This window comes from Ranitomeya imitator, chromosome 1 (assembly GCF_032444005.1).
Source record: "Ranitomeya imitator isolate aRanImi1 chromosome 1, aRanImi1.pri, whole genome shotgun sequence".
Taxonomy (NCBI): Eukaryota; Metazoa; Chordata; class Amphibia; order Anura; family Dendrobatidae; genus Ranitomeya; species Ranitomeya imitator.
This window is the reverse complement of record NC_091282.1, coordinates 535,859,962-536,004,140: the sequence shown is the minus strand read 5'-3', so window position 1 is coordinate 536,004,140 and position 144,179 is coordinate 535,859,962. Positions and strand designations below refer to the sequence as shown.

General features: G+C 44.6%; 1 protein-coding gene and 1 long non-coding RNA gene across 2 annotated transcripts; one reads left to right on the top strand and one right to left on the bottom strand.

Moving 5' to 3' along the window:
* Positions 1–27,116: 27,116 nt before the first annotated feature.
* LOC138677455 (uncharacterized) lies at positions 27,117–122,444 on the bottom strand. Its single transcript, XR_011320887.1, has 2 exons — positions 122,394–122,444; positions 27,117–27,428 (listed from the first exon to the last, which is right to left on the bottom strand). It is a non-coding gene; the product is annotated as an uncharacterized lncRNA (long non-coding RNA).
* NANS (N-acetylneuraminate synthase) lies at positions 120,444–135,526 on the top strand. The gene is made up of 6 exons (XM_069767602.1): positions 120,444–120,670; positions 126,664–126,879; positions 127,339–127,438; positions 130,411–130,565; positions 133,277–133,543; positions 134,513–135,526. The coding sequence occupies exons 1-6, from the start codon at positions 120,539–120,541 to the stop codon at positions 134,720–134,722; spliced, it is 1,080 nt and encodes a 359-aa protein (XP_069623703.1). The 5' UTR covers positions 120,444–120,538; the 3' UTR covers positions 134,723–135,526.
* The last annotated feature ends 8,653 nt before the right edge of the window (positions 135,527–144,179 follow it).

The following is a 144,179-nucleotide window of genomic DNA, read 5'->3' as shown; positions in this document are numbered from 1 at the left end:
TGTTTTCGGATTGGTGTATCTTCTACAGAGCTTCCCTTGATACAGGAACATTTTGCCTCTCTCTTTCCAGAGTTGATGCATCTCTTCTGGGGCATCCTCATAGGGATATGCACTTTGCTCAGTCAACAGTTCCTTCACCAACTTCACAGCCGGATTGCTGTCTTGGGTGTCAGCCCATCTATGGTGTGCTAACGGATTAAAATTCACCTCTTGTTGTTTCTGATAGGTACTTGACTGATGATGTTTTGCCTTGGGACGATGGAAGGCTGGTAGTTCAATTTCTTCAAGCTCCCCCGTTTCCTCTTCTACATCTCTCAAGTGTGGCATCCGGGATAGGGCATCGGCATTTCCATTCTTGCGACCTGCTCGATACTTGATTATGAAGTTGTAATTAGATAACCGGGCTATCCATCGCTGTTCTAACGCACCTAATTTGGCTGTGTCCAGGTGGGTCAACGGATTGTTGTCAGTATAGACAATAAATTCTGCAGCGGCCAGATAGTGTTTGAAACGCTCCGTCACAGCCCAAACTACTGCCAGTAGTTCCAATTTGAAGGAGCTGTAATTTTCTGAATTTCTTTCAGTAGGCCGGAGCTTTCTACTTGCAAAGGCGATGACTTTCTCCCGACCTTCTTGCTTTTGTGACAGCACCGCTCCTAGTCCCACATTACTGGCATCGGTGTAGAGGATGAAAGGTTTATGGTAATCTGGGTATGCCAGAACCTCTTCTCCGGTTAGTGCCTTCTTTAGTTGTTCAAAGGAGTCTTCCCTTTCGTCGTTCCACTGAAAAGGAGGGTTTCGGTTTGAAGGTTTCTTCGTCTGCCCTACCAAGGTGTCTTGCAAGGGTGCTGCCAACTTGGTAAATCCTTTTATAAATCTGCGATAGTAACCCACCAATCCCAGGAATTGTCTCACTTCTTTTGCGCTGGTAGGTCTTGGCCAATCCCTTATGGCGCTTATTTTCTCGGGATCTGGTGCTACTCCCTCCGAACTCACGATGTGTCCCAGGTACTGTACCTTTGGCTTGAGAAGGTGACATTTGGATGGCTTGACTTTCATGCCATACCTGGATAAGGCTTCGAACACTTCTGCCAGGTCTATTAAGTGTTGTTCGTAAGTCTTTGAGTAGACGATCACATCATCTAGGTACAGGAGGACGGTCTCGAAGTTCTTGTGTCCGAGGCAGCATTCCATCAGCCGCTGGAAGGTACCGGATGCGTTGCAGAGTCCGAACGGCATGCGATTAAATTCACATAGACCCATTGGTGTGGTGAATGCCGTCTTTTCCTTATCTCTCTCAGCCACAGGGACTTGCCAATACCCGCTTGTTAAGTCTAAGGTGGAAAAATAATTAGCAGATTTCAAAGCAGTTAAGGACTCTTCTATCCTAGGCAAGGGGTAGGCGTCTTTATGGGTGATGTTATTAATCTTCCGGTAGTCTACGCACATTCTCATGGTTCCGTCCTTTTTTTTGACAATCACTAGAGGGGCCGCCCAGGGGCTACAGCTGTCTCTTATTACCCCGGCCTGTTTCATTTCCCTCAGCATATCTTTTGCACATTGATAGTGAGCGGGCGGTATGGGTCTATATCTTTCTTTTATTGGGGGATGGTCACCTGTGGGGATTGTGTGTTCTACCCCTTCTATCCGTCCGAAGTCCAATGGGTGTTTACTGAAGACTTGTTCATATTCCGTCACTAGCCTATACACCCCTTGTTTTTGATGGGTAGGTGTTGAATTTATGCCCACGTGTAGCTGTTGGCACCAATCCTCCATTTCTCCATCTGAGCCATTGCCTTCCACCTGACAGGTTGGTTCTAAGGGCTCAATGGTTGTGATGGCATTGTTGTCAACAGTATATAGCTTTGCCATTGTAGCATACCTTGGCAAAGTGACCTCTTCCTCTCCACAGTTCAAAAGTCGTACCGGCACTCGTCCCCGGTGTACCTCGACTATCCCTCGTGCTGTGAGTATAGTGGGCCTGCTGTCGGTGTACACTGGTTCTATTAAGGCTTGATAATCTCGTCCCTTAGTACCAATGGCTGCTCTACACCATACCAGCATTTCTGTTTTTGGTGGGATTACAATAGACGTTGGATCACTTACCCTCACACTGCCGATTTCTCCACCTGCAACTTCTACCTGTTGCCTTAACATCAATACTTTTATTTCCCTCCGGAGAACTCTCTGCTGGCAGGATTGGGCAGTTTCAGCAATTTGCTGTAAGACAGAAATGACTTCGGAAAAGCAGTTCTCTAACACATTCATTCCTATCAATACAGTTGGTTCACAGTTCCGCCGGTCAACATCAACAACAATTATACCCTGTTTCTTCAGTTCTACTTTACCAATCTTTATGGTCATCTCCCTGAATCCTAGTTTCGGTACAAACTTACCATTACTGGCCCATATATCTAGTTCAACATCAGAGGGCCCTTTATCAATATCTGCATCAGCCCAGTACCTCTTATAAAGGATATACGGTATAGATGAAATCTGGGAACCTGTGTCCAGCAAAGCGTTGAGGGGAATTCCGTCCAGCACGATAGGGATAATGGGTCGTCCTCCGATGTACCTGTCGTGCCAGGGTGTTGGGCCTTGAAAGTTCATTCCTGCGAAGCGGCCCGCATTCCCAGGGGATTCCCGTTTAAATCACAATCTCGTGCAAAGTGGCCCGGCTGCTGGCAACGGCGGCAAATGGGCTGTCCATCCGGTTGGTAGCGGTCGCGGGGTCGTCCTCTCCATGTCGGGTATCTCCGGGGTCTCATCCATGGAACATCCTCTCTACAGTTTGCCAACTCCATCTTGTGTCCTCTCATCTCCTGCATGGTTTTAGCCATTGAAGCAACAACATCAGCTAAAGAGTCAAGCTTTTGTTGAAGAGCCTCATTAGTACTGGGCCCCAGGGGCTTAGCAATGGCCCCAGACATAGCTGATGTCACTGGCACTCCCTGTTGTTGAGGTGCCTCTGCCATGGGTTGCGCAGGATCCTGATCCCGAGGTGCCTCTGCCAGCTGGAGACGTATAGCGCTCTCCTTTAATTGGGCAAATGTCAATTCAGGGTTCTTAAAAACAAGCATGCTCACATGCCCCCGGTGAGAAGGGGTGTAGAGTCCCTCAATAAATTGATCTCTTAGCAGTTTATCCGCTCCGGTGTTAAAAATGGGTTCAGCCAGTGTAAGTGATTTAAGGGCTTCCTGCAGGTTTAAGGCAAAGTCTCTCACGCCCTCATTAGCTTTTTGTTTGCAACTAAAGAATCGTATTTTAGCTTTGCTGCTGGCCGTGGTTTCAAATGTAGCTTTTAATCCAGCAAATATGCGTTCAACAGTGCCTTTTAGATCAGCTGCCCATGCTGTGACTTCTCGCTTAGCATGGCCACTTAACTGCATCATCAGGAGACTAACACGCTGAACTTCACCCACAGGGAACATGTCAAAATGGGCCAGCATCTTTTCTCTGAAATCGTCAAGGGTATTAGGCTCACCTTCATACATTGGAAGCCATGGGCCACCCGGGGTATATGGCATCAGCACCGGCATGATGGGCGCCACTCCTTGCACCGCTGCGCTGCCGGACTCTCTATTGACACTCTGTCTTTCAGATGCATTAGCGTTGCCGAGTGCTGCGGCGTCTCCGTGCTGCGACATACTGTGCCCCCTTAGTTAATCCGGACCCTTCCGGTCCTCCGCTTCCGTCGGGATAGTGTAGATTCGTTCCGCTGTGCAGCAGGATCGATTTTCCCCTTGCTCTGATGTCAGAGCGCTCAGCTTGGTGCCGCCCACAATGACACGCCCCCTGCTGCTCCCACCCACCGCGCTCTGTAATGGCGGATTCTGAAGTTTTTCAGTTAGACTGGGGCTCAGGTGATGGCGTAGCTCAATTAACAGTCTCGTGCCTAACGGTTATGAAGTGATTACCTCAGGGGATGGCGGCCATCTTTACTCCATTATAACCAATGGGGAAAAGTCACTTTCAACAATTTTCAATGGGGAATGGATTTTTCTTTAATAAAGTCAATTTTCAAGATTTTTCATCCCAGTTTTCACAGTTTTGGGCTCCAATCACGGCACACAATACCCGGTATACGGGCTGGCTAGATCCTGTTCGTTACGCCAATTGTGACGCCCAGGAGACCGGGATACCCAGCACCGGACCAATGGAGTCTGTCTCTTGAGGGGGATGTCACGGGTGGCTTGACCCGGTGCTGTGGCCTCAGGCAATGCACAGTGTAAGGGGTATCATGAGGGGACAGGCACTTACTTGATCAGCAGCAGGTTCTCCCAGCGGTGACGATCCTGATCCTGGATAGATGGCTATTGTCCAAATGAAAGACTGAGGCACTGAAACGTTTAACCAGTTTACTTTAACATAAAAGGATTTACAACCAGTCCTGTCACCGGAGTCTGTATGGGAACTCTGAGTTACTTTGACCCTGCCGGGGTCTTCGCCTCTTATTGTGCGCAATTTCTGTGTGGCCCTGCTGCTGTATGTAAACTGGCTGCCGGCCCAATCTGTCCCCTCCGGGTCCTGGTTCGACGGGCAACCCGAGTCCTTTTATCGGTTTACCCCCTCTGGGAGTACCGCTGAACTCTGTGTCTGTTGCTGCATCCGACCCTAGTGAAGCTGATATCACCTCACGTTTTTCCGGTTGCTGTATTATATATAATGAATACAGCCACGGATCCGGTATCCGTCTTTGCGCCTGTTCTGGGTAGTGATTAATGCTACCCGGTTCTCACAATGTCCTTTTTCTCTATCCCTCTTCTCCTCAGGCCGGTGATTTAGGCCTGGTAACAGTCACAGGGCTGTTAGAGATTCAACTGTATGACCTCTCACTATCAGCTCCTTGGCCCAACTGCCATTTCTTCTCTCAGACCAGAATGGATCAAGGGGAGTCTCTGGAGCTCCCCCTTCTGGCCGGAGGTGGTAGTGCAGTCTTGCTATTTTAGTATTTGTACTTACTGTCAGTAACTATTTTTGTGGCAAATACCCCTAGGGGTGCCACAATACAAAAGTGAACTGCGCGGTCAGCGAAAAACCCTTCAAAAAACCATCCTGAAATTACTTGAACTCATGTTCCAACTCATGGAACATGAGGAGTAATTTCAGCCCACTAGAGCAACCAGCAGCAAAGAATCACATATCTGCAAGCTGGACTAAGACAAAAATTAAGCAAAACGTGGAACAGGAAAATCAAAACTTAGCTTGTCCTGAAGATTACAGACGAAGGTAGCAGAGGTAAAAAGACACACTGATTACATTGATAGCCGGCGAGGAAATGACAAGAAAGCCAGGTTAAATAGGAAACTCCCATAACCTGATGGAACAGGTGGACACCAGAGACCGCAGAGAACACAAGTCACCTAGTACAATCAGTAACCACCAGAGGGAGCCCAAAAACAGAACTCACAACACTTGCTGCCATTTCAGCAAAGATAAGTGTTTGCTTCATTTTTTAGACACACTGCTGTGTGTTTATTTTCTATGCTGTTCTTGTTTCTATTTGGTTCCTGCTGGACTGTGCCTGATGTTTTTCTCAGTCTAGTTGGATTCGCTGGAGTCGCTGATATACTCTCCACATCTTTAGTTAGGTGGTGGAGTTTTTGTATTTTTCTGCTGTGGATATTTTGTAGTGTTTTATGCTGACCGCATACTATCCTGTACTATCCTTTCCTATCTAGGTAGAAGTGGCCTCCTTTGTTTATCCCTGTTTTCAGTCTGCGTGTGTCTTTTCCTCTCCTACTCACAGTCATTATTTGTGGGGGGGCTGTCTATCCTTTGGGGGTCTACTCTGAGGCAAGAGAGTTTTCCTATTTCCATCTTTAGGGATATTTAGTCCTCCGGCTGTGTCGAGGTGTCTAGGTCTGGTTAGGCACACCCCACGGCTACTTCTAGTTGCGGTGATAGGATCAGGGTTTGCGGTCAGTATAGTTACCACTGCTCCAGTGAAGGTCATTTCATGCTGCTCCAAGGCCACCTGATCATAACAGTACAACTGGACAGCAATGAGTTAAATGCATCTCAGAAGAAGGGAGGAAAAGTCTTGAGCCATTTTTTTTCTTCAGTTTGATCTGTCTTCTCCTCCCTCTTAATCTCTGGGTGGCTGAGGAACCTAGTACTAACATGAATGTTCAGGAGTTAGTTTCTCGTGTGGATCAGCTTGCTGCTAGGGTACAGGGTATTTCGGATTATATTGTTCAGACTCCTGCTTTAGAACCTAAGATTCCCACTCCTGATTTATTTTTTGGTGACAGATCCAAGTTTTTGAGTTTCAAAAATAACTGTAAACTGTTTTTTGCATTGAGACCCCAATCCTCTGGTGATCCCATTCAGCAGGTTAAAATCATCATATCCCTGCTGCGTGGTGACCCACAGGATTGGGCATTTTCCCTGGAATCTGGCAATCCTGTTTTGCTTAATGTTGATTCTTTCTTTCAAGCATTGGGGTTATTGTATGATGAGCCTAATTCTGTGGATCAAGCTGAGAAGACCTTGTTGGCCCTATCTCAGGGGCAAGAGGCGGCTGAATTGTATTGTCAGAAATTCAGAAAATGGTCTGTGCTGACTAAATGGAATGATGATGCTTTGGCGGCAATTTTCAGAAAGGGTCTTTCTGAATCTGTTAAGGATGTTATGGTGGGGTTTCCCACACCCTCCAATCTGAGTGATTCTATGTCTTTGGCCATTCAGATTGACCGGCGCTTGCGGGAACGCAGAACTGTGACCGCTATGGCGTTATCCTCAGAGCAAATTCCTGAACCTATGCAGTGTGATAGGATTCTGTCTAAAATGGAACGACAAGGTTTCAGACGTCTCAACAGGTTGTGTTTTTATTGTGGCGACGCTTCTCATGTCATTTCTGTCTGCCCTAAGCGGACAAAAAGGATCGCCAGTTCATTTACCATCAGTACTGTACAACCAAAATTTCTGTTATCTGTGTCCTTGATCTGCTCATTGTCATCATTTTCTGTCATGGCGTTTGTGGATGCAGGTGCCGCCTTGAATTTGATGGACTTTGACTTTGCTAGGCGTTGTGGTTTTCCCTTGCAGCCTTTGCAGAATCCTATTCCTTTAAGGGGCATTGATGCTACACCCTTGGCTAAAGATAAGCCCCAGTTTTGGATACAGGTGACCATGCGCATGGCGCCAGCCCACCAGGAAGATTGTCGATTTCTGGTGTTGCATAATTTGCATGATGCTGTCGTGCTGGGTTTTCCGTGGTTGCAGGTCCATAATCCTGTTTTGGATTGGAAGTCCATGTCTGTAACTAGTTGGGGTTGTCAGGGGGTTCATAATGATGTTCCTCTGATGTCAATCGCCCCTTCTCCCTCTTCTGAAGTTCCGGAGTTTTGGTCTGATTTTCAGGATGTATTCGATGAGCCTAAGTCCAGTTTCCTTCCACCGCACAGGGACTGCGATTGTGCTATTGAATTGATTCCAGGCTGTAAATTTCCTAAGGGTCGACTTTTCAACCTTTCTGTACCTGAACATACCGCCATGCGGAGTTATATTAAGGAGTCTTTGGAGAAAGGGCATATTCGGCCATCTTCTTCACCGTTGGGAGCAGGGTTCTTTTTTGTTGCTAAAAAAGATGGTTCTTTGAGACCCTGTATTGATTATCGCCTCTTAAATAAGATCACGGTCAAGTTTCAATACCCCTTGCCTTTGCTTTCTGATTTATTTGCTAGGATTAAGGGAGCTAGTTGGTTTACTAAGATTGACCTTCGGGGGGCTTATAATCTTGTTCGTATAAAGCAGGGCGATGAATGGAAAACTGCGTTTAACACGCCCGAAGGCCATTTTGAATACCTTGTGATGCCATTCGGACTCTCTAATGCTCCATTTGTTTTTCAGTCCTTCATGCATGATATCTTCCGGAGTTATCTTGATAAATTCTTGATCATTTATTTGGACAATATTTTGATTTTTCCGATGATTGGGAGTCTCATGTGCAGCAGGTCAGGATGGTATTTCAGATCCTTCGTGACAATGCCTTGTTTGTGAAAGGGTCTAAGTGTCTTTTTGGGGTGCAGAAGGTTTCCTTTTTGGGCTTTATTTTTTCTCCCTCATCTATAGAGATGGATCCGGTTAAGGTTCAGGCCATTCATGATTGGATTCAGCCCACATCCGTGAAGAGCCTTCAGAAATTTTTGGGTTTCGCAAATTTTTATCGCCGCTTCATTGCTAATTTTTCCAGCGTGGTTAAACCCTTGACTGATTTGACTGATGTGGCGAATTGGCCCTCTGCGGCTGTCTCTGCCTTTCAAGAACTTAAACGTCGTTTTTCTTCTGCTCCAGTGTTGCGCCAACCGGATGTTTCTCTTCCGTTTCAGGTTGAGGTTAACGCTTCTGAGATTGGGGCAGGGGCCGTTTTGTCTCAGCGGATCCTGTTGGTTCCTTGATGAAACCGTGTGCCTTCTTTTCCCGTAAATTTTCGCCTGCGGAACGCAATTATGATGTCAGCAATCGGGAGTTGTTGGCTATGAAGTGGGCGTTTAAGGAGTGGCGACATTGGCTTGAGGGAGCTAAGCACCGTATTGTGGTCTTGACCGACCATAAGAATTTGATTTACCCCGAATCTGCCAAACGGCTGAATCCTAGACAGGCTCGATGGTCCTTGTTTTTTTCTCGTTTTGATTTTGTGGTCTCGTACCTTCCTGGTACTAAGAATGTTAAGGCTGATGCCCTCTCTAGGAGTTTTTTGCCTGATTCTCCTGAGGTTTTGGAACCAGTCGGTATTTTGAAGGAAGGGGTGGTCCTTTCTGCCATTTCTCCTGATTTACGACGGGTTCTTCAGAGCCTAATCCTTTAATCAAGGAATAACAAAGATTACAAAGTCTATGTACAGCAAATCAAATATACTTACAGAATTAAACTACAAAATATAAAAACACATATATATGGCACACAGATGAATGACAAATGGCAGTTATTTGAACTTTCTTTTCTTGGCTGATCTGTGATGTACAGCTTCTGGGTTGTCTCTCATCAAGCTCCAGCAATAGTCAGCCATCATATGTGAGTCCCACCGGCCTTGATACCGTTCTTCCATTGTTTTAATGTCCTGATGAAAACGCTCCCCTTGTTCCTCGCTCACATCCCCAAGGTTCTCTTGAAAAAAGTTTAAATGGCTGTGTAAATAGTGACTCTTGATACTCATTCTACATCTGGGATTTCGCAGACTCATTAGTAGCTCTTCCACAATCTCTTCATAGTTGTCTGCTTTCTTATTCCCTAGAAATTTCTGCACCACATTACAAAATGCATTCCAAGCTCTTTCTTCTGTCTCATTAATTGATGTGATAAAATTTTGGTCTCTCATAAGTGTTCTTATTTGAGGTCCATCAAATATTCCAGCCTTTTTCTTCTCTTCACTAAGACCAGGAAAAGTTGAACATATATAGTTAAAGCATTCTCCACTGTGATTGAGAGCTTTGACGAACTGCTTCATCAATCCAATTTTTATGTGTAAGGCTACATTCACATTATCGTTGCGCGCCGGTGCGTCGGCGACGCAACGCACGACGCACAAAAAACGCGCGCAAAACGCGTGCAAAAACGCTGCGTTTTGCGACGCGTGCATCGTTTTTTGACGAAAATCGGACGCACGAAAAATGCAACTTGTTGCATTTTCTTGCGCCCGACGCTAGCGTCGGAAACGACGCACGTGTCGAAAAACGCTACCAAAAAAACGCACACGTCCCCTATGTTAAACATAGGGGCGCGTCGCCGCTGCGTCGCCGACGCAACAGCGACGCACATTAGCGGAACGCTAATGTGAACGTAGCCTAAGGGAGGAAAGACAATGTCCTTTCTATCCACTAGAGGATCATAGATGACATTCTTATCGCCAGATGCCAAACTCTGTCGCTGAGGCCATTCAGTTTTCACCCAATGCTCTTCTGTAGCTCTACTGTCCCAGTAGCACAGAAAACAAGGGTGTTATCATAACAAATGGGAATTATGCATGTTCAAAGAAAACAAAGATATTCTCACATTTATTGGGAGACTAAATGAAAACTAAATTTACCTTAGTGAACCGTATAAACCGGCACTTTTCATACCCTACTTATATTTATCATGGAATTCATGAAAATGGGCTATATACCTATAGCGCAAAAACGCGATGTGATAGAGAAATTATAAGATCAGATTTGAATTCAGCACCCTCAAATTAGTCTAAAACTGTTCTTAACCCCTTACCGGCATCGGACGTACTATACCGTCCGATGCCGGCTCCCCTGCTTTGATGCAGGGCTCCGCGGTGAGCCCGCACCAAAGCCGGGACATGTCAGCTGTTTTGAACAGCTGACATGTGCCCGTAATAGGCGCGGGCAGAATCGCGATCTGCCCGCACCTATTAACTAGTTAAATGCCGCTGTCAAACGCAGACAGCGGCATTTAACTACCGCTTCCGGCCGGGCGGCCGGAAATGACGTCATCGCCGACCCCCGTCACATGTCCGGGGGTCGGCGATGCGTCTCCATTGTAGCCATAGAGGTCCTTGAGACCTCTATGGTTACTGATTGCCCGTCGCTGTGAGCGCCACCCTGTGGTCGGCGCTCACAGCACACGTGCAATTCTGCTACATAGCAGCGATCAGCAGAGCCGATCGTGCTGTCCCTGCTTCTAGCCTCCCATGGAGGCTATTGAAGCATGGCAAAAGTTAAAAAAAAAAGTTTAAAAAAATGTGAAAAAAATAAAAAAAACATAAAAGTTTAAATCACCCCCCTTTCGCCCCAATCAAAATAAATCAATAAAAAAAATATCAAATCTACGCATATTTGGTATCGCCGCGCTCAGAATTGCCCGATCTATCAAATAAAAAAAAGTATTAACCTGATCGCTAAACAGCGTAGCGGGAAAAAAACTCGAAACGCCAGAATTACGTTTTTTTGGTCGCCGCGACATTGCATTAAAATGCAATAACGGGCGATCAAAAGAACGTATCTGCACCGAAATGCTATCATTAAAAACGTCATCTCGGCACGCAAAAAATAAGCCCTCAACCGACCCCAGATCACGAAAAATGGAGACGCTACGAGTATCGGAAAATGGCGCAATTTTTTTTTTTTTTTTTTTAGCAAAGTTTGGAATTTTTTTTCACCACTTAGATAAAAAATAACCTAGTCATGTTTGGTGTCTATGAACTCGTAATGACCTGGAGAATCATAATGGCAGGTCATTTTTAGCATTTAGTGAACCTAGCAAAAAAGCCAAACAAAAAACCAATGTGGGATTGCACTTTTTTTGCAATTTCACCGCACTTGGAATTTTTTTCCCGTTTTCTAGTACACGACATGCTAAAACCAATGATGTCGTTCAAAAGTACAACTCGTCCCGCAAAAAATAAGCCCTCACATGGCCAAATTGACGGAAAAATAAAAAAGTTATGGCTCTGGGAAGGAGGGGAGCGAACAACGAACACGGAAAAACGAAAAATCCCCTGGTCATGAAGGGGTTAAAGTCCATGCCAGAATTATTTTTTTTTTGTAGACCAGTGTAATCATCGCCAAGAATCTATCGACAGGTCACCATTCTTTGCTGCATTCGATTTCCATCCACAGTTTGGTACTTTTAGTTGGGGAGGGGCTTTAGGAGTCCCTGAGGAGAAACATTTTGCTTCATCTCTCTCTTCAGTGTGGCGGAGGGAGTTCAGAGTAATTTGAAGGTCATGGGAGACAGGTACAAACGTATGGCTGACAGAAAATGCTCGCTAGGCCCGGACCTCAATGTGAATGACTTTGTGTGGTTGTCCACCAGGAATATGAAGTTGAAGATCCCTTCCTGCAAACTGGGACCTAGATTTATTGGCTCCTATAAAATAACCGCCATCACTTAGGCTAGGTTCCCATTGCGTTAATGGGACAGCGCTAACGGACAGCGTTGCACGGTGAAATTAACGCCGTGCAACGCGTCCATTTGCGCGCCCATTGGCAGCAATGTTAACACGCATCGCTAGCGCGTGCCATTTTCGGCACGCGCTAGCGATGTGCCGTTCTTTTGTGCCACGCCACAGACACTGCTTGCGGCGTCCGAGGCGCGCCCAAGGTCTGTTCCCCGCTCTCGCAGATCGGGGATCTGCGCTAGCAGGGACGTTAAACGCGACCCCAAAAAATACATTGCGTTAGCGCAATCCGCTAGCACTATGCGCTAAACGGATTGCCCTAACGCAATGGGAACCTAGCCTAACCCTGCAGCTTTTGTCTTCATTTACCCCAGGCTCTTAAAATTCACGATGTGTTCCACAGGTCTCTGCTCAAGAAGTATGTTGAACCTCTTGATTCCTCTCCCCTGCCGCTGCCCCCAATAACTTATACACCAAAATTTTGCTCCACAATTAACTAAATATTGCCCCCCAAAACAAGGGGCAAAGGTACCATACACAAGATATCCTTCACAAAAAACTGTGATCGGAAAAATAACACGATCCCCACTACGGTACTATGATAAAATATCAGTTTTATTAGACATATTTTTTATAACAACAATATATAAAAGTATGAATTACTACATTTGAAGAAAGGTGCAAATCCTCACTAAAGAGGGACAATGTTGCCTTAGGTAAGCACCAAAAGCCTAGGCCAAACAAACTTATATAATTAAACCACTAATTCACGGTGGAAAACTAGTCCGTGTAAATCCGGCATGCCATGATAACATATGCTATAATCAAATTCTCCAGAAGGCGCCTCCAGAAGAAGCTATCGCGAAACGGCCGTCGGGGCAGAGGGACGCCGAGGTGTGCACACCAGGCCAACAATCAGGTAATATACCTTTTCATTATATCGCTGTATTTCAACACTTAGCAGGTTGGAAGTCTGTGGGTTAGGATTATCACATGATTTCATATGTCTCTTCATTAGGGACACTGGCGATTTATTGGCGTCTATATATGGAGATTTTGAGAATTTGATTATAGCATATGTTATCATGGCATGCTGGATTTACACGGACTAGTTTTCCACCGTGAATTAGTGGTTTAATTCTGTACCCAGCTGTACCCAGAAGGACAGACTGGATGGTGCAAAAGGCAGAGTTTGAATCAGAATTCAGCAGGCAGAGTGCGTGTCAGAGTGCAGCAGGCAGGATCTGCATCAGAGTGCAGCAAGGCTGGAATGCAACCTTACACAACATAGACTGCAGGAAGGTAGCTCAGACACCTCCCCAGTGAGCAGGAAGAAATATATACATAATACCCCACAGCCATTGGCTGAAGAGGAAATAGCAAAGGCATGTGCTGACCCTTTAAGAGGGCAGAAGGACCAGCTGCTGGAATCATGCAGAGCATGGGGAAGGGAAGCATGAACCGCAGCGCAGGTGAGTGAAGTTACACGCCAGAGATCTTGCCTGTCAGAGCAGGGAATTGGCATGATGCTAACAGTACCCTCGCTGTATGCCCCCTCCTCTTCAGTCCATCAAAGACGTTCCAGAGGAGAATCGGACATGAATGTTCTCCTTAGGCTCCCAGGATCTCTCTTTGGGACCAAATCCCTTTCCGTTGACAAGGAAGAAGGTCTTCCCTCTCACCCTCTTTATGGCCAAGATGTTCTCCACCTCAAAAACAACATCCAAGTCAGTTGGAACGAGCATGGTACTGGGATCTTTGAAGAAAGGACTCAGGATGACCAGCTTGTCTTGAGGGGTCTGCCGGACCTGGGCTTGTCATCTCCAGTCTCTTCAAATCTTTTTTTAATTCTTTGTACTTGACGCTGAGACATATTAAAGGTGCCAGCCACCTCTGCAGTGGATCTGATCTTCAGCCTCTTGATAATCCAGGCTTTGGTTGCAGGGTGGATTTTTGGCATGTTGTCAGAGCTCAAGTTGCAGTTCAAGTGAAGGTCTGGGGTGCTGGATTTCTTTTTTTACACACACTAATTAACCGATCATTTACTGAGCACAGGTGAGGATGTACACTAGGATTGGGTGCATTATATGACCATGCAACAAAACTTTTGTCTTGCCAAAATCTGACCATTCTGTGTCCATTAACTGATCAATATTTCTGCATTGATGCCAATTTATTTTCTTAACCTAAACCACATTTCGGAGGGTTTCAGCTTTCAAAAGAATAATTTATACAATCAATGGATGAATTTAACGTCAGGTTATAAGCTTTTATTTACATAACATGGATAAGCGACATAACTTCTGTCAGGGAGTGTAGTTGAAGGGGGAATAGGCTTGATGTACATGGGTTAGGTGTTAATGTCAATGAAAGCTCACTGGCTGACCTACCCGACTCCTTTTCCTTGGTAGCCGCATAGCAGTACCCCTTGTAGATGAGGCTCAGAAAGAGCATTGTCATGGTTATGGACAGGGTTCCTTCCCTGTCCTCTCGGGGTTAATTTGTATAGCCTCCTTTTGGTTTGGAGAGGGCTATATTTACCCGCCTTCATCTGGGGATCCTTGTCAGTGATACATCTGTCTTGGCTGTGTGTCTGACCCCCTGGTGTGCTAGTATACAGTTTAGTCCGGTTGCCTTTTTGTGTATTACTCGGTCTGTTTTCTCGTTCTGTGCTTCGCCTTGTGACTCTGTGCTAATTGTCTGTTTCTGGTTCTGACATTCGGCTTGGTACTCTAACTTCCCTCCTGTCTGACCTGTTTGTACTGCACCGCTATCTTCGGCTTTGCTACTTCTCGACCATGCTCACGTCTCACCCTTTTGGCACTTCATAGACCTCCCGGCTTGACATCGGCATGTTCAGACTACTATCCGGCTTTGCCGATCACCGCCGATACTCGGCGTGTGGCACTGCCTTTGTCCAGTCCCCCAATAGTCACATGTTTCAGGTCCTGCGCTCCAGCAGGTAAGCTCACCGCAGTGCTCTTTACTCTCTCTCTGTCCTTCTGAAACAAGTGCACAGACTCCTGCTGTAAGTCTGCAGCAGGGCTCTTGATAAGCTTGTGCTTGAGGTGATGGCAAGCACTACGTCAAGTGTCCTCTCCTCCTCTTCCATCACCTTAACATCACACACAGTACAATCCTCAGCGGTGGCACCCCAATTACCCTTGTTTCCCCCACGTCAAAAATTTCCAAACGCACAACTGACTGTGGGGAAACTCATATGGGCCATTCTGAAGAGCTGTTCACACATTGTATTCCATGGGCATTAGATGTCTGTTCCGAAGAATCACAGAATCCAGTTGAGTAAAGCATCTACACCGATGATCCAAATTTTTTCATGCTGGATCCAGGTCTGGGTGACGTAGGGTCTGAGCAGAATCCAGACCCTCATCAGCAGATGTTAACCACCAACTGTGGAGGTTATCTGTTATGATAAGGTAATTCAGTACCACAATGGACATAGAATTCAGAGCACATACAGTGACCTGACAATAACCCAAAAACATAGAACGAGCTCTGAGACGTGGGAACTCTGCTGACCGCAATCCCTAATCCTCTCCAACAACAACAAGAGGCAGCCGTGGATTGCGCCTAACGCTCCCTATGCAACTCGGCACAGCCTGAGAAACTAGCTAGGCCTAAGATAGAAAAATAAGCCTACCTTGCCTCAGAGAAATTCCCCAAAGGAAAAGGCAGCCCCCACATATAATGACTGTGAGTTAAGATGAAAAGACAAACGTAGAGATGAAATAGATTTAGCAAAGTGAGGCCCGACTTTCTGAACAGAGCGAGGATAGGAAAGGTAACTTTGCGGTCAACACAAAACCCTACAAAAACCACGCAAAGGTGGCAAAAAGACCCTCCGTACCGAACTAACGGCACGGAGGTACACCCTCTGCGTCCCAGAGCTTCCAGCAAGCAAGAAAACAATATTAAGCAAGCTGGACAGAAAAAATAGCAAGCAAAATAGCAAAAGCGGAACTTAGCTATGCAGAGCAGCAGGCCACAGGAACGATCCAGGAGGAAACAGGTCCAATACTAGAACATTGACTGGAGGCCAGGATCAAAGCACTAGGTGGAGTTAAATAGAGCAGCACCTAACGACTTCACCACATCACCTGAGGAAGGAAACTCAGAAGCCGCAGTACCACTCTCCTCCACCAATGGAAGCTCACAGAGAGAATCAGCCGAAGTACCACTTCTGACCACAGGAGGGAGCTCTGCCACAGAATTCACAACAGTACCCCCCCTTGAGGAGGGGTCACCGAACCCTCACCAGAGCCCCCAGGACGACCAGGATGAGCCATATGAAAGGCACGAACAAGATCGGGAGCATGGACATCAGAGGCAAAGACCCAGGAATTATCTTCCTGAGCATAACCCTTCCACTTAACCAGATACTGGAGTTTCCGTCTTGAAACACGAGAATCCAAAATCTTCTCCACAATATACTCCAACTCCCCCTCCACCAAAACCGGGGCAGGAGGATCAACAGATGGAACCATAGGTGCCACGTATCTCCGCAACAATGACCTATGGAATACGTTATGAATGGAAAAAGAATCTGGAAGGGTCAGACGAAAAGACACAGGATTAAGAACCTCAGAAATCCTATACGGACCAATGAAACGAGGTTTAAACTTAGGAGAGGAAACCTTCATAGGAATATGACGAGAAGATAACCAAACCAAATCCCCAACACGAAGTCGGGGACCCACACAGCGTCTGCGATTAGCGAAACGTTGAGCCTTCTCCTGGGACAAGGTCAAATTGTCCACTACATGAGTCCAGATCTGCTGCAACCTATCCACCACAGAATCCACACCAGGACAGTCCGAAGACTCAATCTGCCCTGAAGAGAAACGAGGATGGAACCCAGAGTTGCAGAAAAACGGCGAAACCAAGGTAGCCGAGCTAGCCCGATTATTAAGGGCGAACTCAGCCAAAGGCAAAAAGGACACCCAGTCATCCTGATCAGCAGAAACAAAGCATCTCAGATATGTTTCCAAGGTCTGATTGGTTCGTTCGGTCTGGCCATTAGTTTGAGGATGGAAAGCCGAGGAAAAAGACAAGTCAATGCCCATCCTAGCACAAAAGGCTCGCCAAAACCTCGAAACAAACTGGGAACCTCTGTCAGAAACGATATTCTCTGGAATGCCATGTAAACGAACCACATGCTGGAAGAACAATGGCACCAAATCAGAGGAGGAAGGTAATTTAGACAAGGGTACCAAATGGACCATCTTAGAGAAGCGATCACAAACCACCCAAATGACTGACATTTTTTGAGAGACGGGAAGATCTGAAATAAAATCCATAGAGATATGTGTCCAAGGCCTCTTCGGGACCGGCAAGGGCAAAAGCAACCCACTGGCACGAGAACAGCAGGGCTTAGCCCGAGCACAAATCCCACAGGACTGCACAAAAGAACGCACATCCCGCGACAGAGATGGCCACCAAAAGGATCTAGCCACTAACTCTCTGGTACCAAAGATTCCAGGATGACCAGCCAACACCGAACAATGAACCTCAGAGATAACTTTATTCGTCCACCTATCAGGGACAAACAGTTTCTCCGCTGGGCAACGATCAGGTTTATTAGCCTGAAATTTTTGCAGCACCCGCCGCAAATCAGGGGAGATGGCAGACACAATTAATCCCTCTTTGAGAATACCCGCCGGCTCAGATAAACCCAGAGAGTCGGGCACAAAACTCCTAGACAGAGCATCCGCCTTCACATTTTTGGAGCCCGGAAGGTACGAAATCACAAAGTCAAAACGGGCAAAAAACAGCGACCAACGAGCCTGTCTAGGATTCAACCGCTTGGCAGACTCGAGATAAGTCAAGTTCTTATGATCAGTCAAGACCACCACGCGATGCTTAGCTCCTTCAAGCCAATGACGCCACTCCTCGAATGCCCACTTCATAGCCAGCAACTCTCGATTGCCAACATCATAATTTCGCTCAGCAGGTGAAAACTTCCTGGAAAAGAAGGCGCATGGTTTCATCACTGAGCAATCAGAACTTCTCTGCGACAAAACAGCCCCTGCTCCGAACTCAGAAGCATCAACGTCGACCTGGAATGGAAGCGAAACATCTGGTTGACACAACACAGGGGCAGAAGAAAAACGACGCTTCAACTCTTGAAAAGCTTCCACAGCAGCAGAAGACCAATTGACCACATCAGCACCCTTCTTGGTCAAATCGGTCAATGGTTTAGCAATACTAGAAAAATTGCAGATGAAGCGACGATAAAAATTAGCAAAGCCCAGGAACTTTTGCAGACTTTTCAGAGATGTCGGCTGAGTCCAATCATGGATGGCTTGGACCTTAACAGGGTCCATCTCAATAGTAGAAGGGGAAAAGATGAACCCCAAAAATGAAACCTTCTGAACACCAAAGAGACACTTTGATCCCTTCACAAACAAAGAATTAGCACGCAGGACCTGAAACACCGTTCTGACCTGCTTCACATGAGACTCCCAATCATCCGAGAAGATCAAAATGTCATCCAAGTACACAATCAGGAATTTATCCAGGTACTCTCGGAAGATGTCATGCATAAAGGACTGAAACACTGATGGAGCATTGGCAAGTCCGAATGGCATTACTAGATACTCAAAATGGCCCTCGGGCGTATTAAATGCAGTTTTCCATTCATCGCCTCGCTTAATACGCACAAGATTATACGTACCACGAAGATCTATCTTGGTGAACCAACTAGCCCCCTTAATCCGAGCAAACAAATCAGATAACAACGGCAAGGGGTACTGAAATTTAACCGTGATCTTATTTAGAAGGCGGTAATCTATACAAGGTCTCAGTGAACCATCCTTCTTGGCCACAAAAAAGAACCCTGCTCCTAATGGCGACGATGACGGGCGAATATGCCCCTTCTCCAAGGACTCCTTCACGTAACTCCGCATAGCGGCGTGCTCAGGCACAGATAAAGTAAACAGTCAACCCTTTGGGAATTTACTACCAGGAATCAAATTGATAGCACAATCACAATCCCTATGCGGAGGTAGGGTATCGGACTTGGGCTCATCAAATACATCCCGGTAATCAGACAAGAACTCTGGAACCTCAGAAGGGGTGGATGACGAAATAGACAGAAATGGGACATCGCCATGTACCCCCTGACAACCCCAGCTGGAAACAGACATGGATTTCCAATCTAACACTGGATTATGGACTTGTAGCCATGGCAACCCCAACACGACCACATCATGCAAATTATGCAACACCAGAAAGCGAATAACCTCCTGATGTGCAGGAGCCATGCACATGGTCAGCTGGGTCCAATACTGAGGCTTATTCTTGGCCAAAGGCGTAGCATCAATTCCTCTCAATGGAATAGGACACTGCAAGGGCTCCAAGAAAAACCCACAGCGCCTAGCATACTCCAAGTCCATCAAATTCAGGGCAGCGCCTGAATCCACAAATGCCATGACAGAATAAGATGACAAAGAGCAGATCAAGGTAACGGACAAAAGAAATTTTGACTGTACCGTACCAATGGTGGCAGACCTAGCGAACCGCTTAGTGCGCTTAGGACAATCAGAGATAGCATGAGTGGAATCACCACAGTAGAAACACAGCCCATTCAGCCGTCTGTGTTCTTGCCGTTCAACTCTGGTCAAAGTCCTATCGCACTGCATAGGCTCAGGTTTATGCTCAGATAATACCGCCAAATGGTGCACAGATTTACGCTCACGCAAGCGTCGACCGATCTGAATGACCAAAGACATAGACTCATTCAGACCAGCAGGCATAGGAAATCCCACCATGACATCCTTAAGGGCTTCAGAGAGACCCTTTCTGAAAATAGCGCACCTTCATTCCATTGAGTGAGTACGGACCACTTTCTAAATTTCTGACAATATACCTCTATCTCATCCTGACCCTGACACAGAGCCAGCAAATTTTTCTCTGCCTGATCCACTGAATTAGGCTCATCGTACAGCAATCCGAGCGCCAGGAAAAACGCATCGATATTACTTAATGCAGGATCTCCTGGCGCAAGGGAAAATGCCCAGTCTTGAGGGTCGCCACGCAAAAAAGAAATAATAATTCTCACTTGTTGAACTGGGTCACCAGAGGAGCGAGGTTTCAAGGCCAGAAACAATTTGCAATTATTTTTGAAATTCACAAACTTGGCTCTATCACCATAAAACAAATCAGGAATAGGAATTCTTGGTTCTAACATAGGATTCTGAACCACCAAATCTTGAATCTTTTGTACATTTATAACGAGATTATCCATTGAAGAGCACAGACCCTGAATGTCCATGTCCACACCTGTGTCCTGAACCACCCAAATGTCTAGGGGAAAAAAAAGGCAAAACACAGTGCAAAGAAAAAAAAATGGTCTCAGAACTTCTTTTTTCCCTCTATTGGGAATCATTAGTACTTCTGGCCTCCAGTACTGTTATGATAAGGTAATTCAGTACCACAATGGACATAGAATTCAGAGCACATACAGTGACCTGACAATAACCCAAAAACATAGAACGAGCTCTGAGACGTGGGAACTCTGCTGACCGCAATCCCTAATCCTCTCCAACAACACTAGAGGCAGCCGTGGATTGCGCCTAACACTCCCTATGCAACTCGGCACAGCCTGAGAAACTAGCAAGGCCTAAGATAGAAAAATAAGCCTACCTTGCCTCAGAGAAATTCCCCAAAGGAAAAGGCAGCCCCCACATATAATGACTGTGAGTTAAGATGAAAAGACAAACGTAGAGATGAAATAGATTTAGCAAAGTGAGGCCCGACTTTCTGAACAGAGCGAGGATAGGAAAGGTAACTTTGCGGTCAACACAAAACCCTACAAAAACCACGCAAAGGGGGCAAAAAGACCCTCCGTACCGAACTAACGGCACGGAGGTACACCCTCTGCGTCCCAGAGCTTCCAGCAAGCAAGAAAACAATATTAAGCAAGCTGGACAGAAAAAATAGCAAACAAAATAGCAAAAGCGGAACTTAGCTATGCAGAGCAGCAGGCCACAGGAACGATCCAGGAGGAAACAGGTCCAATACTAGAACATTGACTGGAGGCCAGGATCAAAGCACTAGGTGGAGTTAAATAGAGCAGCACCTAACGACTTCACCACATCACCTGAGGAAGGAAACTCAGAAGCCGCAGTACCACTCTCCTCCACCAACGGAAGCTCACAGAGAGAATCAGCCGAAGTACCACTTGTGACCACAGGAGGGAGCTCTGCCACAGAATTCACAACAGTTATCCTGATGAGACTCAGATACCAGAGGTTCACGCAGACTGTACTGTGGTGTCAGGACAGGAAGAGGAGGAAGGTGACTCTCAGGGTGAGGAGTGTGAGAACAGAGAGGAAGACAATGAGGTTGTAGATCCCACTTGGTATGAACCCAGAGGTAAAGGATGGCCCAATACACATTATCTATCAAATTTGCACAGAATAAATCAGTAGAGGCAAAAATTGCAATAATTTAAGATTTACATGTATGAACCGACACATGCGTGATCAGCATGCCTTAGAGTGGGAATCTCACCTCACTAAAATGTGGACTAGCAGGCCTCTACAACCACCGGCCTTTCCATCAACCCCATTTGCTGCATCTATAGTATGTCCTCTATCACCATCCCAAGTGTTCATACACAGGTCTCCGGCCGCAGAAACTACAATTGTTTACCCACCACAGTCGGAGTGAGTGAGAGCCAGACAACTCTTATGTAAGTAGACATGACTGCTGACTTTGTGTCACCTAGCACAACAAATCTTTCTCAATCCACCATAACATCTCCGCCTGTACCTCACTCACACCTCCAGCAGTTTGTCCTGTTCTCCATAATCTGCCCTCTATCAGCAGAGCAGCCAGCTCTCAGTCCCGCAGTTGTGGTCGCATAAAATTATATTTCCTAATTCACATGGCAAAGCTATGAACTTGAACTCCACCATCTCCAATCTTTTGGCCACGGAAATGCTGCCTTTCTATCAGATGGATAGAGATGGTTTACAAAATTTGATGGCTGTTGCAGTCCCCCAGTACCAGTTGTCCAGTCACCATTACATCTCTAAGAAAGCTTTGCCTGCGCTATACCAGCATGATGTTGACAACATCACCCATTCTCTGAAAAAATCTATGTCTGCCAGGGTGCATTTCACCACTGACACCTGTGCGAGCAAACATGGTCAAGGCTGTTACATCTTGCTGACTGGGCACTGGGTGACTCTGTTGGCTGTGGTGGCAGGCGGTCAAGGGGCTGCTCCACAAGTCTTTGACTCCCCAAGTCTTGCAGGAAAAACCTCTGTATCTACCAGTTCCTCCACTGCTTTTGCTTCCTCCACCTCCTCTAGGGTTCCACTTGTGCCCTAAAACTCTCCCTTAATTTGACACATGTTCCAACAGAGCAGATAGAATCTCCCCTACCTATGTACTGTGCAGCCATTGCTCACCGCAGTCAGGCTAAATTAATATGCCTTGGAGATCACAGTCACACAACTCAAGAGTTGTTGACAGGTATCCAGGCCGAGTTAGAGCAATGTCTCCTCTAAACCTGGAGCCAGGAAAGGCCATGTGCGATAACAGTGCACACCTGGTGGCATCCCTATGCCATGGCATCCTCACACATGTGCCTTGCATGGCTCAAGTTCTAAACCTTATGGTAAAGCAATTTCTCCACAACTATCCCATCCTCGATGCGCTGTTGCAGAAAGCATGGTCGCTGTGTGCTCACTTCTGCCGATCGCACCTCGCAGGACATCGACTTGCATTGCTACAAAGGTCTTTTGGCCTACCAGTTAACTGCTTGATTATCTATGTTCCGACACTGTGGAATTCCACTCTGCACATGTAGCAGCGGCTGAGGCAGCAAGCAACAAGCCCTGGTGCAGTATGTCTTTTTGCATAGCCTGAGCCAACGCAGTCCGGAAGTGGTGCAAATCACGCTTGCGGAGTGGGCACAGGTGAAGGACTTCTGCACCATTCTGCATAGTTTTGAAATGCCAACTAAGATGGTTAGCGCTGACGGTGCCGCCATCAGCATCACTATTCTGGTCATCTACATGCTGAAGCACACTTTGAATAGTCTGCATGAAAAGGTAATGGTCCCAGAGGAAGAGTTGGAAGCAGATGAGGATGCAGAAGGGATAACAATATCTCAAATTTGCCAACTGTCATCGCACAGGCGGGTGCCATGGGAGGGTGACTTACAGAGATCAAGGGGGGCTCACTGTACCAGACAAACTGTGAAGATGCAGGAGATGAGGAACAAATTGAATAGGATGAGGTGATGGATACGTAGCAGTCAGGAGCTAAAGAGGATAATGATATGCTCTCTGTTTTCTGTGGTTGGCGGGAGGAGATGGAGGAAGCAACCTTGAGTGTTACCCTGCCACCAACACAGCATGGACTTGGACCTCATGGAAGCCCCGACACATGAGTACATTTTTGCTGCACTATCTTCAACACGATGCCTGTATTCTTAAGATTAGAAATAGTGCTGACTACTGGGTTGCTACTCTGTTAGATCCACAGTACAAGAGTAAATTTAGCAAGATGCTTCTTCCTCTGGAAAGGGATGCGCACTTGCTGGAGTATTGAAATACTCTTATAGATAATCTTAGAAGTGGTTTTCCCCAAGATAGCATCCCAGTTATAAATGTCCAACCCCCGGAACCTCAAGGCGTCATCAACAAAACATTAGCAGCAGCAGAAATGTAAGTGGCATAACCAATTTCTGTGAGTCATTTAACCTCTTCATAACTGGAAATATTTTCGTCTTTGAGTTTTCATTTTTTGCTCCCATTCTTCTCAGAGTCATAATTTTTTTTATTTTTCTAACAAAATGGCCATATGAGAGCTTGTTTGTTGCCGGACAAGTTGTAATTTTGAACAACACCATTGCTTTTAACAAATCGTGTACTGTAAAATGGAAAAAAAATTCCAAGTGTGGTAAAACTGCAAAAAGTGCAATTCCACAGTTTTTTTTCTAGGTATTTGTTACCATGTTCACTAAATGCTAAAACTGACCTGCCATTATGAACCTCCAGGTCATTACGAGTTCATATACACCAAACATATCTAGGTTCTTTTTTATTTAAATGGTAAAAAAAAAAAAACTTTGTTAAAAAAAACAAGAAAAAAATGGTGTCATTTTCCGAGACTTGTAGGGTCTCCATTTTTCATGATTTGGGGCTGGGTGAGGGCTTATTTTTTGCATACCATTTTGGTGTAGATACAATCCAGCTATGATAACCATAGCGGTCTGCTGGAGACCTTTGGTTGTCATGCCAACCCATCGGTGACCTGTGATCATGTGACGGGGTCATTGATGGGCGGGATTTCCGGCACGCTTACCGAGAGCACGAGTTAAATTCTGCTGTCAGAGATTAACAGTGGCATTTAACAGGTTAACAGCAGTGGGTCGATTGTCATTCGACAGGCAGCTGTTAGAGGCACATGCCAGGTGTACAAAACAGCTGACATGTGTCAGGAAAGATGTGGGCTCAGCGTCGGAGCCCACATCAAAGGGAGGGATTCCGACATGGGCGTACTATTATGCCCAACATCAGAAACAGATAAACATATTTTTAAACCAGCTCGTGCAACAGCAGAACAGAGTACAAGTCTGTCACATTGTGAATGACTGGAGAAGTGCAGAAGTACAGTGGGTACAGAAAGTATTCAGACCCCTTTAAATTTTTCACTCTTTGTTTCATTGCAGCCATTTGGTAAATTGAGAAAAGTTCATTTTTTGACATTAATGTACACTCTGCATCCCATCTTGACTGAAAAAAACAGAAATATAGACACTTTTGCAAATTCAAGAAAAAAGAAAAACTGAAATATCACATGGTCATAAGTATTCAGACCCTTTGCTCAGACACTCATGTTTAAGTCACATGCTGTCCATTTCCTTGCGATCCTCCTTGAGATGGCTCTACTCCTTCAATGGAGTCCAGCTGTGTTTAATTAAACTGATAGGACTTGATTTGGAAAGGCACACACCTGTCTATATAAGATCTCACAGCTCACAGTGCATGTCAGACCAAATGAGAATCATGTTGTCAAAGGAACTGACCAAGGAGCTCAGAGAAAGAATTGTGGCAAAGCACAGGTCTGGCCAAGGTTACAACTGAATTTCTGCAGTACTCAAGGTTCCTAAGAGCACAGTGGCCTCCATAATCCTTAATTGGAAGAAGTTTGGGACCATCAGAAGTCTTCATAGACCTGACCGTCCAGCCAAAGTGAGCAATCGTTGGAGAAGAGCTTTGGTGAGAGAGGTAAAGAAGAACCCCAAGATCTCTGTGGCTGATGTCCAGAGATGCAGTAGGGAGATGGGAGAAAGTTCCACAAAATTAACTATCACTGCAGCCCTCCACCAGTCGGGCCTTTATGGCAGAGTGGCCCGATGGAAGCCTCTCCTCAGTGCAAGACATGAAAGCCTGCATAGTTAGTTAAAAAACACATGAATGACTCCAAGGCTGTGATAAATAAGATTCTCTGGTCTGATGAGATGTAGATAGACCTTTTTGGTGATATTTCTAAGCTGTATATGTGGGGAAAACCAGGCACTGCTCATCACCTGCCCACTACAATCCCAACAGTAAATCATGGTTGTGGGAGCATCATGCTATGGGGGTGTTTTTCAGTTGCAGGGACAGGATGACTGGTTTCCATTGAAGGAAACATGAATGCGGCAAAGTACAGAGATATTTTGGATGAAAACCTTTTCCAGAGTGCTCTGGACGTCAGACTTGGCGGAAGGTTCACCTTCCAACAAGACAATGACCCTAAGCACACAGACAAAAATAACAAAGTAATGGCTTCATAACAACTCTGTGACCATTCTTGACTGGCCCAGCTAGAGCCCTGACCTGAACCCAATTGAGCATCTCTGGAGAGACATGAAAATGGCTGGCCACCAAGGTTCACCATCCAACCTGATGGAACTGGAGAGGATCTGAAAGGAAGAGTGGCAGAGGACCCACAAATCCAGGTGTGAAAAACATTCCCAAGATGACTCATGGTTGTACTAGCTCAAAATGGTCCTTCTACTCAATACTGAGCAAAGGGTCGGAATACCTATGACCATTATGTCCCATCAGGCCTCTGGCGTACTTCCGCTACATTGATGACATTTTAATCATCTAGACAGAGTCTGAGCCACAGCTAAAGACGTTCCATGAACAGTTTAATCAATTTCATCCTACCATCAACTTGACACTCAACTACTCCTGTACTGAAATTAACTTTTTGGACACCATCATTAAGCTGCAGAACAATAAAATAGAGACATCCCTATATCAGAAGCCAATCGACCGTCCAACATACCTTAAATGGGACAGTTTCCATCCAAAACACATTTAAAACTCCATTGTCTACAGCCAAGCCATCAGATACAATCGTACGAGGGGCGATCCAAAAGTAATGACAATCAATACTAAACACAATGAATATAGTCAAAAAAAGTTTTTATTTTTTTACATAGTCTTCTAACAAGTCTATACATTTAGTCCATCTCTTTTCTAAACTTAGAATTCCCTTAGAAAAAAATTCTTGATCTTGACCCTCAAAAAAATCCCCAACAGCGGTTATCACGTCGCTATTGTCATCAAATTTCTTACCCAGGAGGTGTTCCTTGAGTTGAGGAAAGAGAAAGAAGTCACTGGGGGCTAGATCTGGCCAATAGGGGGGGTGTTCCACCAGTTCAAAGCCCGCTTCTTGAATGGTAGCCATGGCAACTGCAGCTTTGTGAGCCGACGTGTTATCTTGGTGAAACAGCACTCCAGCCCGCAGTTTGCCGCGCCTTTTCTCCTTGAAAGCCTCCTGCAATCTTCTTATTTGTTCTGCGTAGTCCAAATAGTCCACCATAATAATTCCTTCAGCGTCCCAAAAAACGGAAGCCATAACCTTCCTTGCTGAGCTTGACACTTTGAATTTCTTCGGCGTCGGTTCGTCGGCTCGTTTCCATGTCATCAATTGTTGTTTAGTTTCGGGATCAAAGTGGTGGATCCAGGTCTCGTCCATGGTCAAAAAACGTCACAAAAAATTTACATTGTCTGCTTGGAACTTTTCGGGATTTGCTATTGAAATGTCAACTCGTTTCTTCTTTTGCTCGTCGGTTAACATTTTTGGCACCCAACGCACACAAACCTTTCTCATATGCAATTCTTTTGCAAGGATTCTTTGAATACTGTCATATGAGATCTCTGTGACCTTAGCTACATGCCTGATAGTCACTCTTCGATCTGCCAATACAACTTCTTCAACTTTTTTCACGTTTTCTTCATTGAGGGACGTGGATGGGCGTCCTTCACGATGTTCATCTTCCGTCGATGTTCTTCCCAGCTTAAATTCCTTGGCCCAGCATGCAACTGTGGAATATGGAGAAGAGTCCCCCAATGTTTCCACCAAGTCGCTGTGTATGTATTTGGTAGTCATTTTTTTCAAGCAGAGGTATTTGATGACAGCTCTGAGCTCGTTTTTTTTCCATTTTGATGTTCACTCCTCGGCAGTTCATATTCAAATGAATGTAGCTCCCAGGAATCGTGGTCTATTTAAGTGATTTTTTTTTTCCTGGACTAGTGGGTACCTAAGAGAGAAGAAAACATTTTATTTTAATTTCTGTGTGCAATAGAAATAACCGATTATCATTACTTTTGGATCGCCCCTCGTATATGTTCCAACCCAATGGATAGGGATGAACACCTTGGTCGCCTCAGAAAGAACTTTTTGAATCAGGGCTACCATCCAAGAACAATTGAAGCCAGATTACAAGAGCCACCAGAATATCAAGGAATCACCTGCTACATTACAAAGCTAAAGAAGAAAATAACCGGGTACCTCTAGTAGTCACCTACAATCCAAATCTGGAGGTGCTAAAGGGAGCTTCATGGAAATTACAACCTTTACTACAAAAAGATGCCCAATTACAATCTATTTTTCCAGACCCCCCACTACTGTGTTTTAGGCAGCCCCCAAATCTAAGAAGCATCATTGTCAGAAGCTCCCTGTCCTCTCCTACAGCTGCAGGTACCTTTCCTTGAAATCAGAAAAAATTTAAAACCTGTCCTTTTATAATGACCACGGACAAGATAAACATCTCCAATTCACATCAGGACTACAAGATCCCAGGTACTTTCAGCTGCGTCACTTCTAATGTGGTGTACCTAATTATTTGTACTAAATGTCCAACTGGGGGTCTGTATGTGGGGGAGACAGGGCAAAAGCTTAGAACAAGAATGACTTCTCACCGCCACATAATAAGAGAAAAAAGAATGGATCTACCTGTGGCAATACATTTTTGTCCCCCAAATCATAACATTATGGACATGAAATTACTTGTGTTAAAAGGTAGCTTCAAATCTAAGAGAGACAGAAGAGTATGGGAATACAAACTGATGATGACCTTTGACAGTCTTAGTTCAGGAATGAATGTGTCGCATGGATTTATGTCTTTTTACATCAACTAAGGAACTTGCCCCTCAGACTACGAGTGGTCATCACAACAGAACCAGACCCCAATCAGAGGACAATGAAACATTCCTTATCTAAAAACTGGTCCAATATTTATGGACATAACTGTTTATCACTCATGGTAATTCTGCTTCATGTCACCTGTCTTCACCATGGTTTCTTCCCCATGGTTTTTTTTGTTTGTTTGTTTTTTCTGTGCTATGTTGTGCATAAATACAGTATGTGATTCTTCAGAATTTCTTTTAGTCTTTGCCTGATGAAGAGACCTGAGTAGTCTCGAAAGCTTGGAATTTGTTACCATCTTATCAGTTAGCCATTAAAAGGTATCAACCACTGAGGACTCTCAATTCTAAATATTTTTTTCAAAGTCAAGATGGGGTGCAGAGTGTACATTAATGAGAAAAAAAAATAACTTTTTGGAATTTACCAAATGGCTGCAATGAAACAAAGAGTGAAAAATGTAAAGGGGTCTGAATACTTTCCGTACCCACTGTATGTGTAAAATGTATGTAACCTTGTTATTTTCAGGGCTGCAAAGTTCATCATGACAAAAAGAGCCGTTGCTGGGAGATGTCTACATGAATGTTTGACCAGATGGAGAACAAACAGCAGAAAGCGACTCTAATCAGACAAGACATCAGTGTTAAGTGCCTGGACATAGATATTATTCTGTATCTGCACTGTGTGACATGGAATGATAATTAGTGATGGGCGAGCAATAAAATGCTCGGGTGCTCGTTGCTTGAGTGGAGCAAATTGGAATACTCGGGTACTTGACCCGAGCAACGACCCCAATGTAAGTCTATGGAAAACACGAGTATTTTACCGCGATCCACCCGGGGGTCCTTTTAAGGTCTAAAAACTTCTGAAAATGATGGACACACAGCTCAAGTGGCATGGAAACATCATGGGGATGTCCACTGGAAGCATTTCTGACTCCTTGGTCACAGCTGTAAGCAATGTTGTCAGAGTTTCACACCATTTTTTCAGGTACACCAAAAAAACATACAAAAACGAAACCCAAATGGATTTTGCTGGGAAATATGTTAAGGTACATCCTTTCCAGGGTAATGACTTGTATATAAGGCAAAATAATTAAAGGGAACCTGTCACCCCGTTTTTTCAGATTGAGATATAAATACTGTTAAATAGGGCCTGCGCTGTGCGTTACTATAGTGTATGTAGTGTACCCTGATTCCCCACCTATGCTGAGAAATACATTACCAAAGGCGCCGTTTTCGCCTGTCAATCAGGCTGGTCAGGTCGGGTGGGCGTGGTGACATCGCTCTTTTCTTCCCCAGCTTTCCGTTGGTGGCGTAGTGGTGTGCGCATGTCCAAGTTCCGAATTCCCTGCGCGCTATGCAAACTCGGCTTTGGGAAAATGGCCACCGCGATCTCTTGTGCGCACGCGCGGCATCCCGCGGCCATTTTCCTGAAGCCCCGTGCAGCAGAGCACTCTATCTGCGCACGCGCGGCCCCAGGAAGATGGCCGCCCCCACCGATGAAAGGGATGACAGCGCAGATCGCGCGCTGCTTGTTCACGTGCCCACAGTGGATTAGTCACTTCAACATGCGCACACCACTATGCCACCAACGTAAAGCTGAGGAAGAAACAGCGCTGTGACCACGCCCACCCGACCTGACCAGCCTGATTGACAGGCGAAAACGGCGACTTTGGTAATGTATTTCTCAGCATAGGTGGGGAATCAGGGTACACTACATACACTATAGTAACGCACAGCGCAGGCCCTATTTAACAGTATTTATATCTCAATCTGAAAAAACGGGGTGACAGGTTCCCTTTAACCCCAGACTGAAATGTTCCTCCACCACTTTTGCTATGTTCACACGCAGCTTTTTGATGCGTTTTTCAACTTTAACATTGCTTTCAACCACTACAAATGCATTCACTAGGAAATGTCATTGTAACATTTAACAACCCTAGCTGGCCATGTGGTGTGTGACAGATAATGAGACACATCTTGTTTCATTTATGAAAGATGGACTCAGTCTTAAAGTCTCAAAGCCTATTTTTAGAGGGGCATAAGGCAGCATTAATATTGTTTAAGGGCCATTATTAAACAGTGGGTCTCCTATGCTGTTATTGCCTATGCAGTGAGTGGCTGGGCTGCCAAGAATTACAACATACCCCAATACCCCTGTAATAGTATGCAGGTACTGAGTATGTCACCACGGAACAGACAGACCAACAGTTGAGGGGTTTAATAACAGTAATAAGGTTCTCCTCACAGGGAGGAAGCAATGGAAAATAACTAGCAATAAAACAGTGCAAAAATATGGGAGTCAAACAGTGTAACAGAATTAAGCAGGATTTTCTTGAGAAAAGAACACTTATCAGTCTGATGAGGACTTGCTTGAAGGAGTCTCTAGGAGCCTGCTGCCTGGGGTTTTGGGAGTTAATGTGATATGCACAAGGTCTAAGTCTTTAGCCTTTACAGCACAGCAGGAATCAGGGGCTCTGCACTGTTAAGTCTCTGTACCAGGAATCAGGGGCTCTGCACTGTTAAATCTCTCTCCAGGAATCACAGTCTCTGTACCAGGAATCACAGTCTCTATACGGGCCAATGTCTCTACATGGGTCTTAAAGCGCCCCTCACCAGTCACAGCAGAGTCCGCTTTTAGGTACTCATGGAGCGCCCCGAGACACAGGGCCACGCGTTTCGGTACCGGGCCTCTCTGATTCAGTTCTGAGGCTGTCACGGTGGCTAGACCCAGTCCGCGACCCTGCTAAGGGGCGTCCAACGAAAGTAGTAAAGCAGTCTGTCAGGGGTTCGTGACGCCACCTGTGGTGTTCGGTCAGGGTGACCGACGCTGCTATGGGGTCCACTGGGGTGATGGAATGGCAGCTGGATGGTATACCTTCCCACAGGTGAAGTATGTCCCCAGGGCTTCCCAGAAAGGTGGATGGTGATGGTGTGAAGTACGGTCAATAATGAGGACACAAGGTTGCAGTCTCTTTACCCTTTACTGAAGGCTTCAGGATCCTCAATCCAGAGTACGTTTAACAGGGCTCTCAGAGACCGGCCGGTCCGATGGGCACATCCAGAGTTTCCTTCACAAATGGAAATCGTTGCCTACCAATAGCGCCTGTGTGTTGTAGTCCTATCCTGCTGAGCATTCAGAATAGTCCTCACAACTGCTGTTCTCGTTCGTTCGTTCTCTACAGCTTTCTCTCTTGTTCTTTGGTTCCAGATGTTACTAGTTTCTAACGTCCCCCAGATATGTTATGGCTAGGATGCCACCCGTATGACGGGAAGGCTTGGAGGTCTTCCGGGACCCTAGAGATGCCCCTCTCCCAATGTTTCCCCCTATGTCTTCGTAGGTGTAGTAAGGTAGACAGCCAACCTATGACTAACTGTCCAGCGGAGTTTGAAGTAAGGCCTGAAGTCAGTTACTCCTACGGTGTTCCGGCCACCGACTACGCGCCTCAGTAAGATGTTGCCTCTCTCTCTCTTGGCACGACTCTTACTGGCTCTCCTTTGTGCTTGATCTCATTTACACGGTTCCACATTATCCTTCCCTTCGTGTCTCTTTCTTAGGATACCGCCGCAGGGTGTGCAGGCGCGGTTCCGTTACGTTCTGTTCTGTTCGCTAGGCACCTGCCAGGTTCCCACGCCTGACAGGGTCCCCCCTGTGCCTTCTCCCTGCAACACCCCCTGCCACGGGATGTTGCCTGAATCCAACCCAGTCAGCTTCTGACTACCTTCCTCCGCAGCCCCTAGTTTTACCAGTGTGAGGAGTGGCCCAATAAATAAAGCCTTTTTCTCCCCCTAGTGGCCGGAGTGTGAAGTGTAATGTGTTCTGGTGATACCTGGTCAGGAGAACTCCTTAGTGCCATCAGACGTACCACCACTCCCCTTAGCGGCAGAGTGCCATACTGCAACGACCAGGTCTCTGGGGCGCTGCACTCCCCCCCGGTTAAATCCAGTACTCCTGGACTGGGAAGAAGAACAACAATATAATACAGCAAAAGACATACAAAATTTTTGAAATGCTTAGAACAAGTAAATAGAAAAGGTGCTTCCCTTTATGGGAGGTAAGGACACTTGAACGTTACAAACAAAAACAGGATTAATATTTTTAAATAACATTTTTGACTATAAATAACTCTCAGTACCCAACCGGGTATTCTACTAAGTGCAAACTCTGAACAATAAGTTAACTTTTCCTTTAAGGGCGTATACGCTGAACCCACTAAAAGGCCTACCATAAAATACTAAATAACTCAACTTTTCTTTCCGTTCTAACTTCCCCAAAGCAGGACCGCCTAGCTCCTTTGCTGGGCCTACTGTCATTGTGCCGACCATCTTTCTACAGTTCTCGGGAGGACTCTCTCTCTAACCCCTACGGGAGCACCTTTAAGAAGGTGCAAACTATATACAAAGCAGTTTTGGATTCATTCACTGTTCATGATCCGGCAGTCTTTTGGAACAATGATAAAAAAACAAAAAGAAGAGGGATCCCGGGTAAACAAAGGGATCCCTAGGAGTTAACCCTGGATGGGTTTTAAGCAGCAGCAAGCAACAGTTAAATAACTTACATAGTAACATAGTAACATAGTTAGTAAGGCCGAAAAAAGACATTTGTCCATCCAGTTCAGCCTATATTCCATCATAATAAATCCCCAGATCTACGTCCTTCTACAGAACCTAATAATTGTATGATACAATATTGTTCTGCTCCAGGAAGACATCCAGGCCTCTCTTGAACCCCTCGACTGAGTTCGCCATCACCACCTCCTCAGGCAAGCAATTCCAGATTCTCACTGCCCTAACAGTAAAGAATCCTCTTCTATGTTGGTGGAAAAACCTTCTCTCCTCCAGACGCAAAGAATGCCCCCTTGTGCCCGTCACCTTCCTTGGTATAAACAGATCCTCAGCGAGATATTTGTATTGTCCCCTTATATACTTATACATGGTTATTAGATCGCCCCTCTGTCGTCTTTTTTCTAGACTAAATAATCCTAATTTCGCTAATCTATCTGGGTATTGTAGTTCTCCCATCCCCTTTATTAATTTTGTTGCCCTCCTTTGTACTCTCTCTAGTTCCATTATATCCTTCCTGAGCACCGGTGCCCAAAACTGGACACAGTACTCCATGTGCGGTCTAACTAGGGATTTGTACAGAGGCAGTATAATGCTCTCATCATGTGTATCCAGACCTCTTTTAATGCACCCCATGATCCTGTTTGCCTTGGCAGCTGCTGCCTGGCACTGGCTGCTCCAGGTAAGTTTATCATTAACTAGGATCCCCAAGTCCTTCTCCCTGTCAGATTTAGCCAGTGGTTTCCCATTCAGTGTGTAATGGTGATATTGATTCCTTCTTCCCATGTGTATAACCTTACATTTATCATTGTTAAACCTCATCTGCCACCTTTCAGCCCAAGTTTCCAACTTATCCAGATCCATCTGTAGCAGAATACTATCTTCTCTTGTATTAACTGCTTTACATAGTTTTGTATCATCTGCAAATATCGATATTTTACTGTGTAAGCCTTCTACCAGATCATTAATGAATATGTTGAAGAGAACAGGTCCCAATACTGACCCCTGCGGTACCCCACTGGTCACAGCGACCCAGTTAGAGACTATACCATTTATAACCACCCTCTGCTTTCTATCACTAAGCCAGTTACTAACCCATTTACACACATTTTCCCCCAGACCAAACATTCTCATTTTGTGTACCAACCTCTTGTGCGGCACGGTATCAAACGCTTTGGAAAAATCGAGATATACCACGTCCAATGACTCACCGTGGTCCAGCCTATAGCTTACCTCTTCATAAAAACTGATTAGATTGGTTTGACAGGAGCGATTTCTCATAAACCCATGCTGATATGGAGTTAAACAGTTATTCTCATTGAGATAATCCAGAATAACATCCCTCAGAAACCCTTCAAATATTTTACCAACAATAGAGGTTAGACTTACTGGCCTATAATTTCCAGGTTCACTTTTAGAGCCCTTTTTGAATATTGGCACCACATTTGCTATGCGCCAGTCCTGCGGAACAGACCCCGTCGCTATAGAGTCACTAAAAATAAGAAATAATGGTTTATCTATTACATTACTTAGTTCTCTTAGTACTCGTGGGTGTATGCCATCCGGACCCGGAGATTTATCTATTTTAATCTTATTTAGCCGGTTTCGCACCTCTTCTTGGGTTAGATTGGTGACCCTTAATATAGGGTTTTCATTGTTTCTTGGGATTTCACCTAGCATTTCATTTTCCGACGTGAATACCGTGGAGAAGAAGGTGTTTAATATGTTAGCTTTTTCCTCGTCATCTACAACCATTCTTTCCTCACTATTTTTTAAGGGGCCTACATTTTCAGTTTTTATTCTTTTACTATTGATATAGTTGAAGAACAGTTTGGGATTAGTTTTACTCTCCTTAGCAATGTGCTTCTCTGTTTCCTTTTTGGCAGCTTTAATTAGTTTTTTAGATAAAGTAGTTTTCTCCCTATAGTTTTTTAGAGCTTCAATGGTGCCATCCTGCTTTAGTAGTGCAAATGCTTTCTTTTTACTGTTAATTGCCTGTCTTACTTCTTTGTTTAGCCACATTGGGTTTTTCCTATTTCTAGGGCCTTATGTACATTTTCGGGGTTTTGAGGTTTAGTTCTGTGAAGGTTGTGGTCTTACCTCGCAGACCACTCCTCTCCGTTGAGCACGGGTGGGATCCACAATCGCACGCAGGGCCTGGTCAGCCCGGCGATCCACAGTGGGGACATCATCATCCGGGGTCCCAGCTGCGACATGGAGGACTGCGCACCGCTGAACGCCCCTGGCCGTCCAGCCGGTCCCCCTCGACCATCGGGTATAAGTTACTGCGTCTCCAGGTCTTAGGTCGCGGTCTTCGACCGTCCCACCGACGGGCATCCATCCGCCGCGTTTTCCCTCTGGCTGCTCCGCGATGGAAAGTCTCTGCAGCGGTGATGACTCCGAGGTCGCTGCAGGGGGTGCAGGTCTCTGCCTGGCTGGGTTGTCGCCATGCGGTGGCCTGGACGTTAACATCTTTGTCTCCTCCTCTGGGTCTTCTTCCTGGGCTCTCTTCCGAGGGCGGTCCCGTCTCCATTGTCTCCACCCTCCATGGAGAATGAGAAGGCGGACCTCAGCCGCTGACGGACATGCCCTCAGGATACAGCAATGCTTAGACTGGGAGGCAATTATCTTTCGCGCTCTCCAGCTTACTTACGCCCACTTCCACGCCCTTCTTCTTCTCCTGCGCTCCTCGTGGCGCTACAATGGCGGCAGTTTTGGTGGGAATCTTGCGGCAGATAGCAATACACAGTCCATGCAATAAATCACAGTCCAACACGTTTCAATCACAGTTCCAAGGCACACATAACCCAATTCTTCAGGCTTAAGTACGATCCTGTTCGTGACGCCAAGTTGGATCGCCCCCAGACACAGGGCCACGCGTTTCGGTACCGGGCCTCTCTGGTTCGGTTCTGAGACTGTCACGGTGGCTAGACCCGGTCCGCGACCCTGCTAAGGGGCATCCAATAAAGGTGGAATAGTCTGTCAGGGGTTCGTGACGCCACCTGTGGTGTTCAGTCAGGGTGACCGACGCTGCTGCGGGGTCCGCTGGGGTGATGGAATTGCAGCTGGATGGTATACCTTCCCACAGGTGAAGTATGTCCCCAGGGCTTCCCAGTAAGGTGGAAAGTAATGGCGTGAGGTGCAGTCAATAACAAGGACACAAGGTTGCAGTCTCATTACCTCTTTACTGAAGACTTCAAGATCCTCAATCCAGAGCACGTTTAACAGGGCTATCAGAGACAGGCCGGTCTGATGGGCACTTCCAGAGTTTCCCTCGCAGATGGAAATCGTTGCCCACCACTAGCGCCTGTGTGTTGTAGTTCTACCCTGCTGAGCATTCGGAATAGTCCTCACAACTGCTGTTCTCGTTTCGTTCTTTCTCTACAGCTCTCTCTCTCTCTCGTTAGTTCCAGATGTTGCTAGTTTCTCGTCCCCCAGTATGTTTTGGCTAGGACGCACCCGTATGACGGGAAGGCTTGGAGGTCTTCCGGGACCCTAGAGATGCCCCTCTCCCAATGTTGCCCCCTATGTCTTCTTAAGGTAGACAGCCAACCTATAATTAACTGTCCTGCGGAGTTTGAAGTAAGGCCTGAAGTCAGTTACTCCCGCGGTGTTCCGGCCACCGGCTATGCGCCTCAGTAGGATGTTGCCTCGGTCTCACGGCACGACTCCTACTGGTACTCCTTTTTGCTAGATCTCGTTTACACTGTTCCACAATATCCTTCCTTTCTTGTCTCTTTCTTAGGATACCGCCGCAAGGAGGTGCAGGCGCGGTTCCGTAACGTTCTGTTCTGTTCGCTAGGCACTTGCCAGGTTCCCACGCCTGACAGGGACCCCCCTGTGTCTTCTCCCTGCAACACCCCCTGCCACGGGATGTTGCCTGAATCTAACCCAGTCAGCTTCTGACTAACTTCCTCCCCAACCCCTAGTTTTACCAGTGTGAGGAGTGGCCCAATAAATAAAGCCTTTTTCTCCCCCTAGAGGCCGGAGTGTGAAGTGTAATGTGTGCTGGTGATACCTGGTCAGGAGAATTCCTTCAGTGCCATCAGACGTACCATCACTCCCCTTAGTGGCAGAGTGTCATACTGCAACGACCAGATCTCTGGGGCGCTGCATGTACATCTCATTTTTATGACATTTCCCCCTGGGGGAGTAACATTTGTTTTGGTCTCAAATTGGTAACGGGCATCATAAAAACACCCTTGCACAAAACTGGACTGGCTGTAGCAGGACAGAAAACGTTAACCCTAGTGATCTAGAGGCAGAGAATGATGACAAGTTGAGGAAGGCCTTATTAAAAACTAGGCCCAATGTTAAGGAGCGGGTCTCCGAGACTTGTAATGCCCATACACAAAGTGTATGGGCTGAAAAACATTTCCCCATGGAGGGTACATTTTTTTAAAAATATTGTATGGGCATCAAAGACACCTTTGCCAAAAATTGCTTTGGCAGTATGAGCACAGGACCCACTGGTGATCTAGTGTTGGAGAATGAGGAGACATAATGATAAATCATAATGAAATAAAACAAATAACAAAAGGGAGGGGCAAACACAGGTTCATAGATATGAAGCCATAATGTGTCCAACGAGATATGTTTGTCCCTAGCAACAGCTCAGAGACAGTGAAATACAGTGCCTTGCGAAACTAATCGGCTCCCTTTAACTTTTTAATCTTCTCCCACTTCAAACATAAAAATGCCAAATGTAAATTTTTGGTGAAGAATCAACAAGTGGAACACAATTATGAAGTTGAACAAAATTTATTGGTTATTTTAAAAATTTTTGGAAATTCAGAAGCGTGCAATATTATTCGGCCTCTTTACTTTCAGTGCGACAAACTCACTCCAGAAGTTCAGTGTGGATCTCTGAATGGTCCAATGTTGTCTTAAATGCCTAATGATGATAAATATAATCCACCTGTGTGTAATCAAGTCTCTGTATAAATGCAACTACTCTGTGATAGTCTCAGAGTTCTGTTTAAAGCACAGAGAGCATCATGAAGACCAAGGAACACAACAGGCATGTCCGTGATACTGTTGTGGAGAAGTTTAAAGCCAGAATTGGATACAAAATGATTTCCAAAACTTTAAACATAACAAGGAGCACTGTGCAAGTGATCATATTGAAATAGAAGGAGTATCATACCATTGTAAATCTACCAAGACCTGGCTGTCCCTCTAAACTTTCAACTCAAACAAGGAGAAGACTGATCAGAGATGCAGCCAAGAGGCCCATGATCACGCTGGATGAACTGCAGAGATTTACAGATGAGGTGGGACAGTCTGTCCATAGGACAACAATCAGTCGTACACAGCACAAATCTGGCCTTTATGGCAGAGTGGCAAGAAGAAAGCCATGTCTCAAAGACATCCATAAAAAGTGTTGTTTTAAGTTTACATCAAGCCACCTGGGAGACACACCAAACATGCGGAAGAAGGTGCTCTGGTCAGATCAATCCAAAATCGAACTTTTTGGCAAAATTGCCAAACGATATGTTTGGCATAAAGGCAACACAGCTCATCACCCTGAACACACCATCCCCACTGTCAAACATGGTGGTGGCAGCATCATGGTTTGGGCTGCTTTTCTTCAGCAGGGACAGGGAAGATGGTTAAAATTGATGGGAAGATGGATGGAGCCAAATACAGGACGATTCTTGAAGAAAACCTGTTTGAGTCTGCAAAATACCTGAGACTGGGACGGAGATTTGTCTTCCAACAAGACAATGATCCCAAACATAAAGCAAAATCTTCAATGTAATGGTTCACAAATAAACATAACCAGGTGTTAAAATGGCCAAGTCAAAGTCCAGACCTCAATCCAATCGAGAATCTGTGGAAAGAGCTGAAAACTGCTGTTCACAAACGATCTCCATCAAACCTCAATGAGCTCGAGCTGTGTGCCAAGGAAGAATGGGCAAGAATTTCAGTCTCTCGATGTACAAAATTGATAGCGACATACCCCAAGCGACTTGCAGCTGTAATCGCAGCAAAAGGTGGCGCAACAAAGTATTAAGTTAAAGGGGCTGAATAATATTGCACGCCCCACTTTTCAGTTTTTGAATTAACTCAAAAATTTAAAATAACCAATAAATTTCGTTCAACTTCACAACTGTTTTCCACTTGTTCATTCTTCACCAAAAATTTACATTTGGTATCTTTATGTTTGAAGCATTATATGTGGGAAAAGGTTGAAAAGTTCCAGGGAACTTCCAGCCGAATACTTTCGCAAGACACTGTAAATTAAAATATGACAGTATTTCAATATTTTTCTATTGTAGACGTATACACTAACTCATGAGAGGATTTTCCAGAGATATGAAAAAGGAAAAGAAAAGAATAAATTGGAAGAACATACGTACATCTCATTTTTATTACATTTCCCCCTAGGAGAGTAACATTTGTTTTGGTTTCAAATTAGTAATGGGCATCATAAAAACACCCTTGCACAAAAATTGGACTGGCTGTAGCAGCACAGAACACGTTAACCCTGGTGATCTTGTTGTTGTGGATGATGACGATGAGGATAAGGATAACACCAAACAGAATAAATCAGGAAGAGTATACCCATGTGTGGTTGTGAAGAGGTGTATGAGAATACGCCTCCACCAAAAAGACAATGTATTAGGCTGGGATCTCACATGCGAGAAATACGTCCGAGTCTCGCATGGTAATCCCCGGCCCTGCACCCAACACTCAGGAGCGGAGCGTGCAGCTTCATGTATTGCTATGAGGCCGCACGCTCCGCTCCGGAGTGCAGGCGGCAGGGTTGGGGATTACCATGCGAGACTCAGACGTATTTCTCGCATGTGTGATCCTGGCCTTAGAGGTTATGTTTTGCTGTTTTCACTTGGTGGTGTACAGAAGTCTTGCCCAATCCAGCCCTCGTTCACTTTTATACGATGTGTTCCATCCCAAGGTCCGACTGAGTCCCTGCTTCCACTATGTTAACTCAGTGTGCCGTCAGTGAGATGTACCGTCCCTGCCCACAAGCACTTGTCCACGTGTCCATGGTTAGGTGGACTTTCCCAGTAACAGCATTGTTGAGGGCATGGGTAATGTTGTGGGACACACACCGGGAGAAATAGTGGTGACTGGGTACCGAGTACCTTGGGACGGCCTCTGCCATCAGGTTGCGGAAAGCTTCCATCTCAACAAACCTAAAAGGTAACATTTCTAGCGCAAGCAGACGAGAAATGTGAGAATTTAGTACTGTGGCCTGTGGGGCGTTGGCTGGGTATTTCCGCTTGACTGAAGATTGCGCTGGGACAAGGACGTGGATGGGCTTGTTGATGGTCCTGCTTGACTGTGGGCAATAACATGTGCAGGGCCAGAGACATCTTCACATGCATGGTGGACTGGGGATTGGCTTCTACACAAAACAGTGGAAGAAGCAGTGGTGTCACCTGCAGACAGTGTTCCTGGAGCCTGGGGTTCGGCCCACAAAGTCGGAGGCTTTGCTGCCATGTGGCTAATCATGCTGGTGGTGGTGAGGCTGGTAGTTTTGCTACCCCTGCTGATGCGGTCATGGCAGGTGCTGCAAATGGCTTGTTTGGGGTTATCGGTAGAGTCTTTAAAAAATAACCAGACTCGGGAAGATCTAACAGTTGGAATGGCAACTTCCCTCATGTTGGTGTTATGGGGAACAGATGCACGCCTTCTGTTTGTAGCCACCACACTGCTTCTTCCTGCCTGTTGGGGTGATATGCCTCCTTCCCCATGTGTGCTGCTGTCCTCGCTCTGCATGTCCCCTTGCCAGTTTTGGTCAGTCACTATGGCATCCACAACCTCATCTTGCACATCTGCACCCTGCTCCTCCGACTGACTTTCTGGCTATTGTGTCTCATCATCGTTCACCTCTTGTGACATTTTCCCCCCATCAAACCTTTGGGCATCACTACATGCGATCTCATCTGGCCCCACTTCAAGTTGACAGCCGAGAGGCTGGAATCTTTAAAGGGAAAACTGAACAGCTCGTCGGAGTGTCCAAGTGTGGGATCAGTTGTCTCAGGGCATTCGGCATGGTAGGAGGAAGGAGGATCAGGGTGAGTTATATGCTCTCCACACTCACGGCTACTCAGACTTGACCATGTGGAAGACATGGTGGTGGTGAGGTGGCTAAGTGACTGGAAGCATTATCCGCTATCCAACCAACAAATGTTTCACACTGCTCTGGCTTCAATAGTGGTGTGCTGCGGTCCCCTAGAAACTGGGACAGGAAGGTCGAGCTGGAAGATGTGGGTGTTTGTTGTGGCCCACTTTCAGCTTGGCCACGGCCTCATCCTCTGCATGCACCATTAGAATCATGTCCACTTCCCTGTTGTGAATTCTGTTGTCAAGCTCCCTCCTGTGGTCATGAATGGTACTTCGGCTGGTTCTGTCCATGGGCTTCCTCTGGTGGTTGTGAGTGGGGCTGCGGCTTCTGAGTTTCCTTCCACAGGTGACGAGGTTAATTCGTTAGCTGGCTGCTCTATTTAACTCCACTTAGATCATTGCTCCATGCCACCTGTCAATGTTCCAGTATTGGTCTGTTCGCTCCTAGATCGTTCTTGTGACCTGTCTTCTCCAGCAGAAGCTAAGTTCCTGCTTGTTTTTCTCTTGTTTGCTATTTTTCTGTCCAGCTTGCTATTTTGATTTTTGTCTTGCTTGCTGGAAGCTCTGGGACGCAGAGGGAGCGCCTCCGTACCGTGAGTCGGTGCGGAGGGTCTTTTGCGCCCTCTGCGTGTTTTTTTTGTAGTTTTTGTGCTGACCACAAAGTCACCTTTCCTATCCTCTGTCTGTTCAGTAAGTCGGGCCTCTCTTTGCTAAATCTATTTCATCTCTGTGTTTGTGATTTTCACCTTAACTCACAGTCATTATATGTGGGGGGCTGCCTTTTCCTTTGGGGAATTTCTCTGAGGCAAGGTAGGCTTATTTTTCTATCTTTAGGGCTAGCTAGTTCCTTAGGCTGTGACGAGTTGCATAGGGAGCGTTAGGAGCAATACACGGCTATTAGTGTGTGTGATAGGATTAGGGATTGCGGTCAGCAGAGTTCCCACGTCCCAGAGCTTGTCCTGTATTATTGTAACTATCAGGTCTTTCTGTGTGCACTTAACCACCAGGTCCATTATTGTCCTAACCACCAGGTCAGAACACTTCCCCTTCCCTTGCCCCTTGCTTGGCCCATTTCAAATGGACTACTGAAATATTTGAAATGCTCAATACAAATGGATTTATTTAGTGAATTATATGTGATCAGTATGCCTGCAAAGCTAAGATTTTTCCACCACAGACACACCAGGCATCTGACAGAGATAACAGACAGTTAAAATGTTTTGGTTTTTTTTAATATTTTTTAAACAAAAAATACTGAGTAGAACAAGGCTAGCAGACAGAACTATGGAACGTATGCCTGCAAAGCTAAGAATTTTCTACCAAAGATACACCGGGCATCTGATGGAGATAACAGACTGGATCGATTTTTGGGTATGTTTTTTGGTAATTTTGGAAAACAAAAAATACTGAGTAGAACAAGGCTAGCAGACAGAACTATGCAATGTATGCCTGCGAAGCCAAGATTTTTCCATCACACATACACCCGGCATCTGAGGGAGATAATAGACAGTTAAAATGTTTTTTTTTTCTAATAATTTTTAAACAAAAAATACTTAGTAGAACAAGGCTAGCTGACAGAACTATGCAACATATGCCTGCGAAGTCAAGATTTTTCCACCACAGATACACCAGGCATCTGACGGAGATAATAGACAGTTAAAATGTTTTTTTTTTCTAATAATTTTTAAACAAAAAACACTGAGTAGAACAAGGCTAGCAGACAGAAATATGGATTGAATGCCTGCAAAGCTAAGAATTTTCTACCAAAGATACACCGGGCATCTGATGGAGATAACAGACTGGATCGATTTTTGGGTATGTTTTTTGGTGATTTTGGAAAACAAAAAATACTGAGTAGAACAAGGCTAGCAGACAGAACTATGCAATTTATGCCTGCGAAGCCAAGATTTTTCCACCACAGATACACCAGGCATCTGAGGGAGATAATAGACAGTTAAAATGTTTTTTTTTTCTAATAATTTTTAAACAAAAAATAATTAGTAGAACAAGGCTAGCTGACAGAACTATGCAACGTATGCCTGCGAAGTCAAGATTTTTCCACCACAGATACACCAGGCATCTGACGGAGATAATAGACAGTTAAAAAAAAAATTTCTAATAATTTTTAAACAAAAAATACTTAATAGAACAAGGCTAGCAGACAGAACTATGCAACGTATGCCTGTGAAGCTAAAATTTTTCCACAACAACTACACAAGGCGTCTGACAGAGACAACAGTTAATTTTTTTTAATATATTTTTTAAACAAAAAATACAGATTAGAACAAGGCTAGCAGACAGACCTATGCTACGTATGCCGGCGAAGCCAAGATTTTTCCACCACAGATACACCAGGCGTGTGACGGAGATAACAGACAGCTCAAATGTTTTTTTGTTTTAAATATTTAAAAAAAAAATACTCAGTAGAACAAGGCTAGCAGACAGAACTATGCAACATATGCCTGCAAAGCATGGATTTTGACACCAATGATACACCAGGCATCAGCCAGAGATAACAGACTGATCAAAATGTGGCCTTGATTTTTTTGGGCACACCAAAATTGTGTCAATAAGTTGGCTATGACACAAAAAAAATTTGAGTACTAAAATTTTGAGATATTTAGCACAATGATATGCTATGCGTGTGGCGTACAACTCACCGTGATAAACATAAGAACTGTAGCTAAATATTTGGGGGCCAGCTACAGATTTTTGGGGCAGCAAAATGGTGTCCAAAAATGTTGGAAAACACTACAAAATATTAGATAGCACAACAAAAAAAGAACAGGTTTTTTGGCGCACTCACATCTCATGCCTTGGGCAAAAAAAAAAAAATAATTCTTAGATTTGCACACTCTTCTATTGCAATGACCTGGCTGAAGTCTGCAGCGTGACCAAGCAAATAAATGTAGAACAAAGGAGGCTATGGATTGTTTTAGAATAAAGTGAGCAGGTATAAGCTGCAAAAAATTTTTTGCCACAGATAACTGCAGCTAGGTAGATATTAAATAAGCAGCAACAGACAGTAGTACAGCTTTTTAAGTATGCTGTGAGATATATATACTCACATACAGTGTCTGCAGGCCTTGCACTGATGTGTATATGTTCACATAGACTCCCCTGCCTACCTAGCGCATCAATCTCTGTACCCCCCCGAATTAGGCCAGCGTCACACCTAGCGTAGGAAAATACGGTCCGTTTTTTACGGCCGAGATATTCAGAAAACTTCCTGAACAGTGATCCGTATTCAACGCGAGAATGCGATTTTTTTCTCCAAAAATTATCCGTGTCATGCGTATGGCATCCGTATGGCATCCGTACGGCGAGATTTTCTCGCTGGCTTGCAAAATGGATATAGAATGGATCCATGGGTTCAAATATTTGTGAAAACATATATACAGTCTATGTCTACTATATAATTGTCTAAGGGTCACTTCCGTCTTTCTGTCTGTCCTTCTGTCTGTCTTTCTGTCACAGATATTCATTGGTCGTGGCCTCTGTCTGTCATGGAATCCAAGTCGCTGATTGGTCGTGGCAATCCTCCCTGCAGTCAGTGCCCGCTCCGTACTCCCCACCAGTCAGCGCTCACACAGGGTTAATGGCAGCGTTGACCGCGGTGTAACGCACTCGGTTAACGCTGCTATTAACCCTGTGTGACCAACTTTTTACTATTCATGCTGCCTGTGCAGCATCAATAGTAAAAAGATCTAATGTTAAAAATAATAATAAAAAAAAAAAATCATCATATACTCACCTTCCGGCGCCTTTCCCGCTCCTCGCGATGCCCCGGTGACCGCTCCATGCATTGCAGTCTCGCGAGATGATGACGTAGCGGCCTCGCGAGACCGCTATGTCATCATCTCACGAGACCGCAATGCACTCTTCAGACCGGAGCACGCGAGGAGCGTCGGTAACCACTTCGATCCGGGGGCCAATGGAGGGAGAGTGTATAATTATTTTTTATTTAATTCTTTTTTTTAACAGGGATATGGTGCCCACATTGGTATATATTACATGGGCTGGGCAATATACTACGTGGGCTGGGCAATATACTGCGTGGGCTGGGCAATATACTACATGGGCTGTGCAATATACTGCGTGTGCTGTGCTATATACTACGTGGGCTGTGCAATATGCGATGTGCAATGTACTGCGCGGGCTGTGCAATGTACTGCGCGAGCTGTGCAATGTACTGTGCGGGCTGTGCAATATAGTACACGGGCTGTGCAATATAGTATGCGGGCTGTGCAATATAGTACGCGGGCTGTGCAATGTACTACGCGGACTGTGCAATATAGTGCGTGGGCTGTGCTATACACTACGTGGCCTGTGTTATAGACTACATGGCATGTGTTATACACTACATGTCCTGTGTTGTACACTACGTGCATGGTACTGCGCGGGCTGTGCAATATACTACGCGGGCTGTGCAATATACTGCACGGGCTCTGCAATATACTACGTGGGCTGTGCAATATACTACACGGGCTGTGCAATATACTATGCGGGCTGTGCAATATACTCTGCGGGCTGTGCTATATACTCTGCGGGCTGTGCTATATACTCCGTGGGCTGTGCTATATACTCCGTGGGCTGTGCTATATACTCCTTGGGCTGTTCTATATACTTCGTGGGCTGTGCTATATAATACGTGGCTGTGCAATATACTACGTGGCTGTGCTATTTACTACGTGGGCTGTTATATACTACGTGGCTGTGCTATATACTACGTGGCCAGCCGCGAATAATCAGCGACAGGCGAATCCTGTGTATTCAATGTATTATTCTAAAATCTTCATAAATAAACTACATACATATTCTAGAATTCCCGATGAGTTAGAATTGGGCTACCATCTAGTATATATATATAAATATATATATATATACTAGATGGTGGCCCGATTCTAACGCATCGGGTATTATAGAATATGCATGTCCACGTATATTGCACAGCCCACGTAGTATATTGCCCTGCCACGTAGTATATTGCCCAACCACATAGTATATTGCCCAGCCACGTAGTATATTGCCAAACGACGTAGTATATTGCCCAACCACGTAGTATATTGCCCAGCCACGTAGTATATTGCCCAGTTACGTAGTATATTGCCCAGTGACGTAGTATACAGCACAGAGCCACATAGTATATTGCCCAGCCATGTAGTATATTGCCCAGTCACGTAGTATATTGCCCAGTGACAGTATACAGCACAGAGCCACGTAGTATATTGCCCAGCCACGTAGTATATTGCCCAGTCACGTAGTATATTGCCCAGTGACGTAGTATATTGCCCAGCCACGTAGTATATTGCCCAGTTACATAGTTTATTGCTCAGTGACGTAGTATACAGCACAGAGCCACGTAGTATATTGAACAGCGATGTAGTATACAGCACAGAGCCACGTAGTATATTGCCCAGCCACGTATGTCACAGGTTAAAAAATAAAAAATAAACATATACTCACGTTCCGAGGGAGCCCTTGTAGTCATGTCGCCTGTGTGCGATGCACTCGGCAGCTTCCGGTCCCAGCGTTGGTAGCGCAGGACCCGTGAAGACGTCACAGTCAAATGACCGTGACGTCATGGCAGGTCCTTCTCGCGCAGGCGCGCAGGACTTGTGATGAAGTCGCAGTCACATGACCGTAACGTCATGGCAGGTCCTTGTCGCATACCATCCTTGCTACCGGAACCTGCCGCTTGCATGGAGCAGTTACCGGAGCATCGCGAGGAGCGGGAAAGGCGGCGTAAGGTGAGTATATAATGATTTTTTATTTTTTTATTATTTTTAACATTAGATCCTTTTACTATTGATGCTGCATAGGCAGCATCAATAGTAAAAAGTTGGGGGCACACAGGGTTAATAGCAGCGGTAACGGAGTGAGTTACCCGCAGCATAACGCGGTCCGTTACCGCTGGCATTAACCCTGTGTGAGCGGTGACTGCGGGGAGTATGGAGCGGGTGCCTGGCACTGACTGCAGGGGAGCAGGGAGGGACTAATCGGACTGTGGCCGTCGCTGATTGGTCGCGGCAGCCATGACAGGCTGCTGGTGAGACTAATCAGCGAGTTGGATTCCATGACAGACAGAGGCCGCGACCAATGAATATCCGTGACAGACAGAAAGACAGACAGAAGGACAGAAAGACGGAAGTGACCCTTAGACAATTATATAGTAGATATATCAGTGAGACACATACATATATATATATATATATATATATATATATAAATACCATATTTTCCGGCGTATAAGATGACTTTTTAACCCCTGAAAATCTTCTTAAAAGTCGGGAGTCGTCTTATATGCCGGGTGTCGTCTTGTACGCCGGGTACAGACCAATGTGTATATGGTGGGTGGGGGGAAGTGGTAACACTGACGAAGAGGGGGCGTCTCACAGGAAAGTGTGAGTGGAGTATCCCCCTATTACCTCATTGTAACAGCGTGGCGTCTCTGTGCTGGGAGCGGCGGCGGCTGCTCCTCTTTGTATTGCGTGGGTGCTGTGCTGTGGGTCGGCGGCTTCTCTTTGTGCAGCGTCAGGGCTCTGTGCTGTGGGGTGGCGAATCTTTGTGCAGATTCGGGGCTCCTCTGGCATTTCCCAATTCCTCAAAGCCCGGAGGCACTGGCAGCTCCATTGCTGTGATGCGGTGGCCTCCGGGAAAATGGCTGCTGGGGGCAGCGCATGCTCAGATTCAGATCTCGTCCTGAGATCTCGGGAGATGAGATCTGAATCTGAGCATGCGCTGCCCCCAGCGGCCATTTTCCCGGAGGCCACCGCATCGCAGCAATGGAGCTGCCAGTGCCTCCTGGCTTTGAGGAAATGGGAAATGCTGGTGGAGCCCCGACTCTGCACGAAGATACGCCGCCCCACAGCACAGAGCCCTGACGCTGCATGAAGAGGGGCCGCCGCCCCACAGCACAGCACCCACACGGCACAAAGACGAGCCGCTCCCCACAGCACAGAGACCCCACGCTGCTACAATGAGGTAATAGGGGGATACTCCACTCACACTTTCCTGTGAGACGCCCCCTCTTCGTCATCGGGACCACTCCCCCCCAAAAGGCACATTAGTCACCGGACCTATAAGAAGGACACATGGCATATAAGAAGACCCCCCGACTTTTAAGAAGGTTTTATATTTTAACTGGAAAAGTTGGGGGGTCGTCTTATACGCCTGGTCATCTTATACGCCGGAAAATACGGTATATATATTTATATTTCATACAGAGCTAGATAGCTTAAAAACCGGCAATTCAATTGCCGACTTTTGCTATCTCCTTATCAAACCTGACAGGATATGAGACATGGTTTACATACAGTAAACCACGTCTCATATCCTGTCGGGTTTGATAAGGAGATAGCAAAAGCTGGCAATTGAATTACTGGCTTTTCTGCTATCTAGCTCTGTATTAAATAAATATATATATATATATATATATATATATATATATATATATACACACCTATTCTATGTGTAGACATTTATTTTCTCTATTCTGACCTGTCAGAGTGATTTTACTGTACACCGCACTGAATTACCGACTTTTCTATAGAACACCGGTGCGTATTTCTCGCAAGTCACACGCATGGTCCATGTGTAATCCGTATTTTTCTCGCCCCCATAGATTTTCATTGGCGGATTTTTTGCGCAATACGCTGACAAAAGCAGCATGCTGCAATTTTCTCAGCCCGTAAAATACGGCTGAGAAACATATGGCAGATAGGAGCTGCCCCATAAAGAAACATTGGTCCGTGTGTAATGCGTTGTTTTTGCGCCTCTCATACGTCCGTATTCCTCTCTAGTGTGACCCCGGCCTCAGCCCTAAAAAGGACTGTTGGTTTCTCAGGATTTGTGGACTGAACACAAGCAGACCCACAATAACTATTAAAAGAACGTTTCAAATTCTGACCCTATCTCAGCAGCAGCTCTCCCTCCACTAGCTAAGTCCGGAGCAGAATGCGGCGAGCAGGGCAGCACCAGGTCTCTTATACTTGGGAAGATGCTGTACGGCCAGCTAATCATTGCAAGACCACAACAAAGATGGCTGCAGTGTTACAGTGCCTGGCAGACAATCCCTGCATGTTGATTGGGTCTCTAAAGTCCGCCAATATTGCAGGGCGGAGACCCAAGCTCCCGCTGAATAATCCCAGAAATACTCAGTGCTCGACGAGTACACCGAGCATAGTGATACTCGGGTGAGTACAGAGTAGTGGTGAGCACGTTCGCTCATCACTAGTGATAATGTTATCTGTAAAATACCTTAGTCTACATTTTCATATTTGTGTGAAATGTCCGTGTGTTTTCACGTTTTTTTTATCGGATGGCACATGGGCTCACAGAGTTTTATAGGTCCATTCACACATACATGAAAATCACGGCTCTGAGAATGAGATCCGTGAGGGTCAGAGAATGTTCTGTTCTGATTTTGAGAATCAGAATGGGACATGCTCAATGCGTCTGTAAAAACTCGCAGCACACCGACACTGCACACGGATACAGGAATGTAACCTTATTATGTACATCACAGTCCCTTAGTACCGTATATTTCAGACTATAAGACGCCGCGGACCATAAGACGCACCTAGGTTTTAGAGGAGGAAATTAGGAAAAAAAAACTGAAGCAAAAAATTGGTCAATTCTGTACTTAATATCCCCTATCCTGGTATGCATGGCCCCCTGATCCCTATCCTGGTGTGCATGGCCCCATCATAATTCTGGTATGATTGGCCCCATCCTGGTCTTGGTATGCTCGAGCCCCATCCTTATCCTGGTATGATTGGACTCAAAAAGGTCCTGATTTGATTAGTCCCATCCTTATTCTGGTATGATTATCCCCATCAAGGTCCTGGTATGATTGGTCCCATCCTTTTTCTGGTATAAATAGCCCCATCCTGTTCCTGGTATGATTGGCCCCATCCTGTTCCTGGTATGATTGGCCCTATCCTATTGCTGGAATGATTGGCCCCATCCTGTTGTTGGTATGATTGGGCCCAACCTGTTCCTGGTATCATTGGCCCTATCATGTTGCTGGTATGATTGTCCCATCCTTTTTCTTTTAGAATTGGCCCCATCCCGTTCCTGGTATGCATGGCCCCATCAGGAAAGATAAAAAAAATCAATACAATCACCTTCCTCCGCTCCCTTGTAGTCGCAGCGTCCTGCTCTGGTGCCAGCAGCAACTTAATGCTTGTACGGTAAGCAGCGCAGGGCAGGGACGTTATGCACTGCTCACAAGCAGAGCACAGTTGACAGAATACTTACCGGGATGTTCATCGCAGACAGTGGTGAGTATCCATTCCTCTTCAGTAGTGCGGAGTGTCAGCCATTCTGAATATTCATTTCTCTTAAGTAGCGGCACACGTTACCTGCCTGCAGCAGCAAGAAGGCTCCAGCTGACACTGCTCACTACTGTAGAGGAATGGTTACTCACTGCTCTCTGGATGAACGTCCAGGTGAGTATTCTAGCAGCTGTGCTTTGCTTGTGAGGAGTGCATGACGTCCCTGCCATGCGCTGCTTACAAGCATTAAGCAGCTGCTGGCACCAGAGCAGGACACTGCGACTGTGAGGGAGCGGATGAAGGTGATTACATTGTTTTTCTTTGTTTTTTTTTCGTGATGGGGCCATGCATACCAGGAATGGGATGGTGCCAATTACAAAAGAAAAAGGATGGGACAATCATACCAGCAACATAATGGGTCCAATCATATCAAATACCAGAAAAAATGAAAAATTAATTGTCCTCCACGCTCATGGGTGTGGAATGAAGTGCATATTCATTTTTCTTTAGCAGCGGGCACAGGAGTTACCCGGAGCCACCAGCTCCAGCCTCCTGTGACCCGATGCTCCACCGAAACCGCTCCCCCAGCTCCCCACCACAGCCAGAGCCCATACATCCGGACAATAAGACGCACCTCCCATTTTCCTGCACATTTTGGGAGGAAAAAAGTGCATCTTATAGTTTGAACAATACAGTATATAGTGTACTCACTTATGTATAGCACAGTCTCTTAGTATACTGTACAGCTCTGGCAAAAATTAAGAGACCACTGCAAAATGTTTAGTTTGTTTGATTTTTCTCTTCATAGGTATTTATAGGTATTTTTGAGTAAAATGTAAATTGTTCTTTTATTCTATTAACTTCTCACAACATGTCTCCGAATTTCCAAGCAATAAATTTTAATTTTTTTTTCTGAAAAGGAAAAATGGTCAAAGTTAAAAAAAACAACAGTGCTTTCAGACCTCAAATAATGCAAAGAAAACAAGTTCATAATCACTTAGAAACAACAATACTAATGTTTTAAAGCAGGAAGAGTTCAGAAATCAATATTTTGTGGAATAACCATGATTTTTAATCACAGCTTTCATTTGTCTTGGCATGCTTTCACCAGTCTTTCACACTGCTTCTGGCGCAAAAATTTAAGCAGCTCTTCTTTGCTATCCACCATCCTCTTGATTATATTCCAGAGGTTTTCAATGGGGTTCAGGTCTGGAGATTGGGCTGCCCATGACAGGGTTTTAATGTGGTAGTCTCTTAATTTTTGCCAGAGCTGTATAGTGTACTCACTTATATATCGCACAGTCTCTCAGTATATAGTGTACTCACTTATTATGTATAATACAGTTCCTTAGTATATCGTGTACTCACTTATCATGTACTAGATGGTGGCCTGATTCTAACGCATCGGGTATTCTAGAATATGTATTTATGTATGTATATAGCAGCCACATAGTATATAGCACAGGCCACGTAGTATATAGGAGCCATGTAGTATATAGCAGACAAATACTACTTGGCCTGTGCTATATACTATGTGGCTGCTATATAAAATACATATTGTAGAATACCCAATGCATTAATACAGGCCACGCAATATATAAAAGTGGCCACGCAGTATATAACACAGCCACGTACTATATAACACAGCCCACGCAGTATATAGCAGCCACACAGTATATAACACAGGCGACGTAGTATATAACACAGGCCACGCAGTATATAACACTGGCCACATAATATATAGCACAGCCCACGCAGTATATAGCAGCCATGCAGTATATAACACAGGCAACGTAGTATATAACACAGGTCACGCAGTATATAACACTGGCCACTCAGTATATAGCAGCCACGTAGTATATAACAGTGGCCACGTAAAATATAGCACAGCCCACGCAGTACATAACACAGCCCACATAGTATATAACACTGCCTATGTAGCATATGCAGCCATGCGGTATCTAACACAGCCCACATAGTGTATAGCAGTGTGGGCACCATATCCCTGTTAAAAAAATAATTAAAATAAAAAATAGTTATATACTCACACCATGGGATCCAGCGAAGCTCCGGCGATACGCGAGCTGCTGCCGCCATCTTACGTTCCCAGAATGCATTGCGAAATTACCCAGATGACTTAGCGGTCTCGCAATGCATCGCCGGGAACGGAAGATGGCGGCAGGCGCGAGCGCATCGTCGGACGACGGAGGGTGAGAATAGCAGGTTTTTTGCTTTTTTATTATTTTTAACATTAGATCTTTTTACTATTGATGCCGCATAGGCAGCATCAATAGAAAAAAGTTGGGGACACACAGGGTTAATAGCAGCGGTTATGAAGTGCGTTACCCGCGGCATAACGCGGTCCGTTACCGCCGGCATTAACCCTTTGTGAGCGGTGACTGGAGGGGAGTATGCGGGCACCGGGTACTGTCTTCGGGGAGTAAGGAGCGACCATTTTCTTCCGGACTGTGCCCGTCGCTGATTGGTCGTGGCTGTTTTGTCGTGACCAATCAGCGACTTGGATTTCCATGACAGACAGAGGCCGCAACCAATGAATATCCGTGACAGAAAGACAGAAAGAAAGACGGAAGTGACCCTTAGACAATTATGTAGTAGATAACACCGTCCTTAGTTACATAGTTTCCTCTTCTATTATGTATAACACCATCCTTTATTATGTACAATCCTCTCTAGTTATATATATAGTAGTTCTGTCCCTAATTATATAGCTTCCTCTGCTGTAACTGTCTCTTACATAGTTTATTCTGGTTATTTTTGTTATTCACTGCGACCTATTTTATTACATAGTCCCCTCTCTTTTTAGATATATAATGAATGCTGCTGGAGCAGCCGGTGACCAGACGACCAGTCCATCAGCTCCTCCATTAGAAAAGAAGCTTTCCCATGCTCCATCAGCCGTCATTGCATTATACATCTAACAAGACGGGACTGTATGTAATAAAGACAGGGGGCATTATAAATAATCCAATCCAATAATCCAATATGCAAGGAATGGTGCTGTAAATAACAAGAGAGGGCAGTGTGTAATATACATATACGGTATGTTGAATGTGTATGTGTGGCAATATACATGTATGTGTGGCTATTCACAAATACGGTATGTGACTTTGTCGCCATAAAAGGAGAGGGGCGAGACACATTTCTTGCACAGAGGCCACAAGCTGTCACACTGCGTAGGAAGAGAGAACAAACAGAATACAGGAGTCCTTGATAAACAAATAGTATAACTTTATTGTTAACATAAAAAATACAAGTTTGGACAGGAGTAGAATAATAACCGGATGAAAAGCAGACGTGAGACCCAGGGACAGTTACATGCACATTTAAATATGATTGGCATAGATGCAATTTAAATCACAAAGCACAATACGTATGATCATATCTTGCAGAAAGTGCAAAGTGCATGAAGATAGCTAAATAGCCTAGATGCCTGGATAAAGAATTATAAATCAATAAAAATGTATTCAATGAAGTTATACTATCTATTTATCAAGGACTCCTGCTTTCGGTCTATTTTTTCTTCCTACATTTATAATCTCACCGATGGGTCTCTATTTATCCCATATACACAGGATGTGGTGATTTTGATTTTTTTCTCACCTTTAGGTATCCGCATTGTCGGGCACTATTTATTTACTAGATATGTTTTCACTTTTGAGATTCTCTGTTTAAGTACATCACTCTGTGTAAAGAGATATGGGGACATCACAGCAAGCATAGGGAGATATGGGGACATCACACTGTGTATGGAGAGTTATGGAGACATCACACTGTGTATAGGGAGATATGGATACATCACACTATGTATAGGGAGATATGGAGACATCAAACTGTGTATAGGGAGATATGGAGACATTAAACTGTGTATAGAGAGATATGGGGACATCACACTGTGTATGGAGAGTTATGGAGACATCACACTGTGTATAGGGAGATATGGGGACATCACACTGTGTATGGAGAGTTATGGAGACATCACACTGTGTATAGGGAGATATGGGGACATCACACTGTGTATGGAGAGTTATGGAGACATCACACTGTGTATAGGGAGATATGGAGACATCACACTGTGTATGGAGAGTTATGGAGACATCACACTGTGTATAGGGAGATATGGGGACATCACACTGTGTATGGAGAGTTATGGAGACATCACACTGTGTATAGGGAGATATGGAGACATCACACTGTGTATAGGGAGATATGGAGACATCAAACTGTGTATAGGGAGATATGGAGACATTAAACTGTGTATAGAGAGATATGGGGACATCACACTGTGTATGGAGAGTTATGGAGACATCACACTGTGTATAGGGAGATATGGAGACATCACACTGTGTATAGGGAGATATGGAGACATCACACTGTGTATAGGGAGATATGGAGACATCACACTGTGTATAGAGAGATATGGGGACATCACACTGTGTATGGAGAGTTATGGAGACATCACACTGTGCATAGAGAGATATGGGGACATCACACTGTGTATGGAGAGTTATGGAGACATCACATTGTGTATAGAGAGATATGGAGACATCACACTGTGTATAGAGAGATATGGAGACATCACACTGTGTATAGGGAGATATGGAGACATCAAACTGTGTATAGAGAGATATGGGGACATCACACTGTGTATGGAGAGTTATGGAGACATCACACTGTGTATAGGGAGACATGGAGACATCAAACTGTGTATAGAGAGATATGGGGACATCAAACTGTGTATAGAGAGATATGGGGACATCACACTGTGTATAGGGAGATACGGAGACATCAAACTGTGTATAGAGAGATATGGAGACATCAAACTGTGTATAGAGAGATATGGGGACATCACACTGTGTATGGAGAGTTATGGAGACATCACATTGTGTATAGGGAGACATGGAGACATCAAACTGTGTATAGAGAGATATGGGGACATCAAACTGTGTATAGAGAGATATGGGGACATCACACTGTGTATAGGGAGATATGGAGACATCAAACTGTGTATAGAGAGATATGGAGACATCAAACTGTGTATAGAGAGATATGGAGACATCACATTGTGTATAGGGAGACATGGAGACATCAAACTGTGTATAGAGAGACATGGAGACATCAAACTGTGTATGGAGAGATATGGAGACATCAAACTGTGTATAGGGAGATATGGAGACATCAAACTGTGTATAGAGAGATATGGGGACATCACACTGTATAGGGAGATATGGAGACATCAAACTGTGTATAGAGAGATATGGAGACATCAAACTGTGTATAGAGAGATATGGAGACATCAAACTGTGTATAGAGAGATACGGAGACATCAAACTGTGTATAGAGAGATATGGAGACATCACACTGTGTATAGAGAGATATGGAGACATCACATTGTGTATAGGGAGACATGGAGACATCAAACTGTGTATAGAGAGATATGGGGACATCAAACTGTGTATAGAGAGATATGGGGACATCACACTGTGTATAGGGAGATATGGAGACATCAAACTGTGTATAGAGAGATATGGAGACATCAAACTGTGTATAGAGAGATATGGAGACATCACATTGTGTATAGGGAGACATGGAGACATCAAACTGTGTATAGAGAGATATGGAGACATCAAACTGTGTATAGGGAGATATGGAGACATCAAACTGTGTATAGAGAGATATGGGGACATCACACTGTATAGGGAGATATGGAGACATCAAACTGTGTATAGAGAGATATGGAGACATCACATTGTGTATAGGGAGACATGGAGACATCAAACTGTGTATAGAGAGATATGGAGACATCACACTGTGTATAGGGAGATATGGAGACATCAAACTGTGTATAGAGAGATATGGGGACATCACACTGTGTATAGGGAGATATGGGGACATCACACTGTGTATAGAGAGATATGGAGACATCACACTGTGTATAGGGAGATATGGAGACATCACACTGTGTATAGGGAGATATGGAGACATCAAACTGTGTATAGAGAGATATGGGGACATCACACTGTGTATAGGGAGATATGGAGACATCACACTGTGTATAGAGAGATATGGGGACATCAAACTGTGTATCGAGAGATATGGGGACATCACACTGTGTATAGAGAGATATGGGGACATCACACTGTGTATAGGGAGATATGGAGACATCAAACTGTGTATAGAGAGATATGGAGACATCAAACTGTGTATAGAGAGATATGGAGACATCACACTGTGTATAGGGAGATATGGAGACATCAAACTGTGTATAGAGAGATATGGGGACATCAAACTGTGTATAGAGAGATATGGGGACATCACACTGTGTATAGAGAGATATGGGGACATCACACTGTGTATAGGGAGATATGGAGACATCAAACTGTGTATAGAGAGATATGGAGACATCAAACTGTGTATAGAGAGATATGGAGACATCACACTGTGTATAGGGAGATATGGAGACATCAAACTGTGTATAGAGAGATATGGGGACATCACACTGTGTATAGGGAGATATGGGGACATCACACTGTGTATAGAGAGATATGGGGACATCACACTGTGTATAGAGAGATATGGGGACATCACACTGTGTATAGAGAGATATGGAGACATCACACTGTGTATAGGGAGATATGGAGACATCAAACTGTGTATAGAGAGATATGGGGACATCACACTGTGTATGGAGAGATATGGAGACATCACACTGTGTATAGGGAGATATGGAGACATCACACTGTATAGGGAGATATGGAGACATCAAACTGTGTATAGAGAGATATGGGGACATCACACTGTGTATAGGGAGATATGGGGACATCACACTGTGTATAGAGAGATATGGAGACATCACACTGTGTATAGGGAGATATGAAGACATCAAACTGTGTATAGAGAGATATGGGGACATCACACTGTGTATGGAGAGTTATGGAGACATCACATTGTGTATAGGGAGACATGGAGACATCAAACTGTGTATAGAGAGATATGGGGACATCAAACTGTGTATAGAGAGATATGGGGACATCACACTGTGTATAGAGAGATATGGGGACATCACACTGTGTATAGAGAGATATGGGGACATCACACTGTGTATAGAGAGATATGGAGACATCACACTGTGTATAGGGAGATATGGAGACATCAAACTGTGTATAGAGAGATATGGGGACATCACACTGTGTATGGAGAGTTATGGAGACATCACACTGTGTATAGGGAGACATGGAGACATCAAACTGTGTATAGAGAGACATGGGGACATCACACTGTGTATAGAGAGATATGGGGACATCACACTGTGTATAGAGAGATATGGAGACATCAAACTGTGTATAGAGAGATATGGGGACATCACACTGTGTATAGAGAGTTATGGAGACATCACATTGTGTATAGGGAGACATGGAGACATCAAACTGTGTATAGAGAGATATGGGGACATCCAGGCTCGGACTGACCCATAAGAAAATAGGGGAATCCCCCGGTGGGCCCCTGTGCAGACACGGACCCCCAACCCTACTATATGGGTAGTACTTGGCATAATTCACATGATTTACTCTGTACAGAAAAAAACAGCATCTCATAATTCATTAACCAAGCTACCTAGTTTATTATTATATAAATATATAGGTAAATTTGAGAAAAAGGGTAGTGTAATATTTGTATGGATATGAAAAATGGGCTCCCCAAAGTCATTGTTACTGGTGGGCCCTTGGCACCCCAGTCCGACACTGGGGACATCACAGTGAGCATAGGGAGATATGCGCACATCACACTGTGTGTAGGAAGCTGTGAGGGACACCATACTGTCTATCACACTAAATATAGGGATATGTGGGATATCACACTGCATATAGGGATATGTGGGGACATCACACTGTGTATAGGGAAATGTGGCCAATCATGCTATTTATAGGGAAATGTGAGGAAATAATATTATGGATAGGGAGATGTGAGCACATCACACTGTGTATAGGGAGATGTGGGGAGTCTGGGGACATTACACTATGTATAGGAAGATGTGGAGACATCACATTGTGATTAGGGAGTTGTGAGTCAATCATGATGTGCATAATGAAGTTGTGGGGGACACTGCATATAGGTAGCTGTAGTTACATCTCCCTGAGTATAGGGGAGATGTGGGCCCATCATGCTAGGTGTAGCAAGCTGTGGGGGACATCATACTGTATAAATTAAACTGTTGGGACATCACACTGTGTATAAGGAGATAGGAAATACCCCCAGAAAAAGTAACACGCGAAACGTGCATTGGGGCCCTGCACTGCACACTCAGGTTGTATACCCTACTTTGATTGTATATACCGATGCTTCTCACAAAATTAAAATATCATCAAAAAGTTCATTTATTTCAGTTGTTCAATACAAAAACTGAAACTCATAGATTTTACAGAGTCATTAGAGAGTGATATATTTCATGTGTTTATTTATGTTAATGCTGATGATTATGGCTTACAGCCAATGAAAACCCAAAAGTAATTATCTCAGTAAATTAGAATACTTTATAACTAGGGTTGAGCGAAACGGATCGTTCATTTTCAAAAGTCGCCGACTTTTGGCAAAGTCGGGTTTCATGAAACTTGACCCGACCCCTGTGTGGGGTCGGCCATGCGGTACGCGACTTTCGCGCCAAAGTCGCGTTTCAATGACGCGAAAAGCGCCATTTCTCAGCCAATGAAGGTGGACGCAGAGTGTGGGCAGCGTGATGACATAGGTCCTGGTCCCCACCATCTTAGAGAAGGGCATTGCAGTGATTGGCTTGCTGTCTGCGGCGTCACAGGGGCTATAAAGAGGCGTTCCCGCCGACCGCCATCTTACTGCTGCTGATCTGAGCCTAGGGAGAGGTTGCTGCCGCTTCGTCAGAAGCAGGGATAGCGTTAGGCAGGGTCCATTAACCGCCAAACCGCTTGTGCTATAGCGATTTCCACTGTCCAACACCACCTTTTGTTTGCAGGGACAGTGGAAGCTACATTTTTTTTCCTCAGCGCTGTAGCTCATTGGGTTGCCCTAGAAGGCTCCCTGATAGCTGCATTGCTGTGTGTACGCCGCTGTGCAAACCAACTGCTTTTTTCAAAGCACAAATCCTGTTGTTCCTTCCTTTCTGCACAGCTATCTTTTTTGTTTGTCCACACTTTTTATTTAATTTGTGCATCAGTCCACTCCTTACTGCTGCCTGCCATACCTGGCTGAGATTACTGCAGGGAGATAGTAATTGTAGGACAGTCCCTTTTTTTTTTATTTTTTTTTTTAATTATCCCTAAAAAAATAAGTTGTGGGAGACTAAGATTGGCATTTCTGCTAGAGTGCCATCCCTGTGTGTGCCATCTCTCTCACATAGTGGGCCATAGAAAGCCTTTTTTTTTTTCTTTTTTTTTTTATTGGGTTTATAAATTCTCCCTGAAAAAAAAACAGTGGGAGATTAATATTGGCCTTTGGGCTTATGTGCCAGTCCTGAGTGTGCCATCTCTCTCTCAAATAGTGGGCCATAGAAAGCCTATTTATTTTTTTTTTTTTAAATTTGGTTTCTAAATTCTCCCTGAAAAAATAACAAAAAACCGTGGGAGATTAATATTGGCCTTTCTGCTTGTGTGCCAGTCCTGACTCCTGAGTGTGCCATCTCTCTCTCTCAAATAGTGGGCCATAGAAAGCCTATTTTTTGTTTTATATTTGGTTTCTAAATTCTCCCTGAAAAAATAAAAAAAAAACAGTGGGAGATTAATATTGGCCTTTCTGCTTGTGTGCCAGTCCTGACTCCTGAGTGTGCCTTCTCTCTCTCAAATAGTGGGCCATAGAAAGCCTATTTATTTTTTTTTAATTTGGTTTCTAAATTCTCCCTGAAAAAAAAAAACAGTGGGAGATTAATATTGGCCTTTCTGCTTGTGTGCCAGTCCTGACTCCTGAGTGTGCCATCTCTCTCTCAAATAGTGGGCCATAGAAAGCCTATTTTTTTTTTATTTGGTTTCTAAATTCTCCCTGAAAAAATAAAAAAAAACAGTGAGAGATTAATATTGGCCTTTCTGCTTGTGTGCCAGTCCTGACTCCTGAGTGTGCCATCTCTCTCTCTCAAATAGTGGGCCATAGAAAGCCTATTTTTTTTTTATATTTGGTTTCTAAATTCTCCCTGAAAAAATAAAAAAAAAACAGTGGGAGATTAACCCCTTTCTGCCATTAGACGTACTATTGCGTCCATGTGGGGTGGGCTTTACTTCCCAAGGACGCAATAGTACGTCATATGCGATCGGCAGCGCTCACGGGGGGAGCGCCGCCGATTGCGGCCGGGTGTCAGCTGCCTATCGCAGCTGACATCCGGCACTATGTGCCAGGAGCGGTCAAAGACCGCCCCCGGCACATTAACCCCCGGCACACCGCGATCAAAGATGATCGCGATATGCCGGCGGTGCAGGGAAGCACCGCGCAGGGAGGGGGCTCCCTGCGGGCTTCCCTGAGCCCCCCGCAGCAACGCGATGTGATCGCGTTGCTGCGAGGGTCTTACCTCCCTCCCTCCCTGCTCCAGGCCCGGATGCAAGATGGCCGCGGATCCGGGTCCTGCAGGGAGGGAGGTGGCTTCACAGAGCCTGCTCAGAGCAGGCACTGTGAAGCAGCCTGCACTCCTATCAGATCGGTGATCTGACAGAGTGCTGTGCAAACTGTCAGATCACCGATCTGTGATGTCCCCCCCTGGGACAAAGTAAAAAAGTAAAAAAAAAATTTTTCAAATGTGTAAAAAAAAATTAAAAAAAATATTCCAAAATAATGAAAAAAAAAAAAAATAATATTATTCCCATAAATACATTTCTTTATCTAAATAAAAAAAACAAAACAATAAAAGTACACATATTTAGTATCGCCGCGTCCGTAACGGCCCTACCTATAAAACTGGCCCACTGGTTAACCCCTTCAGTAAACACCGTAAGAAAAAAAAAAAAAAAACGAGGCAAAAAACAACGCTTTATTATCATACCGCCAAACAAAAAGTGGAATAACACGCGATCAAAAAGATGGATATAAATAACCATGGTACCGCTGAAAGCGTCATCTTGTCCCGCAAAAAACGAGCCGCCATACAGCATCATCAGCAAAAACATAAAAAAGTTATAGTCCTGAGAATAAAGTGATGCAAAAATAATTATTTTTTCCGTAAAATAGTTTTTATCGTATAAAAGCGCCAAAACATAAAAAAATGATATAAATGAGGTGTCGCTGTAATCGTACTGACCCGAAGAATAAAACTGCTTTATCAATTTTACCAAATGCGGAACGGTATAAACGCCTCCCCCAAAAGAAATTCATGAATAGCTGTTTTTTGGTCATTCTTCCTCACAAAAATCGGAATAAAAAGCGATCAAAAAATGTCACGTGCCTGAAAATGTTACCAATAAAATCGTCAACTCGTCCCGCAAAAAACAAGACCTCACATGACTCTGTGGACCAAAATATGGAAAAATTATAGCTCTCAAAATGTGGTAACGCAAAAAATATTTTTTGCAATAAAAAGCGTCTTTCAGTGTGTGACGGCTGCCAATCATAAAAATCCGCTAAAAAACCCGCTATAAAAGTAAATCAAACCCCCCTTCATCACCCCCTTAGTTAGGGAAAAATTAAAAAAATGTATTTATATCCATTTTCCCGTTAGGGCTAGGGTTAGGGCTAGGGTTAGGGCTAGGGTTAGGGTTGGGGCTAGGGCTAGGGTTAGGGTTAGGGTTGGGGCTACAGTTAGGGTTAGGGTTTAGATTACATTTACAGTTGGGAATAGGGTTGGGATTAGGGGTGTGTCAGGGTTAGGGGTGTGGTTAGGGTTACCGTTGGAATTAGGGTTAGGGGTGTGTTTGGATTAGGGCTTCAGTTATAATTGGAGGGTTTCCACTGTTTAGGCACATCAGGGGCTCTCCAAACACGACATGGCGTCCGATCTCAATTCCAGCCAATTCTGCGTTGAAAAAGTAAAACAGTGCTCCTTCCCTTCCGAGCTCTCCCGTGTGCCCAAACAGGGGTTTGCCCCAACATATGGGGTATCAGCGTACTCAGGACAAATAGGACAACAACTTTTGGGGTCCAATTTCTCCTGTTACCCTTGGGAAAAAACAAACTAGGGGCTAAAAAATAATTTTTGTGGGAAAAAAAAAAAGATTTTTTATTTTCACGGCTCTGCGTTATAAACTGTAGTGAAACACTTGGGGGTTCAAAGTTCTCCCAACACATCTAGATGAGTTCCCTGGGGGGTCTAGTTTCCAATATGGGGTCACTTGTGGGGGGTTTCTACTGTTTAGGTACATTAGGGGCTCTGCAAACGCAATGTGACGCCTGCAGACTATTCCATCTAAGTCTGCATTCCAAATGGCACTCCTTCCCTTCCGAGCCCTCCCATGCACCCAAACGGTGGTTCCCTCCACATATGGGGTATCAGCGTACTCAGGACAAATTGGACAACAACTTTTGGGGTCGAATTTCTCCTCTTACCCTTGGGAAAATACAAAACTGGGGGCTAAAAAATAATTTTTGTGGGAAAAAATTTTTGTTTTATTTTTACGGCTCTGCATTATAAACTTCTGTGAAGCCCTTGGTGGGTCAAAGCGCTCACCACACATCTAGATAAGTTCCTTAGGGGGTCTACTTTCCAAAATGGTGTCACTTGTGGGGGGTTTCTACTGTTTAGGTACATTAGGGGCTCTGCAAACGCAATGTGACACCTGCAGACCATTCCATCTAAGTCTGCATTCCAAATGGAGCTCCTTCCCTTCCGAGCCCTCCCATGCGCCCAAACAGTGGTTCCCCCCCACTTATGGGGTATCAGCGCACTCACGACAAATTGGACAACAACTTTTGGGGTCCAATTTCTTCTCTTACCCTTGAGAAAATAAAAAATTGGGGGCGAAAAGATAATTTTTGTGAAAAAATATGATTTTTTATTTTTATGGTTCTCCATTATAAACTTCTGTGAAGCACTTGGTGGGTCAAAGTGCTCACCACACCTCTAGATAAGTTCCTTAGGGGGTCTACTTTCCAAAATGGTGTCACTTGTGGGGGGTTTCAATGTTTAGGCACATCAGTGGCTCTCCAAACGCAACATGGCGTCCCATCTCAATTCCTGTCAATTTTGCATTGAAAAGTCAAACGGCGCTCCTTCCCTTCCGAGTTCTCCCATGCGCCCAAACAGTGGTTTACCCCCACATATGGGGTATCAGCGTACTCAGGACAAATTGTACAACAACTTTTGGGGTCCAATTTCTTCTCTTACCCTCGGGAAAATACAAAACTGGGGGCTAAAAAATAATTTTGTGGAAAAAATTTTTGTTTTATTTTTACGGCTCTGCATTATAAACTTCTGTGAAACCCTTGGTGGGTCAAAGCGCTCACCACACATCTAGATAAGTTCCTTAGGGGGTCTACTTTCCAAAATGGTGTCACTTGTGGGGGGTTTCAATGTTTAGGCACATCAGTGGCTCTCCAAACGCAACATGGCGTCCCATCTCAATTCCTGTCAATTTTGCATTGAAAAGTCAAACGCCGCTCCTTCCCTTCCGAGCTCTCCCATGCGCCCAAACAGTGGTTTACCCCCACATATGGGGTATAAGCGTACTCAGGACAAATTGTACAACAACTTTTGGGGTCCAATTTCTTCTCTTACCCTTGAGAAAATAAAAAATTGGGGGCGAAAAGATAATTTTTGTGAAAAAATATGATTTTTTATTTTTATGGTTCTCCATTATAAACTTCTGTGAAGCACTTGGTGGGTCAAAGTGCTCACCACACCTCTAGATAAGTTCCTTAGGGGGTCTACTTTCCAAAATGGTGTCACTTGTGGGGGGTTTCAATGTTTAGGCACATCAGTGGCTCTCCAAACGCAACATGGTGTCCCATCTCGATTCCAGTCAATTTTGCATTGAAAAGTCAAATGGCGCTCCTTCGCTTCCGAGCCCTGTCATGCGCCCAAACAGTGGTTTACCCCCACATATGGGGTATCGGTGTACTCAGGACAAATTGTACAACAACTTTTGCGGTCCATTTTCTCCTGTTACCCTTGGTAAAATAAAACAAATTGGAGCTGAATTAAATTTTTTGTGAAAAAAAGTTAAATGTTCATTTTTATTTAAACATTCCAAAAATTCCTGTGAAGCACCAGAAGGGTTAATAAACTTCTTGAATATGGTTTTGAGCACCATGAGGGGTGCAGTTTTTAAAATGGTGTCACACTTGGGTATTTTCTATCATATAGACCCCTCAAAATGACTTCAAATGAGATGTGGTCCCTAAAAAAAAATGGTGTTGTAAAAATGAGAAATTGCTGGTCAACTTTTAACCCTTATAACTCCCTAACAAAAAAAAATTTTGGTTCCAAAATTGTGCTGATGTAAAGTAAACATGTGGGAAATGTTACTTATTAAGTATTTTGTGGGACATATATCTGTGATTTAATTGCATAAAAATTCAAAGTTGGAAAATTGTGAAATTTTCATAATTTTCGCCAAATTTCCGTTTTTTTCACAAATAAACGCAAGTACTATCAAAGAATTTTTACCATTGTCATGAAGTACAATATGTCACGAGAAAACAATATCAGAATCACTGGAATCCATTGAAGCGTTCCAGAGTTATAACCTCATAAAGGGACAGTGGTCAGAATTGTAAAAATTGGCCCGGTCATTAACGTGCAAACCACCCTTGGGGGTAAAGGGGTTAATATTGGCCTTTCTGCTTGTGTGCCAGTCCTGACTCCTGAGTGTGCCATCTCTCTCTCAAATAGTGGGCCATAGAAAGCCTATTTTTTTTAAATTTGGTTTCTAAATTCTCCCTGAAAAAATAAAAAAAAACAGTGGGAGATTAATATTGGCCTTTCTGCTTGTGTGCCAGTCCTGACTCCTGAGTGTGCCATCTCTCTCTCAAATAGTGGGCCATAGAAAGCCTTTTTTTTTATTTGGTTTCTAAATTCTCCCTGAAAAAATAAAAAAAAACAGTGGGAGATTAATATTGGCCTTTCTGCTTGTGTGCCAGTCCTGACTCCTGAGTGTGCCATCTCTCTCTCAAATAGTGGGCCATAGAAAGCCTATTTTTTTTTTATTTGGTTTCTAAATTCTCCCTGAAAAAATAAAAAAAAACAGTGAGAGATTAATATTGGCCTTTCTGCTTGTGTGCCAGTCCTGACTCCTGAGTGTGCCATCTCTCTCTCTCAAATAGTGGGCCATAGAAAGCCTATTTTTTTTTTATATTTGGTTTCTAAATTCTCCCTGAAAAAATAAAAAAAAAACAGTGGGAGATTAACCCCTTTCTGCCATTAGACGTACTATTGCGTCCATGTGGGGTGGGCTTTACTTCCCAAGGACGCAATAGTACGTCATATGCGATCGGCAGCGCTCACGGGGGGAGCGCCGCCGATTGCGGCCGGGTGTCAGCTGCCTATCGCAGCTGACATCCGGCACTATGTGCCAGGAGCGGTCAAAGACCGCCCCCGGCACATTAACCCCCGGCACACCGCGATCAAAGATGATCGCGATATGCCGGCGGTGCAGGGAAGCACCGCGCAGGGAGGGGGCTCCCTGCGGGCTTCCCTGAGCCCCCCGCAGCAACGCGATGTGATCGCGTTGCTGCGAGGGTCTTACCTCCCTCCCTCCCTGCTCCAGGCCCGGATCCAAGATGGCCGCGGATCCGGGTCCTGCAGGGAGGGAGGTGGCTTCACAGAGCCTGCTCAGAGCAGGCACTGTGAAGCAGCCTGCACTCCTATCAGATCGGTGATCTGACAGAGTGCTGTGCAAACTGTCAGATCACCGATCTGTGATGTCCCCCCCTGGGAAAAAGTAAAAAAGTAAAAAAAAAATTTTTCAAATGTGTAAAAAAAAATTAAAAAAAATATTCCAAAATAATGAAAAAAAAAAAAAATAATATTATTCCCATAAATACATTTCTTTATCTAAATAAAAAAAACAAAACAATAAAAGTACACATATTTAGTATTGCCGCGTCCGTAACGGCCCTACCTATAAAACTGGCCCACTGGTTAACCCCTTCAGTAAACACCGTAAGAAAAAAAAAAAAAAAACGAGGCAAAAAACAACGCTTTATTATCATACCGCCAAACAAAAAGTGGAATAACACGCGATCAAAAAGATGGATATAAATAACCATGGTACCGCTGAAAGCGTCATCTTGTCCCGCAAAAAACGAGCCGCCATACAGCATCATCAGCAAAAACATAAAAAAGTTATAGTCCTGAGAATAAAGTGATGCAAAAATAATTATTTTTTCCGTAAAATAGTTTTTATCGTATAAAAGCGCCAAAACATAAAAAAATGATATAAATGAGGTGTCGCTGTAATCGTACTGACCCGAAGAATAAAACTGCTTTATCAATTTTACCAAATGCGGAACGGTATAAACGCCTCCCCCAAAAGAAATTCATGAATAGCTGTTTTTTGGTCATTCTTCCTCACAAAAATCGGAATAAAAAGCGATCAAAAAATGTCACGTGCCTGAAAATGTTACCAATAAAATCGTCAACTCGTCCCGCAAAAAACAAGACCTCACATGACTCTGTGGACCAAAATATGGAAAAATTATAGCTCTCAAAATGTGGTAACGCAAAAAATATTTTTTGCAATAAAAAGCGTCTTTCAGTGTGTGACGGCTGCCAATCATAAAAATCCGCTAAAAAACCCGCTATAAAAGTAAATCAAACCCCCCTTCATCACCCCCTTAGTTAGGGAAAAATTAAAAAAATGTATTTATATCCATTTTCCCGTTAGGGCTAGGGTTAGGGCTAGGGTTAGGGCTAGGGTTAGGGCTAGGGTTAGGGTTGGGGCTAGGGCTAGGGTTAGGGTTAGGGTTGGGGCTACAGTTAGGGTTAGGGTTTAGATTACATTTACAGTTGGGAATAGGGTTGGGATTAGGGGTGTGTCAGGGTTAGGGGTGTGGTTAGGGTTACCGTTGGAATTAGGGTTAGGGGTGTGTTTGGATTAGGGCTTCAGTTATAATTGGAGGGTTTCCACTGTTTAGGCACATCAGGGGCTCTCCAAACACGACATGGCGTCCGATCTCAATTCCAGCCAATTCTGCGTTGAAAAAGTAAAACAGTGCTCCTTCCCTTCCGAGCTCTCCCGTGTGCCCAAACAGGGGTTTGCCCCAACATATGGGGTATCAGCGTACTCAGGACAAATAGGACAACAACTTTTGGGGTCCAATTTCTCCTGTTACCCTTGGGAAAAAACAAACTAGGGGCTAAAAAATAATTTTTGTGGGAAAAAAAAAAAGATTTTTTATTTTCACGGCTCTGCGTTATAAACTGTAGTGAAACACTTGGGGGTTCAAAGTTCTCCCAACACATCTAGATGAGTTCCCTGGGGGGTCTAGTTTCCAATATGGGGTCACTTGTGGGGGGTTTCTACTGTTTAGGTACATTAGGGGCTCTGCAAACGCAATGTGACGCCTGCAGACTATTCCATCTAAGTCTGCATTCCAAATGGCACTCCTTCCCTTCCGAGCCCTCCCATGCACCCAAACGGTGGTTCCCTCCACATATGGGGTATCAGCGTACTCAGGACAAATTGGACAACAACTTTTGGGGTCGAATTTCTCCTCTTACCCTTGGGAAAATACAAAACTGGGGGCTAAAAAATAATTTTTGTGGGAAAAAATTTTTGTTTTATTTTTACGGCTCTGCATTATAAACTTCTGTGAAGCCCTTGGTGGGTCAAAGCGCTCACCACACATCTAGATAAGTTCCTTAGGGGGTCTACTTTCCAAAATGGTGTCACTTGTGGGGGGTTTCTACTGTTTAGGTACATTAGGGGCTCTGCAAACGCAATGTGACACCTGCAGACCATTCCATCTAAGTCTGCATTCCAAATGGAGCTCCTTCCCTTCCGAGCCCTCCCATGCGCCCAAACAGTGGTTCCCCCCCACTTATGGGGTATCAGCGCACTCACGACAAATTGGACAACAAATTTTGGGGTCCAATTTCTCCTGTTACCCTCGGGAAAATACAAAACTGGGGGCTAAAAAATAATTTTGTGGAAAAAATTTTTGTTTTATTTTTACGGCTCTGCATTATAAACTTCTGTGAAACCCTTGGTGGGTCAAAGCGCTCACCACACATCTAGATAAGTTCCTTAGGGGGTCTACTTTCCAAAATGGTGTCACTTGTGGGGGGTTTCAATGTTTAGGCACATCAGTGGCTCTCCAAACGCAACATGGCGTCCCATCTCAATTCCTGTCAATTTTGCATTGAAAAGTCAAACGCCGCTCCTTCCCTTCCGAGCTCTCCCATGCGCCCAAACAGTGGTTTACCCCCACATATGGGGTATAAGCGTACTCAGGACAAATTGTACAACAACTTTTGGGGTCCAATTTCTTCTCTTACCCTTGAGAAAATAAAAAATTGGGGGCGAAAAGATAATTTTTGTGAAAAAATATGATTTTTTATTTTTATGGTTCTCCATTATAAACTTCTGTGAAGCACTTGGTGGGTCAAAGTGCTCACCACACCTCTAGATAAGTTCCTTAGGGGGTTTACTTTCCAAAATGGTGTCACTTGTGGGGGGTTTCAATGTTTAGGCACATCAGTGGCTCTCCAAACGCAACATGGCGTCCCATCTCAATTCCTGTCAATTTTGCATTGAAAAGTCAAACGGCGCTCCTTCCCTTCCGAGCTCTCCCATGCGCCCAAACAGTGGTTTACCCCCACATATGGGGTATCAGCGTACTCAGGACAAATTGTACAACAACTTTTGGGGTCCAATTTCTTCTCTTACCCTTGGGAAAATAAAAAATTGGGGGCGAAAAGATAATTTTTGTGAAAAAATATGATTTTTTATTTTTACGGTTCTGCATTATAAAGTTCTGTGAAGCACTTGGTGGGTCAAAGTGCTCACCACACCTCTAGATAAGTTCCTTAGGGGGTCTACTTTCCAAAATGTTGTCCCTTGTGGGGGGTTTCAATGTTTAGGCACATCAGGGGCTCTCCAAACGCAACATGGTGTCCCATCTCGATTCCAGTCAATTTTGCATTGAAAAGTCAAATGGCGCTCCTTCGCTTCCGAGCCCTGTCATGCGCCCAAACAGTGGTTTACCCCCACATATGGGGTATCGGTGTACTCAGGACAAATTGTACAACAACTTTTGCGGTCCATTTTCTCCTGTTACCCTTGGTAAAATAAAACAAATTGGAGCTGAATTAAATTTTTTGTGAAAAAAAGTTAAATGTTCATTTTTATTTAAACATTCCAAAAATTCCTGTGAAGCACCAGAAGGGTTAATAAACTTCTTGAATATGGTTTTGAGCACCATAAGGGGTGCAGTTTTTAAAATGGTGTCACACTTGGGTATTTTCTATCATATAGACCCCTCAAAATGACTTCAAATGAGATGTGGTCCCTAAAAAAAAATGGTGTTGTAAAAATGAGAAATTGCTGGTCAACTTTTAACCCTTATAACTCCCTAACAAAAAAAAATTTTGGTTCCAAAATTGTGCTGATGTAAAGTAAACATGTGGGAAATGTTACTTATTAAGTATTTTGTGGGACATATATCTGTGATTTAATTGCATAAAAATTCAAAGTTGGAAAATTGTGAAATTTTCATAATTTTCGCCAAATTTCCGTTTTTTTCACAAATAAACGCAAGTACTATCAAAGAATTTTTACCATTGTCATGAAGTACAATATGTCACGAGAAAACAATATCAGAATCACTGGAATCCATTGAAGCGTTCCAGAGTTATAACCTCATAAAGGGACAGTGGTCAGAATTGTAAAAATTGGCCCGGTCATTAACGTGCAAACCACCCTTGGGGGTAAAGGGGTTAATATTGGCCTTTCTGCTTGTGTGCCAGTCCTGACTCCTGAGTGTGCCATCTCTCTCTCAAATAGTGGGCCATAGAAAGCCTATTTTTTTTAAATTTGGTTTCTAAATTCTCCCTGAAAAAATAAAAAAAAACAGTGGGAGATTAATATTGGCCTTTCTGCTTGTGTGCCAGTCCTGACTCCTGAGTGTGCCATCTCTCTCTCAAATAGTGGGCCATAGAAAGCCTTTTTTTTTATTTGGTTTCTAAATTCTCCCTGAAAAAATAAAAAAAAACAGTGGGAGATTAATATTGGCCTTTCTGCTTGTGTGCCAGTCCTGACTCCTGAGTGTGCCATCTCTCTCTCAAATAGTGGGCCATAGAAAGCCTATTTATTTTTTTTTAATTTGGTTTCTAAATTCTCCCTGAAAAAATAAAAAAAAAAGCAGTGGGAGATTAATATTGGCCTTTCTGCTTGTGTGCCAGTCCTGACTCCTGAGTGTGCCATCTCTCTCTCTCAAATAGTGGGCCATAGAAAGCCTATTTTTTTATATTTGGTTTCTAAATTCTCCCTGAAAAAATAAAAAAAAAACAGTGGGAGATTAATATTGGCCTTTCTGCTTGTGTGCCAGTCCTGACTCCTGAGTGTGCCATCTCTCTCTCAAATAGTGGGCCATAGAAAGCCTATTTTTTTTTTATTTAGTTTCTAAATTCTCCCTGAAAAAATTAAAAAAAACAGTGAGAGATTAATATTGGCCTTTCTGCTTGTGTGCCAGTCCTGACTCCTGAGTGTGCCATCTCTCTCTCTCAAATAGTGGGCCATAGAAAGCCTATTTTTTTTTTATATTTGGTTTCTAAATTCTCCCTGAAAAAATAAAAAAAAAACAATGGGAGATTAACCCCTTTCTGCCATTAGACGTACTATTGCGTCCATGTGGGGTGGGCTTTACTTCCCAAGGACGCAATAGTACGTCATATGCGATCGGCAGCGCTCACGGGGGGAGCGCCGCCGATTGCGGCCGGGTGTCAGCTGCCTATCGCAGCTGACATCCGGCACTATGTGCCAGGAGCGGTCAAAGACCGCCCCCGGCACATTAACCCCCGGCACACCGCGATCAAAGATGATCGCGATATGCCGGCGGTGCAGGGAAGCACCGCGCAGGGAGGGGGCTCCCTGCGGGCTTCCCTGAGCCCCCCGCAGCAACGCGATGTGATCGCGTTGCTGCGAGGGTCTTACCTCCCTCCCTCCCTGCTCCAGGCCCGGATCCAAGATGGCCGCGGATCCGGGTCCTGCAGGGAGGGAGGTGGCTTCACAGAGCCTGCTCAGAGCAGGCACTGTGAAGCAGCCTGCACTCCTATCAGATCGGTGATCTGACAGAGTGCTGTGCAAACTGTCAGATCACCGATCTGTGATGTCCCCCCCTGGGACAAAGTAAAAAAGTAAAAAAAAAATTTTTCAAATGTGTAAAAAAAAATTAAAAAAAATATTCCAAAATAATGAAAAAAAAAAAAATAATATTATTCCCATAAATACATTTCTTTATCTAAATAAAAAAAACAAAACAATAAAAGTACACATATTTAGTATCGCCGCGTCCGTAACGGCCCTACCTATAAAACTGGCCCACTGGTTAACCCCTTCAGTAAACACCGTAAGAAAAAAAAAAAAAAACGAGGCAAAAAACAACGCTTTATTATCATACCGCCAAACAAAAAGTGGAATAACACGCGATCAAAAAGATGGATATAAATAACCATGGTACCGCTGAAAGCGTCATCTTGTCCCGCAAAAAACGAGCCGCCATACAGCATCATCAGCAAAAACATAAAAAAGTTATAGTCCTGAGAATAAAGCGATGCAAAAATAATTATTTTTTCCGTAAAATAGTTTTTATCGTATAAAAGCGCCAAAACATAAAAAAATGATATAAATGAGGTGTCGCTGTAATCGTACTGACCCGAAGAATAAAACTGCTTTATCAATTTTACCAAATGCGGAACGGTATAAACGCCTCCCCCAAAAGAAATTCATGAATAGCTGTTTTTTGGTCATTCTTCCTCACAAAAATCGGAATAAAAAGCGATCAAAAAATGTCACGTGCCTGAAAATGTTACCAATAAAATCGTCAACTCGTCCCGCAAAAAACAAGACCTCACATGACTCTGTGGACCAAAATATGGAAAAATTATAGCTCTCAAAATGTGGTAACGCAAAAAATATTTTTTGCAATAAAAAGCGTCTTTCAGTGTGTGACGGCTGCCAATCATAAAAATCCGCTAAAAAACCCGCTATAAAAGTAAATCAAACCCCCCTTCATCACCCCCTTAGTTAGAGAAAAATTAAAAAAATGTATTTATATCCATTTTCCCGTTAGGGCTAGGGTTAGGGCTAGGGTTAGGGCTAGGGTTAGGGCTAGGGTTAGGGTTGGGGCTAGGGCTAGGGTTAGGGTTAGGGTTGGGGCTACAGTTAGGGTTAGGGTTTAGATTACATTTACAGTTGGGAATAGGGTTGGGATTAGGGGTGTGTCAGGGTTAGGGGTGTGGTTAGGGTTACCGTTGGAATTAGGGTTAGGGGTGTGTTTGGATTAGGGCTTCAGTTATAATTGGAGGGTTTCCACTGTTTAGGCACATCAGGGGCTCTCCAAACACGACATGGCGTCCGATCTCAATTCCAGCCAATTCTGCGTTGAAAAAGTAAAACAGTGCTCCTTCCCTTCCGAGCTCTCCCGTGTGCCCAAACAGGGGTTTGCCCCAACATATGGGGTATCAGCGTACTCAGGACAAATAGGACAACAACTTTTGGGGTCCAATTTCTCCTGTTACCCTTGGGAAAAAACAAACTAGGGGCTAAAAAATAATTTTTGTGGGAAAAAAAAAAAGATTTTTTATTTTCACGGCTCTGCGTTATAAACTGTAGTGAAACACTTGGGGGTTCAAAGTTCTCCCAACACATCTAGATGAGTTCCCTGGGGGGTCTAGTTTCCAATATGGGGTCACTTGTGGGGGGTTTCTACTGTTTAGGTACATTAGGGGCTCTGCAAACGCAATGTGACGCCTGCAGACTATTCCATCTAAGTCTGCATTCCAAATGGCACTCCTTCCCTTCCGAGCCCTCCCATGCACCCAAACGGTGGTTCCCTCCACATATGGGGTATCAGCGTACTCAGGACAAATTGGACAACAACTTTTGGGGTCGAATTTCTCCTCTTACCCTTGGGAAAATACAAAACTGGGGGCTAAAAAATAATTTTTGTGGGAAAAAATTTTTGTTTTATTTTTACGGCTCTGCATTATAAACTTCTGTGAAGCCCTTGGTGGGTCAAAGCGCTCACCACACATCTAGATAAGTTCCTTAGGGGGTCTACTTTCCAAAATGGTGTCACTTGTGGGGGGTTTCTACTGTTTAGGTACATTAGGGGCTCTGCAAACGCAATGTGACACCTGCAGACCATTCCATCTAAGTCTGCATTCCAAATGGAGCTCCTTCCCTTCCGAGCCCTCCCATGCGCCCAAACAGTGGTTCCCCCCCACTTATGGGGTATCAGCGCACTCACGACAAATTGGACAACAAATTTTGGGGTCCAATTTCTCCTGTTACCCTCGGGAAAATACAAAACTGGGGGCTAAAAAATAATTTTGTGGAAAAAATTTTTGTTTTATTTTTACGGCTCTGCATTATAAACTTCTGTGAAACCCTTGGTGGGTCAAAGCGCTCACCACACATCTAGATAAGTTCCTTAGGGGGTCTACTTTCCAAAATGGTGTCACTTGTGGGGGGTTTCAATGTTTAGGCACATCAGTGGCTCTCCAAACGCAACATGGCGTCCCATCTCAATTCCTGTCAATTTTGCATTGAAAAGTCAAACGCCGCTCCTTCCCTTCCGAGCTCTCCCATGCGCCCAAACAGTGGTTTACCCCCACATATGGGGTATAAGCGTACTCAGGACAAATTGTACAACAACTTTTGGGGTCCAATTTCTTCTCTTACCCTTGAGAAAATAAAAAATTGGGGGCGAAAAGATAATTTTTGTGAAAAAATATGATTTTTTATTTTTATGGTTCTCCATTATAAACTTCTGTGAAGCACTTGGTGGGTCAAAGTGCTCACCACACCTCTAGATAAGTTCCTTAGGGGGTCTACTTTCCAAAATGGTGTCACTTGTGGGGGGTTTCAATGTTTAGGCACATCAGTGGCTCTCCAAACGCAACATGGCGTCCCATCTCAATTCCTGTCAATTTTGCATTGAAAAGTCAAACGGCGCTCCTTCCCTTCCGAGCTCTCCCATGCGTCCAAACAGTGGTTTACCCCCACATATGGGGTATCAGCGTACTCAGGACAAATTGTACAATAACTTTTGGGGTCCAATTTCTTCTCTTACCCTTGGGAAAATAAAAAATTGGGGGCGAAAAGATAATTTTTGTGAAAAAATATGATTTTTTATTTTTACGGTTCTGCATTATAAAGTTCTGTGAAGCACTTGGTGGGTCAAAGTGCTCACCACACCTCTAGATAAGTTCCTTAGGGGGTCTACTTTCCAAAATGTTGTCCCTTGTGGGGGGTTTCAATGTTTAGGCACATCAGGGGCTCTCCAAACGCAACATGGTGTCCCATCTCGATTCCAGTCAATTTTGCATTGAAAAGTCAAATGGCGCTCCTTCGCTTCCGAGCCCTGTCATGCGCCCAAACAGTGGTTTACCCCCACATATGGGGTATCGGTGTACTCAGGACAAATTGTACAACAACTTTTGCGGTCCATTTTCTCCTGTTACCCTTGGTAAAATAAAACAAATTGGAGCTGAATTAAATTTTTTGTGAAAAAAAGTTAAATGTTCATTTTTATTTAAACATTCCAAAAATTCCTGTGAAGCACCAGAAGGGTTAATAAACTTCTTGAATATGGTTTTGAGCACCATGAGGGGTGCAGTTTTTAAAATGGTGTCACACTTGGGTATTTTCTATCATATAGACCCCTCAAAATGACTTCAAATGAGATGTGGTCCCTAAAAAAAAATGGTGTTGTAAAAATGAGAAATTGCTGGTCAACTTTTAACCCTTATAACTCCCTAACAAAAAAAAATTTTGGTTCCAAAATTGTGCTGATGTAAAGTAAACATGTGGGAAATGTTACTTATTAAGTATTTTGTGGGACATATATCTGTGATTTAATTGCATAAAAATTCAAAGTTGGAAAATTGTGAAATTTTCATAATTTTCGCCAAATTTCCGTTTTTTTCACAAATAAACGCAAGTACTATCAAAGAATTTTTACCATTGTCATGAAGTACAATATGTCACGAGAAAACAATATCAGAATCACTGGAATCCATTGAAGCGTTCCAGAGTTATAACCTCATAAAGGGACAGTGGTCAGAATTGTAAAAATTGGCCCGGTCATTAACGTGCAAACCACCCTTGGGGGTAAAGGGGTTAGTATTGGCCTTTCTGCTTGTGTGCCAGTCCTGACTCCTGAGTGTGCCATCTCTCTCTCAAATAGTGGGCCATAGAAAGCCTATTTTTTTTAAATTTGGTTTCTAAATTCTCCCTGAAAAAATAAAAAAAAACAGTGGGAGATTAATATTGGCCTTTCTGCTTGTGTGCCAGTCCTGACTCCTGAGTGTGCCATCTCTCTCTCAAATAGTGGGCCATAGAAAGCCTTTTTTTTTATTTGGTTTCTAAATTCTCCCTGAAAAAATAAAAAAAAACAGTGGGAGATTAATATTGGCCTTTCTGCTTGTGTGCCAGTCCTGACTCCTGAGTGTGCCATCTCTCTCTCAAATAGTGGGCCATAGAAAGCCTATTTATTTTTTTTTAATTTGGTTTCTAAATTCTCCCTGAAAAAATAAAAAAAAAAGCAGTGGGAGATTAATATTGGCCTTTCTGCTTGTGTGCCAGTCCTGACTCCTGAGTGTGCCATCTCTCTCTCTCAAATAGTGGGCCATAGAAAGCCTATTTTTTTATATTTGGTTTCTAAATTCTCCCTGAAAAAATAAAAAAAAAACAGTGGGAGATTAATATTGGCCTTTCTGCTTGTGTGCCAGTCCTGACTCCTGAGTGTGCCATCTCTCTCTCAAATAGTGGGCCATAGAAAGCCTATTTTTTTTTTATTTGGTTTCTAAATTCTCCCTGAAAAAATAAAAAAAAACAGTGAGAGATTAATATTGGCCTTTCTGCTTGTGTGCCAGTCCTGACTCCTGAGTGTGCCATCTCTCTCTCTCAAATAGTGGGCCATAGAAAGCCTATTTTTTTTTATATTTGGTTTCTAAATTCTCCCTGAAAAAATAAAAAAAAAACAATGGGAGATTAACCCCTTTCTGCCATTAGACGTACTATTGCGTCCATGTGGGGTGGGCTTTACTTCCCAAGGACGCAATAGTACGTCATATGCGATCGGCAGCGCTCACGGGGGGAGCGCCGCCGATTGCGGCCGGGTGTCAGCTGCCTATCGCAGCTGACATCCGGCACTATGTGCCAGGAGCGGTCAAAGACCGCCCCCGGCACATTAACCCCCGGCACACCGCGATCAAAGATGATCGCGATATGCCGGCGGTGCAGGGAAGCACCGCGCAGGGAGGGGGCTCCCTGCGGGCTTCCCTGAGCCCCCCGCAGCAACGCGATGTGATCGCGTTGCTGCGAGGGTCTTACCTCCCTCCCTCCCTGCTCCAGGCCCGGATCCAAGATGGCCGCGGATCCGGGTCCTGCAGGGAGGGAGGTGGCTTCACAGAGCCTGCTCAGAGCAGGCACTGTGAAGCAGCCTGCACTCCTATCAGATCGGTGATCTGACAGAGTGCTGTGCAAACTGTCAGATCACCGATCTGTGATGTCCCCCCCGGGACAAAGTAAAAAAGTAAAAAAAAAATTTTTCAAATGTGTAAAAAAAAATTAAAAAAAATATTCCAAAATAATGAAAAAAAAAAAAAATAATATTATTCCCATAAATACATTTCTTTATCTAAATAAAAAAAACAAAACAATAAAAGTACACATATTTAGTATCGCCGCGTCCGTAACGGCCCTACCTATAAAACTGGCCCACTGGTTAACCCCTTCAGTAAACACCGTAAGAAAAAAAAAAAAAAACGAGGCAAAAAACAACGCTTTATTATCATACCGCCAAACAAAAAGTGGAATAACACGCGATCAAAAAGATGGATATAAATAACCATGGTACCGCTGAAAGCGTCATCTTGTCCCGCAAAAAACGAGCCGCCATACAGCATCATCAGCAAAAACATAAAAAAGTTATAGTCCTGAGAATAAAACGATGCAAAAATAATTATTTTTTCCGTAAAATAGTTTTTATCGTATAAAAGCGCCAAAACATAAAAAAATGATATAAATGAGGTGTCGCTGTAATCGTACTGACCCGAAGAATAAAACTGCTTTATCAATTTTACCAAATGCGGAACGGTATAAACGCCTCCCCCAAAAGAAATTCATGAATAGCTGTTTTTTGGTCATTCTTCCTCACAAAAATCAGAATAAAAAGCGATCAAAAAATGTCACGTGCCTGAAAATGTTACCAATAAAATCGTCAACTCGTCCCGCAAAAAACAAGACCTCACATGACTCTGTGGACCAAAATATGGAAAAATTATAGCTCTCAAAATGTGGTAACGCAAAAAATATTTTTTGCAATAAAAAGCGTCTTTCAGTGTGTGACGGCTGCCAATCATAAAAATCCGCTAAAAAACCCGCTATAAAAGTAAATCAAACCCCCCTTCATCACCCCCTTAGTTAGGGAAAAATTAAAAAAATGTATTTATATCCATTTTCCCGTTAGGGCTAGGGTTAGGGCTAGGGTTAGGGCTAGGGTTAGGGTTGGGGCTAGGGCTAGGGTTAGGGTTAGGGTTGGGGCTACAGTTAGGGTTGGGGCTACAGTTAGGGTTGGGGCTAAAGTTAGGGTTAGGGTTTAGATTACATTTACAGTTGGGAATAGGGTTGGGATTAGGGGTGTGTCAGGGTTAGGGGTGTGGTTAGGGTTACCGTTGGAATTAGGGTTAGGGGTGTGTTTGGATTAGGGCTTCAGTTATAATTGGAGGGTTTCCACTGTTTAGGCACATCAGGGGCTCTCCAAACACGACATGGCGTCCGATCTCAATTCCAGCCAATTCTGCATTGAAAAAGTAAAACAGTGCTCCTTCCCTTCCGAGCTCTCCCGTGTGCCCAAACAGGGGTTTGCCCCAACATATGGGGTATCAGCGTACTCAGGACAAATAGGACAACAACTTTTGGGGTCCAATTTCTCCTGTTACCCTTGGGAAAAAACAAACTAGGGGCTAAAAAATAATTTTTGTGGGAAAAAAAAAAAGATTTTTTATTTTCACGGCTCTGCGTTATAAACTGTAGTGAAACACTTGGGGGTTCAAAGTTCTCCCAACACATCTAGATGAGTTCCCTGGGGGGTCTAGTTTCCAATATGGGGTCACTTGTGGGGGGTTTCTACTGTTTAGGTACATTAGGGGCTCTGCAAACGCAATGTGACGCCTGCAGACTATTCCATCTAAGTCTGCATTCCAAATGGCACTCCTTCCCTTCCGAGCCCTCCCATGCACCCAAACGGTGGTTCCCTCCACATATGGGGTATCAGCGTACTCAGGACAAATTGGACAACAACTTTTGGGGTCGAATTTCTCCTCTTACCCTTGGGAAAATACAAAACTGGGGGCTAAAAAATAATTTTTGTGGGAAAAAATTTTTGTTTTATTTTTACGGCTCTGCATTATAAACTTCTGTGAAGCCCTTGGTGGGTCAAAGCGCTCACCACACATCTAGATAAGTTCCTTAGGGGGTCTACTTTCCAAAATGGTGTCACTTGTGGGGGGTTTCTACTGTTTAGGTACATTAGGGGCTCTGCAAACGCAATGTGACACCTGCAGACCATTCCATCTAAGTCTGCATTCCAAATGGAGCTCCTTCCCTTCCGAGCCCTCCCATGCGCCCAAACAGTGGTTCCCCCCCACTTATGGGGTATCAGCGCACTCACGACAAATTGGACAACAAATTTTGGGGTCCAATTTCTCCTGTTACCCTCGGGAAAATACAAAACTGGGGGCTAAAAAATAATTTTGTGGAAAAAATTTTTGTTTTATTTTTACGGCTCTGCATTATAAACTTCTGTGAAACCCTTGGTGGGTCAAAGCGCTCACCACACATCTAGATAAGTTCCTTAGGGGGTCTACTTTCCAAAATGGTGTCACTTGTGGGGGGTTTCAATGTTTAGGCACATCAGTGGCTCTCCAAACGCAACATGGCGTCCCATCTCAATTCCTGTCAATATTGCATTGAAAAGTCAAACGCCGCTCCTTCCCTTCCGAGCTCTCCCATGCGCCCAAACAGTGGTTTACCCCCACATATGGGGTATAAGCGTACTCAGGACAAATTGTACAACAACTTTTGGGGTCCAATTTCTTCTCTTACCCTTGAGAAAATAAAAAATTGGGGGCGAAAAGATAATTTTTGTGAAAAAATATGATTTTTTATTTTTATGGTTCTCCATTATAAACTTCTGTGAAGCACTTGGTGGGTCAAAGTGCTCACCACACCTCTAGATAAGTTCCTTAGGGGGTCTACTTTCCAAAATGGTGTCACTTGTGGGGGGTTTCAATGTTTAGGCACATCAGTGGCTCTCCAAACGCAACATGGCGTCCCATCTCAATTCCTGTCAATTTTGCATTGAAAAGTCAAACGGCGCTCCTTCCCTTCCGAGTTCTCCCATGCGCCCAAACAGTGGTTTACCCCCACATATGGGGTATCAGCGTACTCAGGACAAATTGTACAACAACTTTTGGGGTCCAATTTCTTCTCTTACCCTCGGGAAAATACAAAACTGGGGGCTAAAAAATAATTTTGTGGAAAAAATTTTTGTTTTATTTTTACGGCTCTGCATTATAAACTTCTGTGAAACCCTTGGTGGGTCAAAGCGCTCACCACACATCTAGATAAGTTCCTTAGGGGGTCTACTTTCCAAAATGGTGTCACTTGTGGGGGGTTTCAATGTTTAGGCACATCAGTGGCTCTCCAAACGCAACATGGCGTCCCATCTCAATTCCTGTCAATTTTGCATTGAAAAGTCAAACGCCGCTCCTTCCCTTCCGAGCTCTCCCATGCGCCCAAACAGTGGTTTACCCCCACATATGGGGTATAAGCGTACTCAGGACAAATTGTACAACAACTTTTGGGGTCCAATTTCTTCTCTTACCCTTGAGAAAATAAAAAATTGGGGGCGAAAAGATAATTTTTGTGAAAAAATATGATTTTTTATTTTTATGGTTCTCCATTATAAACTTCTGTGAAGCACTTGGTGGGTCAAAGTGCTCACCACACCTCTAGATAAGTTCCTTAGGGGGTCTACTTTCCAAAATGGTGTCACTTGTGGGGGGTTTCAATGTTTAGGCACATCAGTGGCTCTCCAAACGCAACATGGCGTCCCATCTCAATTCCTGTCAATTTTGCATTGAAAAGTCAAACGGCGCTCCTTCCCTTCCGAGTTCTCCCATGCGCCCAAACAGTGGTTTACCCCCACATATGGGGTATCAGCGTACTCAGGACAAATTGTACAACAACTTTTGGGGTCCAATTTCTTCTCTTACCCTTGGGAAAATAAAAAATTGGGGGCAAAAAGATAATTTTTGTGAAAAAATATGATTTTTTATTTTTACGGTTCTGCATTATAAAGTTCTGTGAAGCACTTGGTGGGTCAAAGTGCTCACCACACCTCTAGATAAGTTCCTTAGGGGGTCTACTTTCCAAAATGTTGTCCCTTGTGGGGGGTTTCAATGCTTAGGCACATCAGGGGCTCTCCAAACGCAACATGGTGTCCCATCTCGATTCCAGTCAATTTTGCATTGAAAAGTCAAATGGCGCTCCTTCGCTTCCGAGCCCTGTCATGCGCCCAAACAGTGGTTTACCCCCACATATGGGGTATCGGTGTACTCAGGACAAATTGTACAACAACTTTTGTGGTCCATTTTCTCCTGTTACCCTTGGTAAAATAAAACAAATTGGAGCTGAATTAAATTTTTTGTGAAAAAAAGTTAAATGTTCATTTTTATTTAAACATTCCAAAAATTCCTGTGAAGCACCAGAAGGGTTAATAAACTTCTTGAATATGGTTTTGAGCACCATGAGGGGTGCAGTTTTTAAAATGGTGTCACACTTGGGTATTTTCTATCATATAGACCCCTCAAAATGACTTCAAATGAGATGTGGTCCCTAAAAAAAAATGGTGTTGTAAAAATGAGAAATTGCTGGTCAACTTTTAACCCTTATAACTCCCTAACAAAAAAAAATTTTGGTTCCAAAATTGTGCTGATGTAAAGTAAACATGTGGGAAATGTTACTTATTAAGTATTTTGTGGGACATATATCTGTGATTTAATTGCATAAAAATTCAAAGTTGGAAAATTGTGAAATTTTCATAATTTTCGCCAAATTTCCGTTTTTTTCACAAATAAACGCAAGTACTATCAAAGAATTTTTACCATTGTCATGAAGTACAATATGTCACGAGAAAACAATATCAGAATCACTGGAATCCATTGAAGCGTTCCAGAGTTATAACCTCATAAAGGGACAGTGGTCAGAATTGTAAAAATTGGCCCGGTCATTAACGTGCAAACCACCCTTGGGGGTAAAGGGGTTAATATTGGCCTTTCTGCTTGTGTGCCAGTCCTGACTCCTGAGTGTGCCATCTCTCTCTCAAATAGTGGGCCATAGAAAGCCTATTTTTTTTAAATTTGGTTTCTAAATTCTCCCTGAAAAAATAAAAAAAAACAGTGGGAGATTAATATTGGCCTTTCTGCTTGTGTGCCAGTCCTGACTCCTGAGTGTGCCATCTCTCTCTCAAATAGTGGGCCATAGAAAGCCTTTTTTTTTATTTGGTTTCTAAATTCTCCCTGAAAAAATAAAAAAAAACAGTGGGAGATTAATATTGGCCTTTCTGCTTGTGTGCCAGTCCTGACTCCTGAGTGTGCCATCTCTCTCTCAAATAGTGGGCCATAGAAAGCCTATTTATTTTTTTTTAATTTGGTTTCTAAATTCTCCCTGAAAAAATAAAAAAAAAAGCAGTGGGAGATTAATATTGGCCTTTCTGCTTGTGTGCCAGTCCTGACTCCTGAGTGTGCCATCTCTCTCTCTCAAATAGTGGGCCATAGAAAGCCTATTTTTTTATATTTGGTTTCTAAATTCTCCCTGAAAAAATAAAAAAAAAACAGTGGGAGATTAATATTGGCCTTTCTGCTTGTGTGCCAGTCCTGACTCCTGAGTGTGCCATCTCTCTCTCAAATAGTGGGCCATAGAAAGCCTATTTTTTTTTTTTATTTGGTTTCTAAATTCTCCCTTAAAAAATAAAAAAAACAGTGGGAGATTAATATTGGCCTTTCTGCTTGTGTGCCAGTCCTGACTCCTGAGTGTGCCATCTCTCTCTCTCAAATAGTGGGCCATAGAAAGCCTATTTTTTTTTTATATTTAGTTTCTAAATTCTTCCTGAAAAAATAAAAAAAAAACAGTGGGAGATTAATATTGGCCTTTCTGCTTGTGTGCCAGTCCTGACTCCTGAGTGTGCCATCTCTCTCTCAAATAGTGGGCCATAGAAAGCCTATTTATTTTTTTTTATTTGGTTTCTAAATTCTCCCTGAAAAATAAAAAAAAACAGTGGGAGATTAATATTGGCCTTTCTGCTTGTGTGCTAGTCCTGACTCCTGAGTGTGCCATCTCTCTCTCTCTCAAATAGTGGGCCATAGAAAGCCTATTTTTTTTATATTTGGTTTCTAAATTCTCCCTGAAAAAATAAAAAAAAAAACAGTGGGAGATTAATATTGGCCTTTCTGCTTGTGTGCCAGTCCTGACTCCTGAGTGTGCCATCTCTCTCTGAAATAGTGGGCCATAGAAAGCCTATTTATTTTTTTTTTATTTGGTTTCTAAATTCTCCCTGAAAAAATAAAAAAAAAAAACAGTGGGAGATTAATACTGGCCTTTCTGCTTGTGTGCCACTCCTGACTCCTGAGTGTGCCATCTCTCTCTCAAATAGTGGGCCATAGAAAGCCTATTTTTTTTTTATTTGGTTTCTAAATTCTCCCTGAAAAAATAAAAAAAAACAGTGGGAGATTAATATTGGCCTTTCTGCATGTGTGCCAGTCCTGACTCCTGAGTGTGCCATCTCTCTCTCAAATAGTGGGCCATAGAAAGCCTATTTATTTTTTTTTTATTTGGTTTCTAAATTCTCCCTGAAAAAAAAAAAAAAAACAGTGGGAGATTGATATTGGCCTTTCTAATTGTCTGCCAGTCCTGACTCCTGAGTGTGCCATCTCTCTCTCAAATAGTGGGCCATAGAAAGCCTATTTTTTTTTTTATTTGGTTTCTAAATTCTCCCTGAAAAAATAAAAAAAAACAGTGGGAGATTAATATTGACATTTGTGCTTGAGTGACAGTCCTGCGTGTGTGGCATCTCTCTCATTTGGTGCCACAGAAAACAGAGTGTGTAACATTGTGCCTGATTTTCCTTGCGGTCTCACCCACCTGTAAAGGGATATCTCAATCATACTGAAGTTATAGCTCACCGTGTAAGTTGTTTGACAGCAACAAATACCGTTATTTTGGTTACGTTTTTAAAACAATGAGGAAGTCTGGTGGAAGAGGTCGTGGCCGTGGGCGTTCATTGCAAGCTGGTAATGATGGTAGTGGAGCATCAGGTGGTCGTGGGAAAAAAAATATAGCACCTAAGTCTGGAGCTGTGCAGCCAGGTTCGTCGTCTGGCTACACAAGGCCTCGAACGCTCCCTTTTCTGGGAGTAGGAAAACCGCTTTTAAAGCCGGAGCAGTAAGAGCAAGTTTTGGCTTACCTTGCTGACTCAGCCTCTAGCTCTTTTGCCTCCTCTTTTGAAACTGGTAAATGTAAAAGCAGCGCGTCGTTAGTGGATGTTCACGGTCAGGGACAAGTCGCTTCCTTGTCCTCTTCAGCAAAAACAACAACAGAGAAGGATGCAGCAGGCGACACAACGGGTTACTCCATGGAGCTCTTTACACATACCGTCCCTGGCTTAGAATGTGAAACAGTTAACAGGCCATGCCCATTACAAGTTGAATCTGACATGGAGTGCACTGATGCACAGCCACAGCCAGACTACTATGCTGTTCCTTTGACTCAGACCACAACATTGCCCTCGCAGGGTACTGATCCAGAATCAGACCCTGATGAGACTATGGTGCCCCGTCACGAACGCTATACCACCGACTTACACGGTGACACAGACGAAGTTGCACACGAGATAGAAGAGGTTATAGATGACACAGTTGTTGACCCCGATTGGCAGCCATTGGGGGAACAGGGTGCAGGCGGCAGTAGTTCTGAAACCGAGGAGGAGGGGCCACAGCAGGCATCAACATCGCAACAGGTTCCATCTGCCAAGCCCGTATCTGGCACAAAATGCATGGCAAAGCCAAAACCTGTTGGAGGACAGCATGGCCATCCGGTTAAAGCTCAGTCTGCAATGCCTGAAAAGGGATCCGATGCTCGAAAGAGTGCAGTCTGGCATTTTTTTAAACAACATTCAATTGATCAGCGCAAAGTCATCTGTCAAAAATGTTCAACTATCTTAAGCAGAAGTCAGAATCTGAAAAGTCCAAATACAAGTTGCATGCATAGACATTTAACCACCATGCATTTGCAAGCCTGGACTAACTACCAAACGTCCCTTAAGGTTGTAGCACCCTCGGCCAATGAAGCTAGTCAGCAACGCTACATCCCTTCCGTCAGTGTAAGGGCACCATTTTCCGCACCACCTGCAGTATCTGTGCAGGTTTCTTTGCCAGGCCAAAGCAGTCAGGGTCAGGGAGTCACCAGTTTCGTAATAGGGAACACTGCATCTAGGGCACCGGCGGAAACAATACCGTCTCCAACCGTCTCTCAGTCTGCCATGTCCACCGGCACACCCGCTAGTTCCACGATCTCCAGCTCTCCAGTCCAGCTCACCCTACATGAGACTCTCGTTAGAAAAAGGAAGTACTTATCCTCGCATCCGCGTACACAGGGTTTGAACGCCCACATAGCTAGACTAATCTCGTTAGAGATGATGCCCTACCGGTTAGTTGAAAGCGAAGCTTTCAAAGCCCTGATGGACTACGTTGAACCATGCTACGAGCTACCCAGTCGACACTTCTTTTCGAGAAAAGCCATCCCAGCCCTCCACCAGCATGTTAAAGAGTGCATCGTCCATGCACTCAGGCAATCTGTGAGTACAAAGGTGCACCTGACAACAGATGCATGGACCAGTAGGCATGGCCAGGGACGTTACGTGTCCATCACGGCACACTGGGTGAATGTGGTGGATGCAGGGTCCACAGGGGACATCAATTTCGGGACAGTTCTGCCTAGCCCACGGTCTAGGAAACAGTTGGCTGTAGGCGTTCGCACCCCCTCCTCCTCGTCCTCTTGCAGAAGCGAGAGCTCGTCCACAGACCGCAGTCGCCCAACCACTCCATCCGCAGCTGCCACTGTTGCACACCAGTTGTCCCATTATGGGGCAGCTACTGGCAAGCGTCAGCAGGCTGTATTGGCTATGAAGTGTTTGGGCGACAACAGACACACCGCGGAAGTTCTGTCTAAGTTCTTGCAGAAAGAAACGCAGTAGATCTTGAGGCAGGCAAGGTAGTGAGTGATAACGGAAGGAATTTCATGGCTGCCATCTCCCTTTCCCAACTGAAACACATTCCTTGCCTGGCTCACACCTTAAACCTGGTGGTGCAGTGCTTCCTGAAAAGTTATCCGGGGTTATCCGACCTGCTCCTCAAAGTGCGCGGACTTTGCTCACATATCCGCCGTTCGCCCGTACACTCCAGCCGTATGCAGACCTATCAGCGGTCTTTGAACCTTCCCCAGCATCGCCTAATCATAGACGTTGCAACAAGGTGGAACTCAACACTGCACATGCTTCAGAGACTGTGCGAACAGAGGCGGGCTGTTATGTTTTTGTGGGAGGATACACATACACGGGCAGGCAGTAGGATGGCAGACATGGAGTTGTCAGGTGTGCAGTGGTCGAAGATACAAGACATGTGTCAAGTCCTTCAGTGTTTTGAGGAATGCACACGGATGGTTAGTGCAGACAACGCCATAATAAGCATGAGCATCCCCCTAATGCGTCTGCTGATGCAAAGTTTGACGCACATAAAGGATCAGGCGTCTGCAGCAGAGGAAGAGGAAAGCCTTGATGACAGTCAGCCATTGTCTGGTCAGGGCAGTGTACAGGACGAGGTAGCGGGCGAAGAGGAGGAGGAGGAGGAGGAGGATGATGGGGATGAGTATATTTTTAATGAGGAAGCTTTTCCGGGGCCACTGGAAATTGGTGGCGTGGCAAGGCCGGGTTCTGGTTTTTTGAGGAACACAAGTGACGTAGATTTGCCTGAAACTGCCCCTCAACCAAGCACAACCGCAGATTTGACAACTGGAACTTTGGCCCACATGGCGGATTATGCCTTACGTATCCTCAAAAGGGACACACGCATTACTAAAATTATGAACGATGACGATTACTGGTTGGCCTGCCTCCTTGATCCTCGCTATAAAGGCAAATTGCAAAATATTATGCCACATGAGAACTTGGAACTAATATTAGCAACCAAACAATCAACTCTTGTTGACCGTTTGCTTCAGGCATTCCCAGCACACAGCGCCCGTGATCGTTCTCACACGAGCTGCAGGGGGCAGCAGACCAGAGGTGTTAGAGGTGCAGAAATCAGAAGTGGCGTTGGACAGAGGGGTTTTCTGACCAGGTTGTGGAGTGATTTTGCTATGACCGCAGATAGGACAGGTACTGCTGCATCAATTCAAAGTGACAGGAGACAACATTTGTCCAGTATGGTTACTAACTATTTTTCATCCCTTATCGATGTTCTCCCTCAACTGTCATTCCCATTTGATTACTGGGCATCCAAATTAGACACCTGGCCAGAATTGGCAGAATATGCATTGCAGGAGCTTGCTTGCCCGGCAGCTAGTGTCCTATCAGAAAGAGTATTCAGTGCTGCAGGTTCAATATTAACCGAAAAAAGGACTCGTCTGGCTACCCAAAATGTTGATGATCTAACCTTTATTAAAATGAACCACAACTGGATTTCGAATTCTTTTGCCCCACCTTGCCCGGCCGACACCTAGCTTTCCTATGAAAAGGTCTTGCCTGTGGACTACTCTGAATGACTTTTCCAATCTCATAATTTGCAGCAGCTGATTGTCCAGCATACGACATGTTTACACCTCCCTAAATGGCCAAACTCCCCACACGGGGCCGTGGTATCGCCACTTGGCGCAAACACCCGTGAGAGTGCTGTTTGTCTGAAGAGGTGGGTGTGCCCGCTTTTGGTCGACGGCACTGCCACTGGGTCCCTCATAGTACAATAAAGTGTCTCTGGCGGTGGTGGTGCGCACCCAACGTCAGACACACTGTTGTAACATGAGGGGCCCTGGGCCTGTACCGCCGGCCACAAGAGAGTTCCCCCACCCCCAGCTCAAACATTGCTCTACCACTTGCACAATTATCTCTCACAGTTCCACCAATGTTTAGTCTATGCGCTGACATCCTTAAATTCCTGCCACTGACAATACCATTGTGTTGACATGTATGATGGTACTTAACATAGTCAGGGGCAGTGTCCTATATTTACCCAAGTAAATACTTTGCGCCAAATTACTAGGTCTGAAACTACGCAGAGGAGCCCACCCCTGTACCTAATGATTGCACCCTTTTGTGTTTTCGTTTTGTTGTAATGTGAGACATTAACATGTATTTATTGTTTGGGACTACTAACTGGCAGACACTCATTACAATCGGCCTCCGCTGACAACACCAATGCTGCCTGTGTACCCCTGCAAGAGAATTCCAAGTGTCTACAGCCAAATTTTATTATGTTAGGCCTACTACGCCTGACTGCGGTCCCTCCTTCCACTAGTCCTCCACTGACCAGACCACTGCTGCCCGTGTACCCCTGGAACCAATTTTAAAGTGCCTACAGCCCAATTTTATTATGTTAGACCTTCTAAGCCTGTCTGCGGTCCCTCCTTACACTTGTCCTCCACTGACCAGACCACTGCTGCCCGTGTACCCCTGGAACCAACTTTAAAGTGCCTACAGCCCAATTTTATTATGTTAGGCCTTCGAAGCCTGTCTGCGGTCCCTCCTTCCACTAGCCCTCCACTGACCAGACCACTGCTGCCCGTGTACCCCTGGAACCAATTTTAAAGTGCCTACAGCCATATTTTATTATGCTAGGCCTACTACGCCTGTCTGCGGTCCCTCCTTACACTAGGCCTCCACTGACCAGACCACTGCTGCCCGTGTACCCCTGGAACCAATTTTAAAGTGCCTACAGCCATATTTTATTATGTTAGGCCTACTACGCCTGTCTGCGGTCCCTCCTTACACTTGTCCTCCACTGACCGGACCACTGCTGCCCGTGTACCCCTGGAACCAATTTTAAAGTGCCTACAGCCCAATTTTATTATGTTAGGCCTTCGAAGCCTGTCTGCGGTCCTTCCTTCCACTAGTCCTCCACTGACCAGACCACTGCTGCCCGTGTACCCCTGGAACCAATTTTAAAGTGCCTACAGCCATATTTTATTATGTTAGGCCTACTACGCCTGTCTGCGGTCCCTCCTTACACTTGTCCTCCACTGACCAGACCACTGCTGCCCGTGTACCCCTGGAACCAATTTTAAAGTGCCTACAGCCATATTTTATTATGTTAGGCCTACTACGCCTGTCTGCGGTCCCTCCTTCCACTAGGCCTCCACTGACCAGACCACTGCTGCCCGTGTACCCCTGGAACCAATTATAAAGTGCCTACAGCCCAATTTTATTATGTTAGGCCTTCTAAGCCTGTCTGCGGTCCCTCCTTCCAATAGTTCTCCACTGACCAGACCAATGCTGGCCGTGTACCCCTGGAACCCAGCTGCAAGTGCATGGAGCCTACTTTTTTTTTGTTTTATATTTATAAAGCCCAGATGAACTACGCTGTACCACGGTTCAAGCTACCCAGTCGACACTTCTTTTGCGAGAAAAGCCATCCCAGCCCTCCACCGGCATGAAAAAGTCTGCATTGTCATAGCACTCAGGCAATCAAACAGTAGAAAGGTGCACCTGACAAGAGACGCATGGACCAGTAGGCATGTCCACAAAAAGTTACGTGTCCATTACGGCGCACTGGGTTAATGTGTTGGATGCATGGTCCACAGGGGACAGCCTACAAAGTCTGTCTGCAGTCCCTAATTCAAATTGTCCTCCGCTGACCACACCACTGCTGCCCGTGTACCCCTGGAACCAATTTTAAAGTGCCTGCAGCCTAATTTTGTTTTCTTAGGCCTACTACGCCTGTCTGCGGTCCCTCCTTCCAATACTCCTCCACTGACCACACCACTGCTGCCCGTGGACCCCTGGAACCTATTTTTAATTGCATAGAGCATCCTTTTTTTAATAGTAGGCGTACAAAGTATGTCTGCGGTCCATAATTGAAATTGTCCTCCACTGACCAGACCAATGCTGCCTGTGTACCCCTGTAACCTTTTTTAAACTGCATTGAGCCACATTTTTGGTTTAAGGCCTACTACCTGTGTCTGTCTGCGCCACTCAATACAGCTGTCCTCCTTTGAAAAAAGCTGAGCGTCAATAGTCTGGTTTTCAGCCTCTAGGAATTTGAAAACTGCATTGGGGCTACTACTTCGGTAGGGCCTACTAACGGTGTCTGCCGCTCCAAGGTGTTCCCCAGGTTTCCTCGCCATTGCTTCAATCTTCTGACTCTCGTTTAGTAGTTGTTGAAAACTACACTGCATTAGGCCTACAAATTGGGTATGGGGTGTAGAGACGGTGTGTTCCACTCCAAGGTCTTCCCCAGGTTTCGTCTCCATTGCTTCGATCTTCTGGCTCTTCTTAAGTAGTTGTTGAAAACAACACTGCATTAGGCCTACTAGTTGGGTTGGGGCCTTCTATCTGTGTCTGCCGCTCCTTGCTGTTCTCCTACAGTGAACAAAGCTGTGCCGCCGGTTTACTACTGTTGCCAATTTTGAACTGCATTTAGACTACTTACTGATTTGGGCCTACTCTCTGTGTCAGCCTCTCATTCCAGTTGTCCTCCACTGAACAAAGCAATGCCCCCTGGTTAGTCCTGTTACCAATTTTGAACTGCATTTAGCCCACTTTATTCTTTGGGCCCATATGTTTCCCCCTCATCCTGCCCATTGCCCAGCCAGTGATAGATGAGTCTGCTGGTACATTGACCCATAACGCAGCATTCCCCGTGAACGCTACACTGCAAGATTGTGACCCTGCTGAAAGTCAGGTCCCCCTTCCCGCATACCATACCACATTACACGGGGACAAAGAGGAAGGTGCAGATGAAGGTGCAGGTTCCTTCATCAGGTGGGGGGAGGAATACTCGTTGGCGACGTCACTGGCACAGGGCCTCTCATAGTACGCAAAAGTGTTGCTGCCGGTGGGAGGCGCCCCCGCCGTGCAAACACACCACTGTACTTTGAGGGGCCCTGTGCCAGTGCCAATGCCAACGAGTGGGTCCCCCCTGCTTGCTCAGGATCACAGCACTTGCAAAGTTGAAATACTTACCTCTCCCTGCTCCACTGCCGTGACGTGGTCCAGATGTCCTGGGCCCACTAATTGCTTGAACCAGCCCTACCCCCCACAACTTTAGCCAAATGACCCCCAATTTCAAATGCCTTACAATTATTATAAGCTAAATTACGATTGACAAGCTTCAGTAGCAAGAATGGATGTTTTTGCCAATACAATGGGCTCTGTACATGTTTTCCTGGCCTCTACTCACTGCCGACTATGCTCCCCCATTGACTTGCATTGGGTTTCGTGTTTCGGTCGATCCCCGACTTTTCGCGATAATCGGCCGATTCTACTCGACTCGACTTTTGAGATAGTCGGGTTTCGCGAAACCCGGCTTGACTCTAAAAAGGTCAAGGTCGCTCAACTTTATTTATAACACCAGCTTGAAAAATGATTTTAAAATCAAAAATGTTGCCCCACTGAAATGTATTTTCAGTAAATGTACCCAGTACTTGGTCGGGGCTCATTTTGCATCAATTACTGCATCAATGAGGCGTGGCATGGAGGAGATCAGCCTGTGGCACTGCTGAGGTGTTATGGAAGCCCAGGTTGCTTTGATAGCAGCCTCCAGCTCGCCTGCATTGTTGTCTCATATCTTCCTCTTGACAATACCCCATAAATTCTCTATGGGGTTAAGGTCAAGGGAGTATGCTGGCCAATCAAGCACAGTGATACTGTTGTTTTTAAACCAGATATTGGTACTTTTGACAGGGTGGACAGATGCCAAGTCCTGCTGGAGAATAAAATTTCCATCTCCAAAAACCTTGTCAGCAGAAGGAAGCATGACGTGCTGTAAAATTTCCTGGTAGACGGCTGTGCTGACTTTGATCTTCATAGAACATAGTGGACCTACACCAGCAGATGGCATGGCTCCCCAAACCATCACTGATTGTGGAAACTTCACATTAGACCTCAAGCAGCTTGGATTGTGTGCCTCTCCACTGTTCCTCCAGACTCAGGGACCTTGATTTCCAAATAAAATGCAAAATTTACTTAAATCTGAAAACAACACCTTGGACTACTGAGCAACAGTCCAGTTCTTGTTTCACCTTGGTCCAGGTAAGATGTTTCTGGCATTGTCTATTGGTCATGAGTGACTTGACTCAAGGAATGTGACACTTGTAGCCCATGTCCTGGGTACGTCTGTGTGTGGTGGCTCTTGAAGCAATGACTCCAGCAGCAGTCCACTCCTTATGAATCTCCCCCAAATTTTTGAATGGCCTTTTCTTAACAATCCTTTCAAGGCTGCAGTTATCCCGGTTGCTTGTGCACCTTTTTTTAACCACACTTTTTCCTTCCACTCAACTTTCCATTAATATGCTTGGATACAGCACTCTATGAGCAGCCAGCTTCTTTAGCAATGAGCATTTGTGGCTTACCCTCCTTGTGTAGTGTGTCAATGACTGCCTTCTGGACATCTATCAAGTCAGCAGTCTTCCCCATGATTGTGGAGCCTACTGAAACAGACTAAAGGACCTTTTTAAACACTTAGAAAGCCTGTGCAGGTGTTTTTGTTAATTATTCTAATTTACTGAGCTAATTTGAAAACACAAAAGCGCACAGAGAGGTCAAAAAATACTCTGTTGTAAAAAGGTCAAAGTAAATAAGCAAGTGCTAGTCAAAAATTGAAAAAATACAGGGTATTTAGTTAATACGTTTTTTGCAAAAAAAAGTATGTTAAGCTGCTCCACCAATCGCCAAGGTATACCCATAATAGAGCAGTCCTGTCTAATGTATATAATCCCTATCTGATGTATTTAAAAACCTGATCATCTGTATAGTACCTGTATGAACAGGGCTAAGAGAGAAAATATCCATGTTGAACATGCGAGATGGAACAGCTACAATGCACATGACCCACAGAGGAGTGGTGAACTCCCCAGTCTTGTAGAAACAAGAGAACAATTATAGAGCCAAAAACACATGGGCAACCTGCATAGCGAACAAGTCTGTAGAAACCTGTTCACACCACCAAAGAACTTGAAAACACAAAAGCGTTTTTGGCTCTATAATTGTTCTCTTGTTTCTACAAGACTGGGTGTTATGAACTGGCGGTTTAGGAGCAACATGGAACGAGCTCTGAAGGATGTGGTAACTGTACTGACCTGTTATGAATTCTGTTGTCAAGCTCCCTCCTGTGGTCATGAATGGTACTTCGGCTGGTTCTGTCCATGGGCTTCCTCTGGTGGTTGTGAGTGGAGCTGCGGCTTCTGAGTTTCCTTCCACAGGTGACGAGGTTAATTCGTTAGCTGGCTGCTCTATTTAACTCCACTTAGATCATTGCTCCATGCCACCTGTCAATGTTCCAGTATTGGTCTAGTTCTCTCCTGGATCGTTTTTGTGAACTGTCTTCCCAGCAGAAGCTAAGTTCCTGCTTGTTTTTCTCTGGTTTGCTATTTTTCTGTCCAGCTTGCTATTTTGATTTTTGTCTTGCTTGCTGGAAGCTCTGGGACGCAGAGGGAGCGCCTCCGCACTGACAGTCGGTGCGGAGGGTCTTTTTGCGCCCTCTGCGTGGTCTTTTTGTAGTTTTTTGTGCTGACCGCAAAGTTACCTTTCCTGTTATGACCTAGTGGTCAGGAAAATAATGGACCTGGTGGATAAGAGCACACGGAAAGACCTGATAGTTACTGATAATATAGGACGAGCTCTGGGACGTGGGAACTCTGCTGACCGCAATCCCTAATCCTATCAACCACACTAGAAATAGCCGTGGATTGCGCCTAACGCTCCCTATGCAACTCGGCACAGCCTAAGAAACTAGCTAGCCCTGAAGATAGAAAAATAAAGCCTACCTTGCCTCAGAGAAATCCCCCAAAGGAAAAGGCAGCCCCCCACATATAATGACTGTGAGTAAAGATGAAAATACAAACACAGAGATGAAATAGATTTAGCAAAGTGAGGCCCGACTTACTGAACAGACCGAGGATAGGAAAGGTTACTTTGCGGTAAGCACAAAAACCTACAAACAGACCACGCAGAGGGCGCAAAAAGACCCTCCGCACCGACTCACGGTGCGGAGGCGCTCCCTCTGCGTCCCAGAGCTTCCAGCAAGCAAGAACAATCGAAATAGCAAGCTGGACAGAAAAATAGCAAACCAGAGAAAAACAAGCAGTCACTTAGCTTCTGCTGGGAAGACTGGTCACAAGAACTATCCAGGAGTGAACTAGACCAATACTGGAACATTGACAGGTGGCCTGGAGCAAAGATCTAAGTGGAGTTAAATAGAGCAGCCAGCTAACGAATTAACCTCGTCACCTGAGGAAGGAAACTCAGAAACACCCACAGCCACCAGAGAAAGTCCATGGACAGAACCAGCCGAAGTACCATTCATGACCACAGGAGGGAGCCCGACAACAGAACTCACAACAGTACCCCCCTCTTGAGGGGTCACCGAACCCTCACCAGAGCCCCCAGGCCGACCAGGACGAGCCAAATGAAAGGCACGAACCAGATCGGCAGCATGAACATCAGAGGCAAAAACCCAGGAATTATCTTCCTGACCATAACCCTTCCACTTGACCAGGTACTGGAGTTTCCGTCTCGAAATACGAGAATCCAAAATCTTCTCCACCACATACTCCAACTCCCCCTCAACCAACACCGGGGCAGGAGGATCAACGGATGGAACCACAGGCGCCACGTATCTCCGCAACAATGACCTATGGAACACATTATGGATGGCAAAAGAAGCAGGAAGGGCCAAACGAAATGACACAGGATTGATAACCTCAGAAATCTTATACGGACCAATGAAACGAGACTTAAACTTAGGAGAGGAAACCTTCATAGGAACATAACGAGACGACAACCAAACCAAATCCCCAACATGAAGTCGGGGACCCACACAACGCCGGCGGTTAGCGAAACGTTGAGCCTTCTCCTGGGACAATGTCAAATTGTCCACCACATGAGTCCAAATCTGCAGCAACCTATCCACCACAGTATCTACACCAGGACAGTCCGAAGAATCAACCTGCCCTGAAGAGAAACGCGGATGGAAACCAGAATTGCAGAAAAACGGCGAAACCAAAGTAGCCGAGCTGGCCCGATTATTAAGGGCGAACTCAGCCAACGGCAAAAAGGACACCCAATCATCCTGATCAGCAGAAACAAAGCATCTCAGATATGTTTCCAAAGTCTGATTAGTTCGTTCGGTTTGGCCATTTGTCTGAGGATGGAAAGCCGAGGAAAAAGACAAATCAATGCCCATCCTAGCACAAAAAGATCGCCAAAACCTCGAAACAAACTGGGAACCTCTGTCAGAAACGATGTTTTCCGGGATACCATGTAAACGAACCACATGCTGGAAAAATAGTGGCACCAAATCAGAGGAGGAAGGCAATTTAGACAAGGGTACCAAATGGACCATCTTAGAAAAGCGATCACAAACCTCCCAAATGACCGACATCTTTTGAGAGACGGGGAGATCCGAAATAAAATCCATAGAAATATGCGTCCAGGGCCTCTTCGGGATCGGCAAGGGCAAAAGCAACCCACTGGCACGAGAACAGCAGGGCTTAGCCCGAGCACAAGTCCCACAGGACTGCACAAAAGAACGCACATCCCGTGACAAAGACGGCCACCAAAAGGATCTAGCCACCAAATCTCTGGTACCAAAGATTCCAGGATGCCCAGCAAACACTGAACAATGAATCTCAGAGATAACTTTACTAGTCCATCTATCAGGGACAAACAGTTTCTCTGCTGGGCAACGGTCAGGTCTATCAGCCTGAAATTTTTGCAGCACCCGCCGCAAATCAGGGGAGATGGCAGACAAAATTACCCCCTCTTTGAGAATACCCGCCGGCTCAGGAACACCCGGAGAGTCAGGCACAAAACTCCTTGACAGGGCATCAGCCTTCACATTCTTAGAGCCCGGAAGGTACGAAACCACAAAATCAAAACGGGAGAAAAATAACGACCATCGAGTCTGTCTCGGATTCAACCGTTTGGCAGACTCAAGATAAGTCAAATTCTTGAGATCTGTCAAGACCACCACGCGATGCTTGGCTCCTTCAAGCCAATGACGCCACTCCTCGAATGCCCACTTCATGGCCAACAACTCTCGATTGCCAACATCATAATTGCGCTCAGCAGGCGAGAATTTTCTAGAAAAGAAGGCACATGGTTTCATCACCGAGCCATCAGAACTTCTTTGCGACAAAACAGCCCCTGCTCCAATCTCAGAAGCATCAACCTCGACCAGAAACGGGAGCGAAACATCTGGCTGGCACAGCACAGGGGCAGAAGAAAAACGACGCTTCAACTCCTGAAAAGCCTCTACAGCCGCAGAGGACCAATTGACCACATCAGCACCTTTCTTGGTCCAATCAGTCAACGGTTTAGCAATACTAGAAAAATTAGCGATGAAGCGACGGTAAAAATTAGCAAAGCCCAGGAACTTCTGTAGGCTCTTCACAGATGTCGGCTGAGTCCAATCATAAATGGCCTGAACTTTAACAGGGTCCATCTCGATAGTAGAAGGGGAAAAAATGAAACCCAAAAATGAAACCTTCTGAACTCCAAAGAGACACTTTGACCCCTTCACAAGCAAGGAATTCGCACGAAGGACCTGGAACACCATTCTGACCTGCTTCACATGAGACTCCCAATCATCCGAAAAGACCAAAATATCATCCAAATATACAATCATGAATCTATCCAGGTACTCTCGGAAGATGTCATGCATAAAGGACTGAAACACAGATGGAGCATTAGAAAGCCCGAATGGCATAACCAGGTACTCAAAATGGCCCTCGGGCGTATTAAATGCTGTTTTCCATTCATCGCCCTGTTTAATTCGCACAAGATTATACGCCCCTCGAAGATCTATCTTGGTGAACCAACTAGCCCCCTTAATCCGAGCAAACAAATCATACATCAGCGGCAAAGGATACTGAAATTTGACTGTGATCTTATTAACAAGGCGGTAATCAATACAAGGTCTTAAAGAGCCATACTTCTTAGCCACAAAAAAGAACCCTGCTCCCAATGGTGACGACGACGGGCGAATATGACCCTTCTCCAAGGATTCCTTTATATAACTCCGCATAGCAGTGTGCTCTGGCACAGATAAATTAAACAATCGGCCCTTAGGAAACTTACTACCGGGAATCAAATTAATAGCACAATCGCAATCCCTATGAGGTAGGGCACCGGATTTGGGCTCCTCAAATACATCCCGGTAATCTGATACAAACTCAGGGACTTCAGAAGGAGTGGAAGGCGAAATTGACAACAATGGAACATCACCATGTACCCCTTGACAACCCCAGCCGGACACAGACATAGATTTCCAATCCAATACTGGATTATGGACCTGTAGCCATGGCAACCCCAAAACGACCACATCATGCAGATTATGCAACACCAAAAAGCGAATATCCTCCTGATGTGCAGGAGCCATGCACATGGTCAACTGTGTCCAGTATTGAGGTTTATTCTTGGCCAAAGGCGTAGCATCAATTCCTCTCAATGGAATAGGACACTGCAAGGGCTCCAAGGAAAAACCACAAACTCCAAGTCCATCAAATTCAGGGCAGCGCCTGAATCCACAAATGCCATAACAGAATAGGACGACAGAGAGCAAATCAGAGTAACGGACAAAAGAAATTTAGACTGTACCGTACCAATAGTGGCAGACCTAACGAACCGCTTAGTGCGCTTAGGACAATCGGAGATAGCATGAGTGGATTCACCACAGTAAAAACACAGTCCATTCCGACGTCTGTGTTCTTGCCGTTCAGCTCTGGTCAAAGTCCTATCACACTGCATAGGCTCAGGCCTATTCTCAGAGAACACCGCCAAATGGTGCACAGCTTTGCGCTCACGCAAGCGCCGATCGATCTGAATGGCCAAGGACATAGACTCATTCAGACCAGCAGGCGTGGGAAATCCCACCATGACATCCTTAAGGGCTTCAGAAAGACCCTTTCTGAAAATTGCCACCAGGGCACATTCATTCCACAGAGTAAGCACAGACCACTTTCTAAACTTCTGACAGTACACCTCCGCTTCATCCTGCCCCTGACACAATGCCAGCAAGATTTTCTCTGCCTTGTCCACTGAATTTGGTTCATCATAAAGCAATCCAAGCGCCAGAAAAAACGCATCAACATCACGCAAAGCAGGATCTCCTGGCGCAAGGGAAAATGCCCAGTCTTGAGGGTCACCACGCAACAAAGAAATAAAGATTTTTACTTGTTGAGCGGGGTCACCAGAGGAGCGGGGTTTCAAAGCTAGAAACAATTTACAATTATTTTTGAAATTCAGAAACTTAGATCTATTCCCAGAAAATAAATCAGGAGTAAGAATTCTAGGTTCTAACATCGGATTCTGAACCACAAAATCTTGAATGTTTTGTACCCTTGCAGTGAGATGATCCACACAAGAGGACAGACCTTGAATGTCCATATCTACACCTGTGTCCTGAACCACCCAAAGGTTTAGGGGAAAAGAAAGACAAAACACAGTGCAAAGAAAAAAATATGGTCTCAGAACTTCTCTTATCCCTCTATTGAGATGCATTAATACTTTGGGCCAGCTGTACTGTTATGACCTGGTGGTTAGGAGCACCCGGAATGACCTGATAGTTAAAACTCACACAGGACAAGCTCTGGGATGTGGGAGCTCTGCTGACCGCAATCCCTAATCCTATCACACACACTAGAAATAGCCGTGGAGCGCTCCTGACACTCCCTAGGCGCCTCGTCACAGCCAAAGAGCTAGCTAGCCTTAGAGATAGAAAATAAAGAATACCTTGCCTCAGAGAAATTCCCCAAAGGAAAAGGCAGCCCCCCACATATATTGACTGTGAGTAAAGATGAAAGTCACAAATGCAGAAATTAAACAGGTTTCAGCAAAGGGAGGCCAGACTTACTAAATAGACAGAGGATAGGAAAGGTAGCTTTGCGATCAGCACAAAAAACTACAAAAGACCACGCAGAGTGTGCAAAAAGACCTAACGGTGCGGAGATGCCACTCTGCATCCCAGAGCTTCCAGCTAGCAAGACAAAATCATGATATCCAGCTGGACAAGAAAACAATGAACGAATTAGATACTATCAGGAACTTAGCTTCTGCTGGAGTAGACAGATCACCAGAAAGATCCAAGAGCGAACTGAACAAATGCAGAAACATTGACAGCTGGCATGGAGTAACGATCTGAGTGGAGTTAAATAGAGCAGCCAACCAAAGGATAAACCACGTCACCTGTGTAAGGAACCTCAGAAGCAGCAGCTTCACTCACAGCCACCAGAGGGAGTCCATGGACAGAACTCGCCGAAGTACCATTCACGACTACAGGAGGGAGCTCGACAACAGAATTCACAACACTCAACCTGCCCAGAAGAAAAACGAGGATGAAAACCAAAATTACAAAAGAAAGGCGAAACCAAGGTAGCAGAACTAGCCCGATTATTAAGGGCAAACTCGGCCAATGGCAAGAAGGCCACCCAATCATCCTGATCAGCAGACACAAAGCATCTCAAATAAGTCTCCAAGGTCTGATTAGTTTGCTTGGTCTGGCCATTTGTCTGATGATGAAACGCAGATGAAAAAGACAAATCAATGCCCAGCCTGGCACAAAAGGCCCGCCAAAACCTAGAAACAAACTGGGAACCTCTGTCGGACACAATATTCTCCGGAATACCATGCAAACGAACCACATGCTGAAAGAACAACGGAACCAAATCTGAAGAGGAAGGCAATATAGGTAAGGCCACCAAATGAACCATCTTGGAGAACCGGTCACAAACAACCCAGATAACAGACATCTTCTGGGAGACCGGAAGATCACAAATAAAATCCATCGAAATATGCGTCCAGGGCCTCTCAAGGACTGACAATGGCAAAAGCAACCCAATAGCACGGGAACAACAAGGCTTGGCCCGCGCACAAGTCCCACAGGACTGCACAAAAGAACGCACATCACGTGACAATGAAGGCCACCAAAAGGACCTACCAACCAAATCTCTGGTACCAAAAATGCCAGGATGACCGGCCAACACGGAACAGTGAACCTCAGAAATCACTCTACTAGTCCATCTGTCAGGAACAAACAATTTCCCCACAGGACAGCTGTCAGGTTTGTCAGCCTGAAATTCTTGAAGAACCCGTCGAAAATCAGGGGAAATGGCAGAAAGGACCACCCCCTCTTTCAGAATACCGACCGGCTCTAAGACCTCAGGAGAATCAGGCAAAAAACTCCTAGAGAGGGCATCAGCCTTAATATTCTTAGAACCCGGAAGGTACGAGACCACGAAATCAAAACGGGAAAAAACAAGGACCATTGAGCCTGTCTAGGATTCAGCCGTTTAGCAGACTCGAGGTAAATCAAATTCTTATGATCGGTCAAGACCACAATACGGTGCTTAGCTCCCTCAAGCCAATGTTGCCACTCCTCAAACACCCACTTCATAGCCAACAACTCCCGATTGCCGACATCATAATTGCGTTCAGCAGGCGAAAACTTACGGGAAAAGAAGGCACACGGTTTCATTAAGGAACCAACAGGATCCCTCTGAGACAAAATGGCCCCTGCCCCAATCTCAGAAGCGTCAACCTCAACCTGAAACGGAAGAGAAACATCCGGTTGGCGCAACACTGGAGCAGAAGTAAATCGACGTTTAAGTTCCTGAAAGGCAGAGACAGCCGCAGAGGACCAATTCGCCACATCAGCGCCTTTCTTCGTCAAATCGGTCAAGGGTTTAACCACGCTGGAAAAATTAGCAATGAAACGGCGATAAAAATTTGCAAAACCCAAAAATTTCTGAAGGCTCTTCACAGATGTGGGCTGAATCCAATCATGAATGGCCTGAACCTTAACCGGATCCATCTCTATAGACGAAGGAGAAAAAATGAAGCCCAAAAAAGAGACTTTCTGCACCCCAAAGACACTTAGACCCTTTCACAAACAGGGCATTGTCACGAAGGATCTGAAATACCATCCTGACCTGTTGCACATGAGACTCCCAATCATCGGAAAAAATCAAAATATCGTCCAAATATACAATCAAGAACTTATCAAGATAAATCCGGAAGATACCATGCATGACTGAAAAACAGATGGAGCATTAGAGAGTACGAATGGCATCACAAGGTATTCAAAATGGCCTTCGGGCGTATTAAACGCAGTTTTCCATTCATCACCCTGCTTAATACGAACAAAATTATATGCCCCCCGAAGGTCAATCTTCGTAAACCAACTAGCTCCCTTAATCCTAGCAAACAAATCGGAAAGCAAAGGTAAAGGGTATTGAAACCTGACCGTGATTTTATTCAAGAGGCGATAATCTATACAGGGTCTCAAGGAACCATCCTTCTTAGCAACAAAAAAGAACCCCGCTCCCAACGGTGAAGAAGATGGCCGAATATGCCCTTTCTCCAAAGATTCCTTATTATAGCTCCGCATGGCGGTATGTTCAGGCACAGATAGATTAAAAAGTCGACCCTTAGGAAACTTACAGCCTGGAATCAAGTCAATAGCACAATCGCAGTCCCTGTGCGGTGGAAGGAAACTGGACTTGGGCTCATCGAATACATCCTGAAAATCAGACAAAAACTCTGGAATTTCAGAAGGTGAAGAAGAGGAGATTGACATCAAAGGAATGTTATTATGAACCCCCTGACAACTCCAACTAGTTACAGACATGGACTTCCAGTCCAACACAGGATTATGTACCTGCAACCATGGAAAACCCAGCACGATAGCATCATGCAAGTTATGCAACACCAGGAATCGGCAATCTTCCTGATGGGCTGGCGCCATGCGCATGGTCACCTGTGTCCAAAACTGGGGCTTATTTTTAGCCAAGGGTGTAGCATCAATGCCTCTTAAAGGAATAGGGTTCTGCAAAGGCTGCAAGGAAAAACCACAACGCTTGGCAAACTCAAAATCCATTAAATTCAAGGCGGCGCCTGAATCCACAAACGCCATGACAGAAAATGATGACAATGAGCAGATCACGGACACAGATAACAGAAATTTAGGTTGTACAGTACTGATGGTAATTGAACTGGCGATCCTCTTTGTCCGCTTAGGGCAGACAGAAATGACATGAGAAGCGTCGCCACAATAATAACACAACCTATTTTGACGTCTGAAACCTTGTCGTTCCGTTCTAGACAGAATTCTATCACATTGCATAGGCTCAGAAATTTGCTCTGAGGATAACGCCACAGCGCGCACAGTTTTGCGCTCCCGCAGGCGTCGGTCAATCTGAATGGCCAGAGACATAGAATCACTCAGACCGGAAGGCGTGGGAAACCCCACCATAACATCTTTAACGGATTCAGAAAGCCCCCTTCTGAAAATTGCCGCCAAAGCATCATTATTCCATTTAGTCAACACAGACCATTTTCTGAATTTCTGACAATACAATTTTGCCACCTCTTGACCCTGAGACAGGGCCAACAAGGTTTTCTCAGCTTGATCCACAGAATTAGGTTCATCATATAATAGTCCTAAAGCCTGAAAAAAGGAGTCAATATTAAGCAAAGCCGGATTCCAAGATTTCAGGGAAAACGCCCAATCCTGCGGGTCGCCATGCAGCAGGGAGATTACGATTTTTACCTGCTGAATGGAATCACCAGAGGATCGAGGTCTCAGGTCAAAAAACAGTTTACAGTTGTTTTTAAAACTCAAAAATTTAGACCTGTCACCAGAAAACAAATCAGGAATAGGAATCTTCGGTTCTAAAGCAGGAGTTTGAACAATATAATCAGAAATACCTTGCACCCTAGCATCAAGCTGGTCTACACGAGAAACTAATTCCTGAACATTCATGCTTGCACCAGGCTCCTCAGGCACCCAGAGATAAAGAGGGAGGAGAAGACAAAACAGACTGGAGAAAAAAAAATGGCTCAAGAGCTTCCTTCCCTTCTTCTGAGATGCATTTAACTCATTGTTGGCCAGTAGTACTGTTATGATCCGGTGACCTAGGAGCTGCATGAGAACATTCACTGGAGAAAGTGGCCACTGTACTGACTGCAATCCTGAACTTAACACCGCAACTAGAAGTAGCCGTGGAGTGTACCTAACACACCTAGACACCTCGTCACAGCCGGAGAACTAAATACCCCTAAAGATGGAAATAGGAATACTATCTTGCCTCAGAGAAAATCCCCAAAGGATAGACAGCCCCCCACAAATATTGGCGGTGAGTCGGAGAGGAAAAAACATACACAGGCAGAAAAACAGGATTAGCACAGGAGGCCACTCTAGCTAGATAGGACAGGATAGGACAGAGTTCTGTGCGGTCAGTATAAAAACCCTTCAAAACATCCACAGCAGAATATACAAAAACTTCCTACATCTTTACTAAAAGATGTAGGAGCGTAAATCTGCAACTCCAGTGAATCCTACAATCAGAGCAGGAATAAAACTGAAACAAGCACACTGGCAGTGTGCCACAGAAACAAAAACCAAACACTTATCTTTGCTGAAATAGGCAGCAAGCAGGAGAAGCCAGAAAGTGATCCAACACTTCACAAGGAACATTGACTACTGGCAAGGGCTAAAGCATCCTGCCCACTGAAATATCCCAGTCAGAATTGTAATCATCCGATACACCTGGCCAGGTCTGTTACTCAGAGACAACTGCATTCCCACCTACAACCACTGGAGGGAACCCAAGAGCAGAATTCACAACAATGGGCCCAGGAAAATCCACTTCACAATATGCATTTTGTGCATTTTGTACTCCCGTACTCTTTTGTTTTACACATGGGCGGCAAAGCCAGCCCTGCTGCATAGTCAGTCATATGCACCCCATTAGGCCTTGGAAGCCACATACTGGATGGGCCCAGGAAAATCCACTTCACAATATCCATTTTGTACTCTCTACTCCTTTGTTTTACACATTGTCAGCAAGGCCAGCCCTGCTGCATAGTCAGTCATATGCACCCCATTAGGCCTTGGAACCCACATACTGGATGGGCCCATGAAAAAATGTACTCGTATTTTTTAATAGTATGATGGTTCTCTCTTTGCACAATTATTTACAGGAGAATTTGGCAATTTTATTTGACATGTTTTATACAACAAAGGTTCAGATACGGCTTTAAAAAAGCTAATACTTGCAATTCAAGGCAATTTTATCGCAAACTACAAAATTCAAGAAATAGTATGATTGAATAGTGTGAGTGCGTACACTTTTCTATGTGTTAACATACGCAGGTTAATAAGTACATAAGAATTAAATAAATATAGTGATTACGTATATCTGAAGATTAACTATATACAGTATAGTTAGATCATCACCAAGAGGCTTTTAAACATCATCCGTCTGGAATATCAGAGAAGCAACAGCAAGACAGAGAACCCCTGGGAGATTACCTACACTGCATGGGCGTCCCCAAATATGCAGGTATCAGCACACTGTACATGTACAGGTACTCCAGTTTAGGCATCTGTCTTAGTCATGTTTCTCTGGTCTTATATAGTGAATAACACTGTAGTAACTCTAGTTTTACCCACACCTTCAAGTGGCCACTTTTCAAGATTGGATGAAACTGAGATATCATGGAGTCATCAGACGAGGGGCCATAAACCCCTAGAAAATATAAGCCACAAGGATTCAGATCAAACCACCAATGGCATAGTTTCAGTAAACATTAATGTTTTACAATGACAAACAGCAAACATATAGAGGCTTAGAACTGTTTGCGACGTGAATAAACAAACATTTATCAAGATTGTGTCACTATGAGCATTGTCTGTCACATCTGTAAACGTTTTACAAGAAATGCAGCTATGTGATTGTCTGAATGCATTGGGCATACAGTATTTTAATCTTGGTAACAAATCGCCATTTGTATATTCGCCATTTGTACATTTGAGGCAGCCAAGTTAAGGCTCTCAAGGAGAGAAACTAATATAGTGGGCAAAGAATTAATTTGAATGAAATACTGAGCCAAACTAACAGCATTGCTGTATCAAATGTATATGAAGTGTATTGTTTCAAATGTTAGCAACCAGGCAACACAAAAAGGAGCTTTTCAAGTGAGTTCTTTAAGGTTCACAAATTTTCTGAAGTGTTTTGCCAACAAAGATGTGGTTTTCCCAATGTGGGGTACCATTTTTAAAAATATACTAGTGCCATCACAGCCCCCCTTGCCCAAGCTTTACCAGTCTATAACAGTACAAAGCACGTTCACACTGGTGATCTAGTGGCAGTTATTCAAGAGACAGAGGAGGAGACAGAGTTAAGAATTAGTCCCAGTGTAGTGTTGTGTGTCTCTGAGACTTGTAATGCAGTGCATGATCTGCCAAACAATTCCCCAATGGGGTTACCTTTTTTAAAAATAGACTAATGCCATCCCAGGCCCCTTGGCCAAACTTCACCGGCCTATAACAGTACAAAGCATGTTTACCCTGATGATCTACTGGCAGGTACAGGACAGATTGCAGGAGACCGAGTTAAGAAGTAGGCCCAAAGTAATGTCATGCCCAATTCCCCAATGTGGGATCCTTTTTTCAAAATAAGAGTGCCATCACAGCCCCCTTGGCCAAAAAGCACCATACAGAGCACATTCACCCTGGTGATATAGTAATTCTGGATGATGAGGATGAGGATAAGAAGGAGGATAAGAACAAACAGACCAAATGTGGAAGCGTATACTCATGTGTGGTTGTGATGAGGTTCATGAGAATACACCTCCCCAAAAAAGAGAATGTTTTTGAGGTTATGTTTTTCTGTTTTCACTTGGTGGTGTACAGAAGTCTTTCCCAATCCAGACCTTGTTCATTTTGATAAGAGTCAGCCTGTCAGCATTTTCAGTTGACAGGCAGATGCGCTTATCTGTTAAAATTCCACCAGCAGCACTAAAAACCCTCTCTGACAGAACGCTGGCAGCAGGGCAGGCCAGGACCTCCAAGGCATAGAGAGCCAGTTCATACCACGTGTCCAGCTTGGATACCCAATAATTAAAAGGCACAGAGGAATCACGGAGGACATTTGTACGATCTGCAAGGTACTCCCTCACCATCTTCACAAACATTGAACTTCTTGTGACAGCACCCCTTGCCTCTGGGCCGCCATGATGGGAGGGTCTGAGAAAACTGTCCCAGAACTTGGCCATTGTTTTCCTGCCTGAGCTGGATTGCACTTCTGTCTCTCTCGCTCAGACTCCTTGGTTGTACAACAACCTCTGACGTCTGCTGCCAGCATTCTCACATGGGAATTTTCTAAGTAATTCCGCTACAAGGGCCCTGTGGTACTTCAACATGTTAGTACACCTCTCTGCCTCAGGCAGAAGAGATTGAAAGTTCTCCTTGTAGCGTGGGTTTAGAAGTGTCATCAACCAGTAATGAGGGTCACCCAAAATTTTGATAATGCAAGGGTCACGTGAAATGCAGCGCAACATAAGATCAGCCATGCATGCCAGACTGCTAACAGGCAAGACTTCCGTGTCCTCATCAACAGAATGACTGACCAAGCTGTCCTTCTCATCCTCCTCCTCCTCCCCGCTGAATAAACGCTAATACAGATGTATTTGTAATACCGTCTGTAGCACATGAAATTAGCTCCTGTTCTTCCTCCTCCTCTTCATTGCCTACCAATCCACGTTAAGAAGACATGAGGCTGGGCTGAGTGTAATCCCCCTGTATGTTTCCTTGCTCCATGTCCTCCTGCTCCGCCTGCAATGCATCCTCTTTGATTGTGAGCAGAGAGGTTTTCAGAATTGTGAGAAGCGGGATTGTGACTCTAATTATGGTGTCATCGCAGTCCTTAAAGTTTTGGAAGTTGTTACATATGTCTGAAATCCATGTCCACTCCTGAGGTCCTAAGTGTGGAGTCGGACCTGAAATTCGATGGCCTTGTTGATGTTGGTAGTCAACAACTGACCTCTTCTGCTCACAAATCCTTTCCAACATATGCAGCTTAGAGTTCAAGCACGTGGGGACATCACAAAACAGTCGGTGATCTGGAAGCTGAAAACGCTGATGAACCACGGCAAGGGCAGCTGAAGCTGTAGCTGACTTTCAAAAATGGGCAAACAGATGGAGTACTTTGACGAGCAGATCCGGCAGCTCCGGGTAGCTTTTCAGAAAACGTTGAACCACAAGGTGAAGCACATGGGCCAAGCAAGGTACGTGTGTGAGCTCACCTTGCCTCACCGCCGCTACAAGGTTATGGCCATTGTCTCACTCGACCATGCCTGGCTGTAGGTTCAGCGATGTCATCCAAACATCTGACTGCTGTTTCAGAGCTGTCCACAACTCTTCTGCATTGTGCGGTTTGTCACCTATGCAGATTAGCTTCAGCACAGCCTGTTGCCGCTTGGCTGAGGCAGTGCTGCAGTGCTTCCAGCTTTGGACTGATGTGTTGATTTCAGAGATGGAGGATGAAGAGGAGGAGGAGGTGCAGGAGCTGTAGACTGTGGAGGCAACCCTGATTGACGTAGGGCCAGCAATCCTCGGTGTGGGGAGGATGTGTTCCATCCCAAGGTCCGACTGGGTCCCGGCTTCTACTATGTTAACCCAGTGTGCCGTCATTGAGATGTACCATCCCTGCCCACAAGAACTTGTCCACGTGTCCGTGATTAGGTGAACTTTCCTGGTAACAGCATTGTTGAGGGCACGGGTAATATTGTGGGACACATGCTGGTATAATGCCGGTACAGCACACCAGGAGAAATAGTGTTGACTGGGCACCCAGTACTTTGGGACGGCCGCCACCATCAGGTTACGGAAAACTTCCATCTCAACGAGCCTAAAAGGCAGCATTTCTAGCGCAAGCAAAAGAGAAATTTAGGACTGTGGCCTGTAGGGCGTTGGCGGGGTATTTCCGCTTGCGTTCCAAAGATGGGTATAGACAACTGAAGGCTGTGCTGGGACAAGGACGTGGACGGGCTTGCTGATGGTGCTGCTTGACTGTGGGCCACAACAGGTGCAGGGCTAGAGGCATCTTCACATGCACGGTGTATTGGCGATTGGCTTCTACGCAAAAGAGTGGAAGAAGCAGTGGTGTGACCTGCAGGCAGTGGTCCTGTATCCTTGGATTCGGCCCATAAAGTCGGGTGCTTTGCTGCCATGTGCTTGATCATGCTGGTAGTGGTCAGGCTGGTTGTTTTGCTACCCCTGCTGATGTGCGCATGGCAGGTGCTGCAAATGGCTTGTTTCGGGTTGTCGACAGATTCTTTAACCCCTTCATGACCCAGCCTATTTTGACCTTATTGACCTGGCCATTTTTTGCAATTCTGACCAGTGTCCCTTTATGAGGTAATAACTCAGGAACGCTTCAACGGATCTTAGCGATTCTGAGAATGTTTTTTGGGACATATTGGGCTTCATGATACTGGTAAATTTAGGTTGATAATTAATTTATGCGTTTATTTGTGAAAAAAACTGAAATTTGGATAACATTTTGAAAATTTCGCAAATTTCAAAATTTGAATTTTTATTCTGTTAAACCAGAGTTATGTGACACAAAATAGCTAATAAATAACATTTCCCACATGTCTACTTTACATCACCACAATTTTGGAAAATACATTTTTTTTTTTGCTAGGAAGTTATAAGGGTTAAAATTTGACCAGCAATTTCTCATTTCTACAACAAAATTTACTAAAACATTTTTTTAGGGACCACCTCACATTTGAAGTCAGTTTGAGGGGTCTGTATGGCTGAAAATACCCAAAAGTGACACCATTCTAAAAACCTCACCTCTCAAGGTGCTCAAAACCACATTAAAGAAGTTTATTAACCCCTTTACCCCCAGTGGTGGTTTGCACGTTAATGACCAGGCCAATTTTTACAATTCTGACCACCGTCCCTTTATGAGGTTATAACTCTGGAACGCTTCAACGGATCCCAGTGATTCTGTTTTCTCGTGACATATTGTACTTCATGATGGTGGTAAAATTTCTTTGATATTACCTGCGCTTATTTGTGAAAAAAAACGAAATTTGGTGAAAATTTTGAAAATTTCGCAATTTTCCAAATTTGAATTTTTATGCAATTAAATCACAGAGATATGTCACACAAAATACTTAATAATTAACATTTCCCACATGTCTACTTTACATCAGCACAATTTTGGAACCAAAATTTTTTGGGTTAGGGAGTTATAAGGGTTAAAACTTGACCAGCAATTTCTCATTTTTACAACACCATTTATTTTTAGGGACCACATCTCATTTGAAGTAATTTTGAGGGGTCTATATGATAGAAAATACCCAAGTGTGACACCATTCTAAAAACTGCACCCCTCAAGGTGCTCAAAACCACATTCAAGAGTTTATTAACCCTTCAGGTGTTTCACAGGAATTTTTGGAATGTTTAAATAAAAATGAACATTTAACTTTTTTTCACAAAAAATTTACTTCAGCTCCAATTTGTTTTATTTTACCAAGGGTAACAGGAGAAAATGGACCCCAAAAGTTATTGTACAATTTGTCCTGAGTACGCCGATACCCCATATGTGGGGGTAAACCACTGTTTGGGTGCATGGCAGAGCTCGGAAGCGAAGGAGCGCCATTTGACTTTTCAATGCAACATTGACTGGAATAGAGATGGGACGCCATGTTGCATTTGGAGAGCCCCTGATGTGCCTAAACATTGAAACCCCCCACAAGTGACACCATTTTGGAAAGTAGACCCCCTAAGGAACTTATCTAGAGGTGTGGTGAGCACTTTGACCCACCAAGTGCTTTACAGAAATTTATAATGCAGAACCGTAAAAATAAAAAATCATATTTTTCCCAAAAATTATCTTTTCGCCCCCAATTTTTTATTTTCCCAAGAGTAAGAGAAGAAATTCAACCCCAAAAGTTGTTCTACAATTTGTCCTGAGTATGCTGATACCCCATATGTGGGGGTAAACCACTGTTTGGGCACATGGGAGAGCTCGGAAGGGAAGGAGCGCCGTTTGACTTTTCAATGCAAAATTGACAGGAATTGAGATGGGACGCCATGTTGCGTTTGGAGAGCCACTGATGTGCCTAAACATTGAAACCCCCCACAAGTGACACCATTTTGGAAAGTAGACCCCCTAAGGAACTTATCTAGATGTGTGGTGAGCACTTTGACCCACCAAGTGCTTCACAGAAGTTTATAATGCAGAACTGTAAAAATAAAAAATCATATTTTTTCCCACAAAAATTATTTTTTAGCCCCCAGTTTTGTATTTGCCCGAGGGTAACAGGAGAAATTGGGCCCCAAGAGTTGTTGTCCAATTTGTCCTGAGTGCGCTGATACCCCATATGTGGGGGGGGGACCACCGTTTGGGCGCATGGCAGAGCTCGGAAGGGAAGGAGCATCATTTGGAATGCAGACTTAGATGGAATGGTCTGCAGGCGTCACATTGCTTTTGCAGAGCCCCTAATGTACCTAAACAGTAGAAACCCCCCACAAGTGACCCAATATCAGAAACTAGACCCCCCAAGAAACTTATCTAGATGTGTTGTGAGAACTTTGAACCCCCAAGTGTTTCACTACAGTTTATAACGCAGAGCCGTGAAAATAAAAAAAAAACTTTCCCCCAAAAATTATTTTAAAGCTCCCAGTTTTGTATTTTCCCGAGGGTAAGAGGAGAAATTGGACCCCAAAAGTTGTTGTCCAATTTGTCCTGAGTACGCTGATACCACATATGTGGGGGGAGACCACCTTTTTGGCACATGGGAGGGCTCGGAAGGGAAGGAGCGCCGTTTGGAATGAAGACTTAGATGGAATGGTCTGCAGGCGTCACATTGCGTTTGCAGAGCCCCTAATGTACCTAAACAGTAGAAACCCCCCACAAGTGACCCCATATTGGAAACTAGACCCCCCAAGAAACTTATCTAGATGTGTTGTGAGAACTTTGAGCCCCCAAGTGTTTCACTACAGTTTATAACGCAGAGCCGTGAAAATAAAAAATCCTTTTTTTCCCACAAAAATTATTTTTTAGCCCCCAGTTTTGTATTTTCCCAAGGGTAACAGGAGAAATTGGACCCCAAAAGTTTTTGTACTATTTGTCCTGAGTACGCTGATACCCCATATGTTGGGGTAAACCCCTGTTTGGGCACACGGGAGAGCTCGGAAGGGAAGGAGCAATGTTTAACTTTTTGAACGCAGAATTGGCTGGAATTGAGATCGGACGCCATGTCGCGTTTGGAGAGCCCCTGATGTGCCTAAACAGTGGAAACCCCCCAATTATAACTGAAACCCTAATCCAAACACACCCCTAACCCTAATCCCAACAGTAACCCTAACCACACCTCTAACCCTGACACACCCCAAACCCTAAACCTAACTTTAGCCCCAACCCTAACTTTAGCCCCAACCCTAACTGTAGCCTTAACCCTATCCCTAACCCTAGCCCTAACCCTAGCCCTTACCCTAGCCCTAACCCTAGCCTTAACCCTAACCCTAGCCCTAACCTTATCCCTAACCCTAGCCCTAACCCTGATGGGAAAATGGAAATAAATACCGTACATTTTTTAAATTTTTCCCTAACTAAGGAGGTGATGAAGGGGAATTTGATTTACTTTTATAGCGGGTTTTTTAGCGGATTTTTATGATTGGCAGCCATCACACACTGAAAGACGCTTTTTATTGAAAAAAAAATATTTTTTTCGTTACCACATTTTGAGAGCTATAATTTTTCCATATTTTGGTCCACAGAGTCATGTGAGGACTTGTTTTTTGCGGGACGAGTTGACGTTTTTATTGGTAACATTTTTGGGCACGTGACATTTTTGATCGCTTTTTATTCCGATTTTTGTGAGGCAGAATGACCAAAAACCAGCTATTCATGAAATTCTTTTGGGGGAGGCGTTTATACCGTTCCGTGTTTAGTAAAATTGATAAAGCAGTTTTATTCTTCAGGTCAGTACGATTACAGTGATACCTCGTTTATATTTTTTTTATGTTTTGTCGCTTTTATACGATAAAAACTATTTTATAGAAAAAATAATTATTTTTGCATCGCTTTATTCTGAGGACTATAACTTTTTTATTTTTTTGCTGATGATGCTGTATGGCGGCTCGTTTTTTGCGGGACAAGATGACGTTTTCAGAGGTACCATGGTTATTTATATCTGTCTTTTTGATCGCGTGTTATTCCACTTTTTGTTCGGCGGTATGATAATAAAGCGTTGTTTTTTGCCTCGTTTTTTTTTTCTTACGGTGTTTACTGATGGGGTTAACTAGTGGGACAGTTTTATAGGTTGGGTCGTTACGGACGCGGCAATACTAAATATGTGTACTTTTATTGTTTTTTTTATTTAGATAAAGAAATGTATTTATGGGAATAATATATTTATTTTTTTTCATTATTTAGGATTTTTTTTTTTTTTTTTACACATTTGGAAATTTTTTTTTTTACTTTTTACTTTGTCCCGGGGGGGACATCACAGATCGCTGATCTGACAGTTTGCACAGCACTCTGTCAGATCAGCGATCTGACTTACAGCGCTGCAGGTTTACCAAGCGCCTGCTGTTATGTTTGCTAATGACAGGTGTTATGAAGGCAATCCAGAAACACAGTGTGCTTAGCGATCAGAGCGCACACAGTGATCTGACAAATACCCAAAAATACAAGAACGAGCTCTGAGACGTGGAAACTCTGTAGACTGCACACCTGATCCTATCCTAAACACAACTAAAAGCGGCTGTGGATTGCGCCTAACAACTACCTAGGCAACTCGGCACAGCCTAAGAAACTAGCTAGCCTGAAGATAGAAAAATAGGCCTGACTTGCCCCAGAGAAATTCCCCAAAGGAAAAGGCAGCCCCCCACATATAATGACTGTGAGTAAGATGAAGAGACAAAACGTAGGGATGAAATAGATTCAGCAAAGTGGGGCCCGATATTCTAGGACAGAGCGAGGACAGTAAAGCGAACTTTGCAGTCTACAAAAAACCCTAAAGCAAAAACCACGCAAAGGGGCAAAAAAAAACCACCGTGCCGAACTAACGGCACGGCGGTACACCCTTTGCGTCTCAGAGCCTCCAGCAAAATAAAAGACAAGCTGGACAGAAAAAAAGCAACAAAAAAGCAAAAAGCACTTAGCTATACAGAGCAGCAGGTCACAGGAACAATCAGGAGAAGCTCAGATCCAACACTGAAACATTGACAAGGAGCAAGGATAGCAGCATCAGGCGGAGTTAAGTAATGAAGCAGTTAACGAGCTCACCAGAACACCTGAGGGAGGAAGCTCAGAAGCTGCAGTACCACTTGTGACCACAGGAGTGAATTCAGCCACAGAATTCACAACAGCCTGCTCTGAGAAGGCACTTGGTAAGCCACCTCCTTCCCTGCAGGACCCAGATGCCGCGGCCATTTTGGATCCGGGCCTGCTGCAGGGAGGGAGGTAAGAGACCCTTGCAGCAACGCGATCACATCGCGTTGCTGCGGGGGTCTCAGGGAAGCCCGCAGGGAGCCCCCTCCCTGCGCGATGCTTCCCTGTACCGCCGGCACACCGCGATCATGTTTGATCACGGTGTGCCGGGGGTTATTGTGCCGGGGGCGGTCCGTGACCGCTCCTGGCACATAGTGCCGGATGTCAGCTGCGATAGGCAGCTGACACCCGGCCGCGATCGGCCGCGCTCCCCCTGTGAGCGCGGCCGATCGCGTATGACGTACTATCCCGTCGGTGGACATACGGGCCCACCTCGACGGGATAGTACGTCAGATGTCAGAAAGGGGTTAAATTGACCACATTTTTTCCAAAAGGACTCACAGCATGGCCCAGAGTGGTGAGTAAGATGGGAGATGGGAAGCCATGCAGTGATGCCGGCAGGGATGTTACACATCACATAGGAGACACTGAGGCGACTGTATATACATCACACAGGAGACACTGAGACGGCTGTATATACATCACATAAGAGACACTGAGGCGGCTGTATATACATCACATAGGAGACAGTGAGGCGGCTGTATATACATCACACAGGAGACACTGATACGGCTGTATATACATCACATGAGACAAAATTGAGGAGGCTGTATATACAGTTGTGCTCAAAAGTTTACATACCCCAGCAGAATTTTTGCTTTCTTTACCTTTTTTCAGAGAATATGAATAAACACCAAAACTTTTTCTCCACTCATGTTTAGTGGTTGGGTGAAGTCATGTATTGCCAAACTACTGTATTTTCTCTTTTATAATCATAACGACAACCCAAAACATCCAAATGACCCTGATCAAAACTTCACATACCTTGGTGATTTGGGCCTGAAAACATGCGCAAATGGGTTTGAAGGGCTGCTAAAGGTAACCTGTGACCTGTTTCCTTGTGATCAGTGTGCGTGCATTAAAGCTGAGTGAGTGTCTGGAATCCAGACAGACTCTTGCATCTTTCATCCAGAAACTGACATTTCTGGATTCTCAGTCATAGTGAAAGCAAAAGAATTGTCAACAGATCTACGGGAAAAGGTAGTTGAATTGTATAAAACAGAAAAAGGGATACAAAAATATATCCAAGGAATTGATAATGCCAGTCAGCAGTGTTCAAACTGTGATTAACAAATGGAAAATCAGGGGCTCTGTAAAAACAAAACCACGGCCAGGTAGACAAACAAAAATGTTGTCTACAACTGCCAAGAAAATTGTTAGAGATGCAAAGAAAAACCCACAAATAACATCAGCTGAAATGCAGGACTCTCTGAAAGCTAGCGGTGTGGCCGTTTCAAGATGCACAATAAGGAAGCACTTGAAGAAAAATAGGCTGCATGGTTGAGTAAATGCCACAAAGTATTTAGCTTACAATATGCAAAACAGCACAGAGACAAGCCTCAGAACTTCTGGAACAAGGTAATTTGGAGCGATGAGACCAAAATTGAACTTTTTGGCCACAACCATAAATGTTACATTTGGAGAGAGGACAAGGAGGCCTTTGATGAAACTGTAAAGTATGGAGGTGGATCGCTGATGTTTGGGGATGAGTGAGCTACAAAGGAACAGGAAACTTGTTCAAAGTTGAAGGAAAGATTTACATTATCAGCAAATACTGGAGGAAAATTTGCACTCATCAGCCCTGAAACTGCGCATGGGATGTCCTTGAACGTTCCAACATGACAACGATCCAAAACACAAGGCCAAGTCGACCTGTCAATGGCTACAGCAGAACAAAGTGAAGGTACTGGAGTGGCCATCTCAATCTCCTGAACTCAATATCATCGGGCCACTCTGGGGAGTTCTCAAGCGCGCACTTCATGCTAGACAGCCAGAGAATTTACAGGAACCGGAGGCTTTTTTCCAAGGAGAGTGGGCAGCTTTACCATCTAGGAAAACAAAGAACCTCATCCACAACTACCACAAAAGACTTGGAGGTAGTTGTCAATAATGTTAGTGGGGGCAATACACGGTATTACTAAATGGGGTATGTGAACTTTTGATCAGGGTCATTTGGATGTTTTGGGTTGTCATTAGAATTTAAAAAGAGAAAACACAGTAGTTTGACAATAAATGGCTTCACCCAACCACTAACCATGAGTGAAGAAAAAGTTTTGGTGTTATCATTCATATTCTCTGAAAAAAGGCCAAGAAAGTAAAAATTCTGCCGATGTATGTAAACTTTTGAGCACAACTATACATCACATAAGAGACATTGAGGCGGCTGTATATACATCACACAGGATAAACTGAAGCGGCTGTAGATACATCACATAGGATACACTGAGGCGGCTGTATATACATTACACAGGATACACTGAGGCAGCTGTATATACATCACATAGGAGACACTGAGGCAGCTGTATATACATCACATAGGATACACTGAGGCGGCTGTATATACATCACATAGGATACACTGAGACCGCTGTATATATATCACAAAGGATACACCAAGGCGGCTGTAATTACATCACACAGGATACACTGAGGCAGCTGTATATACATCACACAGGACACACTGAGGCGGCTGTATATACATCACATAAGAGACACTGAGGCAGCTGTATATATATCACAAATGATACACTGAGGCGGCTGTATATACATCACATAGGATACACTGAGACGGCTGTATATACATCACACAGGATACACCGAGGCGGCTGTAATTACATCACACAGGATACACTGAGGCAGCTGTATATACATCGCACAAGATACACTGAGGCGGCTGTATATACATCACACAGGATACACTGAGGCGGCTGTATATACATCACATAGGAGACACTGAGGCAGCTGCATATACATCACATAGGAGACACTGAGGCGGCTGTATATACATCACATAGGATACACTGAGACGGCTGTTTATACATCACACAGGATAAACCGAGGCGGCTGTAATTACATCACACAGGATACACCGAGGCAGCTGTATATACATCACACAGGATACACTGAGGCAGCTGTATATACTATGACTTTTTGATCAAATTCTGTGCAAAGCGTCTCTCAAATATTTTCCTAATGTTCAAAAGCCATTTTGCTATTCATATTTCATGTATTCCATATTAGACATGCTTTGGCAGGATAGAGTGCAACCTTTTTTTGTATATTGTGTATGGAGGTAGCTGCTCCTGGTATGCACCTATTCACACTAGTTTGGATGTGCCAGTCGTTTTTCTGTCATCGCAGCTGTAATTACATCACACAGGATACACTGAGGCAGCTGTATATACATCACACAGGATACACTGAGGCGGCTGTATATACATCACACAGGATACACTGAGGCAGCTGTATATACATCACACAGGATACACTGAGGCGGCTGTATATACATCACACAGGATACACTGAGGCAGCTGTATATACATCACACAGGATACACTGAGGCAGCTGTATATGCATCACACAGGATACACTGAGGCGGCTGTATATACATCACACAGGATACACTGAGGCGGCTGTATATACATCACACAGGATACACTGCAGCAGCTGTATATACAGTACATCACACAGGATACATTGAGGCGGATGTATATACATCACACAGGATACACCGAGGCGGCTGTATATACATCACACAGGATACACTGAGGCGGCTGTATATACATCACACAGGATACACTGAGGCGGCTGTATATACATCACACCGGATACACTGAGGCGGCTGTATATACATCACACAGGAAACACTGAGGCAGCAGTATATACATCACACAGGATACACCGAGGCGGCTGTATATACATCACACAGGATACACTGAGGCGGCTGTATATACATCACACAGGATACACTGTAGCAGCTGTATATACAGTACATCACACAGGATACACTGAGGCGGCTGTATATACATCACACCGGATACACTGAGGTGGCTGTATATACATCACACCGGATACACTGAGGCGGCTGTATATACATCACACAGGATACACTGAGGCGGCTGTATATACATCACACAGGATACACTGAGGCGGCTGTAATTACATCACACAGGATACACTGAGGCGGCTGTATATACATCACACAGGATACACTGAGGCGGCTGTAATTACATCACACAGGATACACTGAGGCGGCTGTAATTACATCACACAGGATACACTGAGGCGGCTGTATATACATCACACAGGATACACTGAGGCGGCTGTAATTACATCACACAGGATACACTGTAGCAGCTCTATATACATCACACAGGATACACTGAGGTGGCTGTATATACATCACACCGGATACACTGAGGCGGCTGTATATACATCACACAGGATACACTGAGGCGGCTGTATATACATCACACAGGATACACTGAGGCGGCTGTATATACATCACACAGGATACACTGTAGCAGCTGTATATACATCACACAGGATACACTGTAGCAGCTGTATATACATCACACAGGATACACTGAGGCGGCTGTATATACATCACACAGGATACACTGAGGCGGCTGTAATTACATCACACAGGATACACTGAGGCGGCTGTATATACATCACACAGGATACACTGAGGCGGCTGTAATTACATCACACAGGATACACTGAAGCGGCTGTAATTACATCACACAGGATACACTGAGGCAGCTGTATATACATCACACAGGATACACTGAGGCGGCTGTAATTACATCACACAGGATACACTGAGGCGGCTGTATATACATCACACAGGATACACTGAGGCGGCTGTATATACATCACACAGGATACACTGTAGCAGCTGTATATACATCACACAGGATACACTGTAGCAGCTGTATATACATCACACAGGATACACTGTAGCAGCTGTATATACATCACACAGGATACACTGAGGTGGCTGTATATACATCACACCGGATACACTGTAGCAGCTGTATATGCATCACACAGGATACACTGTAGCAGCTGTATATACATCACACAGGATACACTGAGGCGGCTGTATATACATCACACAGGATACACTGTAGCAGCTGTATATACATCACACAGGATACACTGAGGCGGCTGTATATACATCACACAGGATACACTGAGGCGGCTGTATATACATCACACAGGATACACTGTAGCAGCTGTATATACATCACACAGGATACACTGTAGCAGCTGTATATACATCACACAGGATACACTGAGGCGGCTGTATATACATCACACAGGATACACTGAGGCGGCTGTATATACATCACACAGGATACACTGAGGCGGCTGTATATACATCACACAGGATACACTGTAGCAGCTGTATATACATCACACAGGATACACTGTAGCAGCTGTATATACATCACACAGGATACACTGAGGCGGCTGTATATACATCACACAGGATACACTGAGGCGGCTGTAATTACATCACACAGGATACACTGAGGCGGCTGTATATACATCACACAGGATACACTGAGGCGGCTGTATATACATCACACAGGATACACTGAGGCGGCTGTATATACATCACACAGGATACACTGAGGCGGCTGTAATTACATCACACAGGATACACTGAGGCGGCTGTATATACATCACACAGGATACACTGAGGCGGCTGTATATACATCACACAGGATACACTGAGGCGGCTGTATATACATCACACAGGATACACTGAGGCGGCTGTATATACATCACACAGGATACACTGAGGCGGCTGTAATTACATCACACAGGATACACTGAGGCGGCTGTATATACATCACACCGGATACACTGAGGCGGCTGTATATACATCACACAGGATACACTGAGGCGGCTGTAATTACATCACACAGGATACACTGAGGCGGCTGTATATACATCACACAGGATACACTGAGGCGGCTGTATATACATCACACAGGATACACTGAGGCGGCTGTATATACATCACACAGGATACACTGAGGCGGCTGTATATACATCACACAGGATACACTGAGGCGGCTGTAATTACATCACACAGGATACACTGAGGCGGCTGTATATACATCACACAGGATACACTGAGGCGGCTGTATATACATCACACAGGATACACTGAGGCGGCTGTATATACATCACACCGGATACACTGAGGCGGCTGTATATACACCACACAGGATACACTGTAGCAGCTGTATATACATCACACAGGATACACTGAGGCGGCTGTATATACATCACACAGGATACACTGAGGCGGCTGTAATTACATCACACAGGATACACTGAGGCGGCTGTATATACATCACACAGGATACACTGTAGCAGCTGTATATACAGTACATCACACAGGATACACTGAGGCGGCTGTAATTACATCACACAGGATACACTGTAGCGGCTGTATATACATCACACAGGATACACTGAGGCGGCTGTATATACATCACACAGGATACACTGAGGCGGCTGTATATACATCACACAGGATACACTGAGGCGGCTGTATATACATCACACAGGATACACTGAGGCGGCTGTAATTACATCACACAGGATACACTGTAGCGGCTGTATATACATCACACAGGATACACTGAGGCGGCTGTATATACATCACACAGGATACACTGAGGCGGCTGTATATACATCACACAGGATACACTGAGGCGGCTGTATATACATCACACAGGATACACTGTGGCGCCTTTCTATAAACACTAGTGATGAGCGAATATACTCGTTACTCGCGATTTCTCGAGCACGCTCCGGTGTCCTCCGTGTATTTTTTAGTGCTCGGAGATTTAGATTTTCTTGCGGCAGCTGAATGATTTACATCTGTTAGTCAGTATAAGTACATGTGGGGATTCCCTAGCAACCAGGCAACCCCCACATCTACTTACGCTGGCTAACAGATGTAAATCATTCAGCTGTGGCAAGAAAAACTAAAAAAAATACTCGGAGGACCCCCCTGAGCGTGCTCGCGAAATCTCGAGTAACGAGTATATTCGCTCATCATTATAACCGATAATCTTTACCACCTACTTCAGGAAACATCTGAAAAGCATGCAAATCTATGAACTAGGAGAAAAAAGTTTCGTGAAGCGGCTTCAGCCTAGCAGTTACGGGCGGCGGCGAGTGATGTGTCCTTCCTGAAGGAGCCGATACAAAGAGCCGGCTCCCTGCTGTGAATGAAAGGAGTCGGCTCTGCAGTGTGCCTGCTGTCTGCTTCATATGCGCGCACACGATAGATGAGAACGCGCGCAACCGATAAGCAGAAGGAAAGCTGGAGGAAAAGTCACGTGAGCGCCTGCAGCACGTGACCTCCATTCCAGACGCGACCTCAGCTCTCCCTCAGAGAGACAGTACTGCATTCTGCAGGCCACTAACGGTACTCACGCCACGAATAAAAGGGCAGGGGCGTGGTCACGGCTGTTCAGCCCCACCGTACTGCCTAGCTGGATCAGGTGACCACACTTCCTTGTTTGCCGGCTTTTGATTGGCTGGGGGTGTGGCTCTGCGGAGAACACGTCACTGACAGGCAGCTGAGCGCAGGCTGCAGGAGAGGTTAAAAGCGCTCGGGCTCCGCATACACAGCCCCACACTCCTCGCCTTCATCCGCCTGCAGACACTATGCCGCTCCAGTTTGAGCTGTGCCCCGGCCGTATGGTGGGCGGCGACCACCCATGCTTCATCATAGCTGAAATTGGGCAGAATCACCAGGGCGACCTAGAGATCGCCAAGAAGATGATTCGCTTGGTGAAGGTAAGAGGCTGGCTGTATGGTGCTGTGGCACCGGGGCAGTGCCAGCCGTACAGGTGCCAACCTCAGCAGGGGATGAATGGGCTCCGGCTGTGCTCAGCCCCCCAGAGACCACTGGGCTACTGCTGTGCCCCCATTGTGCCACCTTCCCTCTCAGCGGCATTGGGTGGCACAGTGAGGAGCAGCATTTCCCTGCTGTCTTCTACATGGCAGCAATGAGTGTGGGTGTTAGGAGTGGTGTGAGTGGGCTTGCTGCAGGATTCCTGCCAACGTGTAGGGGTGATGCATCAGCCTGCTGCTTAATAGCCGTGCCTGCCTCTGCCAATGCTGGTACCTTCCTATAGTGAGAGAAGCCCCCGTTATTCCCCAGCTCGCCTATAGTGAGAGAAGCCCCCGTTATTCCCCAGCTCGCCTATAGAGAGAAGCCCCCGTTATTCCCTCAGCTCGCCTATAGTGAGAGAAGCCCCCGTTATTCCCCAGCTCGCCTATAGAGAGAAGCCCCCGTTATTCCCCAGCTCGCCTATAGAGAGAAGCCCCCGTTATTCCCCAGCTCGCCTATAGTGAGAAGCCCCCGTTATTCCCCAGCTCGCCTATAGTGAGAAGCCCCCGTTATTCCCTCAGCTCGCCTATAGTGAGAGAAGCCCCCTGTTATTCCCCCGGCTCGCCTATAGTGAGAAGCCCCCGTTATTCCCCCGGCTCGCCTATAGTGAGAGAAGCCCCCGTTATTCCCCAGCTCGCCTATAGTGAGAAGCCCCCGTTATTCCCCAGCTCGCCTATAGTGAGAGAAGCCCCCGTTATTCCCCAGCTCGCCTATAGTAAGAGAAGCCCCCGTTATTCCCCCGGCTCGCCTATAGTGAGAGAAGCCCCCGTTATTCCCCAGCTCGCCTATAGTGAGCGAAGCCCCCGTTATTCTCCAGCTCGCCTATAGTGAGAGAAGCCCCCGTTATTCCCCCGGCTCGCCTATAGTGAGAGAAGCCCCCGTTATTCCCCAGCTCGCCTATAGTAAGAGAAGCCCCCGTTATTCCCCAGCTCGCCTGTAGTAAGAGAAGCCCCCTGTTATTCCCCCAGCTCGCCTATAGTGAGAAGCCCCCGTTATTCCCCAGCTCGCCTATAGTGAGCGAAGCCCCCGTTATTCCCTCAGCTCGCCTATAGTGAGCGAAGCCCCCGTTATTCCCCCAGCTCGCTTATGGACAGTATTATTTCCCCCCTTTACAGGTCTGGATGTCCGAGTGGAGTTTAGGGGTGTACTAAAAAAGTAACTTGTTGGCCCAAAAATCTAGGACTATATAATATCTTTCCTGGGCATCTTGGGTGTGAAGTATATCTGTGGATTACATGGGATTTGTGCTCCTTCCCCCACTAACAGGTGTATATTATATTTGCACTACTTGTTGGTTGGGGAAGTAAACCTCCCACATATTATATGTATATTGTATTACCAGTGAAAAATCACTATGGAGTGAGGTTAACACGGGGGTGGGCAAGTCACTTTCCTGAGGGGCCACATGAGACCGTGACTGCTGTGGAGGGCTGAAATTGTTCTACTTAATATTGATAATTATACTGTAGGTCTTAATATTAAGCAGAATCAAGTATGCTGCCATCCCCCTATATATTGTATGACCCCCTTATATACTGTAAGGTGCCTCCCCATGTGCAGCATGAGACCCCATAGCCCACCCAAACATCCCATACACCTGGAAAAGCTAACACCCCACATAGTCACCTGGGTCCGGGTGCTCTGCTTCTGTTCCTGTCTCCCGTGCCTCTCTCCACAGTAAAAACCTGATGTTATGAACTTACACCATCGTGTCAACTGTTTCACATGCTGATTGGTGGAGGAAGTGGCTGGAGGCCCCTCCTCCACCAATGAAGTTCGTGCAGGTGGGACAGCGTGCAGACTTTGCCCAGGTCTGGGTTAACAAGACGCGAAAGCTTCCAGCATGGGTATGTTACAAGGTGAAGTGCCTCCTCGGCCTAAGCACATAAATCCACCTATACTGACGGCAGTGAATGTACATAAGACATCACAAGGGTTACCCTTCTGGCGGTGGGCTGCCATATCTCAATCTTGGCGTTTCGGATCCTTGAGGATTTCCTTAGTTTTGTGCTACATGTAGTTGTCAGGCGCCCTGTCGTGGCCGGTGACGCTCAGTGCTGTACTTCCGGTGGTCCATCAGGTAATATTTAGCTCTAAAAGGACCCGTGTGAAGTGATCGGAGCCGGTATAATGCAGAGGACCAAAACTCCTATGCATTTCGGGAATGTTTCCTTCTTCAGGGATGGTCCTCCATTGTTTTACATGCCCTCAGTGATCTGTCAGGTGATACTCATTGGAAAGCAAAAGTTCAATTTCATTATTCCGACCATGTTCTTAATGTGTCTATCTGAAATGTCCAGAGGCTCCCTGCCCTTGACATCTGCTTAATGATCTCCATTGTTCTAGTGCTTCCGGATGACTTGTATGCCCACTACCTCAATACCCTGCAATCAGCCCCTATGAAAGTCTGACATTTTTTTTTTTAAAAGGAATGATCAATTAATTTTTTTTCTACTAGGCCGGGTTCACATTGCGTTTACAGCAGCCTGTTCAACACATACGGTAACGGGCTGCTGTAAACGCAAGCGCCGGTATGGCAGCCCGCTAGCGCAGATGGAGCATCTGCTAGCTCTATCTGCGCTAGCAGTGACTGACCCGGAAACGCTGCAGCCCGCGTCTCCGGGTCCGTCACTCAATGACGGCACATCGCTAGTGCACGCCCATTGTGGGCGTGCACTAGCGATGCGTCCGACATAGGAATTAATGGCGGCATTAACGGACTGTTACACCGCGTTTATGCCGCGGTGTAACGTAGTCCATCTAACGTGCCATATAAATGCAGTGTGAACCCAGCCTTAGGGAGGTGCTAATTACCGTAGTTACTTTGTTCATGGGGTGTTTAGTGCGCCCCACATAATTTATTGCAGGGACATATTATAGCATAGATAACCCTATGGGTTGTACATATAGTAATATCTGAAATGTGAAATTCTGTGTCCCCTTTAGTGATCAGACTGCTTTTTAATGTGCAATGTTTTGCACATCTTACATTTTCAGCACAGAAAAACCTTTTTAGATCTTGCTGAAAAAGCCCTAATTGTTATATATATGAGGATTGCACACAGACGGGGCAATCGTGTTCCCCAGCTTGCAGGCTTTTTTGAAAGTACCGTAAATCTGGAATGTTTAGATAATTTGTCCCCTATAAATCTTATCGTCTCTTAGAATGTCGACTATTTATATTTTTTTTAACTCACACACTTTATTTAGGTGTTGGGAGTCTGTTCCTCCTTGTCAAAATATTGGGAACTGGAACAGTTACTGTTGACCTCATATATTGACTATGGGGAACATTGGTCAGTCAATTTGACAAGATGGCAAATGAAATGAGGCCATTCTATTATTTTTAAACTGAGAATATTGTGGCCCTATGGCTATGTGCACACATTCAGGAATTTTCGTGAATTTTTTCGCTATAAAACCTTAAACGCATACATTAAGCATCCTATTACAATACATTCCACTTTTTTTTTTTTTTTTTTTGCATAGGCAGCATCAATAGTAAAATGTTGTCAGTCAGTTTTCCCAGTGATGCTACAGATTGCTTGGAAAATGCTAGTGTTTAGCAGGAAAATGCATGCCAATTCTGCATGCTTTTTACCTGTGGCAGGGAGTTCCGGAATTGCTGCAGAAATTTCCGCAGCAACTCCGGATGTGTGCACAGCCTTAGGCTATGAGTATTTGCTGAAATTTCTGCATCCCTTGGCAGGAAAAACCCTGAGGTTTGCTTTTTGTATGCATTTTTGTACAGCAATGAAGGCTTTTTGGAGCTAAAAGATATTTAAAAAAAAAAAAAAGTTTAGTGATGTAATTTCTTGGTTCAATGTTACCTTTTTTTTATCCCAATGCAGTAGTAGTAACTTGCTATCATTGACACCTAGCTGTAGGCTTGGTAACAAAAAGGTGTCAGCCTGACACCCTCACTTCTAAGCCGATAAGTAAACATAAACCCAAACAGTCACTAGTCTATGTAGGAGCTTGAGAGCTGATGTTAATAATCTGGGAAGGAACCAATACCCATAAAGGTTTCCAGGCTATTATCGGCTCACAGCTGTTTGCTTAGCGTTTACTGGCTAGTTTACAGGGGGATCCCAGAAAAAATTGACCAGCAAAGGCTAGGCAGACGGCTGCCTAAGAAGGGGCCATGGAAACTGGCGCCCTCCCAGACTAAACATAATCTCTCAGCTGCCCCAGAAAAGGTGCGTCTATAAGATGCGCAAATTCTGGCACTTGGCCTCGCTTTTCCCACTTGCCCTGTAGCAGTGGCAAGTGGGGTTCATATTCTGTGGGGTTGATGTCACCTTTGTATTGTCAGGTGACATCAAGCCCACATGTTAGAAATGGAGGCATCTATAAGATGCCTATCCATTACTAACCATATAGTGATACTGAATAAAGTCCTTTTATTTGAAATAATGACACAACTTTTAATCTTAATTAAACCATAATTGCCAAACGCCTAAATCACCAAAGAATGTCTCCTGCAACAAAAATAAAATAAACCCCAATATTTCTCACCTGTCTGCCGAGAAAATAATCCATAATGTCCCACAACCATCCTGATCACTTTGAGAGCAGTCACGTCAGTGTGACCGCTATACCTGGCTGCTGGTTACACTGACAGGAGGTAATCTCTCCCACAGTGTATCACTGTGCTGCTTTGAGTTCACCAGACTTCATCAGCTCTGGTGATCTCCCTTATGGCACCACTGCTGCATGGGAAAGTTCTCAACGGTGCCATAAGTGAGGGCACCCGAGCTGATGAACTCCGGTGTACTCTCACGGCAGCTCAGTGATAACACTGACAGGAGGTAATTGCTCCCACAGGGTATCGCTGGAGGTCGGGTAGAGCGGTCACATGTTTGTTTTACATTATTTCTTGGAGATGAGGGTGTCGGGGATTGAGCGTTAAGGTGTGTTTTTTTTTTTTTTTTTTTTTTTGGGGGGGGAGGGGGGGTGTTACACCACTGTACACATAGCCAAGCGTACAGGTTTGTATACAGAACCTGAGTGATTAGTCACGTTGAGGATTCATACATGCACTGCGGGTCAGCTTACACAGCATAAAGTGCACACAAGTGAAGCAGAAGTGTCACCCAGCTGCTATCACTGCACACTTCCAGGGAAGGAACTTCTCGCGTACATTGTGCATGCTGGAGGTGCACCCAAAGCTGTCAGTGGTGGGACATTCTGAGCTCATGGATATGAAGGAGGACTAAATATCAGCAGGTTTGCTAGTCCTCTGATAGAAATCTCATATCAGCAGGAGACCAGCAAAGTTACTGCCAAGCAGCCCAGTAAGGCTACTTTCACACTAGCGTCGGACTCGGCCCGTCGCAATGATTCGGGCCGAGGTTCCGACGCTAGCAGCGAAAGCCCCACACAACGGAGGCAGCAGATGCATTTTTCCTGCGCATCCACTGCCCCATTGTAAGGTGCGGGGGGGTGGGGGCGGAGTTCCGGCCGCACATGCGCGGTCGGAAAAAGTCAGTAGCAAAAACGTTACATGTAACGTTTTTTGCTCCCGGCGGTCCGCCACAACATGGCGCAACTGTCGCACGACGGTTGCAACGTGTGGCAATGCGTCGCTAATTTTAATCTGTGGCAAAAACACATCCTGCAAACAACTTTGCAGGATGCGTTTTTTCCCATAAACGACACATTGCGACCTATTGCAAAAAACGCTAGTGTGAAAGTAGCCTAAGTGACACATTGGATTTGTGGTTTCTCTACATTATACAGACTTCAGACTAGTTGGCAAAAACCTGGTGAGATTCCATTTTTAAGGCTCTGTGCATAATGGTAGTAAGATATGACCAGTTGATCTGACAAATTGTTGGGTGCTTCTAAAGGCTATGGTGATCTGTTGGTTTATTAGCCTTGTTTCTGCTTACAGGAGTGTGGTGCTGACTGTGCCAAGTTCCAGAAGAGCGAGCTGGAATACAAATTTAATAAAAAAGCCTTAGAACGACCATATACCTCACCGCATTCTTGGGGAAAGACATATGGGGAACACAAGCGCCATCTGGAGTTCAGTCATGATCAGTACCGGGAGCTGCAGAAGTTTGCTAACGAAATTGGCATTTACTTCACTGCCTCTGCAATGGATGAGGTAAGGGTACACTGAGCACTGGGTAGGCCTGGGGCACTGCCCACTTGTTCTGCCCGTACACTTATTGGAACTACTGCATTATACGTCATAGATCTCAAAGGCACTGCCTTGGCTAGTTTTTCACTAAGTACAAGTAATGGGGTCTATCATGTCTCGCACACGTGAGTAGTCTATGGCTTCAGGCTGTAATGCATTAACACTGGGGAATTTGGTAAGGCTGTTTTATTCATTAGCCCTAATTTACGCAGCAAATGTATGAAGTCAGTGCCCTTAATAAATTTGGAGCATTGTGCAAGGCCTAGTTTTGGGCTGTAAGCTGCACCAATTTCTGGCTTAGCTTTAGATAAGTGGCAAGAGGTGTGTGTTTTATTTTTATTTTTATTTTTTTTTTGGGGGGGGGGGGGATTGGGGTGAAGTTTGTCCACAATTATAATACCACCTGCTTTATCTATGTTGTAGATGGCAGTAGACTTTCTGCATGAGCTTGCGGTACCTTTCTTTAAGGTTGGGTCAGGAGACACTAATAATCTTCCGTATATAAAAAAGACTGCTCAGAAGGGTAAGTTAGTTCTCAATTAAACTTTGTTTTCTGAGTGTGACTTTAAGGCCGGGGTCACACTAGACCGTAATACGGCCGAGTGCAATGCGATAAAAAATCGCATTGCAATCGGACCAATGTTACCATATGGGGCCGCTCCCACCAGCCGACTTTTTGTCAGCCGTTTTCCTCGGTTCGAGACAATCGCAGCATGCTGCGATTGTCTCGGACCGAGGAAAACTCTCGGCTCACTCACCCATATGAGCCTATGGGTGCGAGTGAGACGGCGCAAACCACTCGGATATCATCCGAGTGATGTGCGCTGTAAGCGGACCCCAGCAATGGAGGAGATGGAGAAATTCATTTCTCCGCCTCCTCCGCAGCTGTGCTCCGATCCTCCCTGTGCGAGAGAATCGGAGCAGACGCATGACACTCGGCTCCTGCTCTGCATCATTAGCATATCTCATCCGATGATCTCGCATCGGATGCAATACGCTAGTGTGACCCCGGCCTAAGGGTACCGTCACACTAGACGATATCGCTAGCGATCCGTGACGTTGCAGCGTCCTCGCTAGCGATATCGTCCAGTGTGACACGCAGCAGCGATCAGGCCCCTGCTGTGCTGTCGCTGGTCGGGGAAGAAAGTCCAGAACTTTGTTTCGTCGCTGGACTCCCCGCAGACATCGCTGAATCGGCGTGTATGACACTGATTCAGCGATGTCTTCGCTGGTAACCAGGGTAAACATCGGGTTACTAAGCGCAGGGCTGTGCTTAGTAACCCGATGTTTACCCTGGTTACCATCATTAAAGTAAAAAAAACAACCGCTACATACTTGCCTACCGCTGTCTGTCCTCGGCGCTCTACTTCTCTGCTCTGGCTGTGAGCACAGCGGCCGGAAAGCAGAGCGGTGACGTCACCGCTCTGCTTTCCGGCTGCCCGGCGCTCACAGCCAGAGCAGAGAAGTAGAGCGCCGAGGACAGACAGCGGTAGGTAAGTATGTAGTGGTTGTTTTTTTTTACTTTAATGATGGTAACCAGGGTAAACATCGGGTTACTAAGCGCGGCCCTGCGCTTAGTAACCCGATGTTTACCCTTGTTACCGGGGACCTCAGGATCGTTGGTCGCTGGAGAGCTGTCTGTGTGACAGCTCTCCAGCGACCAAACAGCGACGCTGCAGCGATCCGGATCGTTGTCGGTATCGCTGCAGCGTCGCTTAGTGTGACGATACCTTAAGAGTGTGTGTTCGCCTCCAGCCTCCCCCCTCTAAGTTGATTTCCAGACTTGGATTACAGTGCTTCCAGAACTTGAAATTGGGCACCAGGTATGTTATGGGGGTCCTTGGAGTTTCTAAAGACTACTAGCTTTCTTAGTTAAACACAAGGGACGGCCTGGTAACATCACCTCAAAAAAGCAACCACATCTATATTAAATCCAATAATCTTTTATTTTGCAGGATGTGTTTTTGCCCCATAGATTAACATTTGCGACGCTTTGCCACACGTCACAACCGTCGTACGACGGTTGTGGCGGACCGCCAGGAGCAAAAAAGTTACATGTAACATTTTTTTGCTCCTGACGGACCGCTTTTTCCGACCGCGCATGCGTGGCCGGAACTCCGCCCCCACTTCCCCGCACCTCACAATGGGGCAGCAGATGCGCTGGAGAAATGCATCTGCTGCACCCGTTGTGCAGTGCGTCAAACGCTAGCGTCGGAATCTCTGCCTGACGCATTGCGACGGGGAAGAGTCCGACGCTAGTGTGAAAGTAGCCTAAGATAAACAGGGGTTGATAAAGTAAAGAGAGCTCTATATTTAAATGTTCCTTTGTTAGATTCAAACATATACAAATACTAATCAATAGTTCAGGTGCTAAATAGCATCCTAATTGCTCACACTTCCTTGTTGCATCCATCTAATATATGCTGTTTACCCTTCTTGGGATTATAATATGGTGAGATTTTGAATATGTGGCTATTTAAACGTTTTTTTTTTGTTACATTTTTCAATAAAAGATTATTGGATTTAATATAGATGTGGTTGCTTCTTTGAGGTGACTGTTACTGGGCCATCTCTTTTTGTCTTTGTGTGGTTAGGAAGTTTCATCGGTAGACAAAGGACATTAAGTAATTTTTTTTCTTAATAGTGCAACTGCTGAGTAATATATGGATATGTACTTTTTTTTTTTTTATTATTTTATGGGAAAACCCTGTTTTAAAGGAGATTAATTGAAAAATGCAGGCAGCTTCTGACCTCCTACTTAGCAGCTGTCATTCTGGAAGAGTAATTGGTTACTTCTAGTCTTTTGGACTCCTACACTTCTAAGTGGGAGGATTCGGAGCAAAAATCCAGGGTTTTGCAAATTTGTACTACAGGTCTCTTAAAAAAAAAAAAAAAAAACACTATTCCATAAGAATCTTGGTTGATTTTTAGATGACTAAAGTTCACTCATGAGCATGTCATATACTCTACAATATGGCCCACTAACAAAACAGAATTGGTGCATATAATTCCTAATGAGCAATGATTGTTAAAGCATGGTCCCTGAAGATCTCAAGGGTTAACCCTTCTGCAGAAAGTTTGTCTATTGCACATTTTGTTAATGTGTACAACGATCTATGTACGGTAACTTGTAGAAAAATCCTTTTTATTCTACATTTTCTGGGATTCAAGAGGATTCCATTGGTGCAGCCACACAGATCCAAGAGTTAAGGGGGCCCACTGTTGTCCCCAAATGTAGGTTTGGAATTGTGCATTATGATGTGCCCATATATTCATGCACAAGGGGGACTTCTGTCTGCTTCTGCTGGAATTAGTGGGGCGATCTAACTGTAACCATATTGGTCTGGGAGTGATTGGGTAATAAAGTGAAGCAATATGTTGGCAAATTAACTTCTTTTTTTTTTTTTTTTATGCAAACTGAAAATACTCTGGTTATACTGTATTTAGTTTACTTGCACTTGAGGTTAAATTTAAGAATACAATTTCCCTTACCAGGTCGACCAATGGTGATCTCAAGTGGCATGCAGACAATGGATACCATGCGCCGTGTGTATGAGATTGCAAAGCCAATTAATCCGAACTTCTGCTTTCTCCAATGCACTAGTGCATACCCCCTTATTCCAGAAGATGTCAATCTACGTGTAATTCAGGTAAAATAGGTGGGATGTTTACATGAGAACACAATGCTACATAAGCATTGAGCTTGTAGCTGACAGCTGTAGAAACTGCCTTTCAAATATATACCGTATAAGCCACCCCCCCCCCCAATTTTGCCACAAAAAAACTGGGAAAACTTAATGTCTTGAGTATGCCTAGGGTGGGAAATGCAGCAGCTACCGGTAAAAATGGATACAAATAAGTAAAATTGAGACATCAGTAGGTTGTGTCTTTGAATATCCAGATTGAATCAGGAGCCCCATATAATGCTCCATACAGTTTATGATGGGCTCCATAAGATGCTCCATATTAAAATATGCCCCATATAATCCTGCATAAAGGTTAATAATGGCCTCATAAGATGCTCCATAGACACTTTCCCCATATACCATAATGCTCCCCAAAGTTAAGTATGGCCCCATACAGACACTTGTCCCACATAGTGCTGCAGAAACGTTATGGCACCATAGATGCTCCATACAAACACTTGCCCCATTTGCTGTTGCTGCGATAAAAAAAAATCATACTCCCCTCTCCATCGCTCAGGCCCCCGGAACTTTCAATATTCACCTTTCCGGCCGCCGCTCCATAGTTCAGCATCTCCTGCACTGACATTCAGGCAGAGGGCACGCACTAACCACGTCACTGCTGAAGACGGAGCGGCGCCTGGAACGAGGAGCAGGTGAATATCACGCTGCGCTCCCCTCCCAGTTATACTCACCTGCTCCTGGCGCTGTGCTGTCCCTGTGCAGTTACCATTACCGCTCATTACAGTAATGAATATGCGGCTCCACCTCCCATAGAGGTGGAGCCGCATATTCATTACTGTAATGAGCGGTACCATGTGACCGCTCAGTACAGGAAGAAGCTAGGGAGCCAGGAACCGCGTCAGGAGTAGGGGAGTATAATTAGACAGTTCCCCCTCCCCTGCCAACCCCTTGGTATGACTCGAGTATAAGCCGAGAGGGAGACTTTCAGCCCAAAAACATGGGCTATACTCAAGTATATACAGTAAAAAAAATTATTTTTTTACACTTTAAAATGTAATTTACAAAGATTTTACATGTGACTCTTTGGGAGGGAGTAGACTTGCCATTAGAGATGGGCGGACACCTGGATGTTTGGGTTTAGCCAAACTGTACTCAGACCCAAACCTGGATCCCTTTCACTTAAATGGGGGCCTAAACATCCATTGCTTGTCATGACAGCATGAAAAACATGGCTTGATCGTCACTCACCACCAGTCTCAGCTGTGGTTCCCACGCTATATGAAATTTACCTGTCACTGGTGTCGGCTGATGGGACTACTGCCCCCATATGCTGACACCTGCTGCCGCTAATAACTGATCAACGGCTGATGGGAGTATTCATCAGCCGTCTCCTGTGCTGCAAATAACAAATTGAATGAAAAAAAGAAACTTGTGTGGGTTCCCTTATATCTTTAATAACCAGCCAGGCAAAGCTCACAGCTGCAACCCTCAGCAGCTGTCAGTTTCAGCAAGGCTGATTATCAAGAATAGAGGGGTCCCCACTCCATATTTTTCAATTTTAAATAAAAGAAAAAACAGTCAACATAGATCAGACTGCTCTGGGCTGGTATTCTCAGGCTGGTAAGACCATGGATATTGGTGCCCCAGCCTAAAGATATTTCTGTGCACTCTGCCCAGCTTTTCCCACTAGCCCTGGAGTGGTGGCAATTGGGGTTAAAATTTGTGGCATTGATGTCACCTTTGTATTGTCAGGTGACATCAAGCCCACAGATTACTAATGGAGAGGCGTCTATAGGATGCCTATCCATTACTAATCCTATAGTTATATTGTAAATAAAGACACAGCCAGAATAAAGTCTTAAAAATGAGTTAGTGCAGTATAAAACTCCTAATTCTTCCAAATCCCTCATCTACTTGAATAAGAAATTAAAAAAAAAATATCTCTATCCTCACCTGTCTGTCTTTCCCACACTGTAATCTGTCTGGGGGATAAATGGTTTTCAATCTGGACAGTGCCAAGATGTGACCATCCAGGCTGAGAACCACTGGTGAGTGAGCTGCTGCGAGCTCAGCCTCAGTGACTAGTGGTGACCTCATTGAGGTTACTACTGGTCACTGAGGCTGCATTCCCAGTTGGGCTGAACTGTGGTGACCTTGATGAGATCCCCTCTAGCACCATGAGTCTTGCTATGCAGAGGTGAGTTCACCAGGAGAATTTCACTGGTGAATTTTAACTGCAGTGAACTTGCCTCTGCACAGTGAAACTCACGTTGCTGGCTTTTTTTTTTTTTTTTTAATTTACAGCGCAGGCACCTGCTGATAAATGCTCCAACAGCCGCTTCTGCTCTCACTGTTGTCGGCTAATGGGAGCAGTAGTCCCATCAGTGACACCAATGACTGGAGAAACTTTTATACCTCAATCATGGCAGTAATTTTACAGCCAATCAGAAGCAGTGTTTGCCGCAGTCATGCACATGACAGTGCAACAACCACCCGCTGTCCAGGGGGGGCCAAACCAGGACAGTAACACGGGCTTCCTGGTGAAGTCTGTTCATACTGAACCCCTACTACTCGGGCATGCACACCAAACTTTACTGTGTGCCCATCTTTGTAATATATCAAGTAAAATGGACTTGAGCATTTCAGATTTTCGATCTGTTTATTTTGATTGCTTGATTTTTTTATTTTTTATTTTTTTTTTTTTTTCCTTTTAGGAATTTCAGTCCGTCTTTCCAGACATCCCAATTGGTTATTCTGGCCATGAAACTGGCATTGCTGTTACTGTTGCAGCCGTAGCAATGGGAGCTAAAGTGGTGGAGCGCCATGTAACCTTAGACAAAACATGGAAAGGAACAGACCATCAGGCTTCTCTTGACCTAGGTGAATTGTCTGAACTAGTCAAATCTATTAGAATAGTAGAGAAGGCAATGGGATCTCCAGTAAAACGACTCCTGCCATGTGAAATGACTTGCCTCAACAAGGTAACCTCTATAATTAAAACATTTTGTCCATTTTAATGAAGGAAAAAATGTAACTGGATTGGCAATGCTTCACTTTTATCTTGTCTTTACTCTCAAACTTCATACTCCAAAGGGGCTGTTTAACATCTTGTTCATGCAATTGGTGTAGTTGATCTGCAAGTCTGTCAGGTATGTTCTCCAATATTGGTTTCTCTGCTCCTGTGTCTGAGACTGAGTTATCGGAGCAGAGAAGCTTGCATTCAAGTAAGGATTTGTGCTAGATCTGTGCTTCAAAATGGCTACTTGAAGCATGAACAAGGCAGTAGAAACAGTATAGTCAGCATGGAGTTTGAAAGAAAACAAAATGAGGTAATGCTGCACATCTCAAAGATTCAGAACTTTACAAACTCTGATCAATTTTTATATTAAGTCATGTTGCCATATAATTCTGAGATGAGAAAGTGTCTGGCTTGTGTGAAGTCAGACTGGTCTCCATAATGACCAACAGTAAGGGTAAATAAGTTTTTTCCTTCTCCCTGGAATCTAATTTCTGGGAAGTTTGTCATTGGATAAAATCGCAAACACTTTGCCTTGTTTTCTTACAGCAAATGAGGAGCCTTATTAACCCTAGAGTTTGTAAGTATAGCAGCCTAGTATTTTATGCTAAAACTTGTATAGATAACGTTTTGGCATAAAATACTAGGCTGTTATACTTATAAACTCTAGGAAAAAATAAAAAAAGGTAATTTATTCAATACTTGAATATATAGGCAACATGTTAAGTCTTGAGCAATACCCTCAATATTCAGGAGCTAAGGCAAGAGATGATGCCCTCCTTTGAAGTGGAAAAGCATATGTGCATACAAGCCAACTAGGGCTGTGTGCTGGAGCTCACTCGCTTTCAGCAGGTGAAAGTGCATGCAGGCATACTCCTCGTTTTCACTTTAGATTGGCTTTGTTACTTAACGAACTGGTCCTTTTGTCTTTCAGCTTGGTAAATCCGTAGTGGCAAAGACAAAAATCCCTGCTGGCACTGTGATAACTCTTAACATGTTGACTGTGAAGGTGGCAGAGCCACGTGGCTTTCCCCCAGAGGAAATCTTTGACCTTGAAGGCAAAACTGTTAAGAGAGACATCGAAGAGGATGAATCTGTCACCGAAGAAGCAATAGAGAATTACAACACAAGAACAAAATGTTAATAGCATCTAAAACCTGACCATTATCTAACAGGTTTTTCTCCAATCACCTTTTACCTTACCAATACATATTCTATGTAAGTCAATTGCACAGGGTTTTGGGTCTTTTATGTAACCAACTATTTGGTGGCATGTAAGATCAAGTTGTTGTACTAGATCTGTCAACTCTAAATGGGTGAAGGTGCTGTTGCTTGTACGGCTGTGACAACCGCATGGCAATCACTGTTTTGTAAGCAGATTTTGAAATTTGCAAATCACAGTATTTTTGTGACTAATTCTTTATAGTTTGATATCGACATTTAAAAAAAATAAATCTATTAAAAGTGGTGTCTCTGCTATGGACCTTTCTTGCTTTTTAGGAATTGGCTAGCATTAGCACATCGTCATTTATGTAATGCTTGTACAGATCCATTGAACATGGAGCATGAGTACAACAGATATCACTTGATGAATGTCAACATCACATTTCATGCTTTAGATCTGAACCATGATATTTTGACAGCATGTTTACCTGAATATTGGTTAGTTTTACTATTTTCCTGGCATGTTTACATCCAATGCATCACCACCTCCATTGACAACCCTTAATTTATTAATTTAATCCTTATTAGAAAGGAATCCATAGTGCACAAGGTGCCATCCTGGGGAAATATCCTTTTTGAAATGCAGTTTCTTTGAATGTTCAAAGACTGAGGTTTTGTTGAATGCCTTGTAATATTTGAAATTGCTCATTTTCAATTTGTTACTAAACTCTTGCACTTTGTTAACAGGATACTTTCTGAATAAACTATCCTTTCCAAAAAGGAACTTAAGGTCTCTGCTATTAAATCTGAGATGAATAACTAGCTGTTTACAAACTCTTATCCTCTGGATCAAAACAAACTGACTTTCCATTGCAGAGTATTGTACACTGACGGCCCTTTATTGGCCCCTGCACTGTAGTACTGATGTGATTAACACTCGTCCATCTAACTTCACTTTAATACAGGTCCTTCTCAAAAAATTAGCATATAGTGTTAAATTTCGTTATTTACCATAATGTAATGATTACAATTAAACTTTCATATATTATAGATTCATTATCCACCAACTGAAATTTGTCAGGTCTTTTATTGTTTTAATACTGATGATTTTGGCATACAACTCCTGATAACCCAAAAAACCTGTCTCAATAAATTGGCATATTTCACCCATCCAATCAAATAAAAGTGTTTTTTTTAATAACAAACAAAAAAACCATCAAATAATAATGTTCAGTTATGCACTCAATACTTGGTCGGGAATCCTTTGGCAGAAATGACTGCCTCCATGCCACGCCGCATTGAAGCAATCAGCCTGTGACACTGCTGAGATGTTATGGAGGCCCAGGATGCTTCAATAGCGGCCTTAAGCTCATCCAGAGTGTTGGGTCTTGCGTCTCTCAACTTTCTCTTCACAATATCCCACAGATTCTCTATGGGGTTCAGGTCAGGAGAGTTGGCAGGCCAATTGAGCACAGTAATACCATGGTCAGTAAACCATTTACCAGTGGTTTTGACACTGTGAGCAGGTGCCAGGTCATGCTGAAAAATGAAATCTTCATCTCCATAAAGCATTTCAGCCGATGGAAGCATGAAGTGCTCCAAAATCTCCTGATAGCTAGCTGCATTGACCCTGCCCTTGATGAAACACAGTGGACCAACACCAGCAGCTGACATGGCACCCCACACCATCACTGACTGTGGGTACTTGACACTGGACTTCAGGCATTTTGGCATTTCCTTCTCCCCAGTCTTCCTCCAGACTCTGGCATCTTGATTTCCGAATGACATGCAAAATTTGCTTTCATCAGAAAAAAGTACTTGGGACCACTTAGCAACAGTCCAGTGCTGCTTCTCTGTAGCCCAGGTCAGGCGCCTCTGCCGCTGTTTATGGTTCAAAAGTGGCTTTACCTGGGGAATGCGGCACCTGTAGCCCATTTCCTGCGCACGCCTGTGCACGGTGGCTCTGGATGTTTCCACACCAGACTCAGTCCACTGCTTCCTCAGGTTCCCCAAGGTCTGGAATCGGTCCTTCTCCACAATCTTCCTCAGGGTCCGGTCTCCTCTTCTCGTTGTACAGCGTTTTCTGCCACATTGTTTCCTTCCAACAGACTTACCATTGAGGTGCCTTGATACAGCACTCTGGGAACAGCCTATTTGTTGAGAAATTTCTTTCTGGGTCTTACCCTCTTGCTTGAGGGTGTCAATGATGGCCTTCTTGACATCTGTCAGGTCGCTAGTCTTACCCATGATGGGGGTTTTGAGTAATGAACCAGGCAGGGAGTTTATAAAAGCCTCAGGTATCTTTTGCATGTGTTTAGAGTTAATTAGTTGATTCAGAAGATTAGGGTAATAGGTCGTTTAGAGAACCTTTTCTTGATATGCTAATTTATTGAGACAGGTTTTTTGGGTTATCAGGAGTTGTATGCCAAAATCATCAGTATTTAAAACAATAAAAGACCTGACAAATTTCAGTTGGTGGATAATAAATCTATAACAGGGGTCCCCAACTCCAGGCCTCGAGGGCCGCCAACAGTGCAGGTTTTCAGGATTTCTTTAGTATTGCATCGGTGGTAATGTGATCATCTGCACAGGTGATGATTCCAACCCCTGTGCAATACTAAGGAAATCCTGAAAACCTGCACTGTTGGCGGCCCTCGAGGCCTGGAGTTGGGGACCACTATAATATATGAAAGTTTAATTGTAATCATTACATTATGGTAAATAATGAAATTTAACACTATATGCTAATTTTTTGAGAAGGACCTGTGTGTGTGTGTGTATGTATGTATGTGTATATATATATATATATATATACACACACACATACTACTGTTCAAAAGTTTAGGGTCACTCCGCTCCGCTAATGACCTCAGGTTAGCATCCTCAATAATCAGAACCTCCCACTCCCGTCTCCAAGACTTTACACGTGCTGCGCCGATTCTTTGGAATGCACTACCTAGGTTAATACGATTAATCCCCAATCCCCACAGTTTTAAGCGTACCCTAAAAACTCACTTGTTCAGACTGGCCTACCGCCTCAATGCATTAACCTAACGATCCCTGTGTGGCATATATATATATATATATATATATATATATTATAAAAAAAAACAGGTTCCTCGCATCATGTTCTCATACACTTTATGCAGTTAATAGCCTCTGTGTCTGTACTGCTACAGACTTAGGCAGTTAATTGGTTCATGCAGCTTTACATGAACACCCGAGCCTTACACTATGGCTGGTCCGAATAACTAAAGCAATTGTTACCATCCACCTCTCGTGTCTCCCCTTTTCCTCATAGTTTGTAAGCTTGCGAGCAGGGCCCTCATTCCTCCTGGTATCTGTTTTGAACTGTATTTCTGTTATGCTGTAATGTCTGTTGTCTGTACAAGTCCCCTCTATAATTTGTAAAGCGCTGCGGAATATGTTGGCGCTATATAAACAAAAATTATTATTATTGCTTACAAATTTCCTTATTTTTGAAAGAAAGGCCGCCTTTTCCAATGAAGCTAACATTAAATGATCCAAAAATACGCTCTGTACATTGTTAATGTGGTAAATGACTATTCTAGCTGCAAACGTCTGGTTTGTAATGCAATATCTTCATAGGTGTATAGAGGACCATTTCCAACAACCATCACTCCAGTGTTCTTATGGTACTTTGTGTTTGCTAATTGTGTAAGAAGGCTAATGGGTGGTTAGAAAACCCTTGTGCAAGTATGTTATCACAGCTGAAAACAGTTTGGCTGATTATAGAAGCTATAAACCTGACCTTCCTTTGAGCTAGTTGAGAATCTGGAGCATTACATTTGTTGGTTGCATTAAATTTTCAAAATGGCCAGAAAAAAAACTTTCATGTGAAACTCGACAGTCTAAATTTGTTCTTAGAAATGAAGGCTATTGCATGCGAGAAATTGCCAAGAAACTGAAGATTTCCTACAACGGTGTGTACTACTCCCTTCAGAGGAGAGCACAAACAGGCTCTAACCAGAGTAGAAAGAGAACTGGGAGGCCCCGCTGCACAACTGAAGTACAGAAGTACATTAGAGTCTATAGTTTGAAAAATCGACGCCTCACAGGTCCTCAACTGGCAGCTTCATTAAATAGTACACGCAAAACGCCAGTGTCAATGTCCACAGTGAAGAACTTATTCTCAATAAAAAAAACCTTCGGGAGACTCCCGAACGATCATAAATTTAAAACCCTTGAACAGGTGGATCAGGTACAAAAGATTCAGGATGGAATCTATAAGGTCCACAACGCCTCTCATAAACAAAGACATGGTGATGTGCACCTTAGATCTAAGCAAGGCATACTACCATGTCCCAAAACACGCTTCCTACCAAAAGTTTCTGAGATTCGCCCTGATGAACAAAGGAGTAATGTATCACTTCCAGTTCATATGTCTCCCCTTCGGTCTTGCTTCAGCACCCAGAATATTTACCAAACTAATGTCAGAGGTAGTAGCCTATCTAAGGAACCAGAATATTACCATAGTGCCATATCTGGACGACTTTCTGATAATGGCGTGATCAGAGAAACTTCTCAAAATTAACTGCAGCTTCACACTCTCCATTCTTCAAGATCTGGGGTGGATTGTGAATTGGAAAAAATCATGCCTAGTCCCAAATTCCAGAATGAAATTTTTGGGGGTCATATTAGATTCCAACGTCAGAGCATCTTTTTTACCAGAAGACAGACAAAAGGCCTTGATCAGGTGCATACACCAATTCAGAAAGAGTACTCCCTCTATAAGAGAAGCAATGAGGATTCTGGGCTCAATGACGGCATGCATACCCTGTGTGAAATGGAGCCAGTTCCACTCGCGAGGAGTACAGAAAGAGATTTTGAGATCTTAGAACAGGAGGCAGGATTCTCTGGAGAAGGAAATGATTGTTTCTCAGTCAGGAAAGAAATCCCTAACCTGGTGAACCACCCCGGAGAACCTAAAGGTGGGGGTTCCATGGGTCCTCTATCCCTGTGTCACTGTTACCACAGACGCCAGTCAGTTCGGATGGGGCGGACATATAGAAAGGACATACTACCAGGGGGAGTGGAGTTCTCAGATTTCTGCAAGGTCATCAAATTTTAGGGAGCTGTATGCAATCTGGAAGGTGCTATACCAAGCCCAGTCACAGGTCAGAGACAGACACGTAAGGATACTGTCCGACAATGTGACAGCAGTAGCATTTCTAAGACACCAAGGAGGTCCGAGACATCCACCGCTGCAACACCTAGCAGACCAGATCTTCAGATGGGAGGAGAAATCTGTCAAAATCCATCTCGGCAGTTCACCTGGAAGGTGCCAAAAATCAAGTAGCAGACTTCTTGAGCAGAACGCCTGTAGATGCCGGAGAATGGGAATTAAATCCAGAAATATTCAGCAGTCTGTGCCAGCAGTGGGGAACACCTCAGGTGGATCTTTTTGCCACCAGATCAAATGCGAAGACCAGAACGTTTTTCTCTCTCAATCCTCTAGATCGAGCCATAGGACTTGACGCTTTGTCTTAGTATTGGGGAGAAGGTCTCCTGTACGCATTTCCGCCTCTTCCTGATACCGAAGACACTCAGGAAGATACGGGACGAAAGAGCAACAGTAATCCTGGTGGTTCCTTTTTGGCCAAAAAGGAGCTGGTTCTCTCTACTATCCAGGATGTCAACAGAGAAACCAATCTTACTATCAAAAAGGCAGGACCTTCTACTACAAGGGCTGGTGTTCCACAGAAATCCAGACTCTCTACACCTACTGTATCTGCTTGGATCCTGAACGGCGAACTCTAAGATCCAGAGGCCTGTCAGAGGATGTCATTACCACACTCCAGGCAAGCAGGAAGCCGGTGACCTCAGCGATCTATAACAAGATCTGGAAGCGGTATTGTTCTTTCTTAGGGGAAGTTCCTGTAGATACTTCAAAACCCAACATCCCCAGAATCCTCGACTTCCTACAACCCGGTTTTGAAAAGGGCCTCCAGCCTAGTACTTTAAAAGTACAGATTTCAGCGCTTAGCGTCTTTTTTGATATGTCACTAGCCTCCCATCCTTGGATGGCAAGATTTTCCAGGGCCACACAGAGAATGAGACCTCTTGTAAGGAAATCAACTGCTCCTTAGGACCTAAACTTGGTCCTTAATGCCCTGTGTAAAACCCCGTACTTGTTATCAGAAGATGCGGACATAGCCAATTTCTCCCTTAAAACAGCCTTCCTAATTGCCATCACGTCAGCTAAAAGATTGGGGGAATGCAGGCTCTATCCATTCAAGATCCATATCTTCAGATCTTCCGTCACACACAGCGACGCTGCAGCGATACCGACAACGATTCGGATCGCTGCAGCGTCGCTGTTTGGTCGCTGGAGAGCTGTCACACAGACCGCTCTCCAGCGACCAACGATGCCGGTAACCAGGGTAAACATCGGGTAACTAAGCGCAGGGCCGCGCTTAGTAACCCGATGTTTACCCTGGTTACCATCCTAAAAGTAAAAAAAAACAAACAGTACATACTTACCTACAGCCGTCTGTCCTCCAGCGCTGTGCTCTGCACTCCTCCTGTACTGGCTGTGAGCGTGAAGACATCGCTGAATCGGTGTCACACACGCCGATTCAGCGATGTCTGCGGGGAGTCCAGCGACCAAATAAAGTTCTGGACTTTCTTCCCCGACCAGCGACAGCACAGCAGGGGCCTGATCGCTGCTGCCTGTCACACTGGACGATATCGCTAGCGAGGACGCTGCAACGTCACGGATCGCTAGCGATATCGTCTAGTGTGACGGTACCTTAAGACTTAACCCAGCCTTCCTCCCCAAGGTAGTGTCCTCAACAAATATAAATCAGGAGATAATTCTTCCCTCATTCTGCCAACACCCTAGAAACACGAAGGAAGGGGTCTACCATAACCTTGACGTTAGACTGTTCTAAAATACCTGGGGGCGATGGAAGGTTGGAGACGGAACACTAACTTGTTCATACAGTACGGGGGTCCAAATAGAGGTTGTAAAGCAGCAAAATCAACCATTGCTAGGTGGATTAAAACCATGATAAACCTAGCGTATACAGACCAAGTGAAAGATCCCCGGATATTCTTAGAGCCCACTCAACTCGAGCTATTGCTACATCATAGGCAGAGAAGGGGGGGAGCGTCAGCAGAGCAAATTTGTAGGGCGGCGACTTGGACCAGTCTTTCTACCTTTGCCAGACACTATAAATTAGATGTCTCATCAGATCAGATAGCCTTTGGTAGGAAAGTATTACATGCAGTAGTCCCACCCTAATTTAACATCCTTTGGTATTCCTCCAATGGTGCTGTCAGGTGGTGAACTGGAAACCGGTAATTAGACCTACCGGTAATTGTATTTCCAGGAATCCATCCTGACAGCACTACTAGTTCCCTCCCACTGCAAGTTGGTATTATAGACTAATGTGATGTAACATTGGTGTATGACTGTTAATAAACTCTTTTTGCATCCATCCAGATGTACTTAGAAAAATCACTGGTGGGTGGAGTGGGGAGGGTCCTTTTAACCGCTTGTTAGTCCTGTCCCACTGAGGGTAAGAATGCATCCTCCAATGGTGCTGTCAGGATGGAACCCCTGGAAATACAATTGCCGGTAGGTCTAATTACCTTTTTTCTCTAAACAGACCTATTTTGAATTGGGAAACTAGTCGAGTAAATTCTTGGCATACATGGTCCAACAAAATCAAATGTCTCCATCCATTCTTGCCATCAATGCAGTGGAGGGAACTCCGCTGCTTAAATCTGACCAAATTGCAAACAGATTCGAAGAATATTTTAGAGAGTTATATAACGCCCAACTGAATCATACTATAGGAGAGATTGATGAATACTTGGACCATATAGAGTTTCCCAAACTTGCTTGTGAAGATCAGGCCTTTTTAGATAGAGATATCACATTGGAAGAAATTCGTGAAGCAGCCATGTCTCTCCAATGGGAAAACTCCAGGCCCTGATGGCATGCCCATAGAACTATATAAAAGATATCTAGATCAGATAGGGCCGATTCTGCTGCAGACCCTTTCCGAAGTACTTGCAAGACACACTTCCCCAATCCTTTTATGATGCCACTAAAGTGGTAATGTCAAAGCCAGATAAACCTGCTGAGGAGTGTTGCTCTTAGCGCCCCATATCTCTGCTCAATAAAGACTATAAAATACTCACTAAACTTATAGCAGTAATACTAGGCATAGTACATGAAGATCAATCTGGCTTTATGCCAGGAAGATCCACCTCCTCTAATATTAGAAGGGTGCAGGTTCTAACTCAGATAGGACACAAGTATGAGAAGCCTTGGGCGATAGAAGGCTTTTGATTCAAAGGAGTGAAAATCCTTGCAGTGTGTGCTTCTGAAATTTGGTTTCTCAGACACATTTTGCAGGTGGATTGAACTACTTTATTATATGCCCAGAGCCAATATCCTTGTCAATGGCTTGCTATCAGACTATTTTGACCTGGGTAGGGGAACTAGACAGGGCTGCCCACTATCCCCAATGCTCTTGCAATCGAGCCAATTGCACTTGAACAGGACCCGGTGGTGGAGGGAATCAATATCAACTCTAGGGTGGATAAGGTGGGATTATATGCTGATGATTTATTACTCTTTCTGGATAAAATAGAGCAAGCTCTTCCAAGGGCAATTGAACTTATTGTTTTGGGGAACTGTCTGGCCTTCATTAACTGGAGTGAGTCGGCTTATGCCGTTATCTAGTTAACATAACTGTACCTGTGCTATGTGATAATATATACCCTTTGGGAGATATGATGAGGAATTTTTGGATATGGTCTTGACTTCCCCCAACTGTGGCGTGCAGAGGCGGACTAATTAAAATGATAATTCTTCACAAATGCTCATATGCTGGAACACACAATTAAGGGTCCCTAAAAGTTTCTTTAGGAAAATGCATAGCATGATGGCTGCATTTATATAGGGTCCGTCAAGACCTAAATTAGGTATTGGATCCCTGCAGAGGCCCAAAAACCAAGGTGGATACGCAGTCCCTGACTTGTATTATCTAGCTCGTCAACTACGCAACTTAAAACATTGGGTAAATCAAAATGGACTTAATGCATTTTTTTGGTTGAAAATACACCATGGGCAATATTGGAGGGTTCACACAGACCACCCCAGGGTTTGTTGTTTGCACATAGCTTAGCAATACAGGTTTGGCAAGAAAGTAAACGTATTTTGAAATTCATTGATCAAATTGGGGAAATTCAGATATTTACAGGAAACAAAATGGAACACTTAGTTTCATTTAAAAAAAAAAAAAAACACTGATTGTTTTAACAAATCCATGTCAGGTTCAGAATTCCCCCCAGAGACTTCTATAGATATCAGCAACTGAGACATGACATAATGTACAAGTTCCCGTGACCTACAATGAGAATATCTAAATAACCACTGAGCATTATCAATGCAAGAACCA

What these genes read in the sequence shown, in the direction of transcription:
- NANS (XM_069767602.1), top strand. Translation starts at nt 120,539, where the DNA reads ATGCCGCTCCAGTTTGAGCTGTGCCCCGGCCGTATGGTGGGCGGCGAC. An exon ending in AGATGATTCGCTTGGTGAAG is followed by an intron (nt 120,671 to 126,663) that starts GTAAGAGGCTGG and finishes TTCTGCTTACAG; the next exon opens with GAGTGTGGTGCTGACTGTGC. An exon ending in AAATGACTTGCCTCAACAAG is followed by an intron (nt 133,544 to 134,512) that starts GTAACCTCTATA and finishes TTTGTCTTTCAG; the next exon opens with CTTGGTAAATCCGTAGTGGC.